We start from the raw sequence: 144179 nt of genomic DNA, 5'->3' as shown, positions 1-144179 counted from the left end.
GGTTTCATGTCAGAATTCTAGAAAACCTTAAAAGAGGAATTAGTACCTATATTACTCAACCTGTTCCAAAAGGTAGAAAAAGAAGGAGGACTACCCAACACGTTCTATGAAGCAAACATCACCCTGATCCCCAAACCAGGAAAAGACCTAACAAGAAAAGAAAATTATAGACCAATATCACTAATGAATATAGATGCAAAAATATTCAACAAGATCCTAACAAACAGAATCCAGCAACACATCAAACCAATTATACATCATGACCAAGTTGGTTTTATCCCAGGGTCTCAAGGCTGGTTCAATATACGTAAATGTAATCAAGCACATAAACAAATTAAAAAACAAAGACCATATGATTCTCTCAATCAATGCAGAAAAAGCTTTTGATAATATCTAGCATCTCTTCATGATCAGAACACTTAAGAAAATCGGTATAGAAGGGACATTTCTTAAACTGATAGAGACCATCTATAGCAAACCCACAGCTAATATCATGTTGAATGGAGTTAAATTGGAATCATTTCCACTCAGATCAGGAACCAGATAAGGCCGCACATTGTCTCCATTGCTTTTCAACATTGTAATGGAAGTTTTAGCCACTGTAATTAGGGAAGAAAAGGCAATCAAGGGTATCCAAATAGGGTCAGAAGAGATCAAACTTTCACGCTTCATGGATGATATGATAGTTTACCTGGAAAACACTAGGGACTCTACTACAAAACTCTTAGAAGTGATCAAGGAATACAGCAGCGTCTCAGGTTACAAAATCAACATTCATAAATCGGTAGCCTTTATATATACCAACAACAGTCAAGTTGAAAAAACTGGTAAGGACTCTATTCCATTCACAGTAGTGCAAAGAAGATGAAATATTTGGAAATTTATCTAACAAAGGATGTGAAAGATCTCTATAAAGAGAACTATGAAACTCTAAGAAAAGAAATAGCTGAAAATATTAACAAATGGAAAAACATACCATGCTCATGGCTGGGAAGAATCAATATTGTTAAAATGTCTATACTACCCAAAGCAATATATAATTTCAATGCAATCCCTATTAAAGCTTCACTGTCATACTTTAAAGCTCTTGAAAAAACAATACTTCATTTTATATGGAATCAGAAAAAAACTCAAATAGCCAAGACATTACTCAGAAATAAAAACAAAGCAGGAGGAATAATGCTACCAGACCTCAGACTTTACTACAAATCAATAATGATAAAAACAGCATGGTATTGGCACAAAAACAGAGAAGTAGATGTCTGGAACAGAATAGAGAACCAAGAGATGAATCCAGCTACTTACCATTATTTAATCTTTGACAAGCCAATTAAAAAACATTTAGTGGGGAAAAGATTCCCTATTTAACAAATGGTGCTGGGTGAACTGGCTGGCAACCTGCAGAAGACTGAAAGAGGACCCACACCTTTCATCATTAACTAAGATAGACTCTCACTGGATGAAAGATTTAAACTTAAGACATGAAACTATAAAAATACTAGAGGAGAGTGCAGGGAAAACCCTTGAAGAAATCGGGCTGGGCGTGTATTTTATGAGGAGGACCCCCCGGGCAATTGAAGCAACTTCAAAAATACACTATTGGGACTTGATCAAACTAAAAATCTTCTGCACAGCCAAGAACACAGTAAGTAAAGCAAGCAAACAACCCTCAGAATGGGAGAAGATATTTGCAGTCTCCGACAAAGGTTTAATAACCAGAATCCACAGAGAACTCATACGCATTAGCCAGAATAGAACAAGGCATCCCATCACAGGCTGGGCAAGGAATTTGAGAAGAAACTTCTCTGAAGAAGACAGGCGCATGGCCTTCAGACATATGAAAAAATGCTCATCATCTTTAATCATCAGAGAAATGCAAATCAAAACTACTTTGAGATATCATCTAACTCCAGTGAGACTGGCCTATATCACAAAATCCCAAGACCAGAGATGTTGGCGCGGATGTGGAGAAAAGGGAACTCTTTTGCACTGCTGGTGGGAATGCAAATTAATAACATTCCTTTTGGAAAGAGATATGGAGAACACTTAGAGATCTAAAAATAGATCTGCCATTCAATCCTGTAATTCCTCTACTGGGCATATACCCAGAAGACCAAAAATCACATCATAACAAAGATATTTGTACCAGAATGTTTATTGCAGCTCAATTCACAATTGCTAAGTCATGGAAGAAGCCCAAGTGCCCATCGATCCACGAATGGATTAATAAATTGTGGTACATGTACACCATGGAATATTATGCAGCCTTAAAGAAAGATGGATACTTTACCTCTTTCATGTTTATATGGATGGAGCTGGAACATATTCTTCTTAGTAAAGTATCTCAAGAATGGAAGAAAAGGTACCCAATGTACTCATCCCTACTATGAACCTAGTTTAGGGTTTTCACATGAATGCTATAACCCAGTTACAACCTAAGAATAGGGGGAAGGGGAAAAGGGAGGGGAGAGGAGGGGAGGTGGGTATAGGGAAGGGGATTGGTGGGATTACACCAGCGGTGCATCTTACAAGGGTATATGTGAAACTTGGTAAACGGTCTGTAAAGCTAGTGAATGATGCCCCATGATCATATCAATGTACACAGCTATGATTTAATAAAAAAAAAATAAAAGAAAATAAAAAAGAAAAAAAAACAATGTCTACACTAATTTATGTAAAAAATTTTATAGTACAAAAATGAGAGAAAATCTGTTACTAGTTGGAATGCAGCTAAATGACACTACAGTCTCAACACATATGACATTAGTGTGAGTTTTGAGGCATTGTAGATGTTTGTCAGATGGTAAGAAAGATGGAATAACAAAGATGAAGTTAATGCTAGAGCAATGGGTATTTGGGGAACTTTGAGAAATTTATTATGGAATGGGTACAGAAAATAAAATGGAAATGGGAATAGAAAATCAAATTATAATGTTCTTTGTACACTATGACAAGAAATCTAAACCTTATTTTTTGGTATTTAAAAGAATAGGAATAATATTAACAAATGTATATTTTTACAGTTTTGCTTCAGAAGCCATGTAGAAGTTAAAGTTAAGAAAAGACTAGAACAAGTCTAGCATCAGAATACAATTGTCATAACTAAGAGCAGACATGTCCTCAGATAACGATTAGCAACCTTTTTCTAACGGGCCAGATGATAAATATTTTATCTGTTTTTACTCAACCTTGCTTAGCCCTAAAGTAGCCATACACAATGTATTCAAGACCACGATTTTATTTTCATAAATCTTTATTTTATACACTGGAATTGGAATAGTATATCATTTTCAGATGTCATGAAATATTCTTTCATCTTTCTTCTACCATTTAAATGTAAAAGTTAGTTTTCACCTGTGGGCTGTATAAAGACAATTGGCAGCTAGATTTGTTATAGGAGATTATGCTTCCTAAGTTTTGGTCTAGGAGGTTTCAACCCAATCATTAGGTGTAGGAATAAAGAAAATGAGAGGGATTCTAGGTTGACTAAAGAAGGAAGACTTACAAAGATTTAATGACCATTTGGATGGAGGTTATAAGAAAAGGGCTTACATGATGATTTCAAATTTTACCTTCAGTATTTGGTAGTCGGTACAGGTTGAACATTCCATATCTAAAAACCTCAAGTCCAAAATGCCCTAAAATCTTAAACTTTTTGGGTGCTGACATAATGTTCACAGAAAATCCTTAATGGAAAATTTTGCTTTTCAGATTCAGATTTTCGATGATCAACCAGTAAGTAAAAGTATATATAATTAAGATATTACAAAATCTGAGAAAATTCAAATCAAAACACCTTTGTCCCAAGCACTTTGACTAAGGGGTATTCAGCTTGTAACAGTAAGTAAAATACTGGTATAGCAGATGATTGACAATTTCTAAGACATGGAGGGAAAAACAGAATTTGACTATGTTTATTTTTATTTTTATAACCTTACATATTTATTTTATGTTATTGACCTAAGATAAACTAAATGTATTCAAGGATACAATCCAATGTTTTTTGGTGTGTGTATATACCCATGATCTCATCCCCACAATTCAGATAATAAACACATCCTTCACTCTAAAATGTTTCCCGATGACAATTTGGAAGCCCTCTCTTCTACCTTTCCTTACTACCACCCTTGCCTACAAAACAACCAATGATACATTTTTCATCTTCCACAATTTTATATGAAATGAATAATAAAATATGTGTATAATATCTAACTTTTTTTACTCAATATAATTACATTGACATCCATCCATGTTGCATCTATCAATAATTGACCACTTTTTTTAATAGTAGTATTACATTGGATGCCTATGATACAAATTGCATAACTATTCACCTGCTAACGACCATTTGAGATATTTCTATTTTTAGCTATTTAAAAAAATGCCTGCTATGGACATGGGTGTAGAAGTCATTGTGTGTATTTATATTTTCTTTCCTTTAGAAAAAATAAAAGTGTTATACCACATAATATTTCATGAGAAGTGTATGAAAGTTTCAGTACTGATAATATTTGGTATAGACCTTGTTGTTGCTTTTGTTTTTTAATTCAATGTAGTCTAGTGGGTGTTTAGTGTTATTTCACTGCAGTTTAAATTTAAATTTGCCCACTACAACAATCTTGAGTTCCCAGTACATCATCCAAATAGAGGGGTTCAGAGGTACAGTCATTTGGAATGTGGAGTTAAGTCTGAGGGAAAGTTGCACATGGAGGTAGCTGGATTTTGAAATTTGATAAAAAATGATGTCTATGCTTTTGAAAATGCCAATACTTAGCATACCTTTTTTTTTTTTTTCATTTCGATCCATTATTTCCCTTTTATTCCTTAAAGTAGAGACTAAGGCTGATGATTTAAGAAAGTTGTCAATTTTATGCAGAGATTTGGAATTTTTAATACTAAACAGTAAGAACAAGTTGGATTCTTTAAGTATAAGAATATTTTTTGTAATCATATTTGGATTTTTAGGGAAAAAATTGACATGTTTTAGGAGAAAAATACCAAGGAGACATCATGCCTTACTATACATTATTTTTTTGTATGAACACAAGACTTAAGATTCTGGAATATAAAAATAGCTAAATGCAGGTAGTAGAGTAGGTTTTCCTTGGTCTTGATGCTCAAATGACTTAAGTACATCTACTGTTACAAAATATGGAATTCCTTTGTTTTAGAAATAGTGTTTTACTGTATGTAAATTATTCCTATCATATGTACATGAAAAATATACAACAGTTGAATCAATAAAAATCAAACAAAAATTATATTACCAGTGTTAGCAGTGAATGTTAAATTATAAAGACACAATGAGAAGTATTTTCTTCAAGCTTCTAATATTAGCGATATCAAGTATTAATGTAAGTTTCAGAACAAAATGCAAACTTTAGAAAACACAGATCAGAGACATTTAAATGACTTCTAAAATTCTCATACATGTCATGATTTTATTTAATACATCATGGATTGGATACTGAATTAAGTTCCTCACTATTTTGTTGTTATAAATTTTAAAACAATTTCAAAATTATAGAAAATTCACAATTATAGTACCAAAAAAATATTTACCTGAATCAACACACTAAAAATGAATTGCCAAACTGATGTTTCATCTTGTTTGTATTTAGCATTAACAAAAAAAAAAAAAAAAAAAAAACCTCTCCTATGTAATAAAAGCAAAAGAAAATAAGAAAATTATCATTGGTATAACGCTATTATCTCATAATCAGAACCATTCAACTTTTACCAATTATCCTAGTTATGTCCTTTGTAGCAAAAAGATCCAATTCAGGATCATCTTCTGCATTTAGTTTTTATGTTTCTTTATTCTACTTGTGTTTTAAATTTTTTCTTACTCTTGCTATAATGTTTGTACCCTCAACACTTTTGAAGACAACATAACAGCTATTTTGTAAAATGTCTTCCATTAGGGTATATTGAAGGATTTCCATGATTAAATTCAGGTTATGCATCATTGGCACGAATATCACAGAAGTCATGCTGGGTTCTCATTGTATCCAATAAGATAGCACATGATTTCAATTTGTCCCATTAGTAGCAAACATGTGGGCCACTATGGGATGACAATTGCAGCTGCCTATCAACATCAGCAGGGCTGTGCTCAAGCTGGCACTGCTGACAAACATGACTGCCTGCAGAACTGAGCAAAGCAGCTCTCATGCTGGTACAGGTCAATAATCACAGCCATGTGGGTGTGGATGTAGTTATGCTAAAGCCACATGGGCTGACAAACTCTTGCACCCATGGATATAAACCAGGCAGCTCTTAAGCAAGTGGGTTGACAATAGCCACTACACATGGGGGTAGGCACAGCTGCACTCAAGCTGGTACCTGGCCAACAAAAACTGTCACCTGCAAGTATGAGTGGGATAACTCTAAAACAGGCCCAGGCCAACAATTGTTGTTGCCCATGGATCTGAGAGAGATGACCCTAAAGTCAATATAGGCCCTACAATCACTGCTGTAGACAGAACTAGGTCTGGCATTCACTCACTGTGTAACATAGGAATAGCCGGTGGCAACATCAGGGAATGTTTATACAGGAAACACAGGAAAGCAGCAGTGTTTAATGCTCACAGTACATCCACCCAACCAATGTCAGGTCAGTGATTCAAGGTGGGAGACAAGTATGTCAGCCATGGACTTCTCCTTCTTTGCTCTATGTAGGAGAGTTTCCAGCTTGGGAGAATAGGTGCAAGGCAGGCTTATTGGACTTATTGGACTTGAGCTGAGAGAAGAAGTTTCAGATGAGAAGGAACCATAGTGAAAACTCTGGCAACATTAAAAAAAAGTCAAGCCATTTTGTCACAACAAAAGAATTACAATAGGTCTTGAGCAATGTACCCCAGACTAGCTGAAGTTTCTGAAATGTGAGATGAAATTCAAAATATGCAAGGCAAATAAAATGAATGGGATTGAACAGAAAATTAAAATCCAGAAGGAAAGAAATCCTTTTATCATAAGGACACTTGTACTAGACTGTTTATTGCAGCTCAATTTACAATCGCCAAAATATGGAAACAGCCTAAATGCCCACCAACCCAGGAATGGATTAACAAGCTGTGGTATATGTATACCATGGAATACTATTCAGCCATTAAAAAAAATGGAGACTTTACATCCTTGGTATTTACCTGGATGGACGTGGAAGACATTATTCTTAGTAAAGCATCACAAGAATGGAGAAGCATGAATCCTATGTACTCAATTTTGATATGAGGACAATTAATGACAATTATGGTTATGGGGGGAAACAGAAAGAGGGAAGGAGGGAGATGAGTGGGGCTTTGGTCTGTGTCACACTTTATGGGGGCAAGACATGATTGCAAGAGGGACTTTACCGAACAATTGCAATCAGTGTAACCTGGCTTATTGTACCCTCAATGAATCCCCAACAATAAAAAAATAAATAAATAAATAAAATCCAACAAAAAGAAGCCAAAAAAATATTTTAGGATATGAATGAAAAATCACTAAAGATATAGGCAACATGAATCCTATGTACTCAATTTTGATATGAGGACAATTAATGACAATTAAGGTTATGGGGGGGAGGAAAAGCAGAAAGAGGGATGGAGGGAGGGGGGTAGGGCCTTGGTGTGTGTCACACTTTATGGGGGTAAGACATGACTGCAAGAGGGATTTACCTAACAATTGCAATCAGTGTAACCTGGCTTATTGTACCCTCAATGAATCCCCAACAATAAAAAAAATAAATAAATAAATAAAAAGAAAAGACATAACAAAACTAAAATGTGTGAAAGAATCATTTAGGGGATTTTTAAATACAGAAGCAAAGATGTCACAAGCCGGGAAGTAATGGACCTTCATTTTTAATCTTCTTAAATCAAAAAACTTCCAGCCAAGAATTTTTTATTCTGCCAAAATAGGTTTCATGAATGATGGAGCAATAAAAACTTTTCCACAGAAGCAAACACTAAAGGGATTTGTCACTACTAGACCTATGTAACAAGAAATGTTCAAAAGTAAACTGTACATAGAAAATAACAATAGACACAAATCAGTATAAAAGCACCTAAAAGTTAAAGCTTATAGATCTTATAAAACACTAGCATAAAAGGATAAACAAAACAATAAGGTATCACTCAAGAGGATAGACAGAACACATTCCCAAATGTCAATAGTAATACTGAAAAGTCTCAGTGTTTCTTTTAAAAGATAGACTGGCTGAGTGAAAGAAAAATCACAACCCAAAAATATGTTGTCTCCAAGAAACTTGCAACCATTCACACAGGCTCAGGTATTGGGATGGAAAATGGTTTTCCGCACAAAAAGAAAGCAAAAGCAGGTGCAGCCATTCTCATAGCAGATGAAATTGTCTTCAATTCAACAATTATTAAAAGACAGAGATAAAAATGATAAATATATATGCCAAAAACTAAAGCTCCTAGATTCATAAAAGAATTTCTTCCATATCTAAGGAAATAAATAAACAGTAGTGCCATAATTACTGAGGACTTCAAAGATAAAAAAGATAAATATATACCAAAAACTGAAGGTCCTAGATTCATAAAAGAATTTCTTCCAGATCTGAGGAAAGAAATAAACATCAGTGCTATAATTGGTGAGGACTTCAACATCCCAATGTCAAAACTAGAAACATCATTGAGACAGAGAATCAACAAAGAAATACTAGACTCTAGAACAAATGGACCTAATAGACATTTACAAGACATTCCACCCCAAAATGACAGAATACATATTCTTCTCATCAGCATATGGCAAATTTCCCAAGATTGATCATATCTTAAGCTACAATTCTTACCAAATTAATAATATTCAAAACTATACCATGTATCTCGCTTACTTTACACAGTAGAATAAACTTGAAATCAATTTCAAGAGAAATTTATAAATCCACACAAGGTCATAGGAAGTAAACAGTCCACTGCTGAATTATCCTTGGATCAACGATGAAATTAAGATGGAAATAAAAACCATCTTCAAACTGAACAACAAAAGGGAAGCTTTGAAAATCTATGAGATACAGAAAAAGGAGTAATAAAGAAAAATGTTATAGCCTGAAATGTTTATATAAAACAAATCACAAAATAACAACCTGATATTACATTTCAAGGAATAAGAAAAAGAACAAACCAAGCCCCAAACTAGCAACAGAGAAAGAAATAACAAAGTTCAGAGCGTAACTAAAATAAATGGAAACTAATAAAACAATACAAGGATTAATATAAGTTCAGTTCTTTGAAAAGAAAAAACTAGCCCAATGAATAGAAAATAGAAAATATTATCCATGAATACTATAAAGCCTCTATGCTCAAAAACTAGAAAACTTAGGCAAAATGGAAAATTTCCTGGACTCAATCAACACTGCAAGCTGAATAAAGAATAAACAGAAATCCTGAACAGACTAATAACATACAAAAATATTAGGAGAGTAATGAAAAATCTCCCAACAAAAATAGAAAAGCCCTGGACCAAGACTTTTGCCAAATGTTACCAGACCTACAAAGAATTGACTTATCATGCAAAAATTATTCCATAACATATAGAAGGAGGGAATCCCTTAACTCTTTCTATAAAGCCAGTATTACTTTAGTATCAAAGCCACAAAATGATACAATAAAAAAGAGAAGTCCAGAAAAATATGACCACAGATGTAAAAATCCTTAACAAAATACTAACAAACCAAAGTCAATAGCATATAAAAATAATTCAAGTGAGCTTTATCCCAGCGATGCAAGAATGAGAATGAGTCAATGTATGCAAATCAATATATGTTATTCATCCCATAAAGAGAAGAAATAACAGAGATCCATAAGAACAAAAACCATTTTACCACAAAGACATTTGCACCAGAATGTTTATTGTGGCTCAATTCATAATTGGCAAGTTGTGGAAGTAACCTAAAAGCTCATGAAACCATGAATGGATCAACAAATTGTGGTATATGTGTACCATGGAATACTATTCAGCCATTAAAAAAGATCAAGACTTATATCTTTTACATTTACCTAGATGGAGCTGAAATACATTCTTCTTAGTCAACTATTGAAAGAATGTAAGTATAAATATCTAATGTACTCAATGCTAATATTAAACTGATATATAAACAATTACATGCTTATATGAACCAAAAAACACAAATATAGCCTAGTACATGTACAGGGAGAGGGGGACGGAGGAGAAGGGAGGATGATTGGCAGAAGGAGCGAAGGCATATGGTGTGATCTCACTTTGTACACATTGTGAAGGTATATAAGACACTCAATGGGTGAGGGGTTCTTTTACAACTGAAATTTTACTCTGGAAGTGAGAACAATGTGATCTAAAAATTTGTGCCCTCATATTAACTTGAAAAAGAAGATGGTGGCTGAGTAACAGCTTCCCTGCATCTGGGTACCATGAGTCTGGGGAGATAGACTCCAGCCATCTCTGGCTGGAGGGATCTGGTAGGATCTGCCTATAATCATCCCTTTGAGGATGCAGGGAGTCAGTGAGTGACTTCTGGACCCCAAAAGGAGGACAAAAACAGTGGAAAACTGGCAAGTGGTCACGTGTGTTCGATCGGTTTAATCCCGCTGGCAGCTGTTAAGTACGGTAGCAGCAAGACTGCAAACCAGAAAGGCCTTACCTGTGAATTGTTTTGGTGTTATTGGACTTGGCAGTCAGTTGAACTGCCTTGGGGAGAGCTTGAGCAGGAGTGCGGAGAACTTTGTGGGTTGTCTAGGGCCCCAGACTGAGCCGCTGAGCCAGATGGAGCTAATAGTGTTTCACTGTGGGCCACAGGGAGCCATTGTGAGAGAACTGCCGTGGCAAGCTCCACCCTCAGGGTCACAGAGCAAGGATTGGATGGGAACTAGTAACCTAGTGATGAGCAGCCAAAAGTGGGGACTGAGCCACCTTACAGCCCTAAACCTCAGGGGCAGAGTGAGACTGGTTTTGGCACACAGGGTAAGTGAATAGCCACTTCAGCAGTGATCCCAGCGACAATCACATTACTGGGAAAGGTTCTGCTTAGCAAGTTTAGAAGTTTAAAGTGCCTTTTAAGATGGCTGAAGAGAGGGCGGCACCTGCGGCTCAGTCGGTAAGGCGCCGGCCCCATATACCGAGGGTGGCAGGTTCAAACCCAGCCCCGGCCAAACTGCAACCAAAAAATAGCCGGGCGTTGTGGCGGGCGCCTGTAGTCCCAGCTACTCGGGAGGCTGAGGCAAGAGAATCGCTTAAGCCCAGGAGTTGGAGGTTGCTGTGAGCTGTGTGAGGTCATGGCACTCTACCGAGGGCCATAAAGTGAGACTCTGTCTCTACAAAAATAAATAAATAAATAAATAAATGGCTGAAGAGAGATTTAGGGTGTCTACCCTGTGGAATTTGAGAAATCAGCGGAGGCCTCCAGTCGTATCAGCATTGTGATTAACATCTCATACCCCAGAAGACCACCTGTTGCCCAGAGAATATTCAACAAGATATATATACAGGTTTGTTTTTTGGTTGTTTTTCTTTGTTTGTTTGTTTGCTTTTTGTTTATTTTGATGTTGTTGTTGTTGTTGTTGTTTTGTTTTTTAATTTCAACTTTTTCCATGCAGATTTTTTCCTTTTTTTTTCTTTTCTTTCTCCATTTTTTTAGTTTAAATACAATTTCCCATTGCTGCCTTTTTCAATAACAAGAACTTCATTTTTGCTAGTATTTTCTACCACTATTATTTGGTTTTTCACCCAATTTTATCCCATAAAGTTTTCTGTTTGCTTGTTTTGGTTTGATTTATAGCATTTTTGTCTTTCCTCTTTATTGGATGGAGATGGGGTACTGTGTCTGATCAGGTTAGCTAAGAGCTGCAGACCTCAAGGAAACCACCCAACTGGGCACCCCCAGAGGTTGGTTTTTTTTTAAGATTGTATCAAAGTACCCTAATGTACATCTGTATTGCTCTGTCTCCCTCTTTCTGTGCATCTCTTCTTTTTGTAAATATTCCCTATTACCCACCCCTCTCCTTTCTCTATTGTCTTTTCCTTCTTTCTTTTATCCCTTCTTGCTCTTCAACCTTCTCATCCTTCTGGTCCTGTACCAAAAGGACTCATCAAAACCTCAGTCCATAGGCATGGGAACTTAAAGAGCAAGAAGAAGTGAAATGAAAATTAGGGCAAGGAAACAGATACAAAAAAAATCACTCATGAGAAAGAATCAGCAGAAAACTCCAGGCAACATGAAGAACCAGTCCAGAACAACCCCTCCAAGGGACCATGAGGTAGATACTGCAGAGGATTCCACCTATAAAGAAATGTTAGGAATGACAGAAAGGGAATTTAGAATACACATGATGAAAACAATGACGAAAATGATGGAAACAATGAAGGAATCTGCTAATACAGTGGAAAATAACCAAAAGCAAATACAAAAACAGAATCAAATAAGAGATGAATGATATGAAGAATATAGAAAAGATATAGCAGAGCTGAAGGAACTGAAACAGTCAATTAGGGAACTTAAAGATGCAATGGAAAGTATCAGCAACAGGTTAGACCAGGCACAAGAAAGAATTTCAGAGGTAGAGAACAAAGTTCTTGAGATAACTTAGATAGTAAAAGAGGCAGAAAAGAAGAGAGAGAAAGCAGAACATTCAATGTCAGAATTATGGGACTTTATGAAGCGTTCCAACATATGAGTTGTAAGAATCCCAGAAGGGGAAGAAGAATGCCCCAGAGGAATGGAAGCCATACTAGAGAATATTATAAATGAAAATTTCCCAAATGTCACCAAAGATTCTGACAAACTGCTTTCAGAGGGATATCAGAACCCAGGTCACCTGAACTCTAACCGAGCTTCTCCAAGACACATTGTGATGAACCTGTCCAAAGTCAAGACAAAAGAAAAGATTCTGCAAGCTGCCAGGAGTAAGCGCCAGTTGACCTACAGGGGCAAATCCATCAGAGTGACCGCAGACTTCTCTAATGAAACTTTCCAAGTAAGAATACAATGGCCATCTACTTTTAATCTACTTAAACAGAACAATTTCCAGTTCAGAATTCTGTACCCTGCTAAGCTAAACTTTAAAATTGACGGAGAAATCAAGTCATTTATGGATGTACAAACATTGAGGAAATTCGCCACAACAAGACCAGCTCTACAGGAAATACTTCAACCTGTTCTGCACACTGACCACCACAATGGATCAGCAGCAAAGAACTCAGAAATTAAAGGACAGAACCTAACCTCCACACTGATGCAAAAGATAAAACTAAGCAATGGACTCTCACAAAATAAGATGAATATAATACTACCTCACTTACCAATTATCTCAATAAATGTTAATGGCTTGAATTCCCCACTAAAGAGACATAGATTGGGTAACTGGATTAAAAAACACAAGCCATCCATTTGCTGTCTACAAAAAAAACACCTGGTTTCAAAGACAAATTAAAACACTGAGTCAAGGTTTGGAAGACAACTTTTCAGGCAAATGGAATTCAGAAGAAAAGAGGAGTTGCAATCTTATTTTCAGATTCGTGTGGATTTAAAGCAACTAAAGTCAAAAAAGACAAAGATGGTCACTTTATATTGGTCAAGGGAAAAACACAACAAGAAGACATTTCAATTCTAAATATTTATGCACTAAATGTGGAACTCAACTCTAACAAAAATGTTCGACCCCACACAAAGGCAAGGAAATTCAACAACCTTCTGTTGAATAACAGATGGTTGCAGGAAGAAATAAAACAGGAAATCATTAACTTCCTTGAGTATACCAACAATGAAGACACAAGCTACCTAAACCTGTGGGATACTGCAAAAGCAGTTTTGAGAGGAAAATTTATTGCTTTAGATGACTACATTCGAAAAACAGAAAGAGAGCACATCAACAAACTCACAAGCCGTCTTATGGAATTGGAAAAAGAAGAATAATCTAAGCCTACACTCAGTAGATGAAAAGAAATGTCCAAAATCCAGAGATCAATGAAATTGAAAACAAAAGAATTATTCAGAAAATTAATAAAATGAAGAGTTGGTTTTTTGAAAAAATAAATAAAATAGATAAATCATTGGCCAGATTAACGAGAAATAGAAAAGTAAAATCTCTAGTAACCTCAATCAGAAATGATAAAGGGGAAATAACAACTGATCCCACAGAGATACAAGAGATCATCTCTGAATGCTACCAGAAACTCTATGCCCAGAAATTTGACAATATGAAAGAAATGGATCAATATTTGGAATCACATCCTCTCCCTAGACATAGCCAGGAAGAAATAGAACTCCTGAACAGACCAATTTCAATCACTGAGATGAAAGAAACAATAAAAAATCTTCCAACCAAAAAATGCCCTGGTCCAGATGGCTTCACACAAGAATTCTATCAAACCTTCAAGGAGAGCCTATTCCTGTACTGCAGAAATCATTCCAAAAAATCGAGGAAGAAGGAATCTTCCCCAACACTTTCTATGCAGCAAACATCACCCTGATACCAAAACCAGGAAAAGACCCAACCAAAAAGGAGAATTTCAGAACTATCTCACTCATGGATGTAGATGCAAAAATTCTCAACAAAATCCTAACCAATAGATTACAGCTTATCATCAAAAAAGTCATACATCATGATCAAGCAGGTTTCATCCCAGGGATGCAAGGCTGGTTTAATATACACAAGTCCATAAACATTATCCACTATATTAACAGAGGCAAAATAAAATCATATGATCCTCTCAATAGATGCAGAAAAAAGCATTTGATAGAATCCAGCATCCTTTCCTAACCAGAACACTGAAGAGTATAGGCATAGATGGCACATTTCTGAAACTGATTGAAGCTACCTATGACAAACTCACAGCTAATATTTTACTGAATGGAGTCAAACTGAAATCTTTTCTTCTTAGAAATGGAACCAGACAAGGTTGTCCTCTGACACCCTTTCTATTCAATATAGTGCTGGAAGTTCTAGCCAATACAATTAGGCAAGACAAGGAAATAAAGGGAATCCAAATGGGAGCAGAGGAGGTCAAACTCTCCCTCTTTGCTGGCGACATAATCTTATACTTAGAGAATCCCAAAGACTCAACCACAAGACTCCTAGAAGTCATCAAAAAATACAGTAATGTTTCAGGATATGAAATCAATGTCCACAAGTCAGTAGCCTTTGTATACACCAATAACAGTGAAGATGAGAATCTATTTAAGGACATAACTCCCTTCACCATAGTTCAAAGAAAATGAAATACCAAGGAGTATACCTAAAAAAGGAGGTGAAGGACCTCTATAAAGAAAATTATGAAATCCTCAGAAAGGAAATAAAAGAGGATATTAACAAATGAAAGAACATACCATGCACATGGGTGGGAAGAATCAACACTGTTAAAATGTCTATACTTCCCAAAGCAATCTACCTATTCAATTCCCTTCCTATGACAATACCAACATCGTACTTTCAAGATTTGGAAAAAATGATTCTCCGTTTTGTAAGGCAGTTCTTAGTAATAAAAATAAAGCTGGAGGAATCAGCATACCAGATTTTAGGCTGTACTACAAAGCCATAGCGGTCAAGACAGCATGATACTGGCACAAAAATAGAGACATAGACATGTGGAACCAAATAGAAAACCAAGAAATGAAACTAACATCTTACAACCAACTAATCTTCAATAAACCAAATAAAAACATACCTTGGGGGAAAGACTCCCTATTTCATAAATGGTGTTCGTAGAACTGGATATCCACATGTAAAAGACTGAAACTAGACTCGCACATTTCCCTACTCATAAAAATTGATTCAAGATGAATAAAGGACTTAAATTTAGGGCATGAAACAATAAAAATTCTCAAAGACATCATAGGGAAAACATTGGAAGATATTGGCTTGGGGAAAGACTTCATGAAGAAGAATGCCATGGTAATTGCAACAACAAAAATAAACAAAGGGGACTTCATTAAATTGAAAAGCTTCTGTACAGCTAAGGAGACAACCAAAGCAAATAGACAACCTACACAATGGGAAAGGATATTTGCATAGTTTGAATCAGACAAAAGCTTGATAACTAGGATCTATAGAGAACTCAAATTAATCCACATGAAAAGAGCCAACAATCCCATATATCAGTGGGCAAGAGACATGAATAGAACCTTCTCTAAAGAAGACAGATGAATGGCTAACAAACAGATGAAAAAATGTTCATCATCCCTATACATTAGAGAAATTCAAATCAAAACCACCCTGAGATACCATCTAACCCCAGTGAGAATGGCCCACATCACAAAATCTCAAAAGTGCAGATGCTGGCGTGGATGTGGAGAGAAGGGAACACTTTTACACTGCTGGTGGGACTGCAAACTAGTACAACCTTTCTGAAAGGAAGTATGGAGAAACCTCAAAGCACTCAAGTTAGACCTCCCATTTAATCCCATTACTGGGTGTCTACACAGAAGGAAAAAAAATCCTTTTATCATAAGGTCACTTTACTAGACTGTTTATTGCAGCTCAATTTACAATTGCCAAAAGGTGGAAACAGCCTAAATGCCCACCAACCCAGGAATGGATTAACAAGCTGTGGTATATGTATACCATGGAATACTATTCAGCTATTAAAAAAAATGGAGACTTTACATCCTTTATATTAACCTGGATGGAAATGGAAGACATTATTCTTAGTAAAGCATCACAAGAATGGAGAAGCATGAATCCTATGTACTCAATTTTGATATGAGGACAATTAATGACAATTAAGGTCATGGGGTGGGGAGAAAAAGCAGAGAGAGGGAAGGATGGAGAGGGGTGGGGCCTTGGTGTGTGCCACACCTTCTGGGGGCAAGACATGATTGCAAGAGGGGCTTTACCTAACAAATGCAATCAGTGTAACCTGGCTTATTGTACCCTCAATGAATTTACCCCAACAATAAAAAAATAAATAAAAAGGATTCCAGATAATAAATCTACTTTACAAGCAAAAAAAGAAAAAAGAAAAGAAATAGCAGAGACCATATGATAATCTTATTAGAGGCAGAAAAATCATTCAGTAAAATCTAGCACCCTTTTTGCTCAAAACACTCAATAAGCTAGGCATAAGAGGAACATACTTTAAAGTTACAAAAGCCTATGAATATGAAAAATCCACAGCCAACATCATACTGGGAAAAATTGAAAGCATTCCCCCTAACAACTGTAATAAGACAAGGGTGTCCATTGACACTAGTTCTATTCAAAATACATTTGGACGTCTTAGCCAGAATAACCAGGCAAGAGAAAGAAGTAAAGGGCATAAAAATTGGAAAGGAGAAGTTCAAATAATCACTGTTTGCTGACATTATGACCTTGTATTTAGAAAACCCCAAAGAATCCATAAAAATTCTCCTAGAATTGTTAAATAAATTCAGCAAAATCTCAGGTTAAAAAATCAGTATACACAAGTTAGGAGCGTGTCTATATATTAATAAGCTAAGAACCAAATCATGCACTCAATATCATCCACAAAGGCCATAAAGAAAATGAAATACTTTGGAATATATTTAGCCAAAAAGGTTAGAAGTCTCCAGAGAGAACTATGAAAAACTGAAAAAATGAAAACATAGATGACACAAACAAATGGAGAAACATCTCATGCTTATAATTGTGAAAATCAGCATTGTCAAAAAGTCCATATAGCTCAAATCAATTTATAGATTCATCACAATTCTCATCAAAGTATCAACATCTTGCTTTATAGATGTAGAAGAAATTCTACAGTTTAGAATTTCTAAACTGAAGAATTCTACAGAAATTCTAAAGTTTATTTGAAATAATCTAAGAGTCTGAATAGACACATCAATCTTTTACAAAAAGAACAAATCTGGAATCTGGACTCATCACATTACCTGACTTCAAAATATACCACAAGGCTATAAGTAATCAAAACAGCATAATTCTGGTATAAAAGTAGAGACCAGTGGTAGGAAACTTGAGACTTTGAGGCCACATGTGGCCTTCTAGTTTCTTAAGTACAGTCTTCTGACTGAATCTAAGTTTTACAGAAAAAAAATCTCATTTTTATTAACGTATTTTTATTCACTTTTTATGTTTTTATTTTTACAATGAATACATTTATAATAACCAAGAATAAAATAACTTACATTAGAATAATCCTTCCAAATTGACTTACACAATTAGAAAATTCGTGGGCCATAAAGACTAAATCTATTGCTACTACACTTTAAATTTAGTTCAAACTTTCCCGTTTGGTGCCACTAATACATGAGGCTGTTTGGAGAGAGTTTATGGGGGTCAATTTTCGTGGTTTGTCATCAGCTTTTGACAATAGTGCACTATGTTTCTGATTGAAGTGGAATCTGTGAATAGTTTCACAGCATCTCATTACCTTTTTTTTTTGTTTTTTAATTCTGTCTGCTTAACATCCCATCATTCCAAAGGATACCAAAAGAAAATTGAGAAAAAAAAATTTTTTTTTTCATTTGAGACAGAGCCTCAAGCTATCACCCTGGGTAGAGTGCTGTGCCATCACAGCTCACAGCAACCTCCAACTCCTGGGCTCAAGCAACTCTCCTGCCACCACCTCCCAGGTAGCTGGGACTACAGGCACCCACCACAATGCCTGGCTATTTTTTGTTTCAGCCATCATTGTTGTTTGGCTGGCCCGGGCTGGATTTGAATGCACCAGCTCAGGTGTACCCGTCTGGCTTCTTAGCTGCTTGAATCACAGGAGCTAAGCCAAAAAAATATATATTTTTAAATGAGGATATAAAATAACAATATTATTTTGTTTCTGTTAAAGATGAGATTTGCTTGCTTTGTGAGACTGCAATATCATCATTAAAAAATTCAATGTTCATTAGCATTATAACACCCATAAGAACCATTGATATTTTACATCAGAGAGAGAGGAAAAAAAGTTTGTACTGAAGAAAGTAAAAAATGAAATTCAAAAACAAAAATGTTTTTTTCAAGCAGCCATAAGACTTGGCAATAATGCCACTGAAACTACTTATGAAGTGGGTTATATACTCATGAAATAAAGGAAGCTTTTCAGTGATGTAAAGATTGTGAAACAATACATTGTTGAAGTTGTAAGATGCTTAGATGCCAATAACACTTCCAAGTACAAACCACTGCCTCTTTCAAGGAAAACCATAAGTGACTGGTAACATGAGTGAGCTTTCAACTTAATAGAACAACATCATGCAATAATTCTAGAGGAAAGTATATATTATTCAATTACTTTGGATGAATCAACTGATACTATTGACTTGGCACAGGTTTTATACTTCATTTGGGTCACAACAGATATTCTTTGTATAAGGAGTTACTCATTTGGGGCACACTTATGAATAGAAAACAGAGAATAGATATCTTCAACACCTTTTGAAATAAATGCCATGAAGTAGGACTGGATTTGATAAATTAAGTAAAGTATGTACAAACAGTGAACCTTCTATGACAGGAAAGCATGAAGGATTTAATGCACAGATTAAAAAAATATATTAACAAATCAAGATGTTCTCACTTATTTTTATTATGTCTTACATCAGCAAAATCTTTGTGCTAAAGTTACTGTTTTAGGTGACAAAAATAAGTAACACATACTTTTTTAAGTCTTAGCCAGAATAACCAGGCAAGAGAAAGAAATAAAGGGCATGTAAATGGGAAAAGAGGAGTTCAAATAATCACTGTTTGCTGACATTATGACCTTGTATTTAGAAAACCCCAAGACTACATGGCAACATGTTATAAATATTAGTAACTAAATTTGTGCAAATGCAACACAGCATCATCAGTTTTGTAATATACTAATGTTGAATTATGAGGTATTCAATGTGGATTTGTCATATTATTCAAAAATGCATAAGTTATTTCAGAGACAGGTGTTAGTCAAAATTTTATCTCTGTAAGAACAGATAGTTACATTTTATGAAGAATAATATCAGCAATATGAATTATTGAAAGAAGATGTCTACAGGAATGTAGGGTTTTAGGGTGATAACATGCCAAATAAAAAACTTGAATATTTCTTTGCAAGGTAAAACTAAGTCTATATGTGGCAAAACTTCTAAGCATTTTGACAAAAGCTACCTTTTGAAAAACATTTGTTTGAAAGGAAATTTTAGGTGAACCTTTTCCTCAGTTAGCAAAGGTTAGTGGTAAGCAGGATGATATATGCAAATCACTTGAAGAATATTTTGCTGTTGTAGACCTATTAATTGGAAAATACAGTGAAAGTTTCGCTTATTTTGAGAATCATAACATCACACTCAAATTAGCATTTAAGGTTCACCTAGTTGATATCATCAAGACACCTAAAGAACTATAGATGGAATTTTTGGAGTTCTCCGTAGATGACATTGTAAAGTCATTGTTTGATACTAAGAAAGATCTATTTAAATATGGAAAAGAATGTTGTAGAATGCAGCACACAACATGCCACAGAAATTCTTTCTTGCTTTTCAATCACTTACTGATGCAAAACTGTGCTTTCCTAACTAAATCAAAATACTGTTAAGGTCACAAGTGACCTATACCTATCTATAGGATCAACTGAAATGACAGATCTCCATGCTGCAAATATTCAGATATTCAAATGCTTTCTGATGAAAAGCAGACACAATACAATCATTACAAGGTTAGTTAAATTTAAAATTAGCAAATAGTTCATGTTTTGGAATTATTAACTATAAAGTAGGTAGATTGTTATTGTATAGTACAATTTTAAGTATATCTAAATGATGTTTCTTCAATGTGGTCTTATTTGATTACATGTAAATTAATGCAGCCCTTCAAAATGAAAAGTTTCCACATCCTGATGGAGATAGGGACCAATGGGACAGAATAGAGGACCAACATATAAAACTATATAACTACAACCAACTGATTTTAAACAAGATACCAAAACATACACTGGGGACGTGGCACCCTATTGATGCTGGGAAAATTTGATAGCCACATGAAGAAGAATGAAATACAACCTCTATTTCATTCTCTCACCATACACAAAAATGAATTCAAGATGGAATGAAGGCTTAAATGTAAGTCTTGAAACAATAAAAATTCTATAAGAAAACATTGGATGAGATTGGGTGTGTTCAGGGAGTTATGGCTGTAGACTAAGAAAACATTGGAAAACTCTTCCAGACAACTAAGTAAATTAATAAAGTAAATAGGCAGCTTGCAAAATGGAAGAAAATATTTATATAACTATACATCTGACACAGGACTAATATAGAGAATCTACAAAGAACTCAAACAAATCCATAAGAGAAAAATAAATAATCCTACTAAAAAATAGATGAATGATGTAAACAGAATCTTTTCAAAAAAGGGGAGGCAAATGGCCAATAAACATGAAAATGTTTTTGTCATTCCTAATCATCAAGAAAATGCAAACTAAAACCACCATGAAATACCACCTTGCCCTTGTCCGAACAAACATTATTGGAAAGTTATAAAACAACAGATCTTTCCACAGATGCAAAGGAAATGCACTATTTGTACTTTATTAGTTAGACTGCAAACTTGTACAACCACTGTGAAAAACAGTATGGATATTCCTCAAAGATCAAAAAGTAACCCTATTATTCAATCTACCAATCCAATCACTGGGTTTAAAACATACCCAAAGAAAAAGAAATCATTCAATCAAAAGGACTCAAATGTTTATCACAGCACAATTCACAATCACAGAGATATGGAATCAACCTAAGTGCCCATCGATTCATGAGTGAATAAAAAAAAATGTGGTATGAACATACTAGGAGTACTATTCAGCCATAAAAGGGAATACTAATGTCTTTCAGAGAAACTGGGATGAAATTGGAGGCCATTATTCTAAGTAAAGTATACAAGGAATAGAAAAAAACAAACATCACATGTTCCCACTAATAAGCCAGAGCTAAATGCAGGGTAAACACAAAGAGACATAAAGGACACTGGAAACTAAGAATAGGGCAGGAGTTAAAAACTTACCTATTGGATATAACAAAAACTTTCCTGGTGATGGAAAGCTGAAATCCCTGACTTCAGTTATACAGTGTATCCATGTTATTAAAACATTCGTACCATTTTAATTTAAAACAAAATATTGAGACAAGATGGCGGACTGAAGCCAGCTTTCAACAAAGGCTCCCATCCAGAAGGAGAGTTAAGGGACAGGAATTTAGTAAGTATCCTGGTGGACTTGAGCCTCACCAAGAGAGAAGGCTGAAGAACGCACATCAACACCGCTGAGGCAAGTTGTGATCACAAGGACGCAAACAAAAGGTACAAAATCCACCACCAAGCGGACGGGAGTCCCCCTCCCCCATGAGACCGGCTCTAGAGCCCCACAATTGAACAAGCGGGCAGAAATTAAAGGCCCTCCCACTACACTCCACGGGAGAGACCTTCTAAAAACTGGACCTACCTCCCCTACTGGGGTGCCGTGGCGTTCTCCTGCCAGACATAGGGCTGAATAAAACTTTGGGAATCCTTTGCCGGCAACCCTGAATCCCCGGCGCTCCCCTCCCGCCCACTGAGGTCTGGAGGCCTGTCCCCCAGGACTTCGGATCCTTGGGTGATTTCTCAAGGGGAGTGGACAGTCCCCGAGTTGCGACTGGTCAGCATTGACTCCGAGGCGCGCCGAGTGAGGAGAGGGCACCAGGCTGAGGGGGAGTCACGCCTCGTGGCACTTCCCTGCGGTGCGGTGCACCAACCCTCCCCGGGCATAGGGGGCCCAAGACTGAATCAGACTCTGGCCTCCCCGCTGAGAGCTGAGAACCCCTACTCTCACTCGGGGTCTGAGGGCCTATCCCCCAGGAGTTCGGCTCCTTGGGTGATTTCTTGAGGGGAGTGCACAGTGCCTGAGCTGCGTCAGGTCAGCACCGACTCTGGGATACGTGAGCGAGGAGAGGGCACTCTGCTGAGAGGAAATCAAGCCTTGGCAGCACTTCCCTGCGGTGCAGTGCAGGAGCCCTCCCCGGACCGTAGTATTGAGTGAAACTGAATGAAACTAGCTTCCCCCCGCCCCACTCCCAATCGGGGTCTGGGGGACCATCCCCCACGAGTTCTGATTCTTGGGGGATCTCTTAAGGGGTGTGGACCCAGCACAAACTGCGGCCGCTCAGTGCTGACTCTGGGGCACGGGACAGAGGAGAAAAGGGTTGCCTGAGTGCCCACACCAGAGCAGCAGTTCCCTGGAGGTAGATCAACAGCCGTTTTTTCTTTAACGGCAGAACGCTCACTTCTGGATATTCTGAGGCCACACCCCCTGTCTCCCTGGGCAACCAGAGGAGGACACCGGTGACACGGCTCACAAACCCGGAAGCCTCCAGGGCGGGGCCGACCCAGAGAGGTGTTCAGACACAATTCTCCAGCAGCAAAGACGTTTGAACTCAAAACAGCCCGTCTCCTGTAGGCGACGACAGGAACAGAGACAGAACCTCACAAAGTTGTCTGTTCTGTTCTGTTAACAGCATGCATCAGGGACGGGGCTAAGCCTGAGTGAACACCTCCTTCCCATCACCTGCATCAAACACTCAAAGATGTCAGGCCCCATCTCCTCCTGCTAGATAGCGGCAGTCTGCGGGGGCCTGGCAGACTTCCTTGCGATTCAGGCAGGTGCAAACCCCTGGAGTGTCTGTTCACTGCAGGCAACTGGGTTAGCCATCTGCAGAGATACCAGTGACTGGGTCCGACGGAGGGGCAAAGTGGGGAAGGAGACGTCAACCTTCCCAGACTGCTCTGTTTCTGGGTGGCTCCTCCTGACTCCACGCTGCACTGGGGTGAGCTGTGTCAGAGGAGTCACCAGGCCCCTGTGATCCAGTTCCCAGAGACATCTTGAACCCTTCCACCCGAGACAAGTGCTGATTGAGACAGTTGATTCGGACCTTTTGAACTGGGCTAATAGACTGAGGACTCTTCAGGCGGTGCCCTGGGTGTGCGATTGTAGGAAGGTTTGATTCTCCTTTTCCAACTGGGGCCAGAGGTGGGCAGGCGGGGTGACTTAATTGCTGATTTTTCCACATAGATGAGACTTCAAGCCAGAGTAGAAGTTGCAATAGGATCGAACAGAAACCAGCTGAAAACAAGACAGAACCACTTTGCTCCACCACACCAGACAGGGCCCAAGTTTCTCAGGCCAGAACACTGTACGGGCCCTCGATAAAACCCCAGGGGAAAAACCAAAGGGAGTAAACCATGGGGCGGAATCAGCGGAAAAACTCTGGTAACATGAATAACCAGAATAGATCAACCCCCCCAAGAAAAGATACGGCAGATGTGATTGAAGATCCCATTCATAAACAACTGGCTGAGATGTCAGAACTCGAATTCAGAATTTGGTTTGCAGACAAGATTAATAAAATGGAATTAGGAATTCGAGGAGAAATTCAAAAATTGTCTCAAGAATTTAACGAATTTAAAGACAAAACCACCAAAGACTTAGACACACTGAAACAAGAACTTACAGCCCTCAAAGATATGAAAAATACAGTAGAATCCCTCAGTAACAGAATGGAGCAAGCAGAAGAAAGGATTTCTGACATTGAAGATAAAGTCTTCGAATGCTCCCAATCTCTCAAAGAGGAAGAGAAATGGAGAGCAAAAACGGATCACTCACTCAGAGAGCTCTCAGATAATTCGAAAAAAAACAACATAAGGTTTATAGGAATTTCGGAGAATGATGAAGTGGCTGCCAAGGACACAGAGGCCCTTCTACATGAAATTATGAAAGAAAATTTTCCAGACATGCCTAGAGAATCTGAAATTCAGATAGCAGACAGCTTCAGAACCCCAGCACGATTCAACCCCAATAAGCCATCTCCCAGACATATCATAATTAGCTTCACTAAAGTTTACATGAAAGAGAAGATTCTCAAAGCAGTCCGGTGAAAGAAAACTATAACGTACAAAGGTAAGAATATTAGAATAACTGCAGATCTCTCTCCTGAGACTTTTCAAGCAAGAAGAGGCTGGTCATCAACTTTTAATCTCCTAAAGCAAAAAAACTTTCAACACAGAATCTTGTATCCAGCTAAACTGAGTTTCATCTATGATGGAGAAATTAAATACTTCAATGACATTCATATGTTGAAAAAATTTGCCATAAGTAAACCAGCTCTTCAGGATGTTCTCAGACCTATCCTCCACAATGACCAACCCAATCCTATACCACAAAAGTAAACTCACTCAGAAACTTCGGATCAAACTCCAACTTCCACACTGGCGAAAGGATTAAAAATGTCCACTGGACTTTTGAAAAACTCGATACCCAAAATTCCACCAGACTTATCAATACTCTCCATCAATGTGAATGGCTTAAACTGTCCTCTAAAGAGGCATAGGTTAGCTGACTGGATACAAAAACTCAATCCAGATATTTGTTGCATACAAGAGTCACATCTCAACTCAAAAGACAAATACAGACTCAGGGTGAAAGGATGGTCATCCATATTTCAGGCAAATGGTAATCAGAAAAAAGCAGGTGTTGCAATTTTATTTGCAGATACAGTAGGCTTTAAACCATCAAAAGTAAGGAAGGACAAGAATGGTCACTTCATATTTGTTAAGGGTAATACTCAATATGACGAGATCTCAATTATTAATATCTATGCACCCAACCAGAATGCACCTCAATTTATAAGAGAAACTCTAACAGACATGAGTAACTTGATTTCCTCCAGCTCCATAATCGTTGGAGATTTCAACACTCCCTTGGCAGTGTTGGGTCGATCCTCCAGAAAGAAGCTGAGCAAAGAAATCTTAGATTTAAACCTAACCATCCAATATTTAGATTTAGCAGACATCTACAGAACATTTCATCCCAACAAAACTGAATACACATACTTCTCATCAGCCCACGGAACTTACTCCAAAATTGATCACATTTTAGGTCACAAGTCTAACCTCAGTACATTTAAAGGAATAGAAATTATTCCATGCATCTTCTCGGACCATCATGGAATAAAACTTGAATTGAGTAACAACAGGAATCTGCATACTCATACAAAAACATGGAAGTTAAATAACCTTATGCTGAATGATAGCTGGGTCAGAGATGAGATTAAGAAAGAAATCACCAATTTTTTGGAACAAAATGACAATGAAGACACAAGCTATCAGAACCTCTGGGACACTGCAAAGGCAGTTCTAAGAGGGAAATTTATAGCACTGCAAGCCTTCCTCAAGAGAACGGAAAGAGAGGAAGTTAACAACTTAATGGGACATCTCACGCAACTGGAAAAGGAAGAACATTCCAACCCCAAACCCAGTAGAAGAAAAGAAATAACCAAAATTAGAGCAGAATTAAATGAAATTGAAAACAAAAGAATAATACAACAGATCAATCAATCAAAAAGCTGGTTTTTTGAAAAGGTCAATAAAATAGATAAACCTCTGGCCAACCTAATCAGGAAAAAAAGAGTAAAATCTCTAATATCATCAATCAGAAACAACAAAGACGAAATAACCACAGACTCATCAGAAATCCAAAAAATCCTTAATGAATATTACAAGAAACTTTATTCTCAGAAATATGAAAATCTGAAGGAAATAGACCGATACTTGGAAGCACGCCACCTTCCAAGACTTAACCAGAATCAAGTGGAAATGTTGAACAGACCCATATCAAGTTCAGAAATAGCATCAACTATACAAAACCTCCCTAAAAAGAAAAGCCTGGGACCAGATGGTTTCACGTCAGAATTCTACCAAACCTTTAAAGAGGAATTAGTACCTATGTTACTCAACCTGTTCCAAAAGGTAGAAAAAGAAGGAAGACTACCCAACACGTTCTATGAAGCAAATATCACCCTGATCCCCAAACCAGGAAAAGACCCAACAAGAAAAGAAAATTATAGACCAATATCACTAATGAATATAGATGCAAAAATATTCAACAAGATCCTAACAAACAGAATCCAACAACACATCAAACAAATTATACATCATGACCAAGTTGGTTTTATCACAGGGTCTCAAGGCTGGTTCAATATACGTAAATCTATAAATGTAATTCAGCACATAAACAAATTAAAAAACAAAGACCATATGATTCTCTCAATTGATGCAGAAAAAGCTTTTGATAATATCCAGCATCCCTTCATGATCAGAACACTCAAGAAAATTGGTCTAGAAGGGACTTTTCTTAAACTGATAGAGGCTATCTACAGCAAACCCACAGCCAATATCATATTGAATGGAGTTAAATTGGAATCATATCCACTCAGATCAGGAACCAGACAAGGCTGCCCATTGTCTCCATTGCTTTTCAACATTGTAATGGAAGTTTTAGCCACTGCAATTAGGGAAGAAAAGGCGATCAAGGGTATCCATATAGGGTCAGAAGAGATCAAACTCTCGCTCTTCGCAGATGATATGATTGTGTATCTGGAAAACACTAGGGACTCTACTACAAAACTCCTAGAAGTGATCAAGGAATACAGCAGCGTCTCAGGTTACAAAATCAACATTCATAAATCGGTAGCCTTTATATACACCAACAACAGTCAAATTGAAAAAGCAGTTAAGGACTCTATCCCATTCACAATAGTGCCAAAGAAGATGAAATATTTGGGAATTTACCTAACAAAAGACGTGAAAGATCTCTATAAAGAGAACTATGAAACTCTAAGAAAAGAAATAGCTGAAAATGTTAACAAATGGAAAAACATACCATGCTCATGGTTGGGAAGAATCAACATTATCAAAATGTCCATACTACCCAAAGCAATATATAATTTCAACGCACTCCCTATTAAAGCTCCACTGTCATATTTTAAAGATCTTGAAAAAACATTACTTCTTTTTATATGGAATCAGAAAAAACCTCGAATAGCCAAGACATTACTCAGAAATAAAAACAAAACAGGAGGAATCACACTACCACACCTCAGACTTTACTACAAATCGATAGTGATCAAAACAGCATGGTATTGGCACAAAAACAGAGAAGTAGATATCTGGAATAGAATAGAGAACCAAGAGATGAATCCAGCTACTTACCGCTATTTGATTTTTGACAAGCCAATTAAAAACATTCAGTGGGGAAAAGATTCCCTATTTAACAAATGGTGCTGGGTGAACTGGCTGGCAACCTGCAGAAGACTGAAATTGGACCCACACCTTTCACCATTAACTAAGATAGACTCTCATTGGATTAAAGATTTAAACTTAAGACATGAAACTATAAAAATACTAGAGGAGAATGCAGGGAAAACCCTTGAAGAAATTGGTCTGGGTGAGTATTTCATGAGGAGAACCCCCCGGGCAATTGAAGCAGCTTCAAAAATACACTACTGGGACTTGATCAAACTAAAAAGCTTCTGCACGGCTAAGAACACAGTAAGCAGAGCAAGCAGACAGCCCTCAGAATGGGAGAAGATATTTGCAGGGTATATCTCTGACAAAGGTTTAATAACCAGAATCCACAGAGAACTCAAACGCATCAGCAAGAAAAAAAACAAGGGATCCCATCGCAGGCTGGGCAAGGGATTTGAAGAGAAACTTCTCTGAAGAAGACAGGCGCACGGCCTTCAGACATATGAAAAAATGCTCATCATCTTTAATCATCAGAGAAATGCAAATCAAAACTACTTTGAGATATCATCTAACTCCAATGAGACTAGCCTATATCACAAAATCTCAAGACCAGAGATGTTGGCGTGGATGTGGAGAAAAGGGAACACTTCTGCACTGCTGGTGGGAATGCAAATTAATACATTCTTTTTGGAAAGATATATGGAGAACACTCAGAGATCTAAAAATAGATCTGCCATTCAATCCTGTAATTCCTCTGCTGGGCATATACCCAGAAGACCAAAAATCACAACATAACAATGATATTTGTACCAGAATGTTTATTGCAGCCCAATTCATAATAGCTAAGTCATGGAAAAAGCCCAAGTGCCCATCGATCCACGAATGGATTAATAAATTGTGGTATATGTATACCATGGAATACTATGCAGCCTTAAAGGAAGATGGAGACTTTACCTCTTTCATGTTTACATGGATGGAGCTGGAACATATTCTTCTTAGTAAAGTATCCCAAGAATGGAAGAAAAAATACCCAATGTACACAGCCCTACTATGAAACTAATTTGGGACTCTCACATGAAAGCTATAACCCAGCTACAACTTAACAATAGGGGGAAGTGGGAAAGGGGGGGGGTAGAGGGAGGGGAATCGGTGGGATCACACCTGTGGTGCATATGCAGGGGTATTTGCGAAACTTGGTAAATGTAGAATGTAAATGTTTTGGCACAGTAACTGAGATAACGCCGGAAAGGCTATGTTAACCACTGTGATAAAAATGTGTCAAATGGTTTATGAAGTGAGTGTATGATGCCCCATAATCATATCATTGTATACAGTTATGATTTAATAAAAAAATTAAAAAAAAATATTATCTTATTAATCATGATATTCACTTTGACCACTTAAAGTGTTTGACCAGGTTTTCAACTATGAAGGTGTTATTTTCTCTTTGTAATTTATAAATATTTTAAGAGGAAGTTATTTGAAGTTCTGTTACTATTACATTACCCAGTAAACATTCCATCGATTAATTTATTAATATTACTATAAACTCATGGTTACCCAATTTATTTATCTAATTTAACTAATTTATTTATAACCTTACTATTATTTATTCTGATGTTCCAATTATCTCATATTTTCCACACAACCTCATTCAAGTTTGCTCCTGTATGTTTTTGACATAATTTTATTATTTTCTGAGTGCACTTTTATTTTCTGTCACAAGGCATATCAGCTTCTGTCTATACTTTGCCTGTCGTGACCCTGGAATTAGCCATTTCTACAAAAAGCCTTGGATTTTTAGTTAGAGAATAGTAGTTAGAAGATAAGATATTGACTTTGGATGTTCTCCATACTATTGAATTTTCATGTTTTCCAGACCCTCTGGAAAATATGAAACACATACATAATATAAACACACATATATACACAGACAGATGTATATGTTTATATGTGCATACATGTATAAGTAAAGTTTACATATAAGTAAACCACTATATATAAATATTATATACACACATATAAAATTACATATATATGTATGTATCTTTATCTAATATGTAATAGATACATAGATAGGTGACCATTAATTTTCACTGATACCATCAAGTTTTATAACTAGGGTTCACGCAATTTTTTTCTATTTCTACAACTCTACTTCTCCAACAATAAGAAACTTAATTCCCCTTAGCCTTATTATATTTATTTTCATTTTATATGACCAAATTTCCCATCACCATCTCCCTATTCACCACCATGTACAGGCCTCCCTCATTCACTCAGATTCTAACTTTATTAGACCTGCAGAGATAACCTTCTTATTCCCTGTGGACTCGGACACTCCATGCCATCCTGCCACTCCCAGATGGATAGCTTCCTCACTCTGCCAGGCTTCAGCTCTAAGTAGCAGGGCTTTATTCTGTGTGAATTTATCACTCAATTTGAGGTGCGGAACCTCATGATGAGATGCCTTCCCTGATGAATATCCCTATTTCACCCTACCCGAAATGCCTGGCACTGTTTTCCCTCCTTTAAAAGTCTGAAGCTCCTATACTGGCCCTTCCTCCAACAAATGCCCACCTTGGTTGCCCCACTTACTTGTTTAAGATGAAATTATTCTGAAAGGGAATGTACAGAATGGAGAAAGATAAGAGGAAATTAATGAGGAATAAGAAGAGAAGAATAAAGAGATTTTTCTGGAAAGAGAAGTACTGAGTCTTCAATTCCAGCCTGTACATATAAGAATTAAGAATGAGAGTATTTACGAAGACATTGAAATGAAAACTGAGAGAGGTGTCCAATCAGGGATGGCAGACTGGCAGGGAGTCCAGAGTCTATGCAGGGTGAGGAGAACATACACCTATTTAGCATGGCAAAAGTCATATAAAGGTTGATGTGATCTGGCTGATGAGTCATAAAAAGGATTTGGTTTGAAACTCCTAAGGTCGTTAAGAGAAATGTTGTAAGGCACTTCCTATGGACAATGTGAAGTCATATGAATGAAAGAAATGGTTGGGGGTTCTGTGACATCTTATCAAATAGGGTTACGAGGAGTGACAATGGGAACTTGTACAAAGAAAATCCAAGTATATTGTGTCTTTAGATGTTTGAGAAAGGATAATTGACCACAAAAAAAATCCAAGTCATGGAAGCAACGCAAATGCCCATCAATCCATGAATGGATTAACAAACTGTGATGTATGTACATCATGGAGTACTATTCAGCCATAAGAAAAGATGGAGACTTTATATCTTTTATGTTCACCTGGATAGGTTGAAATACATTAGTAAAGTATCTCAAGCATGGAAAAAGAAGTCCCATGTACTCATTACTAATATGAGTGAGTCTGGCAGATGCTCTGAGATTCTTCTTGGACAATGGATGGAGACAAACAAGGCAGAAATGGGAGGTGAACAAAGATGTGGCAGAGAGAGAACACGGCTTAAGATAAGACAAATGGCAAATAGTCCACTCTATCTTGTGCTCTGGCCGGGGTCCAAATAACTTACCTGAAACCTTGATCCCTTTTAGGTCTTGGGCCCTGCCTTGCCTGAGAGAGTTATAGATACAAGAGAGGTATCATTCAGATTGACCATGTTTCCCCTCTGACCTCTTTTGATATGTCTTTGCATGCTAAAAGACCTTACACCTGCTGCCTGTAAAACATTTTATTTTGAAAGCATCTGCTTAACTTCAGGGGAAATTTATTTCAACTCTTGATATTTCCTTGTCTTGTCTATCATACTAGAGTTTATTCTCTGACATGATCCAAAGCCTGGCAGTAATTTTTGTGAGCATGCTTTATAAAACTCAAAACTGTGCTTCAGATATTCGGTTCTGAAGAAGTATTCTTACAGTGTTCCTTTATTAATCAGAATAATTGGATAATATTTGGTGCAGAGACCTATAGTAATAAAGTGAGAAAGAAGACTGAAGAAAAATATAATTGCAATCAAGCAAATGCTAAGTGACATTAAAAGGGAAGTAGGGATATCTGAATACAGATATGAAGAAGTGAGAAGCTAAAATGGGCACATACACCCTTGCATTTTCATCCCTCTGGTCAACCTTAAATCAACTTTCTCATTTCGTGTATTGATTTCCTCTGTTTTGTAAATTCTCTGAGACCTGAATGATGCCTCGTTTGTTGATAGCATATCCTTAGCACCTAGCACTAAACTGACCCCAAGTAAAGATATCTATGGATCTTCCTGATACCTAAAGTTCATCAACAAAACTTCTGTAACCTCAGCAAACTATATCTTCTCACATCAGTTCTGTGATGTCCATTGCAGCTTAACATGCATTTACAGAAATTGTACCTAAATATTGTTGCTTTGAAAATGCCTTCCCTTACTAATACATTTCAACTTTGATCATCTCTATCTTAGGCCCACGTATATTATGATGGCAGTGAATATGTCATCTTATTTTTATATTGTATTTTATAATATAATACCACAAGCCAAAGTTTACAAAAAAATTCTCTTATCAAATAATGTATATCAATCTGGTGTATCTGCCTAGGAGATTAATAGCATGTTTACTTTAAGACAGAGAAAACTGAGGCTCAGGGAAGACCCAGGGTTTTCCTAAGACCCACCAGCAAGTTCAAATCAGAGTTTGAATTGGACTCTTGATTCTGAAACATAAGTCTCTAGACTCTCAGTATAATTCTCTGTAAAATGTGTCTCACACTTCAGTATTTTTATTAACAGGGGTTTTTTTTCCCCATCAAACTCCCCTCCTTTTATATTTAATTCCCTCCTCATCCCTAGTGTTTAGCATATAGCTTTACATACACAATGTCTTGAGCATATGTTGGCCTGTTGAATACATTAGCACCATAATAAAAATTTCATAATGCAAGGTCTAAAACCATAGTAACCAACAAGGCAAAAAAATCTAGTTCTTTTAGACATTTATTTCCTCCATACTTCTTATTTTCTATTACAGAGTACAGACAGTAGCATACTTTCCCATCAGTGCAGAGACCACCGAAATGCTCCTACATTATTCAATCTAACCACAGTGGCTTCCAAGGGGAAAATAAATACCTCGACTGAGGTTTCGCTGGTCTGCATCGCATGCACAGCATGAAGGATTTCTTTGCTATCAAGTTTTCAGTTGGGAGCAAATTCCCCCTGCTGATCCCATTGCTCACTGCACCACTTCAGATATGATTTGGCACATGCAGTCTTAGGCATCTGTGAGCTGGTAATTCTCCCATGTGCCTAAAGCATAGGCAAGTACAGGAAGTGGGATCCTTGACTATCATTTGGTAACAGATGTGGCAGATCTGGAGAGCTGACCACCTGTCAGCACATCTAAAAATACAATCATTGCTCTGCTGCCAGTGGGCCATGCATTTGCAATTGTGTTTCTGGAAGAGAAATTATGCCTTAGTGAATCCTAAGAAGAACTTAGAGAGAGAGAGAAAAAAATAAAATATTTTCTTAAGACTGTATTAAATTAACAAGATTATACTATGCAAGTATTTTAAAAAGAGTTATGAAACACAGTTCCCATGACAGGGGCATACAAGCTACTTAGGGCAGCATAATTCAGAATTTGAAATATATGTGATAGTTGAAGTTAAGGTGTGAAATATGCCACACCATCAATGTAACTATAAATACTACAGAAGTTCTAAGGGAAAGTGCCACTAAGTGCTGGGCTTGGAAGAGAGTGAAAAGATAATGAAAAAGAGTTAGAAATGGAAATTTAAAGCAAGTTTAGGATTTTAAATAAAGATAGGTAAAGCAAACTTGAGCAAAATGAGCAGACTAGTAAAGTTGAGTTAGAAGCAACGTGCAGATGCATTGCAAGGTTAATATTGAAGAGTAGTTTGGACTTAATGTTTACAAGGCACATAAAAACTATTCTAAAGATGTTGAACTATATCCTGTGGGCAATAAGGAGTCATTGAAGTTTATGGCAAATTGTATAGAAGTAAGTACTGAGTTTTGTGAAGGTCAACTTCAGAGTGGATAGTTTAATAGAGGAAGGAATTGAGTCATGGAAATATTTAAGAAATTATTAGATCACCCAGATACAAAACAATGAGTTCTCAGAGTACTGAACAGAGGCAAAGGGATACAAATATCTGTAGGAAGGCAGTGTTGTCAAACAGCACCTTCAGCTGAAGACAGCTGTCATTGGACGTAAGCCCGGCGCTGTCAGGATCACAGATGATCTCCAGAGATTTCTACTTTTTCTTCTGGATCATTCACTCAGCAAATATTTACTAAGTGCCTAATCCATGTTGCAATCCCACTCTGATTCACTGGCCTTATCTTTTTTGGTGATGCAGTGGTTCTTTTGACCAAGCTTTAGAAATGTACTCATGATTTTTTCTCCACCAAGTTCTTCACCATCACTATCTTCTTCCTGCTCTAGATAACAAATAAATGTAGAGTTTTTAGATGGATAAATAATTACTATTCCCAAGTAAAGCCCTTTCAATTCTGTTCAATATATACCCTATAAGGCTGATATGGAGAGGTGATGAGGATAGAAGATTCACTCCCCGCAGCCATTTGGAAAAGTAATGGGATGAAAATATTTCTTTTCATTATTTCCTTTTTTTTTTTTTTTGGCCAGGGCTGGGTTTGAACCCACCACCTTTGGTATATGGGGCCGGCGCCCTACTCCTTTGAGCCACAGGCGCCGCCCATGAAAGTATTTCTATTCTCTTTCTCTGTTTGTCTGTCAGCCCCTGCAACAAGGCAGAGGCTTCTGATCATCCCTCTGTATAAGTATCAGAATAGCCATGGTGCTGATAAGTATTTACAGCTTTCACTGCCTCCTTCTTTCATGACTTCTGTGGGGCTCCTTTGTACAGTTCTGTAACAATGGAAAGCCCCCTGCTACAGCACAATCTGTGTTATCACTTACTCTATATTATTTCTGTGACTCGAAGATGAGAAGGTACAATGCATTGTCGCTCTATGTTCCTTGAAGATTGTTTATTTTGATTCATGTTTATTATGAAAATTCTAGGCAAAGCAATAACTCAAAGAAAAGAAAGTTGCTTCTACAAAAGAAAGGCCCAGATGAATTGATAAGAGAGATACCCACTGCACACAATACCCAGAACAGACCCTGGAGTGTCAGAGATGACCGATAAGCCAAGGTCTCATTCTTGATAATGACTACATGACATTCTGTGCCTCATTCCGCTGGCAGAGTAGGAATACTCCAGCCACCTTCAACACAAACAGCAGCTGAAGGTGCCTCTCCGTTTCAGTTCGTGCCTTACAGTTCTTCCACTCAGCAAAGCCTGCTCTGTTTCTCAGAGTAAAATCCCAAATAATCCTCAGTTTCTGTAGGGATTTCATGGGGCCAGCAAACTTCTAGTATATCCTCTCTAGAATACCGAGACAAGAGGGGATAGATTTGTGAGCAGGAGGAGAACTTTGAGCAAACAAACCAGAGAGAGTGAGTTCAGACCACTCATTTTCCAGAATGCTTGGGTTGAGCCAAACCTCTGAGAGGGGCATTTATGAACAATTGAAGGAAGAGAGAACTCCTGGAATATTGTAGCATGAATAAATAATTCATAATGTAAAAGCCAGAATAAAATAGAAATTATTATTTTTTAAACTCCCAGCTTTTGCTTCATTTCTGAGTTCTGTGAGCATGCTGAAGAGTGCTAGAGATTTAACAAAGAGCGGAGTAAGAGCAGGAAAAAAGGCGGGGGTGGGGGGAGAGAGAGAAAAGGAACACCAAGCAGTCTGTACATCAGATAATGTTTCTGCATTACATACATGTGTATTCTGTCTTTGGTGTGTTGATGTGTTCTATTCTCCAGTTCTGTAATTTTTTCATTTCAAAATCCCCCAGAAAGGGCATTGATTAGGTATTCTGCCTCTGCCTCACTCCAGGCTCTAAGTGGAGCTCGTCAGTTAACAGATCAACTAAACACATACTGTTTTGTTATCTGTGCCTTGAACCTGCCCACGTTACCACTTTTCAATACACCATGGTGTCTTTTCAATAGCAACATTGCAGAAGAATTTTCATCTGTCTTAATGATACATTAGAATTTAAGATAAACAATGGATTATTCTTTTAAGTTTAAGTAAGTCTCATGCAATATTTATTTATTTTCCTTTATTAAATCACAACTGTGTGAATTAATGGTTTTATGAGGTACAATGTGCTGATTTGATATACAATGTGTAATGCTTACATCTACTTGATTAACATAACCATCTCCCCACTTATTTATTGTGGTAAAACATTTATACTCTATTCTTAGTAGTTTTGAAATGTTTCATTGCATTATGCACATTAGGTGAGGTCTCAATATTTAAATTCAACTTACTAAATGCAGAATTCATACAATAACTAAGAAAATGCCATGAAGGATATGTTAAACAGTTTGATTAAAATATTTCAGATTGTATATGAAACCAGCACATTGTACTCCTTGACTGCACTTAATGTACACAGCTATGATTTAATAATAAAAAAATAAAAAATAAATTCAATTGATCATCCTGTATTTTCAATTAAACATTTTTTCTTAAATTTTGAGATCATTTTAGAAACATAAAATATAAGAAAGGACATAACTAGAGCCCGTGTGCCTTTTACTCAGTTTCCTTCCATATTACCTGCAGGACGATAGCACAAAATCACAGGGAGAATACTGACAGCACAGTGAAGATGCAGCACCTTTCCATCACCCGGAGGATCCCTCAAGTTGCCCTTCTATAGCTACACTTATTTTCCTCCCACAACTCACTTCTAATGCCTGGCAACTAATCGTCTGTTCTCCAGTTCTGTAATTTTGTCATTTCAAAAATGTTATATAAATGGAATTGTATAGCATGTAATCTTTTATAATTGTTTGTTTTGTTATATTTTGTTTTTGTACACAGCATAATCCTTTGGATATTGTTATAGATTGTCGTGTGTATGAATAACTCATTCTTTTTTTATTTTAGAGTAGTATTTTATAATATAGATGTATCACAGGTTGTTTAATCATTCATCTCCAAAGGACCCCTGGGTTATGTTCTGTGTAAGGCCAGTAAAAATAAAGTTCCTACAAGAGTCTTTCAGTAGGTATTTTTGTGTGAATATAAGTACAGGCACTCCCTGGGTTATGAGTGAGATAGGTTTGGTAGGTTTGTTCTTAAAATGAATTTATATGTAAGTTAGAGCAGGTACATGTAATAGCCTCTGTTCATAAGTGAGTCTCTGTCTTAGTCGGATGTTTGTAACTTGAGGACTGCCTGATTGCGTTTCTCTGGAACAAATGTCTAGGAAGACAATTCCATATGCTGAGTGTTATGGTAGTTGTTTGTTTATATTTTAAGCTGCCAAACTTTTTTACATTTCCACTAGGTATGTGTGAGAGACCCATCATCTCTGCATGCTTTCCACATTTAGTGACACTGTTTTTTATTTTTGCCATTCAGATAGATATGGAGTGATATTTCACAGTAATTTTAATTTGCATTTCTCTAAAAGCTAATCATGTTGAACTTCCTTGTCATTACCATATTCTCTTCCACCAAGTGAAATGTCTCTTGGTGTCATTTGTTTATTTTCTGATTAAATTATTTTTGTTAGGTTTTTAGAGTTCTTTGTGAGTTCTAGATAATAGACCTTTGTCAAATACTTGGCCTTTAAATATTTTCTTTCTCTCTACATCATGTCTTTTTTATGTTCTTCACAGGATATTTCAGAGAGCAAAAGGTTTTCATTTTAATGACATCCATTCAATTAATTTTTCCTTTTATGGATCTTGCTTTTGGTGTCAAATCTAAGAATGCTTTTTCTCATTCTAGATCCTAAAGGTTTTCTCTTATTTTTACATTTAACTCCGTGATTCATTTTTAGTTAATTTTTGTATGATGCATAAGATTTACATTACAGTTTACCTCTTTTTTCTCTGTGTGTGCCCAATTACTTCATCACTGCTTATTCAAAAGATTATTTTCCTTCATTAAATTGTATTGCTATCATATTTATAGAGTATATGTATGTGTATTCCACATATTTTGACATATATGTTAGTTGGGCATATATATGTGGATCTATTTCTGAGTTCTCTAGTCCATTCCATTGATCTATGTAATTATCCCTGAATCAATACTATACCGTAGCTATGTGATAAATCTTGAAATTTGATAAACAGATTGCTCCCTCCAATTTATTCTGATTTTTTAAAATTGTTTTAGCTATTTTAGTTCCTTTGCTTTTTCATAAAAATGTTATGTTAATCTTATTGATATCTGCAAAGAATCTTCCTGGGATTTTGATAGAAATTTTGTAAAGCCTATGTATCAATTTGAGAAGAGATGGAATCTTTTCCATATTTAGTTTTTCTGTTCAGGAACCGTGTATGTCTAACTTTATCTAGATCTTAGATTTGTTCCAACATTGTACAGTTTCAGCATACAGCTGCTTTGCAAATGTTGTTAGTATTAAAGCTACTTAAGTGTTTTATTTTTTTGAACAATCATAAATGACATTCAATGTTTATTTCTAATATCCACATGTTTATTGCATTTATAGAAATACAATTGATTTTGCTATGTTTACCTTATATCCTGTGGCATTGTTGAACTCATTTAATAGTTGTAAGATTCTTTTCATTTTTGTTATTTTTCTTATAGTATAGAACCCTTGGCATTTCTATGTAAATAATCACGTCCCTGGAAAAATATGAACAGTTTTAATTTGTTTCTGTCCTGTTGTTTATGCATTTATATATGTATTTGTTTGTCTTACTCCACTGTCTAAAACTTCTAGAATTATATGGGGTAAGAGCGCTAAGAGTTGACATCCCTGCCTTTTTTTCTTTTTCTTAAGGGGGAAGCATTCTTACTTTAAATATAATGTCAACTTTAGATATTTTGTAGATGCTCTTTATGAAGTTGTAGAAATTTCCCTTCATTCTCACTTTTCTTTGAGTTTTTGTTATGAATTTGTGTTGGGCTTTGTCAAATGTTATTTATGCATTGATTGATAATAATTATTACTTTTTATTCTAAGCCTTTCTATGTGGTAGATTACATTTATTGATCTTCTAAAATTGAACCAGTCTTGTGTACATGGAGTAAGTTTCTCTTGGTGATAGTAGATAATTATCTTTATACATTAATGACTTAATTTGCCAAATTTTATTGAGAATTTTCGCATATTGGTCTGCAGTTTCCCTTTCCTCTGATTTTTTTTTTGTTTGTTTGTTTTCCTGGTTTTTGTGTTAGGAGAATGCTGGCCTTATAAAATAAGTTAAAGAAGAAATTTTACCTGGAAGACACAATACAAAATTGATACTGTTTGATTCTTAAACATTTGTTAGAATTCTCCATCATCACCATGTAAGTTTTGGTATTTCTTTGTGGTGAGTTTTGAAATTATGAGCTCAATTTCTTTAGTAGGTGTGAGGCTATTCAAATTATCCATTTCATATAAGAAGGCAAGGAATGGTAGTGTGTATTTGTCAGACATGAAGCCTGTTTACTTAAGTTGCCAAATGTATATGTGTGGAGAGTCATTTGTAGTTTTCCTTTATTATCTTTTTGAGTTCTGTAGTGTCTATAATAATATACCACTTCACTCCTGATGTTGGTAATGTATGCCTTCTCTTTTGGTTGTCAGTCTTGCTAGAGACAGGTCAATTGTATTGATTTTTTTCACCAAAGAACAAAGCATTTGTTTCATTGATTTTTCCTATGATTTTCTGTTTTCACTTGTATTTATTTCTACTATATTCTTTGTTATGTCTGTATTTTGTTTGCTTCGTGTATATTTTGAGCTTTTTTCTTTCCTCTTATATGTATTTAGTGTTATAATTTTTCTTCTTAGGACTGCTTGGTATATTTACATTTTTATTCATTTCAATGTATTTTTTCCATGAGATTTCTTCTTTGACCAATGGATTATTTGGTTTCCAATGGTTTCAAAACTTCCAGTTGTCTTTTTCTTATTGATTTCTACTTTGATTCCTTGTGATTAGAGAACCACATTTCAATTCTTTTATATTTTTTAGGGTTTTATGACTCAAAATATGGTTTATCTTCATACACATTCCAAGGCCACCTGAAAAGAATGTTTATTATGCTGTTGTTGAGTGTTCTACAAATATCAAATAGATTCTATGGTTGATAATATTGTTGTGTTGTTCTATGTCCTTACTCAATTTCTGCCTAGTTGTTTTATCAATTACTGAGAGATGGATGAATTTCTGCAAATGTAATCATGGATTTTTCTATTTCTTCTTTCAATTACACCAGTTTTTGTTTAACATATTTTGTAGCTTTCCTTTTTTTCTTTTTTTTTTTTTGGTGCATACAGATTTAAATTGCTATACTTTGCTCATGGATTGATTTTTTATTATTATTTAATATTAATCTGTCTGGATAATTTGTTTGCAAATAAATCTATTTCTGAAAAGAAAATAGACACTGTGAAAAGAAAATAGACATCCTAAATATCACATGATATATCTTTGTCACTTTACTTTCAACTTGCCTGTATAATTATATTTGAGATTATTTTTGTGTAGACAGAGTGTAATTGGGCCATACTTTTTATTTACTCTGCAAATCTCTGACTTTTAATTGTTGTATTCATTCCATTTTATTTCAATATAATTTTAATATGTTAAGGCTAATATTTTCTTGGTATCTTGCTTCTCTGATTTCATTTTACTGACTTTTTATTTTGGGAGTTACTTGAATACTTTTTGAATTTAATTTTTCTTCTCTCTTTTTTTTTTTTTTTTAACAGAATTTTGCTGTGTTGCCTGGGCTGGAGTGAAATGTCATCTTTATATCATACCATAACCTCCAACTCCTGGTCTGAAGAAATCCTCCTGCCTCAGACTTTTAAGCAGTTGGAACTACAGGTGCTTGCCAACATGCCTGGTTAATTTTCCCTTTTTTCTTTCTTTGTTTTTCTTTTTCTTTCTTTCTTTTTTTTTTTATTTGTAGAGACAGGATCTCTCTATGCTGCTCAGACTGGTCTTGAACCCTTGAACTCCTGACCTCCCAAAGTACTAGGATAATAGGTATCAGCCACTATGCTTGGCCTAAATTCTATTTTGTTTGTAACATTTTTTTAGTATACCTCTAATGTTGCAGTTTTAGTACTTTCTTTAGATACTACATTTTATAAACATAACTTATCATTGTCTTGTATGATGAAGTATAAAAACATTACCTTTCCTTATGTTTCTTTATGCTTCACTATTCACAACAAAATTAAATATTTTCTTTATATATATTTAGAGATACATCAGACAGGATTACAAATTTTTACTTCAACTATAAGACATATTTTAGAAAACTTATAAAGATAAAGACAGCCTACTGAACTTACCCATATTTTTTCTTAACATAAGTCTTTCTTCATCCTAGATGTTCTTTATTTGTTTTAGAGAACATGTTTTTTTACACATATTTTAGGCTACTGGCAATCAATTCCATTACATTTTCTTAATCTGGAATACCATGAAAACTTTATTCTTAAAGAATAATTTTCTGGATATAAGATTCTGAGTTGACAACTTTTCTTGTCCCTGTGGTTTCTGATGAGATCGATATTGTCATTTTAATGGCTTTTACTCCATAGGTAAGGTTATCATTTTTATCTGGATACTTCGAAATTGTTTTGACCCCTCATTTTCAAAACTTTAATTTTCATGTGTGTTGGTATGAATTATTTTTTGTTTAGATTAGATAATTTATATTGCTTTATCTTCCAATTCACTGATTTCTTCCCCACCTCGTCTCCTTCATTCTGCTGTTAAGGCATCCACTTAATTGCTATTGTATTTAATCCCAAATTTTTCATTTAGTTCTCTTTGTGTCTTCTAAGTTTTCTATTTTACCAGTATCTGTAAATTTTTTTAATATTTTTCTTTATTTATTTTAATTTTAGCTTCAAATTATTACTTTTCCTTTTTTTATTAAATTATGGCCATGTACATTAATGCAATCATGGGGTATAATGTTCTGGTTTTATATAAAATTTGAAATATTTTCATCAAACTGGTTAACATAGCCTTCGTGGCAATTTCTTAGTTATTGTGTTCAGACATTTATATTCTGCATTTAAATCCTTGTTGGGTAACTCTAACCTCTCTATCTTCTTGGTGTTTGTGTTTATTGATTATATATACACACATATATATTGTACTGAGTTTGATATCTTTCTAGTTCTCAGAATGAAAAATGATTTTTAAATGAAACTCAGAAATTCTCATATTTTATTATGAGACTATAAATCTTATTTTTTTAGCTGATTTCCTACAATAATGTTGCAGAAAGAGAAGATTGACCAATTTATCATTTAATTGCTGTCAGCTATAGATTATAAATTCTGAGTTTCCCATTTTCTCTTCATGGCTGTCTACAATAAATGGATAGTAGGGATGAGGAATGCTCCTCATTACTGCTGGGTGGGGAAACAAATTGTTTTCTGTGTAGTCTCCACAGAAAACTGCAGACATCACAGTGGAGGGGAGATATTGGTATAATTGGGTGATGGTGGAAGTCCTGACTCTCAGTGTAGGCTTTATCTTACATTACCCCAGTGTGGTGTGGCCAGGTGCCTTGTTACTGCTGAGTGCAGATGAAGGTCCAAGTTTCTCACATTATCTACACTTATACTATGGGACAATGAGGGAAGGAGTTTATCCCAGGTCCTTATATGGCTCTCACTGATACCACCTTGGCACAAATATTAAGACATCTCATTATAACCTCATTGGAGGTTGAAATTCTAGGCTCCCAATTCGGCTTTTTCTGGCTATGGGTGGGAATGGAGTCACAGACTTTTCTATATTTGGCTGTAGTGAACCAGTTATTTTCTGAAGATTTTCTGTGTTCCTATTAACCCACTTTTGTGGTTCTTTGACTAGATAGAGAAGAATTTTATTGGCACTTTTCTTGGGTGTGCATGTTGGCATTTCCAGATTAGAAACTTCTCTAGCTCTAAGTCTGGTGTGTATGAGATAAAGATAAAACAACCACTCATGTTCCTTGAGTCCTGAGGTCTCTACCCATTCTACTTTCTTCTGCCTTTCTGAGTTTTCGTATGTTTGTTTCGTTTATAATGACTAGGGTTTTTAGTTGTATTTAGCAGAGAGAATAATAACATTTTTGTTTATACCTTTGCAAAACTGCATTCTATAATTTTATTTGCAAAATCTGGCACCCTACTTGCCTAGAATACCTTCTACTTCTCTTTACCTTCCCCCGGAATCTATATGTATCATTTGTTCTTCCTATTAGTTCTCAGTTTTGTTACTATTTTCTCATGGAAAGCTCAGTATGCCTTGATGAAATGTAACATTTCAGTTTCATCATGCATTCTTGAAGTACCAACCTTAGATATCATTTGTATGACTGATCATGTTTTTTCTTCTCTACTTAACTGTAAGCACCACAAGGTTAGGTCACTTTTGTGCAACAATATTATATGTAGGTTTTTTGTAGTGCTGAGCATAGAGTTGGCATTCAGTAAATATTGTTGAATAAAAAATAAATATTAATAAACTGAAATTGTAATAAGAGGGATATAGAATAATCATGATAATATAAAGGGTAACTACAGGACGTGATTGCAGTTGGATAAAAACTTCCTTTCCCTAGAGGCTGGTAGGATAAGGAAAGGCTCAACCTGACCCTTCTTCAGCATCACGATGCAACAATTCCTGCCAGACCACTTTGTTATTTAATAAAAAGCCATTTCTCTTTTAATGTTTCAATATTTATTCCTGGGATATTGTGATAATACATATATTCAGTCTCTGCTCCTGATTCTTGGAACATAGTTTCTAAAACTTTGAGATCTCCAGAGTGGGAAGACTGTGTTGGAGGTTAATGATTTGTGATTTGTGGTTGGGCTGCTGGAAAGCCTCAGAATAGGCGGCCAAAGGAACAAACCATGTGACTAGAGGGTTGAAATTTACATTCCCATCCAAAGGGGCTTAATGTTTAGCCAATCACCAATGACCAATGATTTAATCTATCAAATGTAATGAAGCCTACATGTAATGAAATATAATCTTTCATACTTGATGAACCCAAAGATTGGATCCTAGGAGCTTCTGGATTGATATACATGTGGAGGTTCCTGGAGGGTAGTGTGCTTACACAGCATGAAAGCTCTTTGCCCTTTCCTCCACATCCTATCCTATGCATCTCTTCATCTAGATGTTCAACTGCATCTTATGTATTATCTTATAGTAACCCAGTAAATGTAAGTATTTCCGTGAGCTCTGTGAGTCACTCTTCCAAATTAATCAAACACAGGTGAGAATTGGGGGATATCTATGTACATGTATGTCTATATGCATTTATGTGTGTGTATCTTATTATAAAAACTACAATTACTTTAAGTATTCATGCCAATGCATAATGCCTAAATTGATGATATAAGCTCAGTGGGTAGAAATTCATGGGTGAACTGTTTTTTATCTCCATTTTGCTGTTAGTAAGGGAGATAGAGAAATGATAATATCTCCACGTACATGGAAGAACTATGTTGTATTTAAAAAAAGATAAGAAAAGGAGAAGCACCATTTGATATAGGAGAGAAAAAGCCATCATAGCAAACCACCTGCATTTACCAAAGAGCTACTGGTTAAGGCACTGCTTGGCTGCCCCTGCCTGTGGACTCAGCACAGTCACACCTCTTAAAGCAAGGTTAGACAAATTAATGAAAGTTAATTTCTCAAAATGACTTTGTCATCAAACTTTTATGTCTTTTTGCATGTCATGTGTAAACCTTCAGAGTGACTCTTCCTTACTCTGTCTTTTTTCTATATGTGTGCTAAAAGGTAAAATGGGCATAACATCCTTTTCTCTATATCTCTCTCTTTGTAAATGGCACCTTCAGGGCTCTTCAAAACTCTAAGAAGTTATGGGAGAGAGAGGAAGTAAATATCATAGTACAGTGCAAATCACCAATTCAAATGAATAAATTTACTTTGAATTGTTTGGATCAGCAGTAATGACCATTTTATAGATAAATTAACGTGCACTTTATTTCACTTTCCCCAGAAATTTTTTCATTTCTATTTATGATTTCATTTAACTTCTTCAATCAGGTTTAGATAATTTATATGTATTATGATCTCACATTAGAACAGACACAGGGCGAAAAATATAACTGGTAGTGAAAACTGTTTCAGGACTACTCATTTTCTAAAGATGTCTCATAAAAGGGTAAAACACCATCAACTGAGGGGAAATTGATCAGGTATTATGAGTAGTTTAATTCTTGGTAAAGCACACCAACACCCTTCCTGTACACCCTCTTGCCTGTGTTCTTGGTGAAACTTCAAGGGCTAGTCTCTTTGAGGGATTTGAACCTCCATCCACAGGTACCATCCCATGTCCTTCCTCAATCCCTGTCCTATCATACAGCCTCAGCAGCTACTAAGAATGAGATGGATGGGGATATTACTTGTTAAACTCCCACTTCCCAAGGACTTGATGGATTTTAAGTTTCAAAGTATAACTAAGCCTTTCAGGTTTGGAGTTTGAAAGATTTAATAATATGAAAGATTTTAATGGGATTATTTTTCCACATAGTTCAAAGCATTTCATTTCTTAGTCTGTATTTTTCCTGTAATCACTGAAAGAGAAAAGAAGGAGCAGAAATTATCAGCCTAATTTTATAAGCCAAAAATATTTTTGCCGTTATCTGAAATGGCAGAGGGTTGGAGGAAAAGCACTTTATTCGTGGCACTAGTGTGGCTCGGGACTCAAGAGGGTTCCAAGTACTAAAAGCTGGGGTGGAGAGTTCATAAATTTGAATGTGTCTACCTGATAATTAATAACATATTAACAGATCTCCTTATATGTAGACTACAGTTAAGGAAGAGATACAGAAGATTAAGGTTTAGTTATCTCAATAATGGCCCATGTGACCTGTTTTTGAGCAGAATATAATTTAAGGTTTTGTGCCAAATAAAAGTCAGGAATTCAGAGGAAGGATTTATAGTTGTCAGATAAAATATTCACTGAAAGCTTTGTACAAGAGGACAGATTGAACTTTGCTTTCAAAGAAAAGGATAATTTAAATAATGTGGAAAAAAAAGTCTGTGTTTGTTCATTAGGTTCAGGTGATCTGGGTAGACTGTAAAAATTCTGTATGCAAGATATAAGGTGTTCTTCTTTGACTAGAACTAAACCAGTTGTTGAGAAGATGGATGTTTTCCTTAGTTCCTTACACAAACTTGTTTTGGTAAATCTATAGGATTTTAGTTGACAATTGTCACTGGTAGTCTGTATATGACAGTGTTTTCAAAACAAGATGCCAGCCAAGACATAGGCTGTTATTCAGAACATGGGGGTGTTGCATCCAAAATTCAGAAGACACTGTGTGGGGCAGGAGGAAAACAGTAAAAAAGGGAAGGTAGTGGGGTGGAGGCAATATGGCTGACTGGAGCCAGCTTTCCACAGAGGCTCCCATCCAGAAGGAAAGTGAAAGGACAGAAGTTTAGCAAGTAACCTAGTGGATTACAGTTGAACCAAGACAGGAAGTTGAAGAACGCACATCAACCCTGCTGAGGCAAGCTGCTACCCCAAGGATACAAACAAAAGGCACAAAATCCATTGACAAGTGGAGAGGAGTCCCGTCCCTCATAAGAACAGCTCACAGCACACTTTCTACAAACAAGCAAGCAGAATTCAAATATCCTCCCATTTTATTCCATGGGAGAAACCCTCTAAAAACTGGACCTTCTTCCCCTAGGGTGACATGGAACTCTCCTGCCAGGTAGAAAACTGTCTAAAATTGTTTATATTCTCTACCTGCATTTCTGAACTCCCAGCACTCCCCTCCACTCTCACCTGAGGTCTGGAAGCCTGTTCCCCATGGAGTCCAAATTCTTGGGCATTTTCTCAAGAGGTGTGGATAGGGCATGGACTGATGCTGGTCAGTGCTGATTCTGCAGCACGGGATTAGGGAGAAGATAGTCATCTGAGAGGGAACCATACAGGAATGGCGGTGCCCTGAGACACAGAGCAGCAGCCTCTGTGGGAACAATAGGGTTTACACCCCTGGGGATATTCTGGAGTCACATCCCCTGTGTCTCTGGGCAACAAGAAGAGGCCAGGGATCTTCTCTGGTGGCAGAAACTGGCAGAAAAGATCTGGAATGGAAACACAGGCCCCATGAGTAAAGGCTATGTCTGAGGCAGTACAGGCCTGGGTGAAGCATGGGGACTAGAATACACATGTGCAGAGACAGCAGACTCCCAGGGCAGGGCTGACCAAGAGGACTGCTTTACTGAGTGTAAGATGCACCTGGTCCTCAGGGAATCATAGCTAAGGCAAAGGTGGCCAGACAGAGGCTGAAACTGATAGCTGAGTGTAAGCTCTAAGCCCACCCACCCCAAAATAAATTGCAGCTGAGACCAGACAGTGGCACAGACTAGGGCTGAGTTGCAGTTTCTGTGAACTCAAATAGCGTCTGATCCATAGGAGAATATAGCCAGGATAGAAACATATTCTGTGAAGTTGTTCTGTTCTGTCAGCAAAATCAATCAGGGGTGGGGCTGGAACTGAGTTAACCACCCCAGGCTCCATTAGGCACCTGGGGTTGTCAGGTCTCCCCTTCTCCTGCCGGATAGTGGCAGAGAGCAACGGCCTGGCTGAGGAGACATAGATCTCCCCATGACTCAGGCAGGTGCAAATCTCTGGAGCATATGATCATTGGAGGGAACTGGGTCACAGGCCTGCAGGGTTATCAGTGACTGCATGTGACAGAGGTACAAGATGGGGAAGAAGGCATCAACCTTCCCAGACTAATTTATTTGCAGGGTGGGTCCTCCTGACCCCATGGAGCACCAAAGCGAGTCATACTTGAGCTGCCAGCAGACCCTGAGATCTAGTTGCCGAAGACCTTTTGAAATCTCCCACCTGAGACAGTTGCTGCCTGAGACAATTGATTTGGACCTTTGAACTGACTAATCACCTGAGGACTATCCAAGTGGTACCCTGGGTGTGTGATTGTGGGAAGGTTTGATTTTCCTTTTCCAATTGTTGCCTGTGGGGGTCGGGGTGACTTAATTACTGGTATTTCTCCACAGCTGAGACTTCAACCCAGAGTAATTGATTCACCAGGGTAGGACAGAGACCAACTGAAAACAAGATAGAGCCACTTAGCCCCACCACACCAAACAGGTCCCCAGTTTCTCAGGCCATAGCACTATACAGGTCCTTGGCAATGCTAGACGGGGAAAGGAACAGACACCAGTCCCATATTTTGGGCACAGGGCTGGTAAGTGATACTCCTGGAGTCCCCAACCCAACTTCTTTTTATCTGCTCATGTAGTCAAATTGTGTAAAATAATCGTGGGGTGGAATCAGTGAAAATGCTTTGGTAACATGAATTACCAGGGTAGATCAACCCCCTCCCCCCCACTAAGAAAAGATATGGCAGACACAACTGAAGATCTCATTTATAAACAGATGACCGAGTTGTCAGAAATCAAATTCGGAATTTGGATCACAAACAAGATTAATAGAATAGAGGAAAAATTGGAATTAGAAATTCAAGGAGCACTTTTAAAGTTGTCTCCAGAATTCAATGAATTCAAAGACAAAATGACCAAAGATTTTGACACATTGAGACAAGAATTTGCAGCCCTCAAAGATCAGAAAAGTACAGTAGAATCCCTCAGTAACAGATGGGGCAAGCAAAAACAAGGATTTATGACATTGAAGACAAAGCTTTTGAACGCTCCCAAAATCTCAAAGATGAAGAGAAATGGACAGCAAAAATGGATCATTCTCTCAGAGAGCTCTGGGATAATTCTAAGAAAGCTAATATTCACCTCCTAGGAATCTCTGAAGGTGACAAAGTGGCTTCACAAGGCACAGAGGCTCTTCTTCATGAAATTATGGAAGAGAACTTTCCAGACATGCCATGAGATTCTGAAATTCAGATAGAAGACAGTTTCAGAACCCTAGCATGACTCAACCTAAATAAGACATCCCACAGGCACATCATAATTAGCTTCACTAAATTTAATATGAAGGAGAAAATTCTGAAAGCAGCCAAACATAAGAAAACCATAACCTACAAGTAGAAGAATATTAGAATAACTGCAGATCTCTCTGCTGAAACCTTTCAAGCAAGAAGAGGGTGGTCATTGACTTTTAATATTCTAAAACAAAATAAGTTTGAACCCAGAATCCTGTATCTAGCTAAATTGAGTTTCATTTATCATGGAGAAATTAAATACATTAATGACATTCACATGTTGAAAAAATTTGCCATAACTAAACCAGCTCTTCAGGATATTCTCATATCTATACTCCATAATGACCAGACCAGTCCTAGACCACAAAAGTAAACTCACACAGAAACTTTTGATCAAACTCCAACTTCCAAAGTGGCAAAAGCATTAAAAATGTCCACCAGACTTTTGAAAAACTCGATACCCCAAATTCTACCAGGCTTATCAATATTCTCCATTAATGTAAATGGCTTAAATTATCCTCAAAAGAGGCACAGTTTGTCTGACTGCATACAAAACCTTGGGCCAGATATCTGCTGCATACAAGAATATCATCTACCTTAAAAGATAAATATGCTCAGGGTGAAGGGATGGTCATCTATATTTCAGGCAAATGGAAATCAGAAAAAAGCAGATGTTGATATTCTATTAGCAGACTCAATGGGTTTTAAACCAACAAAAGTAAGGAAAGATAAGGATGGTCACTTCATATTTGTTAAGGGTAACACTCATTGTGATCAGATTTCAATTAACATTTATGTACTCAATCAGAATTCACCTCAATTTATAAGAGAGACTCTAACAGACATGAGCAACTTGATTTCCTCCAGCTTCATAATAGTCAGAGATTTTAACAGGCCTTTGGCAGTGTCGTATAGATCCCCCAATAAGAAGCTTAGCAAAGAAAATTCAGTTTTAAACTGAACCATTCAACATTTGGATTTAACAGACATTTTCAGAACATTTCATCCCAACAAAACTGAGTACACATTCTTCTCATCAGCTCATGAAACAAAATCCAAAATCGATCACATCTTAGGTCGCAAGTCTCACCATAGTACATTTAAAGGAAGAGAAATTATTCCTCACATCCTCTCGGACCACCATGAAATAAAAATTGAACTCAGTAACAATAGTAATATACATACTCATACAAAAACATGGAAGCTAAATAACCTTATGCTGAAGGATAGATGGGTCATAGACAATATTAAGAAGGAAACTACCAAATTTTTGGAACAAAACAGTAATGAAGACATGAATTATCAATACCTCTGGCATACTTCAAAGGCAATCCTAAGAGGAAAATTTATAGCACTGAACACCTTCCTCATGAGAACAGAAGGAGGGGATGTTAACAACTTAATGGGACATCTCAAGCAACTGGAAAAGAAAGCAGAGGAAAAGAAATAACCAAAATTAGAGAATTATACAACAGATTAATAAATCAAAAAGTGGTTTTTTTGAAAAGGTCAATAAAATAAATAAACCCTTGGCTAACCTAACCAGGAAAAAAGAGTAAAATCTCTAATTTCATCCATCAGAAGTGGCAAGCATGAAATAAAAAGAGACTCCTCAGAAATTGAAAAAAAAAAAACCTTAATTAATATTACAAGAAAATTTATTCTCAGAAATATGAAAATGTGAAGGAAATACTCCAATACTTGGAAGCATGCCACTTTCCAAAACTTAGCCAGAATCCAGTGGAAATATTGAACAGGCCTATATGAAGTTCTGAAATAGAATCAACCATACAAAATCTCCCTAAAAAGAAAAGCCTGTGACCAGAAGTCTTCATGTCATAATTCTACTAAACGTTTAAAGAGGAACCAGTACCTATATTACTCAACCTTTTCCAAAATATGGAAAAAGAAGGAAAACTACCCAACACATTCTATGAAGCAAACGTTACCTTGATCTCCAAAACAGAAAAAGAGCCAACAAAAAAGAAATATAGACCAATATCACTAATGAATATTGATGCAAAAAATTTCAACAAGATCCTAACAAACAGATCAAGTGGGTTTTATCACAGGGTCTCAAGGCTGGTTTAATATACATAAATCTATCAATATAATTCAGCACATAAACAAATTAAGAAACAAAGAACATATGATTCTCTCTATTGATGCAGAAAAAGCTTTTGAAAATATCCAGCATCCTTTCATGATTAGAACACTTAAGAAAATTGGTATAGAAGGGATATTTCTTAAACTGACAGAGGCCATTTACAGCAAACCTACATCCAACATCTTATTGAATGGAGTTAAATTGAAATCATGTCAACTCAGACCAGGAACCAGGCAAGGTTTCTCATTGCCTCCACTGCTCTTTAACATTGTAATGGAAGTTTTAGCCATCACAATTAGGGAAGAAAAGGCGATCAAGGGTATCCATATAGGGTCAGAAAAGATCAAACTTTCACTCTTCGCAGATGATATGATTGTATATCTGGAAAACACCAGGGATTCTACTACAACACTCTTAGAAGTGACCAAGGAATACAGCAGCACCTCAGGTTACAAAATGAACACTCATAAATCTGTAGCTTTTATATATACCAACAATAGTCAAGCTGAAAATACAGTCAAGGACTCTATTCTGTTCACAGTAGGTGCCAAAGAAGAAATATTTGGGAGTTTATTTAACAAAGGACATGAAAGATCGCTATAAAGAGAACTTTGAAACTCTAAGAAAAGAAATGGCTAATGGTGCTAACAAATAGAAAAACATACCATGCTCATGTCTGGGAAGAATCAATATTGTTAAAATGTTCATACTACCCAAAGCAATATATAATTTTAATGCAATCTCTATTAAAGCTCCACTGTCATACTTTAAAGATCTCAAAAAAAAAAAATACTTCCTTTTATATAGAATCAGAAAAAAAACTCAAATAGCCAAGACATTACTCAGAAATAAAAACAAAGCAGGAGGAATCATGCTTCCAGACCTCAGAGTATACCATAAATTGATAGTGATCAAAACTGGCACAAAAACAAAAAGGTAGATGTATAGAACAGAATAGAGAACCAAGAGATGAACCCAGCCGACTTACCATTACTTGATCTTTGACAAGCTAATTAAAAACATTCAGTGGGGAAAAGATTCCCTATTTAACAAATGGTGCTGGGCGAACTGGCTGGCAACCTATAGAAGACTGAAACTGAACCCACACCTTTCACCATTAACAAAGATAGTCTCTCACTGGTTTAAAGATTTAAACTTAGGACATAAATCTATAAAAATACTAGAAGAAAGTGCAGGGAAAACTCTTGAAGAAATCAGCCTGGGTGATTATTTTATGAGGAGGACCCACATGGGCAATTGAAGCAGCATGAAAAATACACTACTGAGACCTGATAAGACTAAAAATCTTATGCACAGCCAAGAACACAGTAAGTAAAGCAAGCAGACAGCCCTCAAAATGGGAGAAGATATTTGTAGGTTATGTCTCTGACAAAGGTTTAATAACCAGAATCCAAAGAGAACTCAAATGTATTAGCAAGAAAAGAACAAGTGATCCCATGTCAGGTTGGGCAAGGGACTTGAAGAGAAACTTTTCTGAAGAAGACAGGGGAATGGCCTACAAACACATGTTCATTATCCTTAATCATCAGAGAAATGCAAATCAAAATGACTTTGAGATGTCATCTAATTCCAGTAAGATTAGCCCATGTCACAAAATCCCAAAACTATACATGTTGGCATGGATGTGGAGAAAAGGGAAGACTTCTACACTGTTGTTGGGAATGCAAACTAATACGTTCCTTTTGGAAAGATGTTTGGAGAACACTTAGAGATCTAAAAATAGATCTGCCATTCAATCCTACAATTCCTCTTCTAGGTATATATCCGAAGACCAAAATTCACACTTTAACAAAGATATTTGTACCAGAATATTTATTGCAGCCCAATTCATAGTTTCTAAATCATGGAAGAAGCCCAAATGTCCACTGACCCATGAATGGATTAATAAATTGTGGTATATGTACACCATGGAATATTATGCAACCTTAAAAGTGAATGGAGACTTTACCTCTTTAATGTTTACATGGATGGAGCTGGAACATATTCTTCTTAGTAAAGTATTTCAAGAATGAAACAAAAAGTATCCAATGTACTCAGCCCTACTATGAAACTAATTCATAGCTTTCATATGAAAGCTATAACCCAATTATAACCTAAGAATATGGGGAAAGGGGAAATGGAGGGGAGGGCAGGGGAAAGTATGGGTGAAGGGAGGGAAATTGGTGGGGCCGCACCTACAGTGCATCTTATAAGATTCATGTGAAACTCACTAAATGTAGAATATAAATATCTTAACACAATAACTAAGGGGGTGCTAGAAAGGCTATGTTAACCATGAGGGCATTTCAAATTGTATATAAAACCAGTGCATGGAGCCCCATGTTTGCATTAATGTACACGGCTATGATTTAATTAAAAAAAAAAAAAGGAAGGTAAAAACTGAGTCATAACAGATAGATTGACACTCAGACCACAAAACAGAAATGACTCAACTGGAGTACTTATCCTCCTTTTTCCATATTTTTTTTTACTTTAAAATGCAATAGTTATGTCACTCTGCTTTATAGCGTTTACAGTTCTCAATCGCCGGGCTCACACTTCCCAATTCCAATAACTCTTTCAAATATATCTGCTCCTACCTCATCTAAGTTATGGCCCCTCCGTTTTTTCTACATTAACACCTGTTCTGTATATCCAAGCCCAGTCTTCTCAGAAAATCCTTTCATAATGGTGCAAACCCATATAGTTCTATTGCATTATTTATTTTCTGTTAACAATTAGAACATGTATACTCTATCATTCAACTTAGCATGTTTTCTAGTTAAATATATTCATGGACAACATCTTTCAAATATTTAATATCTGTCACCAAGACAACATCTAAGATAATTCTAGTCCCAGTTCACTAAATCACTTTTCCTTCTAGAAAGACACTTCTAAAACTGCTTATCTTTCAAACAGTTTTCCCAAGCTTATTTCTAATCTTTGATACTTTCCCTCAAACTGAAGTTCTTCCCTTCTTCATCACTGAATTAAATTCTGTTACGTTTTTGTGTGCACATAATTTAAACATGCAAGTAATGTAAGGTCTCTAATGCATTCCCTGAAGATATATTTCTGCATCATAATGTTCTACTTAGATCATAAACTACTCAAGGTCAGTGCGAGTGCCTATTTAACTCTCTTCATGTTCTTACAGCAGCATGTACTAAGAGACCCTGAATAACTGTCCTCATGAAAAAAGTAGTTGAAGGTGCTTTTCTCCTTAGCACTGGAGAGAAAATCAAGGTTAAATTTAAAAAGTTATGGGTAGTGCCTGTGGCTCAAAGGAATAGGGTGAAAGCATACCAGAGGTGGCAGGTTCAAACCTGGCCCTGGCCAAAAACTGCAAAAAGAAAAAAAAAAAGTTATTAGTGGCAGTCAAGTTTAATGAGAAAACACTACATTATGCCTATGTATTTGTATTTTGTTACATCTTGACTCAGCTTTCTTTAGGCTGGGTGCAGTGGCTCACTTCTCTGATCCTAGAGCTCTGGGAGGCAAAGTTTGAGGATCACTTGAGCTCAGGAGTTTGAGACCAGCCTGAGCAAAAGTGAGACCCCATCTCTGCTAAAACTAAACAAATTAGCTGATGTGGTAGTGCACATCTGTAGTCTCAGCTACTTGGGAGGCTGAGACAGGAGAATTGCTTAAATCTAGGAGTTTGAGGTTGCTGTGAGCTAAGATGATGCATAACAGAGCACAACCTCTTCTGTAGCAGCCAAAGCAATTCAGGAGATAGAAATTGCTAAATCTGAGGGAATATATGTAACATAATATTTTCATTAGGCTGATGGCCCTGTGTGTCTAATTAATTGTTCACTAAGGACTATTACTTAGGCTTAAAACAACCCTGTGTCATGAGACTTTCAATAAGATTTTAAGAAATGTGTTTTATTTTTATTTCCATTGACAAGTATTTTAATTATTTAATTATTAATGAAAGAAAAAAGTTATTGTAATTTTAACCAAAAAGGAAATGCAAATACATCCTTCAAAATCATGTCTGTTATAAAACTGTCACATATAAGTCTCCTGTGTTATGAGAAGCTTTCTGTCCCCATGATGTTACCCATAATTGACAATTTGCCAGGACACATTGGTCTCTGGAAGAGAAGAGACTTCTGCTAAGTCTGTGACTGTCACATGAAATTTATATGCTTTTTTCTAGATAAATGTGTGTTAAAGCTTTTAAAAATGGGTGGAAAGAGTATACTTAATTAATAAGGTTATATTTAATTTTCATATATCCTCTAAAAAGGAAATTGTCAAAGTTAATGAAATACATTTATGTGTGTGTGTGTAGTACTTTCTATTATTCTATGTGTGATTATAGCAAATGGTGGAAGTCAACCTTACATCTAAAGTTTTTGGTGTGCGTGTCTGTGAGCCAGACTTAGGATAAGATCAAAGTAAGAATTCCTAAGTCTATATGAAATCAGCACATTGTACCCCAATGTAAATGCATTAATGTATGCGTGATGTATGTATTTATAATTTATTAAAAAATAAAAAAGAAAAGAATGAATCCTTGGCTCAGTGCCCATAGATCAGTAGTTAGGGCACCAGCCACATGCACCGATGGGGCTGGTGGGTTCAAAGCAGGCCCGGGCTTGCTAAACAACGACAACAACAACAACAAAAAAGTCAGGCGTTGTGGCAGGCACCTGTAGTCCTAGCTACTTGGGAAGCTGAGGCAAGAGAATCACTTAAGCCCAAGAGATTGAGGTTGCTGTGAGCTGGGAGACCACAGCACTCTGTCGAGGGTGACACAGTGAGACTCTGTCTCTAAAAAAAAAAAAATGTAGCCTCACATACAGAAGCTAAGACTGGATGATATCAACAAAACTCCAACTAAGCAACAAAAGACTTAAGTTTTAGCAGAAAAACTGTCAGAAAGGGAAATGCTCTTGTAGTAGGGGCTTGCATGGGGATGAGAAAGAAAGGTGTGGAGATGTGACCTTAAGATAAATTCTTCCAGGTCTTGAATCAGAATAGAACCTGGGATTTAGACAAATGTTTGGACTAGGTTGACAGTTAGTTAGATACCTGTGGCTTTAATGAAATCTTTGAACAGAAGTATCACAGAATTTCCCCTGCCTTCTGTCTTCAAGGATTCAGGGGTCCTCATCATTTAAAAATGTTCCTTTTTCCTTCAATCATGAAACCTGTTGCTCTTAAGAGCATTGCAGTGATACCTTCTCGAACAACAAGTTTATTAATTGATTAATTTATCTATGTGCTTGGCAAGCATACAGGGTTGGACAATTAAATTTGTGAACTCATCCTAGAAAAATTCCTACATACTTTATTGCAGAATGACACTACAGTCACCTTCAGAAGCTACTTGAGAAGCTACCCAGTGACATCAGTGTCTATTCCACCCTTATAAGACATTTTTGTAGGTTTAGTTCATAAACTTAATTGTCAGACCTCACAAGACAACAGCTCTGATAGCTATTCCAGAAAAAGATTTCCAACTTGAATGGTGCTGCCTGGGTGCATAACATTCCAAGGGATGTGCCTCAAAGGTGACCATACTGTCATTCAGCAATGAGATATGTAGCATTTTTTCTAGGAAAAGTTGGCAAACTTAATTGTCTACTCTCATATATTAAAGGATGATTTAAAACTCCCACGGGAATAAAATAAAAATCTTGACCTCAAGGAACTTAAAGTTTAGCAAGAAAGACCAGCATGAACATAATGTCAATAGAAGGGGAGGAGACAAGATGGCTGACTGAAGCCAGCTTTCCACAGAGGCTCCCATCCAGTAGGAGAGTTAAAGGACAAAAATTCAGCAAGTAACCTGGTGGATTTGAGCTGCACTAAGAGAGAAGGTTAAAGAACGCACGTCAACACCACTGAGGCGAGCTGCGACCACAAGAATACAAACAAAAGGTACAAAATACATCACCAAGCGGACGGGAGTCCCCTCCCCAATGAGAATGGCTCAGAGTGCCCCACAAACAACTGGGCAGAGTTCAAAGGTCCTCCCACTACACTCCATGCGAGAGACCCTCTAAAAACTGGACCTACCTCACCTACTAGGGTGCCACAGCGTCCTTCTGCCAGGCATAAAACTGTATAAACTGTATATAGTCTCTACCTGGAATTCTGAGCTCCCAGCACTCCCCTTCACTCACACTGAGGTCTGGAGGCCAGTCCCCGTTGGCAAAGAGGGGACTGCACAGGAGTGGCAGTTCCCTGAGGCACATTGCGACAGCCATCTTTTGGTGACAATACGGCCAGGCATAAAACTGTGTAAAGCTGTGTGTGTTCTCTGCAAACAACCCCAGGCTCCCAGCACTCCCTGAGCTCCACTCTGCTCTCACACCAAGGTCTGGAGGCCTGTCCCCCAGGGGTCCAGACTCTTGGGCAATTGCTTGAGGGGTGTAGACAGTGCTGGGCTGCAGCCAGTCGGTACAGACTCTGGGGTACAGGAGCGGAGAGAAGACGGTTGGTCGAAGGGAACTACACTGGAGCAGCAGTTGCCTGAGCCATAAAAGAGCAGCACTCTTGCTAGCAATACGGCTCACTACCGAATATTATGAAGCCACATCCCCTGTCTCCCAGGGCAACCAGAGACTCTGAGTATAGGATTTGCCTGAGGCAACTCCAAAATGCAAACCGGGGAAACTCCCAGGATGGGGCTGACCCAGAGGTCTGCTTTACTAAACCTAAGACGCACCTGGCCCTCAGGGGATCGTCAGCCTATAGACAATATAAGAGCAAAGACAAGCTGATTTGGAACTCAATTCAGTTTTTCTTCTGCAGGGGAACCACAAAGTTGTTCTGTTCTGTTCTGTCAGTAACATTAATCAGGGGCGAGACTGGACCTGAGTGAATACCCCCCAACCTTCATCAAGTGCCCAAGGTTGTCAGGCCTCACCTCCTCCTGCTAGAGAGAGGCAGAGTGCAGCGGGCTGGCAGACTTACTTGTGATTCAGGCAGGTGCAAATTCCTGGAGTACCGATTCACTACAGGCAACTATGTCAGCCAAGTGCAGGGCTTTCAGTGACTGGGTGTAAAAGTGCTGCAAGGTGGGAAAGGAGGCAGCAACCTTCCCAGACTGATCTATTGGTTGGGTGGCTTCTCCTGACTCCACACAGCACAGGACCAAGCCACACCAGTTCCCAGAGACTTCTTAAACTCTCTCACCCAAAACAGGTGCAGACTGAGACAATTGATTTGGACTTTTCGAACTGAGCCAATCGCTTGAGGACCAATCAGGTGGTGCCCTGGGTGCACGGCGGTAGGAAGGTTTGATTTTTCTTTTCCAATTGTTTGCCAGTGGGGGGTGGGGGGACTTAATTGCTGATATTTCTCCACAGTTAAGACTTCAATCCAGAGTATCTGTTTCACTAGGGTGTAACATATACCAGCTGAAAACAAGACAGAACCACTTAGACCCACCACACGAGACAGGGCCCCAGTTTCTCAGGCCACAACACTGTACAAGCCCTTGAAAATTCCCCAGGGGAAAAAATCAGAGGGATTTTTCCATGGGGCGGAACCAGTGGAAAAACTCTGGTAACATGAATTACTAGAATAGATCAACCCCCACCCAAGGAAAGATATGGCAGATGTAATTGACGATCGTATTCATAAACAACTGGCTGAAATTTCAGAAAGTGAATTCAGAATTTGCATTTCAGACATGATTAACAAAGTGGAATTAGGAATTTGAGGAGAAATTCAAAAGTTGTCTCAAGAATTTCACGAATTTAAATACAAAACCACCAAAGACTTAGACACACTAAAGCAAGAATTTGCAGCCCTCAAAGATAAGAAAAATACAGTAGAATACCTCAGAGACAGAATGGAGCAAGCAGAAGAAAGGATTTCTGACATTGAAGATAAAACCTTTGAACTCTCCCAAACTCAGAGAGGAATAGAAATGGAGAGCAAAACCAGATCACTCTCTCAGAGAGCTCTGGGATAATTCAAAGAAGGCAAATCTCTGAATAATTGGAGTTGAGAAAAAGATGAAGTAGCCTCGCAGGGCACAGAGGCCCTTCTGCATAAAATTTGAAAGAGAATATTCCAGACATGCCTAGAGATTCTGAAATTCAGATAGCAGACAGCTTCAGAACTCCAGCGTGACTCAACCCCAATAAGACATCCCCCAGGAATATCATAATTAACTTCACTAAAGTTAATGTGAAGGAGAAAATCCTCAAAGCTGCCAGGAGAAAGAAAACAATTACCTTCAAAGGGAAGAATGTTAGAATGACTGCAGATCTCTCTGCTGAAACTTTTCAAGCCAGAAGAGGGTGGTCACTGACTTTTAATCTCCTAAAGCAAAATAACTTTCAACCCCGGATCTTGTATCCAGCTAAACTGAGTTTCATTTATGATGGAGAAATTAAATACTTTAAAGACATTCATATGTTGAAGAAATTTGCCATAACCAAAAAAGCTATTCAGGATATTCTCAGACCTATCCTCCATAATGACCAACCCAATCCTATACCACAAAAGTAAACTCATTCAGAAATTTCAGATCAAACTCCAATTTCCACACTGGTGAAAGGATTAAAAATGCCCACTGGACTTTTTTTTTTTTGTAGAGACAGAGTCTCACTGTACCGCCCTTGGGTAGAGTGCCGTGGCGTCACACGGCTCACAGTAACCTCCAACTCCTGGGCTTACGCGATTCTCTTGCCTCAGCCTCCCGAGCAGCTGGGACTACAGGCACCCGCCACAACGCCCGGCTTTTTTTTTGGTTGCAGTTTGGCCAGGGCTGGGTTTGAACCCACCACCCTCGGCATATGGGGCCGGCGCCCTACTCACTGAGCCACAGGCGCCGCCCGCCCACTGGACTTTTGAAAAACTCAATACCCAAAACATCACCAGATTTATCAATATTCTCCATTAATGTGAAAGACTTAAACTGTCCTTTAAAGAGGCATAGGTTAGCTGACTGGATACAAAAACTCAGGCCAGACATTTGTTGCATACAACAGTCACATCTTAACTTAAAAGACAAATACAGAGTCAGGGTGAAAGGATGGTCATCCATATTTCAGGCAAATGGTAATCAGAAAAAAGCAGGTGTTGCAATTTTATTTGCAGATACAGTAGGCTTTAAACCAACAAAAGTAAGGAAGGACAAAAATGGTCACTTCATATTTGTTAAGGGTAATACACGATATGATGAGATCTCAATTATTAATATCTATGCACCCAACCAGAATGTACCTCAATTTATAAGAGAAACTCTAACAGACATGAACAACTTGATTTTCCTCCAGCTCCATAATAGACGGAGATTTTAACACTCCTTTGGCAGTGTTGGATGGATCCTCCAACAAGAATCTGAGCAAAGAAATCTTAGATTTAAAACTAACCATCTAACATTTGGATTTAGCAGACATCTACAAAACATTTCATCCCAACAAAACTGAATACACATATTTCTCATCAGCCCATGGAACTTACTCCAAAATCGAGCACATCTTAGGTCACAAGTCTAACCTCAGTAAATTAAAATGAATAGAAATTATTCCATGCATCTTCTTCGACCACCATGGAATAAAACTTGAGCTGATTAACAACAGGAATCTGCATACTCATACAAAAACATGGAAGTTAAATAACCTTATGCTGAATGATAGCTGGGTCAGAGATGAGATTAAGAAAGAAATCCCCAAATTTGGGAACAAAACAAGAATGAAGACATGAACTATCAGAACCTCTCGGACACCAAAATGGAAGTTCTAAGAGGGTAATTTAGGGCACTGAAAGCCTTCCTCAAGAGAACGGAAAGAGAGGAAGTTAACAACTTAATGGGACATCTCAAGCAACTCAAAAAGGAAGAACATTTCAAACCCAAACCCAGTAGAAGAAAAGAAATAACCAAAATTAGAGCAGAATTAAATGAAATTGAAAACAAAAGAATAATACAACAGATCAATAAATCAAAAAGCTGGTTTTTTTAAAAGGTCAATAAAATAGATAAAGCTTTGGCCAACCTAATCAGGGAAAAAAGAGTAAAATCTCTAATCTCATCAATCAGAAACAACAAAGACGAAATAACAACAGACTCCTCAGAAATCCAAAAAATCCTTAATGAATATTACAAGAAACTATATTCTCAGAAATATGAAAATCTGAAGGAAATTGACCAATACTTGAAAGCATGTCACCTTCCAAGACTTAGCCAGAATCAAGTGGAAATGTTGAACAGGCCCATATCAAGTTCTGAAATAGCATCAACCATACAAAACCTCCCTAAAAAGAAAAGCCCGGGACCAGATGGTTTCACATCAGAATTCTACCAAACTTTTAAACAGGAATTAGTACCTATATTACACAACCTGTTCCAAAAGGTAGAAAAAGAAGGAAGACTACCCAACATGTTCTGTAAGGCAAACATTACCCTGATCCCCAAACCAGGAAAAGACCCAACAAGAAAAGAAAATTATAGACCAATATCACTAATGATATAGATGCAAAAATATTCAATAAGATCCTAACAAACAGCAACACATCAAACAAATTACACATCATAACCAAGTCGGTTTTATCCCAGGGTCTCATGGCTGGTTCAATATACCTAAATCTATAAATGTAATCCAGCACATAAACAAATTAAAAACAAAGGCCATATGATTCTCTCAATTGATGCAGAAAAAGCTTTTGATAATATCCAGCATTCTTTCATGATCAGAACACTTAAGAAAATCGGTATAGGAGGGAGACAAGATGGCGGAATGAAGCCAGCTTACAACAGAGGCTCCTGTCCAGAAGGAGAGTTAAGGGACAGGAATTTAGTAAGTATCCTGGTGGACTTGAGCCTCACCAAGAGAGAAGGTTGAAGAACGCACATCAACACCGCTGAGGCAAGCTGTGATCACAAGGACGCAAACAAAAGGTACAAAATCCACCACCAAGCGGACGGGAGTCCCCCTCCCCCATGAGACCGGCTCAAGAGCCCCACAATTAAACAAGCGGGCAGAAATTAAAGGCCCTCCCACTACACTCCACGGGAGAGACCTTCTAAAAACTGGACCTACTTCCCCTACTGGGGTGCCGTGGCGTTCTCCTGCCGGGCATAAAACTGAATAAAACTTTAAAAATCCTTTGCCGGCAACCCTGAATCCCCAACACTCCCCTCCTGCCCATTGTGGTCTGGAGGCCTGTCCCCCAGGAGTTCGGATACTTGAGTGATTTCTCAAAGGGAGTGGACAGTCCCTGAGTTGCGACTTGTCAGCATTGACTCTGAGGCATGCGAGTGAGGAGAGGGCACCAGGCTGAGGGGGAGTCACACCTCAGCGGCACTTCCCTGTGGTGCGGTGCAGCAGCCCTCCCCGTGCATCAATACGGCCAGGCATAAAACTGAATGAAACTCTAGCTTCCCCTCTACTCTCACTCGGGGTCTGGGGGCCTTTCCCCCAGGAGTTCGGATCCTTGGGTGATTTCTCGAGGGGAGCGCACAGTGCCCGAGCCGAGACTGGTCAGCGCTGACTCTGAGACACGCAAGCGAGGAGAGAGCACCGGGCTGAGGGGGAGTCACGCCTCGGCGGCACTTCCCTTCGGTGTGGTGCAGCAGCCCTCCCCGGGCAACATTACGGCCGGCCGGGCACAAAACTGAATAAAACTCTAGCTTCCCCGCTGAGCGCCCCTACTCTCACTCGGGGTCTGGAGGCCTATCCCCCAGGAGTTCAGATCCTTGGGTGATTTCTCAAGGGGAGTGCACAGTGCCCGAGCTGTGTCAGGTCAGCGCTGACTCTGAGACACGTGAGCAAGGAGAGGGCACTCTGCTGAGGGGCAATCAAGCCTTGGTGGCACTTCCCTGCGGTGCGGTGCAGCAGCCCTCCCCGGGCGGCAACAATATGGCCGGGCATAAAACTGAATGAAACTCTAGTTTACCCCCCCCGCCCACTCGGGGTCTGGGGGCCTGTGCCCCAAGAGTTCGGATTGTTGGGGCATTTCGCGAGGGGTGTGGACCCAGCATAAACTGCAGCTGCTCAGTGCTGACTCTGGGGCACGAGACAGAGGAGAAAAGGGTCGGCTGAGTACCCACACCAGAGCGGCAGTTCCCTGGAGGCAGAGCAACAGCCATTTTTTCTTTAACAGCAGAAAGGCTCACTTCTGGATATTCTGAGGCCACACCCCCTGTCTCCCTGGGCAACCAGAGGAGGCCACCGGTGAGCGGGGGATTTCCTGACACTGCTCACAAACCCGGGAAGCTTGCAGGGCGGGGCCGACCCAGAGAGGTGATCAGATGCAAACCTTCAGCAGCAAAGAGGACACAAACCTCCAGCAGAAAAGACGTTTGAACTCAGAACAGCCTGTCTTCTGTAGGTGATTTCAGCAGGAACAGAGACAGAACCCCGCAAAGTTGTCTGTTCTGTTCTGTTCTATTAACAGCATCCATCAGGGACGGGGCTAAGCCTGAGTGAACACCTTCTATCCATCACCTGCATCAAGCACTCAAAGATGTCAGGCCCCATCTCCTCCTGCTAAATAGCGGCAGTCTGCGGGGGACTGGCAGACTTCCTTGCGATTCAGGCAGGTGAAACCCCTGGAGTGTCTGTTCACTGCAGGCAACTGGGTTAGCCATCTGCAGAGATACCAGTGACTGGGTCCGATGGAGGGGCAAAGTGGGGAAGGAGACGTCAACCTTCCTAGACTGCTCTGTTTGCTGGGTGGCTCCTCCTGACTACCCACGCTGCACTGGGATGAGCCGTGTCAGAGGAGTCACCAGGCCCCTGTGATCCAGTTCCCAGAGACCTCTTGAATTCTCCCACCCGAGACAGGTGCCGATTGAGACAGTTGATTTGGACCTTTTGAACTGGGCTAATAGACTGAGGACTTTTCAGGCGGTGCCCTGGGTGTGTGGTTGTAGGAAGGTTTGATTCTCCTTTTCCAACTGGGGCCAGAAGGGGGCAGGCAGGGTGACTTAATTGCTGATTTTTCCACACAGCTGAGACTTCAAGCCAGAGTAGAAGTTGCAATAGGATTGAATAGAAACCAGCTGAAAACAAGACAGAACCACTTAGCTCCACCACACAAGACAGGGCGCCAGTTTCTCAGGCCACAACACTGTACAGGCCCTTGATAAAGCCCCAGGGGAAAAATCAAAGGGAGTAAAATAACCATGGGTTAGAATCAGCGGAAAAACTCTGGTAACATGAATAACCAGAATAGATCAACCCCCCCCAAGAAAAGATACGGCAGATGTGATTGAAGATCCCATTCGTAAACAACTGGCTGAGATGTCAGAAATTGAATTCAGAATTTGGATTTCAGACAAGATTAATAAAATGGAATTAGGAATTCGAGGAGAAATTCAAAAGTTGTCTCAAGAATTTAACGAATTTAAACACAAAACCACCAAAGACTTAGACACACTGAAGCAAGAATTTACAGCCCTCAAATATATGAAAAATACAGTAGAATCCCTCAGCAACAGAATGGAGCAAGCAGAAGAAAGGATTTCTGACATTGAAGATAAAGTCTTCGAATGCTCCCAATCTCTCAAAGAGGAAGAGAAATGGAGAGCAAAAATGGATCACTCACTCAGAGAGCTCTCAGATAATTTGAAAAAAAGCAATATACGAATTATTGGGATTTCTGAGAATGATGAAGTGGCCTCGAAGGGCACAGAGGCCCTTCTGCATGAAATTATGAAAGAAAATTTTCCAGACATGCCTAGAGAATCTGAAATTCAGATAGGAGAGAGCTTCAGAACCCCAGCACGATTCAACCACAATAAGTCATCCCCCAGACATATCATAATTACCTTCACTAAAGTTAACATGAAAGAGAAGATTCTCAAAGTAGCCCGGTGAAAGAAAACTATTATGTACAAAGGTAAGAATATTAGAATAACTGCAGATCTCTCTGCTGAAACTTTTCAAGCCAGAAGAGAGTGGTCATCAACTTTTAATCTCCTAAAGCAAAATAACTTTCAACCCAGGATCTTGTATCCAGGTAAACTGAGTTTCATCTATGATGGAGAAATTAAATACTTCAATGACATTCATATGTTGAAAAAATTTGCCATAAGTTAACCAGCTCTTCAGGATATTCTCAGACCTATCCTACACAATGACCAACCCAATCCTATACCACAAAAGTAACACACTCAGAAACTTCGGATCAAACTCCAACTTCCACACTGGCGAAAGGATTAAAAATGTCCACTGGACCTTTGAAAAACTCGATACCCAAAATTCCACCAGACTTATCAATACTCTCCATCAATGTGAATGGCTTAAACTGTCCTCTAAAGAGGCATAGGTTAGCTGACTGGATACAAAAGCTCAAGCCAGATATTTGTTGCATACAAGAGTCACATCTCAACTTAAAAGACAAATACAGACTCAGGGTGAAAGGATGGTCATCCATATTTCAGGCAAATGGTAATCAGAAAAAAGCAGGTGTTGCAATTTTATTTGCAGATACAGTAGGCTTTAAACCATCAAAAGTAAGGAAGGACAAGAATGGTCACTTCATATTTGTTAAGGGTAATACTCAACATGATGAGATCTCAATTATTAATATCTATGCACCCAACCAGAATGCACCTCAATTTATAAGAGAAACTCTAACAGACATGAGTAAATTGATTTCCCCCAGCTCCATAATCGTCGGAGATTTCAACACTCCTTTGGCAGTGTTGGATCGATCCTCCAGCAAGAAGCTGAGCAAAGAAATCTTAGATTTAAACCTAACCATCCAATATTTAGATTTAGCAGACATCTACAGAACATTTCATCCCAACAAAACTGAATACCCATACTTCTCACCAGCCCACGGAACTTACTCCAAAATTGACCACATTTTAGGTCACAAGTCTAACCTCAGTAAATTTAAAGGAATAGAAATTATTCCATGCATCTTCTCGGACCATCATGGAATAAAACTTGAATTGAGTAACAACAGGAATCTGCATACTCATACAAAAACATGGAAGTTAAATAACCTTATGCTGAATGATAGCTGGGTCAGAGATGAGATTAAGAAAGAAATCGCCAATTTTTTGGAACAAAACGACAATGAAGACACAAACTATCAGAACCTCTGGGACACCGCTAAGGCAGTTCTAAGAGGGAAATTTATAGCACTGCAAGCCTTCCTCAAGAGAACGGAAAGAGAGGAAGTTAACAGCTTAATGGGACATCTCAAGCAACTCAAAAAGGAAGAACATTCCAACCCCAAACCCAGTAGAAGAAAAGAAATAACCAAAATTAGAGCAGAATTAAATGAAATTGAAAACAAAAGAATAATACAACAGATCAATAAATCAAAAAGCTGTTTTTTTTGAAAAGGTCAATAAAATAGATAAACCTTTGGCCAACCTAATCAGAAAAAAAAGAGTAAAATCTCTAATCTCGTCAATCAGAAACAACAAAGACAAATTAACCACAGACTCATCAGAAATCCAAAAAATCCTTAATGAATATTACAAGAAACTTTATTCTCAGAAATATGAAAATCTGAAGGAAATAGACCGATACTTGGAAGCACGCCACCTTCTAAGACTTAACCAGAATCAAGTGGAAATGTTGAACAGACCCATATCAAGTTCAGAAATAGCATCAACTATACAAAACCTCCCTAAAAAGAAAAGCCCGGGACCAGATGGTTTCACGTCAGAATTCTACCAAACCTTTAAAGAGGAATTAGTACCTGTATTACTAAACCTGTTCCAAAATGTAGAAAAAGAAGAAAAACTACCCAACACGTTCTATGAAGCAAACATCACCCTGATCCCCAACCCAGGAAAAGACCCAACAAGAAAAGAAAATTATAGACCAATATCACTAATGAATATAGATGCAAAAATATTCAACAAGATCCTAACAAACAGAATCCAGCAACACATCAAATCAATTATACATCATGACCAAGTCGGTTTTATCCCAGGGTGTCAAGGCTGGTTCAATATACGTAAATCTATAAATGTAATTCAGCACATAAACAAATTAAAAAACAAAGACCATATGATTCTCTCAATTGATGCAGAAAACCCTTTTGATAATATCCAGCATCCCTTCATGATGAGAACACTCAAAAAAAATGGTCTAAGGGCGGCGCCTGTGGCTCAGTTAGTAAGGCGCCGGCCCCATATACCGAGGGTGGTGGGTTCAAACCCAGCCCGGCCAAATTGCAACCAAAAAATAGCCGGGCGTTGTGGCGGGCGCCTGTTGTCCCAGCTACTCGGGAGGCTGAGGCAAGAGAATCACTTAAGCCCAGGAATTGGAGGTTGCTGTGAGCTGTGTGAGGCCACGGCACTCTACTGAGGGCCATAAAGTGAAACTCTGTCTCTAAAAAAAAAAAAAAGAAAAGAAAAGAAAATTGGTCTAGAAGGGACTTTTCTTAAACTGATAGAGGCCATCTACAGCAAACCCACAGCCAATATCATATTGAATGGAGTTAAACTGGAATCATTTCCACTCAGATCAGGAACCAGACAAGGCTGCCCATTGTCCCCATTGCTTTTCAACATTGTAATGGTAGTTTTAGCCACCGCAATTAGGGAAGAAAAGGCGATCAAGGGTATCGATATAGGGTCAGAAGCGATCAAACTTTCGCTCTTCGCAGATGATATGATTGTGTATCTGGAAAACACTAGGGACTCTACTACAAAACTCCTAGAATTGATCAAGGAATACAGCAGCGTCTCAGGTTACAAAATCAACATCCATAAATCGGTAGCCTTTATATACACCAACAACAGTCAAGTTGAAAAAGCAGTTAAGGACTCTATCCCATTCACAGTAGTGCCAAAGAAGATGAAATATTTGGGAATTTACCTAACAAAAGACGTGAAAGATCTCTATAAAGAGAACTATGAAACTCTAAGAAAAGAAATAGCTGAAAATGTTAACAAATGGAAAAACATACCATGCTCATGGTTGGGAAGAATCAACATTATCAAAATGTCCATACTACCCAAAGCAATATATAATTTCAACGCACTCCCTATTAAAGTTCCACTGTCATATTTTAAAGATCTTGAAAAAACAATACTTCGTTTTATATGGAATCAGAAAAAACCTCAAATAGCCAAGACATTACTCAGAAATAAAAACAAAACAGGAGGAATCACACTACCAGACCTCAGACTTTACTACAAATCGATAGTGATCAAAACAGCATGGTATTGGCACAAAAAAAGAGAAGTAGATATCTGGAACAGAATAGAGAACCAAGAGATGAATCCAGCTATTAACTGCTATTTGATTTTTGACAAGCCAATTAAAAACATTCAGTGGGGAAAGATTCCCTATTTAACAAATGTTGATGGGTGAACTGGCTCGCAACCTGTAGAAGACTGAAACTGGACCCACACCTTTCACCATTAAGTAACATAGAGTCTCACTAGATCAAAGATTTATTTTTTTTTTTAATTTACATTTTATTTATTTCATTTTCCATTTCATTTTCCTTAATATCAAATATCCAATTTTCAGGCTGGGCACAATGGCTTATGCTTGTAATCCTTAGCACTCTGGTGTTTTTTTTTTTGGCTGGGGCTGGGTTTGAACCCCCCCACATCTGGCATATCGGACCGGCACCCTACTCTTTGAGCCACAGGTGCCGCCCTGGATCAAAGATTTAAACTTAAGACATGAAACTATAAAAATACTAGAGGAGAGTGCAGGGAAAACCCTTGAAGAAATCGGTCTGGGCAAGTATTTTATGAGGAGGACCCCCTGGGAAATTGAAGCAGCTTCAAAAATACACTACTGGGACTTGATCAAACTAAAAATCTTCTGCACAGCCAAGAACACAGTAAGTAAAGCAAGCAAACAGCCCTCAGAATGGGAGAGGTTATTTGCAGGTTATGTCTCCGACAAAGGTTTAATAACCAGAATCCACAGAGAACTCAAACGCATTAGCAAGAATAGAACAAGGGATCCCATCGCAGGTTGGGCAAGGGATTTGAAGAGAAACTTCTCTGAAGAAGACAGGTTCGTGGCCTTCAGACATATGAAAAAATGCTCATCATTTTAATCATCAGATAAATGCAAATCAAAACTACTTTGGGATACCATCTAACTACAGTGAGACTAGCCTATATCACAAAATCCCAAGACTAGAGATGCTGGCACTGATGTGGAGAAAAGGGAACACTTTGCACTGCTGGTGGGAATGCAAATTAATACATTCCTTTTGGAAAGAGATGTGGATAACACTTAGAGATCTAAAAATAGATCTGCCATTCAATCCTGTAATCCCTCTACTGGGCATATACCCAGAAGACCAAAAAGCACATCATAACAAAGATATTTGTACCAGAATGTTTATTGCAGCTCAATTCATAATTGCTAAGTCATGGAAGAAGCCCAAGTGCCCATCGATACATGAATAGATTAATAAATTGTGTTATATGTACACCATGGAATATTATGCAGCCTTAAAGAAAGATGGAGACTTTACCTCTTTCATGTTTACATGGATGGAGCTGGAACATATTCTTCTTAGTAAAGTATCTCAAGAATGGAAGAAAAGGTACCCAATGTACTCAGCCCTACTATGAAACTAATTTAGGGTTTTCACATGAAAGCTATAACCCAGTTACAACCTAAGAATAGGGGGAAGGGGGAAAGGGAGGGGAGGGAGGGGGGAGGTGGGTAGAGGAAAGGAGATTGGTGGGATTACACCAGCGGTGCATTTTACAAGGGTATATTTGAAACTTGGTAAACGGTCTGGGAAGCTAGTGAATGATGCCCCATGATTATATCAATGTACACAGCTATGATTTAATAAAAAATAAATAAATAAATATAAAAAAATAAAAAAATGTCAACAGAATATTTCTCCACAGGTAAGCCAAGTAAAGGTGTTTTTAATTTCTTTTTGATTTCTTAATTATGTGCTTATTTGTTTTATTTTTCCTTAGTTTATGAGACTTGATGTACTGGATAATCTCTGTAGAGTCAGGTGGGAGTCTGTAAATTTTTCTCTTTTTTGGGGGGGAGTCCAGTTTTTTAGCTGGTTTCACTGGTAGAACAGGTTTGAAGATGCATAGAATAAGATGGAGTAAGGCCTGACAGAGGCAGAACGAGTCTGGCCCTCTTGATAACACCAAAGTCTGTCATACTATACATAGGCAAGGACACCTGATAAAGAAGATGTTCACAGATGTAGAAGCCATGCTTTGGGGCCTAAAAGAATTCTTTCCTATCATCTGTCACCTAGGTTGAAAGAATAATTGCTGACTTTTTGTGAAGAGCTGCTGAATGTCCATCTCTCTTATATTCCCAGGCCTGGAAGACTGTAACTTTCTTTTGTTTCCATGCACCCCCTAAGGTCCTGCCTTAGATTAAGATTTCTGTTCAGTGAACCTGCACTGCAAATGACATCATCCTTATTGACAGAAGTCTTGGAAAGTCTAATTGTATTCCCAAAAGACAGAACTACTAAAATTAAAATTAAGTATTTAAATTAAATTAAAATTAAAAAGGCACATATTTTAATCACATATTTTAATCTTGAAAAATCAAGATTAAAAGTAGACATTGCATCCTCTGAGATCATATAAGATAGGAGATGACTGTAAGTAAGTTTGTATTTTTCTTGACTTGATCACGCTTTCAGTGCCAACTGCCTCTATCATTCTAGGAGGAAATTGGGAAGGTTGAGCCTTGAATTCGTGTTGCATTATTGTCTTTTATGATCCATGTGAAATATTCCTCTTCCATGAAATCATCACTTACAAATTAAGTGCAGATTAATCTATATAAATAAAAAAGGCTAAGTAAAAAAGGCAAATTGTCTCTTCCTCAGTTGTTGTAAAATGGTAAATGCTCAACTTAAATGAAGAAGAGTTATGAGAACACAATGTCCTTCAAAAGTAAGCAACCTGATGTGGCTTAAATTGAAAGAAGGCCTTGCTGTCCCCATAGGATAGATGTTGAGAACTAGAAATAATCCAATCCAGAGGGAAGGAGGGAGACAGGAGTAAATTTCAGGGTAGTGAAGTGAGCTGGAACAATGATCCCAGATGAAAATATACTAAGCATCCTTAAGAGACCACAAATAGGCCCAATCATGCATGGTAATGTTTCAGAAAGAACAATCTGCAGTTCAGTGAATACCATTTCTCACCTAAACCCTGTAAAGTTATATTCTGTTTTGCTGGAGCTAAAAGTACATGGAAGCTCAAGGAAAAAATGATTCAAAATACAGAAAGGTAACTGTCAAGATACACATGAAGTTTGTCCTCTCTCGCAGTAACTTCAGGTCAGCTGGAACGGCACATGGCAAACCTCAACTACATTTACAGCCATTCAAAGGTAAAAATAATGCTTGGAAACAGTCAAAAAGGGGAATTATCCCATTTTACCAAATCTCTCACACACGCACACGCGTGCGCACACACACACACACACACACACACACAATGGGAAGACAACCAGCTTCAAAGTCAACTGAATAATGGTTCACCAATTTTGTGTGTATGAGAGACAAAGAGAGAGAGGGAGAGACATGGAAGGGAGAGAAAGAATGGTATAGACTGAGGTGCTTACTTTCCCACATCCTGAATGTGTATGGCTCTCAGTCTGTCAGGGAAGGCAGTCCCTGACAGCTATGCATCACAGCCTTACTGTTTGTTATTCAAGGGACAATACTTCTTTCTCCCATGTACTATTAAAAAAAAATTCCAGGACATACCTGATTGACCTGTCATATATCCCTTACTATTCCTGAACCAACCAGTGTGCATACAGAGATGGGCTGTTCTCATTGGCTTGTCTGCCTCCCATATTTATTTCTACAGCCAAATGAGCATGCTATTGTGCTTGCAAACCCCAGCACAATTATCTGGGACAAGATGTCTCCTCCAAAGGTGGCAAATGAAGTTTATCACTAGAGGTAAGGAGAAAGGGTCTTGGGAAGACAGAAACACACTTCCTCCATAACCCCATACAAGATTGAGTTTCCATCCACAAAGAAATGTCTGGTTTCTTCTAAGTGATAATGCCAGACTGGTATGAATGGCCCCCATGTGTCCTCTCTTTACATCTAAATCTGATTATATGACCTCCCTTCAAGCCCATGCTGTACTTGAATCCACTCCCCATCCTCTCCTTCTCTGGTTTGTCTTGTGACTCTGCCATTATTTTTTTTCTCCACAATTTTGACCTATAATGTTACCTGCAATCCACCCAATCTCTGAAAAATAGACATAGGTATTTATATAATTATTTCTGCCAGCCAATTATTTTATCTTTCAAGAAGATCAATCAGTGGCATTTTCCTTTCTAACCACTGACTATACCTGAAATTTAATATGTGAGCTGTAAAATATCTGTGTAGACTTAATGAGTTATACATGTCAACCAATAGTTAAATTGAGTAGCATAACATTTATTTTGAACAGTGTCCTGTGTCAATAACAGGTAGCTTTAACTAACAAGACTAAGAAGTTCCTCTCCCATCAAGGAACATAGTCTTCAATGTATAAGTAAAAATTTGTACTTTATTCATTTATCTTTATCTCTCTAACAAGATGAGCATAGGGTTAATATGCATGCATACACACAGAGAATAATTATTTACCTGTGTGCATGCATAAATACAAATTCAACCTATTAAGAAAATATAAAAGTTTTTGTGATGCAATATTGCATAAAATAAAGATGCTATTTAGAGTGTCATTATAACATGGCCTTCCATCAGCAGAGGTTTTTTTAAGGTTTCAGGTTCAATTATAAAGAAACTATTAATGTAACAGGTGTTTGCCTGCCCAGTTTGGTTTATGGGTATAAGATATATTTAAATGGAGCCAATTAGCTGCTTTTAGTACATTAAATTAGTGACCCATTAGACTGGGTGAGTATCTAAGAATTGGTATTTTTTAAAGCTCTCAAGTTTAGAAACCACTGAGTCATAAGATTGCAATTAGACTTTCTGTATCCAATTAAATTGTCATTTCTGAATACTTAAAATGCTCCTGAGCTATGGTAGCTGCTGCGGTGCATACACAGTGGAGGAAATTGATGGGAATTTCCAGGGGCGTCTGTTCATACTGCTTTCTCTGGCCCTGGTGATTTTTCACCCCCATCAAATATGTTTATCTTTTCAGATCCAGTTAACATAGCACCTTTTCTGTAATATCTACTGCATATCTCTTAGGTTTGGGTTGCTAGATTTAATTAATAAAATATGGGATACTCTGGGAAATTTGAAATTCAAAGGATGATTTTTCCTTTTTTAAATTTAAATTTACTTATTTATTTATTTTAATCTACTATAAGGATGTCCCAAATATTGCATTGTATCTTTATACAACAACTACTCCTAATACTGATTATTATTATCATTAATATTATCAGATTTTCAAAAATTCAAACTTGATGGAGCATACCCAGTATTTTTTTCTGGCCATCCTTTCTTAGTTATTATCTTAATTTGCTAGAGCAGCCAAAGAAAAATACTATACATAGGGTTGGTTACATGACAGAAATCTATAGATTTCTAAATCTAGAAATCTGTATTATTACAGCTCTGCAGGACAGAAGTTGGAGATGGTTGGTTTCTCCTGAGACCTCTCTTCTTGACTTATAGATCGGTGTCTTCTTCCTGTGTCTTCACATGACTTCTGAGAACTTATGCATTCCCCTTATTTCACCATGTGCCCTAATCCTTTTTTATGAGGACACAAGAGATATTGGATTAGAGTCCCACCTTTATTGCTTCATTTAATTAGTTATATTTTTACATTACAAATTAATATGGTGGTACATATGATTAGGTTACATAGTTTGCTTTTGTAAAGTGAAGAACTAAGTTATAGTTGTGAACTTCACCTAGGCAGTGTGCCATAAACCTGTGAAATGTACTCATTGGGGGGCACTTTACCCAACTTGTCTCCTCCCTCCTGCACACATGAATTTTGATGAGTTTGTCTCTCCTATGAGCATGGGATTGTTGTAGTTGTTAATGTGCTAGTACAACAAAAATAAAGAAATGGGGCCTGATCAAGTTAAGAAGTTTCTGTGCAGATAATTACTTTTTTAAAGGAACTATCTCCAAACTATATCCATACTATCACATTTTAAAGTTCTGTGGACTTCAACACATGAATTTTGAAGGAACATGATTCAGTCTGTAACAGCTGTGTATTCTGCCTCTGAACTTATAGGACACTCTGGTTTATTGCCAGTATTCATTCAACACAACGTTTTAAAGCATTCATGGTGTCATGCATTCTTCTGGTGATGATCCAGGCCTGTGCCTGCCCACAGGAAGCTAACATTCTAGATGAGGGAGTCACATCTTCAACAAAGCAGCAAATCTGTAGGCAGTATGGGTTTTCTTGTGTACACCTCTTGACTAAATGGAGGTGGAAGAGGTTTCCTCAGTTCTGCCGTTTTCCCGCTTGGCCACATACACTCTGTGTAGACAACATTAAACATTAACTTTGGTTGTGTGTCTTTGGAAACAGGTGCTGATAGCCCCCAGTTCCCTAATTTGTTATACAACATACTTATCTATCTTTTCTGGACACTCTACTAGGTTCCTTTGTAAATGAAGCTGCAGTATAAATTTATTTTAAAACCAAACTGTGGCTTCTGTATTGTGTCATTTTGTATTACTTTATGATTTCCTAGAGAAGAGGGAAGACAAAGGGATACAGCCAAAGTTTCTGGGGCTAGATTGCTTTGAATGACATGCAATCTTGTATTGTCAGAAATTTCTTTATGAGGAATTTGTCCGTTTTGTCTCATGTTTCTTAAAAGATGACATGAGTCTGATTGATGCAGATCAGGATTAGAAAAAAAGTGAGATAAACATGTGTAGGGTTAGGCAAGGACTTGATTTCAAGAAATGAAAGTAAAATTCTACTAAAGAATATTGCAAAGTGTTGCCATATTTATGCTATTCAGAGCCTGCCATTAATGGGGCAGAGGTCAGGGGCTTTAATAAAGCAGGATGCCTCTACATATCCTGTGTTTGGAGAGGTCCGCTTCACGTTTACTGTCAGTGGGTGGCTATTAAACTTATGAGGGATTTTGTCGCTGCTGTTGTTGTTTCCTCTTTTCCTTTGGCAGCTTTCAGCCACTAGGAGCTGCAAGTGAATTCAATGCCTGCAATTTTCTGGTTCTTCAGCCCTTAGCAAATGTCTCATTGTGCTCAACTAATATTTACAACATTTTGCAATAGCTATTTTATATTATTTTCAAGGTTACAGTCCTCCGCCTTGCTTTGGAAACTCCTTAAATATATAGATAGATTATCTAGATGTACACAAATGAGACCCTTCTTAGGTTCAAAGACACTCATAAATAAGAGAAATGTGGTATTTCCTCCTTCTACTAGAGTCCTCCAAATCTCATAAGCTTCAAGTAGATCTGTGACCTTCTCCCTATATAAAGGCCCGTATTTAGAAGACAATGGATGTTTGCTCATTCACCCAAAGCAACATTATATAGTGAACCTCCAACCTCCAGCAGAAAGGGGATGGGACAGTGATGTAAGATTTGTGAAATTCACACTAAATTACTATATTATGTTCCCTATTGTGTTTCTACAACAATCTCACTGTGATAAGTACCTGAGTGTTATTAAGGTCATAGACTTAAGCCCCAGAAGTGTATTTGTTGAGTGTAAAATTGAACACACACAGGAGAGTGTTCTGAAGAAAGGCTTGGAGTTGGGGAGGCCAGGCACTGAAAACGGCAGCTTGAGGAGGACTCAAGCAATGTCATTAATTGCAAATACAGCTTTCAGTCAATGGTTTGGTTTTCCAAAGGAACATGAACTAATATAGCTAGATGACAATAACAGTAAGTGTCACTAGAAACCCTTAATAACAATGTATTGGGACAGCCTGAGACAAATCTGTAGGTAAGATACAGTGTCCAAGAAACACTCTCATTTCAGGTGCACATACACAGGAGCAAAGAGATGTAAAGTTGTCATAAGGGTGCCCATCCTAAGGTGTCCTGTGTGAGGTCTGTTTACTATAATGGAGCTCTAACCTTGAAATAAATATGAGCAATAGGGTTTTTTCTATTGTTCTATGCCAAATATGATAGACTCTTGCAGTTGTATAACCTGATCTGTCCACCTACTGGGGTCCCAAGGAACACTTGGCTTTACCCTTGTTATAGTTAATCAGCAGCATGCAAATATGGGCACTTTCCTATGTGCCAGCAAGATGCTATAGAAACAGAGGGCTGACACAGAGAAAGAAGACAGTGACTCTGCACGGTTTCCTTCAGTACTATGGAGCATAAGTGCAGGGTTGTGCCTGTATTTCATCATAGTTTTCATTTGCCTTCTTTGCAGGAAGCAAAATGACACATTTGTTCTAAGTATTTTAGGAAATATAAAATCCAGCAGATGTATTTTGTTTTTTCAATATGGAGTTTCCAATAGCAATCTGCAGATGTTGTAGACCCCCCTCTCTAGTTGCGAAGGTGCTCTTAAACGGGGTAACATAGTCTCGGGTATATATCAGATGAGAAGAATAGATAATGGGCCTAACCCATCCCTGCTTTTAATGTGAACAAAAAACAAACTATATCACATGTAGAGGTCAGGCTTCACACATGGCTTTTTCTTCTAGAGCAGTGTTCTTCAACCTTTTTTATCTCAAAGCATACTTAACCTATGGTTGGACTTCCATGGCACACTTACATTATATTAATTTTTAAAAAAAGATCAATAAAAATAATGCCATGAACTTTTTTCAAAAATAATATAATTAATGATCTTTAAAAATTTTTGCAGCTCACCTAAGATCCTCTCACAGCACACCGGTTGAAAATCACTGCTCTAGAAGTGCTCAGTTTTATTTTCTGATCTTAAAAGAAGAAAAAATTAACTGATATCATATTTGTGTCTTTAAAAATATTACCAAGAGCAGTTTTAACACAAGTCAGCATAGGTTGCATTAGACATACGTTTTTATAAATCTTAACTGACTATTCCTATTTGTCTTGGATAACACTGAAAGTTTTTCGATTCAAGCCAATAATGGGAAAGTGTTCTAGAGTGTATCGAAAGTTTTCCCAAGTCAAAGTGTATTTAGAGAACGGATATGACAAAAGTTTGTAGTACACATGATACAAAATCTCTTGCCAAAACTTCCCATTGCACGTTAGATATTCATTTGCAATAATCAGCAAATTTTCAATAGTGAGACCTTTCCTTCCACATTTTTTCATTTTTCTTTGGTCTTTTCTGGTCTTAAAATTTCAATATTGGTTGGAGGAAAAAATGACCTGTAAAAAGTGAGGTCTTGATGACACTCTAGCTATTTTCCTGATAGCAATTTTCTAAAAGACTACAATGTTCTCTCAAATTTATGTCTATGTTTGTATATAATTTTTATTTAATAGTCAGAAACTGAATTCATTTCTTGATGCTCGGAGAACATAGGGTCAGAGAATCATGGGATTTTTGAAATAGAATAGGTCTTAGAGAACAATTTAAAAATAGTGTTTAATAGTTCCTTGAATACATTTCCTTTTTGCAAGTTTTAAAAAATTTAAACCCTTTGGAATATTCATAAATTCACATTGTTTCTTTAAAAAAATTTAAGTGAGCCTTGGCAAATGTGGAATGTAAATGTCTTGGCAAAGTAACTAAGAAAATGCCAGGAGGGCTATGTCAACTAATGAGATGAAAATATGTCAAATATTCTATGAAACAAGTGTATGGTGCCCCATGATTATATTGATGTACACAGCTATGATTTAATTAAAAAAAAATTAAGTGCACTCATTTACAAAGATGTTTCAGAGGAAGAGGTCTCCTGACAATGCAGGGATTTTTATTTCTTTGTGGACTTTAATTTTTCTAAGGTTTTTAGATTTACAGAAAAATTGAGAAATCTAGTACAGAAACTTCCCATATACCTGACACCCTGTTTCCCTTGTTATTAATGTATTACTTTAGTAAGATATATTTTTTATAATTAATCACTGAATATTGATAAATTATGATGACTAAAGTCCATCATTCTTTTCAATGTTCCTTAGTTTTTACCCAATGTTCAATATGTCCTCCGTGCCAGGATCTTATCCAGGAGACCAAATTACATTTACTTTGTGTCTCTCGAGACTCCTCTTTGGCTGTGAGACTTTAGCAGAATTTTCATTTTCTTCTCTTTCTTCTTCTCCTTCTCTTCTCTTTCTTCTTCTTCTTGTTCTTTCTCCACAATTTGGGGGAGAATTAGTCAAGTATTTTATGGACTGTCCTTCATTTGGTGTAGTCTGATGTTTAGAATGGGATTGTGAGATTTGAGGAAAAAAACGCATTAGATTTAAAGTACCACTTTCTTCACATTATACCAATAATACATACTAGCAACGTGATTGATCATTGACATCAACGTTGATCACCTGTCTGAGGTACTGTTGGTCAGGTTGTCCCATCTTGAAGTTATTCTTCTTCCTCCTGTTAACATACTTTATTTTGGAAGAACGTAGCTGTGCACATTCCACATTTAAGGAGAGAAGAGTTATATGCTCCACTCCTTTAAAGGCAAAGTATCTACATATATTATTTGGAATTTTCTACCAGGGGGATTTGTCTTTCCCCCCCGTTAATACTTTATTTAGTTATTCAATCATTTATTTATATCTGCATAGACTCCAGGGTACTTATGTTATACATTGAGTTATAATCTAATAATTACTTACTTGCTCAAATATTTTCTGGTTTGGGCATTGGGAGCTCTTTCAGTTTGTTTCTGTGTCCTTGGACATAAGCCGATCACTGCACTCTTGTTTATTTTGCTTTGCTTTGTGTTTGAGCCCTTACTTACTATTACTACACGATGTGTCAGGCTCATCGTAGGTATTTACTGCCTCATTCTTTGAATTAGCCATTTTTCCAAGAAGCCCAAATTTTTATTTATTTTTTTGATGTTGTCCTTGTTTTTTTTTTTTTTTTTGTTGTTGTTGTTGTTACTGGAGAATTGTATTAGAAATTGAGATCTGGATACTATGTGTGCTTTTTACTACAACAGGTGCTGTTACTTTAGGACTCTTCTGTATGACAGAGCAAGGAAATAAATGAAGGTATAGAAATTCATGCTTATTAGCATTTATATAAACATATCTAAGGTATAACCAACTGTATTATTAATAAGTCAAATGTCAGTTTATACTGATATCGTCAACTCTAACCCATTACCAATTTTTTTGTATGTTGATTGATAGGATTATGTAATTTTTCTGTATTAGCATATTAATAGGGTGGATCACTTTATTTTAAAATGGTGTCTATACCTAACATAAATCCAATTGGTCATGATGTATACATTTTTTATAAATTATTTGTCAATACTTTTGAATATTTTTGCATTTATGTTCATGAGAGAGAATGGTCTATAATTTTCTTGTAATTTTTATTTTTTTTTAAATGTATATGTTTAGGGGATGCAAGTGCATTTGTTACATAAATATAGTGGGTAGTTCTAAAGTTGTACCTTATTTATCAATTACTAAAAAAGGGGTGTAAAGATCTCTAGCTATACTAGTGGGTCTGTTTGTCTCTTCCTTCATTAAAAATAGTTTTTATTTCATGTATTTTAACATTCTGCTGAGGTGAATACACATTACCTATTGCTATATCTTCTTGTATACCTGACTAGTTTATCATTTTCTATTGTTCATCATTATCTTGGATAATTTTCTTTCATCTGAAATGAACACCTATTATAGCTTAATTTTGCTTAGACATTAATCAACGCTTTTACATTAAAGTAGATTTCATATAGGTAACATATAGTTAAGTCTTGTTTTTGATATCACTCTGATAGGTCTATTTCTTAACTGGTGAATTTACACCATTCCTAATGTTTACTCCTTTTTTTTTTTTTTATTGTTGGGGATTCATTGAGGGTACAATAAGCCAGTTACACTGATTACAATTGTTAGGTAAAGTCCCTCTTGCAATCATGTCTTGCCCCAATAAAGTGTGACACACACTAAGGCCCCACCCCCCTCACTCCATCCCTCTTTCTGCTTCCCCCCCCCAATAACCTTAATTGTCATTAATTGTCCTCATATCAAGATTGAGTACATAGGATTCATGCTTCTCCATTCTTGTGATGCTTTACTAAGAATAATGTCTTCCACTTCCATCCAAGTTAATACGAAGGATGTAAAGTCTCCATTTTTTTTAATGGCTGAATAGTATTCCATGGTATACATATACCACAGCTTGTTAATCCATTCCTGGGTTGGTGGGCATTTAGGCTGTTTCCACATTTTGGCGATTGTAAATTGAGCTGCAATAAACAGTCTAGTACAAGTATCCTTATGATAAAAGGATTTTTTTCCTTCTGGGTAGATGCCCAGTAATGGGATTGCAGGATCAAATGGGAGGTCTAGCTTGAGTGCTTTGAGGTTTCTCCATACTTCCTTCCAGAAGGGTTGTACTAGTTTGCAGTCCCACCAGCAGTGTAAAAGTGTTCCCTTCTCTCCACATCCACGCCAGCATCTGCAGTTTTGAGATTTTGTGATGTGGGCCATTCTCACTGGGGTTAGATGATATCTCAGGGATGTTTTGATTTGCATTTCTCTAATATATAGAGATGATGAACATTTTTTCATGTGTTTGTTAGCCATTCGTCTGTCGTCTTTAGAGAAAGTTCTATTCATGTCTCTTGCCCATTGATATAAGGGATTGTTGGCTTTTTTCATGTGGATTAATTTGAGTTCTCTACAGATCCTGGTTATCAAGCTTTTGTCTGATTGAAAATATGCAAATATCCTTTCCCATTGTGTGGGTTGTCTCTTTGCTTTGGTTATTGTCTCCTTAGCTGTACAGAAGCTTTTCAGTCTAATGAAGTCCCATTTGTTTATTTTTGTTGTTGTTGCAATTGCCATGGAAGTTTCTTCATGAAGTCTTTCCCCAGGCCAATATCTTCCAGTGTTTTTCCTATGCTTTCTTTGAGGATTTTTTTTGTTTCATGCCTTAAATTTAAGTCCTTTATCCATCTTGAATCAATTTTTGTGAGTGGAGAAAGGTGTGCGTCCAGTTTCAGTCTTTTACATGTAGACATACAGTTCTCCCAACACCATTTATTGAATAGGGAGTCTTTCCCCCAAGGTAAGTTCTTGTTTGGTTTATCAAAGATTAGGTGGTTGTAAGATGTTAGTTTCATTTCTTGGTGTTCAATTCAATTCCAAGTGTCTATGTCTCTGTTTTTGTGCCAGTACCATGCTGTCTTGACCACTATGGCTTTGTAGTACAGACTAAAATCTGGTATGCTGATGCCCCCAGCTTTATTTTTGTTACTAAGAACTGCCTTAGCTATGCGGGTTTTTTTCCGGTTCCATACAAAACGCAGAATCATTTTTTCCAAATCTTGAAAGTACGATGTAGGTACTTTGATAGGAATGGCATTGAATAGGTAGGTTGCTTTGGGAAGTATAGACATTTTAACAATGTTGATTCTTCCCATCCATGAGCATGGTATGTTCTTCCATTTGTTAATACCCTCTGCTATTTCCTTTCTGAGGAGTTCATAGTTTTCTTTATAGAGGTCCTTCACCTCCTTTGTAAGGTATATTCCTAGGTATTTCATTTTCTTTGAAACTATGATGAAGGGAGTTGTGTCCTTAATTAGCTTCTCATCTTGACTGTTATTGGTGTATACAAACGCTACTGACTTGTGGACATTGATTTTATATCCTGAAACATTACTGTATTTTTTGATGACTTCTAGGAGTCTTGTGGTTGAGTCTTTGGGGTTCTCTAAGTATAAGATCATGTCATCAGCAAAGAGGGAGAGTTTGACCTCCTCTGCTCTCATTTGGATTCCCTTTATTTCCTTGTCTTGCCTAATTGTATTGGCTAGAACTTCCAGCACTATGTTGAATAGTAAAGGTGACAGAGGACAACCTTGTCTGGTTCCAGTTCTAAGAGGAAAAGCTTTGAGTTTTACTCCATTCAGTAAAATGTTGGCTGTGGGTTTGTCATAGATAGCTTCAATCAGTTTTAGAAATGTGCCACCTATGCCTATACTCTTCAGTGTTCTAATTAGAAAAGGATGCTGGATTTTATCAAATGCTTTTTCTGCATCATTGAGAGGATCATGTGATCTTTATTTTTGCCTCTGTTAATATGGTGGATAACGTTTATGGACTTGCGTATGTTAAACCAGCCTTGCATCCCTGGGATGAAGCCTACTTGATCATGATGAATGACTTTTTTCATGATAAGCTGTAATCTATTGGCTAGGATTTTGTTGAGAATTTTTGCATCTATATTCATGAGTGAGATTGGTCTGAAATTCTCCTTTTTGTTTGGGTCTTTTCCTGGTTTTGGTATCAGGGTGATGTTTGCTTCATAGAATGTGTTGGGGAAGATTCCTTCTTCCTCAGTTTTTTGGAATAATTTCTGCAGTACAGGAATAAGCTCTTCCTTGAAGGTTTGATAGAATTCTGGAGTGAAGCCATCTGGACCAGGGCATTTTTTAGTTGGAAGCTTTTTTATTGTTTCTTTGATCTCCGTGCTTGAAATTGGTCTGTTCAGGAGCTCTATTTCTTCCTGACTAAGTCTAGAAAGAGGGTGTGATTCCAAATATTGATCCATTTCCTTCACATTGTCAAATTTCTGGGCATAGAGTTTCCGGTAGTATTCAGAGATGATCTCTTGTATCTCTGTGGGATCAGTTGTTATTTCCCCTTTATCGTTTCTAATTGAGGTTACTACAGATTTTACTTTTCTATTTCTAGTTAGTCTGGCCAATGGTTTATCTATTTTATTTATTTTTTCAAAAAACCAACTCCTTGTTTCATTAATTTTCTGAATGATTCTTTTGTTTTCAATTTCATTGATCTCTGATTTGATTTTGGATATTTCTTTTCTTCTACTGAGTTTAGGCTTAGATTGTTCTTCTTTTTCCAATTCCATAAGATCTCTTGTGAGATTGTTGATGTGTTCTCTTTCTGTTTTTCGAATGTCGGCATCTAAAGCGATGAATTTTCCTCTCAAAACTGCTTTTGCGTATCCCACAGGTTTTGGTAGCTTGTGTCTTCATTGTTGTTATGCTCAAGGAAGTTAATGATTTCCTGTTTTATTTCTTCCTGCACCCATCTGTTATTCAACAGAAGATTGTTTAATTTCCATGCCTTTGGGTGGGATCGAGCATTTTTGTTAGAGTTGAGTTCCACCTTTAGTGCCTTATGGTCTGAAAAGATACAAGGTAAAATTTTAATTCTTTTGATTCTGTTGATATTTGTTTTGTGTCCCAGGATATGATCAATTTTGGAGAATGTTCCATGGGGTGATGAGAAGAATGTATATTCTTTGTCTTTGGGGTGGAGTGTTCTATATGCGTCTATCAAGCATAGTTGTTCTAGGGTCTCATTTAAATCTCTTATATCTTTGTTTAATTTCTGTTTAGAGGATCTGTCCAGCTCTGTAAGAGGTGTGTTAAAGTCCCCTGTTATGATGGTATTATCAGATATCATATTGCTCCGACTGAGTAAGGTCTGCTTCAAGAATCTGGGAGCATTTAAATTGGGTGCATAAATATTTAGAATTGAAATGTCTTCTTGTTGTAGTTTTCCCTTGACCAATATAAAGTGACCATCTTTGTCTTTTTTGACTTTAGTTGCTTTAAATCCACATGTATCTGAAAATAAGATTGCAACTCCTCTTTTCTTCTGAATTCCATTTGCCTGAAAAATTGTCTTCCAACTCTTGACTCGGAGGTTTAATTTGTCTTTTGAAGCCAGGTGTGTTTCTTGCAGACAGCAAATGGATGGCTTGTGTTTTTTAATCCACTCAGCCAATCTATGTCTCTTCATTGCGGAATTCAAGCCATTAACATTTATTGAGATAATTGAAAAGTGTGGTAGTATTCTATTCGTCTTATTTTGTGAGAGTCCATTGCTTAGTTTTATCTTTTGCATCAGTGTGGAGGTTAGGTTCTGTCCTTTGATTTCTGAGTTCTTACTTTGCTGCTGATCCATTGTGGTGGTCAGTGTGCAGAACAGGTTGAAGTATTTCCTGTAGAGCTGGTCTTGTTGTGGCGAATTTCCTCAATGTTTGTATATCCGTAAATGATTTGATTTCTCCGTCAATTTTGAAGCTTAGCTTAGCAGGGTACAGAATTCTGGGCTGGAAATTGTTCTGTTTAAGTAGATTAAAGGTAGATGACCATTGTCTTCTTGCTTGGAAAGTTTCATTAGAGAAGTCTGCGGTCACTCTGATGGATTTGCCCCTGTAGGTCAACTGGCGCTTACTCCTGGCAGCTTGCAGAATCTTTTCTTTTGTCTTGACTTTGGACAGGTTCATCACAATGTGTCTTGGAGAAGCTCGGTTAGAGTTGAGGCGACCTGGGGTACGATAGCCCTCTGAAAGCAGTGTGTCAGAATCTTTGGTGATGTTTGGGAAATTTTCTTTTATAATATTCTCTAGTATGGCTTCCATTCCTCTGGGGCATTCTTCTTCCCCTTCTGGAATTCCTATAACTCGTATGTTGGAACGCTTCATAAAGTCCCATAATTCTGACAGGGAACGTTCTGCTTTCTCTCTCTTCTTTTCTGCCTCTTTTACTATCTGAGTTATCTCAAGAACTTTGTCTTCTACCTCTGAAATTCTTTCTTCTGCATGGTCTAACCTGTTGCTGATACTTTCCATTGCATCTTTAAGTGCCCTGATTGACTGTTTCATTTCCTTCAGCTCTGCTATATCCTTTTTATATTCTTCATAGCATTCATCTCTGATTTGATTCTGTTTTTGGATTTCCTTTTGGTTATTTTCCAATTTATTAGCAGTTTCCTTCATTGTTTCCATCATTTCTTTCATTGTTTTCAACATGTGTATTCTAAATTCCCTTTCTATCATTCCTAACATTTCTGTATAGGTGAAATCCTCTGCAGTAGCTACCTCATGGTCCCTTGGTGGGGTTGTTCTGGACTGGTTCTTCATGTTGCCTGGAGTTTTCTGCTGATTCTTCCTCATGAGTGATTTCTTTTATCTGTTTCCTTGCCCTAATTTTCCTTTCACTTCCTCTTGCTCTTTAAGTTCTTCTGCCTGTGGACTAAGGGTTACAGGACCAGAAGGGTGAGAAGGTTTAAGAGCAAAAAAGGGATGAAAGAAAGGAGGACCAAGTGATAAGAAAAAAAAGAAAGATAGAGAAAGGAGAGGGGGTGGGTATAAGGAATATTGACAAAAAGAAGAGAGGTACAGAAAGAGGGAGACAGGGCAATATAGGTGTACATTAGGGTACTTTGACACAACGTTAAAAAACCCCACCTTCTGGGGGTGCCCTGTTGGGTGGTTCCCTTGAGGTCAGCAGCTCTTTGCTAACCTGATCAGGCACAGTACCCCACCTCCACCAAGTAGAGAGGAAAGACAAAAATGCTATAAATCAAACCAAAACAAGCAAACAGAAAACTTTACGGGGATACAATTGGGTGAAAAACCAAATGATAGGGGTAGAAACACTAGCAAAAATGAAGTTGTAGTTATTAAAAAAGGCAGCAATGGGAAATTATAATTGAACTAGAAAAATTGAGAAAGAAAAAGGGATCTATATGGAAAAGATTGAAATTAAAAAACAAAAGAACATCAACAACGTCAAAATAAACAAACAAACAAAAAACCAAACAAACAAAAAAAGAGAAAAAAATACACAACCAAAAACAAAGCAGTTTGTATATGTTATTGAATATTGTCTGGGCAACACGTGGTCTTCTGGGTTATGAGATGTTAGTCACAGTTCTGATACGACTGGAGGCTGCTGATTTCTCAAACCCCACCTGGTATACTCCCTAAATCTCTCTTCAGCCCACTTAAAAGGCACTTTGAACTTGTAAACTTGCTAAACAGAAGCTTTCCCAGCTTTCTCGCTGGAATCACTGCTGAAGTGGCTATCCACTTACCCAGTGTGCCAAAACCCGTCTCACTCTGTCCCTGAGGGTTAGGGCTGCAAGGCGGCTCAGACCCCACCCTTAGGCTACTTGGTTGCTGGGTTACAAGCTCCCACCCGTTTCTAGCTCTGTGACCCTGAGGGCGGAGCTTGCCGGGGCAGATCACTGGCAATGGTTCCGTGTGACCCACCGCCAAACACTATTAGCTCCGTCTGGCTCAGCGGCTCAGACTGGGGCCCTAGACAACGGCCAAAGTTCTCCGCACTCCCGCTCAGGCCTTCCCCAGGGCAGTTCAACTCAGTGCCAAGTCCAAGGACATCAAAACAGTTCACAGGTAAGGCCTTTCTGGTTTGCAGTCTCGCTGCTACTGAACTTACAGTTGTGGGCGGGTTTAGACGGATTGAACACTCGCGACCACTTGCCGGTTTTCCACTGTTTTAGTCCTCCTCTTGGGGTCCAGAAGTCTCTCGCTGACTCCCTGTATCCTCATAGGAGTGACGCTAGGCAGTTCCCACCAGCCAGAGATGCCTGGAGTCCTATCTCCCCAGATTCACGGTGCCCAGATGCAAGGAAGCTGTTACTCGGCTGCCATCTTGCTCCGCCTCTCCTGTTTACTCCTTTTTATCTTCATATCTACCCCATGACTTAGCTGCTATTGCAATTATTCCTGTTTAAATGAAGAGGAATATAATGAATATCTATAATTCAGTTCTTTAGTTTGGTACAGAGACTGCCTACAAGATCTCTAGATAAGTCTTCTTTCTACCTGTAAAACATTAAAACAGAAATGCCTTCAATGGAATGTAGTTGACTCTAGATATGGGAGTGGTCAATGTTAATTGCCCACCTGTTTTCATTCTCTACCCTTTCTGCTTCCTATTAGAAACATAGTGGTATTCAGGAATCTTTCCTTCTCCCATTATTACCCCTGCTGATTGAGAGGGTGTTATTCTTACTGCAGCTCCAGGGTTGGGCTCCTGTTTGACAAAAGTCATGCTCTCCTTCATGCTATTTTTGGTATAGAAATGAACAAATGAACTACTTACATCTTGAGAAAGGTTTCTGGGTAATCCTAAGGAGATGTTTCCATTTTTTCTAAGAGAGATAATTGAAAAGTAAGGTTCCCTCTATTTTACAGTATATGCTTTTCTCAGCAAACTTTAAAGTGTGAGAGAAGACTAAGTGCACACAAAAATGGTGCACTGCTGAGATAAACCTATAAAGAATCAGAGTCAGACTCCTGAATGTATGAAGTCTAAAGATGATCCTTTCTGGATGCTGCACTGCATAAAAAATCCCTTATAAATTAAACTGACTTCAGTAACTTGTATTCAAAAACTTTCTGATATAATAATGTAGCATTTTATTTTTAGGGATGTATGTTCCAACTTTACAAAGCAGGAGGGGATGTTTGATTACATTAGGTCATATTTTATCAACCACCGTGACATAAATCCTCTAAAGTTTTACTTTTTTTTTTTAATTTTAAGAGAAAGGATCTCACTATATTGCCCAGGCTGACCTCAAACTTCTGGACTCACAGGATCCTCTCATCTCAACCTCACTAGTAGCTAGGACTACAGGTAAATGTTTAGCTTTTTTAATACAGTCTTTTAATCTGCAAGAGATGTACTCATTCCCTGATCATCAAATCATATCTCTTTCTTCTTGATACATTAAAATCCCCATCTCTTGGAAAATTTTCCACATTATCCTATTCTTCTTACTTTAGATATTTTTAATAATTCAGTATGGACTCGTATTCCAAAAGACTTTACTTTTATAATTCTATGTATCAGTTACTAATAATGTATTGACTTGGCACTCTTTTTAATGTGTGTTCGTGTTGTCTCTTTCACTATATTGTAAATTCTTATGAAAAGCTAGGCTTAAGGTTTCCTTTTTGTTTTTCATAGCAACTAGTGCCAAACTCTCAAATCAAAAAGATTTTAATCAATTTATCCTGATAATAAATGATATAAAATATTCCCAGTTACCTGGAGCAAAGCAATTGGTTTTCCTGGTTCATAGAGTCTATTCATTTCTTATCATAAAGTCTGAATGAAGTTAACTCCAAAGAAACATAGGCCTAATAATCCCAAAATCTGAATTGAATGGAAAAGCAAAGATTAAAAGGTATAACTGTATGCAACAAATTTGTTATTTTAACTTTATATTACTTGTATTTTTTTGTCCCACTAGTGTAACTCTTATTTCTGTCCAGACTGGTTCAGCCCCATTTTAGTGTCCTTGGGACTGCTTCCCTCCTGACGGACAGTTCACCTTTGCTATCGAATTTGAGATCATCATCTCCTGACATAGTGCTGTCCTTTGAAGACTCACCTTGCCCCCTTGGGACCAAGTCCTGTTAATCATCACAATCTAAAAACAATGATGTTAATGCAGCAAGCCGTAATACTCTCATCTCCTTCCCTAGGCCTTCTAGGCTGTTCAGACAGCTAATGTCTTGTTAAAACTTTTTTACTGATTAATTTTATCTGTGACAGAGCCTGATTAGCTTCTGAATTACTCTGTGCTATTTTTAGTCTGCCATGCTTCTATCCTTCACAGACAGTTTAATCCCAAAGTATTAATTTGTCTCTATATAATGCTGACTTGTCTTTCTACAGGTACCCTAAATCTTCCTGTTTTCACTCAAGGTCCATCCACCTTCCTTTACCTTTTGTTTCTTACCTACTGCTTTCAGTGATCACTTTTCTTGGGATGGAGAGAACTCTCTGATTGGATGACATGTGAAGGGCTGAGACCCATCCCCAAACTGTCATCCACATGTGCAAAGAAGTTTATGAGAGTGAAAAACATCTGTAATGAACAAATGTAAGCAGCCAGCCTTACAGTTGTGGGAAAGGCTGTTGAGATGCTTTTTCTGGTGTGTACATGCTCATAAATCCTGTTGTTGAGGAAAACTAATATACATGAAGTCAACTGAAATCAATGTAAGGTGGTTTACAATAAACGGTATCTGGAAGAAATTGGCTATAACCAAGTGACAATGTATGTGATCCCCAAATGAGTGTATGTGTAGACAGAAAGAAGACAGTGGTAGAGTTTGTAAAAAGCATTAACAGAGGGTTTAGACTAGTGCTATGCTATGAATAAAGCCTAAGCAACTGGAGAGAAATAAACAGTGAGGAATGTAATCCTAATGGGAGAACAAGAGAGAAACTTGGGAATGTAATTAAAATAACACGAGCTGGGCAGCGCCTGTGGCTCAAGGAGTAGGGCGCTGGTCCCATATGCCAGAGGTGGCGGGTTCAAACCCAGCCCCGGCCAAAAACCACAAAAAAAAAAAAATAATAACATGAGCTTTTAAGGTAGTAAGCATAATGTAAGAGGAGTAACCAGTAGAAAGGAGGCTAGAATGAAAAAGTTACATGGATATTCTGGGATATACTGAATTTTAAGTTGAGAGGCTGGCTATATTTATAATAGGACAGACAGAATTGTAGGTTTCAGTCCAAGTCACTTAGATATAAATGTTGGGCATCCAAACCATTCTGATGCTATGATGAAGCCCCATAAAATTTTATTTACCCATGGTTTGGCACAGAAGTGTTTTGAACTCTCTCTATATATATGTGTGTGTGTGTGTGTTGATACATATACAGACACATATATAATACTTAATATATACTGATAACAAAGGATGAATACAAATCTCATTTGAGCACTTCTTGTAACTGCAAAAGTCAAATGTGACTTGAGTATTGCAATTTTGAATACAATTCTTTTCGTTTCTTAAAATGTATACACATTTTTTGGCACCCTCTGTGTGTGGGTATACACACCTACAAAGTGCATACTATATCTTGATCAGTATTTGTGAATTTCATAAGTTTCTCAATCACTTCCATTTCATACATCTTTCTCTACTCATTATTTTTGTTATTCTGGCTGATAGCCTAGTTTTTCCATTACTGACCCCTCCTCCACTTACTACTTTATGCTAATTTTAGCTAAAACCTTGTTTCTACTCAGGGTCTCATTTCTATCACCTGATGACTGTCCTCAAGTACAGACCTTGGGCTCCTCTTCATCCTGGCTGTGCTGGGTCTCTGGGATTGCTAGTCTCTTATTTTATGACCTATTGTTGAGGACAGCCCTCCATCTATTTATTCTACCCCACACACACAGACAGGATTTGATGATAGGTAATGACAATATTTGGTGAATATAAAAATTCACTTCTATTCCACAATGAGGACCATACACCAAGATTTTAAAAAGCAGGGGTAGTGACCCTACTAATATGTGCACACACAGTCTCTGCAGTGGTTGTCATGAGCTACATACTCACTGTACACACCAAACAAACACATGCAATTTTTACAGGTCAATTACACCTCAATATATCTGGAAAAATAAATAAAATAATTTTAACAATAAATGATACTGTCTTTTAAGATTAAGGCATTTTTCACTAACAAAAACATTTTATAAATATGATCACAGTCTTGACTCATTAAAGTCCATCCTTTAGATGTGTGAAGTTTATCACACATCAATCCTACACCAGTGAAGGAATTAAACATATGTATTGGTCACCACTACGTGACAGGAGCTTTACAAGGAACCGTGTAAGAATATAATAAAGAAAACCTGTATATGTTCTGTGTGGAGGGGACAGAAAGCAGAGAGGTATTACTAAAAGCAGGAATATAAAGTCCTATGGTTGACTTGGATGAGCCTGAGGATGCTTCATGGAAACACAGAACTAAAACTTAACGGATAAATCAGAATTTTCTGAATGGGGCAGTGCCTGTGGCTCAATGAGTAGGGCGCCAGCTCCATATATCGAGGGTAGAGGGTTCAAACTCGGCCCCAGCCAAACTTCAACAAAAAAATAGCCTGGCATTGTGGCAGGTGCCTGTAGTCCCAAGAGAATTGCCTAAGCCTAAGAGTTGGAGGTTGCTGTGAGCTGTGACATCACACCACTCTAGCGAGGGTGACGAACTGAGACTCTGTCTCTAAAAATATGTATATTAAGGTCTGACAATCATGCCAGATGTATTTGGTGTGGGTAGAGTAAAATATTGAATGTCATTGCCAGTTCAAACTGGCAAATGGTACTACTAATTGACCTAAGGAGTCCAGACACGTATTGAGCAGTGGACCTGGAGTAATCGATGAGACGCCCTAGATATGAGACAGAGAGGGAGAGAAAAGGGGAGGGGAAGAAAAGGGAGAGGGGAGGGAGAGAAGGGAGAAGGGAGGGGAGGGAAAGGGCAGGGGAAGGAGTGGGAAGGGGGAGGGAAGGGGAAGGTAGGGGGAGGGGAGGAGAGGGGAGGCAAGACTTTAAAGTTGAAGGAGGGACAGAAATTTGATATAGAAAAGGGAAACCATTGTAAGAGGGACTTCACCTAACAAATGCAATCAGTGTAACCTGGTTTCTTGTACCCTCAATGAATCCCCAACACTAAAAAAAAAAAAAAAAAAAAGAGAAGAGGAACCATCATTTTTCTTTTCCTTGCCTAATGTGTGATGCTTTTTGTTCTTGCTTAAAGACCTATCATTAGCAAGTTAAATGGGGAAGGAAAAACATTTCTCCTTGTAGAATATAGTGGATATCTAGAGTCATTTCTCTCCACTATCTAGAACTAAGTGAATTGTGTGTGAATATAGCTAGAAACTAGACACAAGATTGAACTAGCTAAACTCTATAGAAAAAGTTTCCCCTGACTTTTTCATTGTGGTAGTGGTATTCATAATAATTATTATAACTTAATTTTGAATCATTTATGCTTAAACAACTTACATATTTATCTTAAAATTTATTCATACTCATCATTTGATGCTGAAAGTTGGGTTTTGAACATCTATTTTTACCTTCATTTCACAGATAGTGAACCCAAAGTTCAGATAAAAATGAGTCATCAGTGTGACAAAGAACATTAATCAGAGAAACAAGGAAAAGCCCGCTCTTCACAGTGTTTCCTGTGGCACATTCAGTTTCTATGCTCAAAATAATGAAGCCAAAGCATCCCCAGTGGTCTATGTTTCTTGCTTCTTGCTACACCAAGATTTTGCATTAGCTGTTTATTCTTTCTGAAAACTCCAACTACTATGTATCGGAGAAAAAAAAAGAAAAAGTCATATTTTAGTAAATATGATTGTTACAATTACACATTTTCTGGGGAGAATGATAAACTCTATAATTAGCATGGATGCACAGCAGATGTATGGAGCCTCTCAAGGGATTCAATTGACTATCTCTTCAGACATTCTTGTTGTACATGCTCAAAATAGAGAATATGAAAATTTGATTTGTTTTCTATTTAATTTTTTTTTGTACTGCTCCTGATAACTTAAAATTACCCTGTAAATTGCACTTGACTGAAGTGCTAACTAAAAGACTCATGGCACAGTGGTCTAAAGAACTGGTTACTTGGACAAAGTCTAGGAGAGTTCAATTTAGTGTTGGCCAAATGTGGTCATGGTTAAATTTAGCTCTGAGTTAATCCTCCACACTTTCCACATCCATAAAACATGTGATTCTGTTCAATTGCCAATCATTTTGCTTTTATCATTGTCATTTGTTTTGTGCTATAACTTTTAAAAGGCTTGACTAGCTTTCGTTCTTAATCTAAGGAATTCCAAGAAGAAGAGTGGATATAGTTTGTGGCTGACTCTCCCAGTCTCTCTCAATCCCACTTGTGTGTGCTCTCACCATCAACTGTCACCTGTTGCTGGGTCTGCTATAGAGTTCTCCATCTGTCCAGGCAGCCACCCTGTGCTAGGCTATCCAGTCCCCATGCCCCCATCCTCTACCCCACTTAGCCTATATTAACTTTGGGAATTATATACCTGAAGAGAAATGAAAACCTCATTAAAAAACCCTACAACATTTTTTTGGAGCCATAAACTTCTCAACTTAAGACTGCAGTAAAGGCATTTCCAAGACCTAGAAGCTACTGAGAGAGAAAACTTTGAGATACAAAAAAGAATCAATCTCAGCATTGCCAAATTACTACTACTACCTTAATATATACTTTCTGTTTTAGAATAATTTTAAATTTATAGAAAATTATGAATATACAATAGAGATTTTCTTTTGTTATCTGTGCTTTTATATCTTCCTCAAAAAACATCTTTACTCTGTCAGGCACTGTGACTCACGCTTGTAATCCTAGCACTCTAGGAGGATTCCTTGAGCTCAGGTGTTTGAGACCAGCCTGAGCAAAAGCAAGATCATGTTTCTATTAAAAATAGAAAAAATAGTTAGATGTAATGGTAGGTGCCTATGGCCCCAGCTACTTGGAAAGCTGAGGGAGGAGTACTGCTTGAACCCAGGAGTTTGAGGTTGCTATGAGCTGCCACCTCAGCACTCTAGCTTGGGCAATAGAGTGAGATTCTGTCTCAAAAAAATAATAATAATTAAAATAATAATTGCTCAGACCAATATCCTGACGTATTTCCCCCAATGTTTTACCAGTTTCTACAGCTTCAGGTTTTACATTTGAGTCTTTAATCCATTTTTGTTTGGTCCATATACCATGCCCATTGTGTCCTATTGTTAACATCCTACATTAGTTTTCACTTAAGGTACTTTTTTTTATCCTCCAAGATCCCATTCAGGACACCACATTATATTTATTTGCCCCATTCATGACACAACATCATATTTTGTTGTATTCCTTTAGGCTCCTTTTGGATGTTAAAGTTTCTCAGACTTTCCTTGTTTTTGATAATCTTGACAAACAGTTTTCAGAAGCAGTAGTCAGTATATAGTAGAATATTCCTTATTTAGTGTTTGTTTGATGTTTTTCTCATGATTAGATGGGGGCTGTGGGGATTTGGAGGGAGACTAGATCTAGGTATCATTTTCATCACATACATCAAGATCACATGTTATCAACATGACTTATGATTGTTGTCAAAATTAATCACTTGTAACAATAGTGTTTGTCAGTTTTCACCTCTGTAAATTTACTCTTTTTGTTCTTGTTAACATAGAGTACTTTTCAGAAGAAAGTAACCATGTACAGTCCATACTTATGGAGTGGAGAGTTATGCTCTACCTCTAAGAGTAGAATATCTACATAAATTATTTTAATTCTTCAGGATAAGAAATTTCTTTTTCTCCTTTCATTTATTTGTTTAATTGCTTGTTTATGTCTGTCTAGGCTCACAGATATTTATTTTATAGTTTGGGTTATGAAAATGAAAAATGTATTTGTTTATGATGTTGTCCAAATTGTTCCAGCTTTGATCATTAGAAACTCTTCCAGCTAACTCCTGTGTTCTCTGATACAACCCCACCATTGGATTGTTTCTTACTTCTCTCTCTCTTTTTCCATGTCTTAGTGTCTTTAGTATTTTCTGAAACTACAAGATTGTCCAGGATTGTTTTGGATATTTATTCTCTATCCTATTTCTAGTATCAACAATTAATCCAAGAGGCCCTGATTTCATTTATTGGAGAACAAAAAACCAGAATTTTGTTGCTAAGTTTTTTATTTTTATTGGAATCTTGTTGCTTCAAAACCTTCTCAGCTAAAAGAGCAAGAATATACGTGCATGGGCTTATACACCTATCTATTATTATAACTATATGAAGCTCTGTGCATCTATAATAAGACCAACATCAGTTCATATTTACATCTACAATTCAAATCCATTACCAAATGGATCATCCTAGTGACCTCTTCTTGCTTACCGGTAAAACTTCCACTGCAATAGTAAGAAACCAGACCCCCACCTGACATCTATTTATTTATTCCACTTGAGGACATAATCATAGTGGTTTCAGAATTCCAACTTGTACCCATGAGAGACACAAATTTACCAACTTGATTAAAGTACTTGTGTACAGTGTCTTTTCACATTCTGCATTCTGTTTGGAAATCCTTTTGCCTTCTAAACAATTTTTATTTTAATTTTGCCAACATAAAATTCACTCTTTACTTTGAAAAGTTCCAAGGGCTTTAACAAAGAAGAGTTCCATTATTTTAACAAATCCTTTGTGCTTTATCTACCCCACTCTCTCTTTCTTCCCTCTGTCAACCACCAATAGTTTCACTGTTGCTATAGTCTTACCTTTTCGAGAAGGTCAGAAAATTGAAATCATACAGTATGCAGGCTTTTCTGAATTGCCTTCTTTCACCTAGTAATATGCATTTAACATTTAACTATGTCTTTTCACTGTTTGATAGCATATTTATTTTTATCACTAATAAATATACCATTGTGTGAATGTACCACCTGTTTGTGTATCCATTTATCCTTTAAAGAAAATTTTGGTAGCTTTCAATATCTTGGCAATTATGAATAAAACTGCCATTAATGTCCATGTTTAGGCTTTTGTGCACATGTAAGTTTTTAAAACATTTTAGTAAATACCTGGAAGGATGATTGCTGGACCATTAGGTGAGTCTATGTCTAGCTTTGTAAGGGACTGCCAGGCACTCTTTCAAAGTACCTGGACCACGTTTTATTTCTTTGTGAAGATTATATAAGGTCTATGTCGTTTCAATTTTTGAGAAGCAGAGATGAGGGGAGATGGACGTCAGATTTTTTGCAGCACTATTCTTTGAAAAGAGTATCTTTTCTTCCTTTGATTACATTTGTCTTTTCTCAAAGAGCGTGTGACAATTTTGCTTGGGTATTTCTGGCTATATATCCTGTTCCATTGATCTAAATGCTTATTGTTTTGCTAATAGCATGCTGTTTTGATTACTGTAGCTTTATACAAGTCCTAAAAACAAGTAGTGTGAGTCATCTACCTTTGTTCTTCTTCAGTATTGTATTACTTATTTTAGACTCTGCCTTTCTATATAAACATTAGGAAGAGTTTGTCCACATCTACTAAATTGCTTGATGGAAGTTGACTGGAATTTGATTAAATTTGTAGATCAAATAGAGAAGCTGGCACACTAGCAGTACTTAATTTTCTGATTCATGAATATAAAATATATATTTATTTTTAAGATTTTCTTTAACTTTTTTCACCAGTGTTATGTCATTTTTATATAGATTCTCTGCACATTTAGTGAAAGTTATAACCAAACATTTATTTTTGGTGCTACTGTTAATTTGGTCATATAAAAATATTTTAAACTCTGATTATTATTATTATTATTTTTTAGCATATGTGATGCCAAAGTGCTAGAACATATTCTTGTTAGTAAAGTATCTCAAGAATGGAAGAAAAAGTATCCAACGTACTCTGTACTATTATGAAACCAATTTATAATTACTCACACTTTCCTATGAAATATAGATTACAACTATAGGCCAGGATGAAGGAATCAAGTGGAGGGGGATGGGAAGGGAGGGGGGAGGTTTGGTAGAGGGAGTGTAAACATTGGGACCACACCTATGGAATATACCACAAGGGTATAAGTCAAATCTATCAAGTATAGAACATAAATGTCTTAACACAATAATTAAGTAAATAAGGTGAAAGCTATATTAATTAATTTGATGTAAGCACTCCAAATTATAAAAAAAAATCAATACATTGTACCCCACAAATGCATAAACGTATTCATGATCTCTGTATATATGACTTAATAAAAGAGAAAAAAATTAAAAAGAAAGATAAACTGATTATTAATATTTGGTATACAGAAAAGCAATTGACTTTGTATATTAACCTTGTACCCCAAACATTGCAATTCTTACCATGCTAGGTTACTAGTTAGTAGTTGAAGATGGCGTATTTTTTTGAAAAAATGAATTCTTTGGCATTTTCTATATAGGTGGTCATGTCATCTAACAAAAGAAAAACAAATAAAAACCCCAAATAAGGGTGGCTCCTGTGGCTCAGTAAGTAGGGCGCCGGCCCCATATACCCAGGGTGGCGGGTTCAAACCCAGCCCTGGCTGAATCGTAACCAAAAAAAAAAAAAAAAATAGCTGGGCATTGTGGTGGGTGCCTGTATTCCCAGCTGCTCGGGAGGCTGAGGCAGGAGAATTGCAAAAGCCCAAGAGCTGGAGGTTGCTGTGAGTCCTGTGACAGCATGGCACTCTACCGAGGGTAGTAAAGTGAGACTCTGTCTCTACAAAAAAAAATAAATAAATAAAAGTTTTATTTTTTTCTTCCAATACATGCTTATTTTGTTTAACTTTCTTATTTTATTGCAAGGTAGGCCTTTTTTATTTATTTATTTTTTCTTTTGAGACAGCGTCCCACTCTGTCACCTAGGATAGAGTACAGTGGCATGACCATAGCTCACTGGTAGGCTCAAAGTCCTGGGACTTGGGTATGGCAGCTGGGAGTACAGTACACACTGCTATATGCAGTCAATTTTTAAAAATTCTTTTTAGATATGGCATCTCAACATGTTACCCAGGCTGGTCTCAAACTCCTGGCCTCAAGTGATCCTCCTGCCTCAGACTAAGTTTATAGGTGTAAGCACCTAGACAGAATATTTATAATATAAAGTTACATGTTAAAAAGAAGAAAGTTCTAAAATAAACAAAATTAAAATAAACAGAAGGTAATATTCCCACCCTAAGAAGTCACAAAAGAAAGGAAAAATAAAGCCAATAGAAACAGAATACAGAAAATTATAAAGATGAGAATTCAAGGTAATTGAAAACAGAATAGCAATAGAGAAAATTAATAACACTAGAGGATGTTTTTAAAAAGTAATACAATAATAAAACTCTAGTAAGAATGACAAAAAGAAAAAGAAGAAAGTAAACAATAGCATCTGTGAAAGAGGGGATTCCGTCCGATAATGATAGGAATTTCAGAGATAACAAGGAACTATGAAAAACTTGATGGCTATCAATTTGCCAATTTTGACAAAATAAACCAGTATCTCAAAAGACAAAAACTATATTCACCCTAGAAAAAAACAAACAAACAAACAAACAAAAAGCCTTTGTTCACAATGTTAGCATTACTTTAATAAGAAAAGGCACGATATCCCAAGAAATGAAGACCATAGATTAATATCCCTCAGGAATATAGATAAACAAATTCTCAAAGAAATGTTAATGAATTATACTCAGTAATTGTTATAAAAAATAGTAAACGTCAGTCATTTGAATTTTAACCCAGAAACATAGTGCTGAATTAGCATTGGAAATATCAGTAGGTGCTACAAACTTTTGGCGATGATGTGTCCATGTAGGTTTATGAATTATAATAAATGTACCACCTTGGTGGGGGGTATTGATAATAAGGGAGGTTATACATGTGCAGAGTAGGGCATATATTGGAAATTGCTGTGCCTTCTATTCACTATTGTTGTCACTTAACAGTGCTCTTTAAAAAGGCTATTTTTTAAAGAAAAAATAGATAAAATCTATCACACAAAAGAACTAAAGAAGAAATTACATTATTATATCAATCAGCTAAAGCATTTTTTAATTCAACATCAAGTTATGACTAAAAACTTCCATCCAAGAATGGAAGGGGGATTTTTTAAGTCATCAAAGAGCACCTATCAAAATCAATAACCAAAATAATACCTGATGATAAACACATGAATATTTCCCCATAAGACTGTGGGTCAAGGTAGATATGTTGACTCTCACCATTGTTATTCAAAGTCCTATGAATATTTCCAGTTAGTGCAATAGGGGAAGAAAAAAATGAATAAATAAGCACACATATTGGAAAGAAAACATAAAAAAAGTTCTTCTTTGCAGAAAAAAAGAAGATATGACTGTCTTTATAGTAAAACCTAACAAATTTACTCACATACATATGCACATAACGTACATAAAAAAATGTCTAGACCTTGGAAAGATCTCAAAGCATTATACTGAACAGAAGAAACCAGTTTCAAAAGGATGCATACTGTATGATTCCATTGACATGATATCTTGAAAAAGAGAAAACAAGACTAATGGATGGCACGTAGGTGCTTGCCAGGGATTGGGTTTGGGGGAAGTATTTTCCTATGAAGAGATAGTACAAGAAAGTTTTGAGGCACATGGCATCTGGTATCTAGATCCTGGGAATGGTGTTTATTACATGACTTTAGCAATGTGTCAGAGCTCATAGTACTGTGTACTATAATTGTATTGTATCTAATTAATAAAACTTTTTAAATGAAGATATGAAAATTATTAACTAAATTTTTAAAAAACTGAGCATAGAGAAAGAATATTGAATATACATATAATAAAAATCATTAAAAAATGAAAAATGATTAAAAAATAAGGAAACAAAACAAATGCTAAAAACTAAATTAAGAAAACTCCACACAAATTTATACACACAGAGAGATATTTTTAATTGTTGAAAGAGTATTGTGTTATCAGAGAATATCAACCTCTATTTAGAACAACAAACACTAAAGCATATTCCAGTAAAAGTACTTGATTTTAAATAAAAATAAAAATAACAACAAAAAAACTTTGAATACCTAAAAAAATAAAAGCAGGCTAAGGCAAGAGAATCACGTAAGCCCAAGAGCTGGAGGTTGCTGTGAGTCCTGTGACGTCATGGCACTGTACCGAGGGTGGTAAAGTGAGACTCTATCTCTACAAAAAAAAAAAAAAGCATATAATTTATAAGAAAAACAAAATTAGATAATCCCTAGCCTTTCACATTTTTTAATGGCATAAGAAAATGAAATGGCACATTAATTCATGAAAAAGGAAGTGTGAGTCAAGGATATTATATTCAGCAAAATTAACTCTCACATGTGAAAGATACTATTTTCAGCATGTAGGAATAAAGGGAATATTTTTCCAGTGAGCATCTTCTAAGAAATATAGAAAAAAATGAACTTTGAACAACCAGAGCAGCTAGGGAGACATTGACCTAAGATTTGGTGGTAAGCAAAAAATATATATATTTGCAAAACTAAGAGAAATTATGGGCTAAGAGGGAGAGAATATAATTCTAATGACCATACTTCCTAACAATGTTGATAAACTATAAGCATTAGAGAAAAAGAACAAAGAGAAAATGAAGAGAGTATATGTAAACCTAATTTTTATGGGTTTTGCAATAACATTGATGGTAATATTAGTATAGTTATTCTGAATCTGTTATGTTTGTGGCATGTCACAAAATAAATGAACAATTCTGGTATAGTTTAAATACATTATCCCTCTGTCTTTGAAAAGCAGTATTCCTTGTAAGGAAGAATTTTTTCTTCCCTGTGTGGAATAAAAGAGACATGGATATAATTTTAAATATTTAAATAAAAATTCTGTACTCTGAAATTTTACTTGAAAATATAGATATAACCCACAAGACAGTTTATTTTATATGGTATGTAATGATTATATATACACATATAAACATATGTGATGGACATATTATAGATTTATAAAAATACATTAGTAATGGACATATTTTGCATACAGATTGTGGCCTTAAAATATCATTTCTTACTAAAAGAAATATTTAGAGATCATTGGAGAAATAGCTGCTTAATCCAGATACCACATAAAAAAAGACTCCCATTGGCAAAATATGGGCCAATGCATAATTCTATAGTTATCATAACAAAATGAAATAAATTTATTGAATATTTTTAAATACATGATTTTATAATGATATTTTTAAGATTGGCCACCTTTAAAGCATGACAGGGAACCATTTCTTTACCTTAGAAAGTGGTAAATAAAGAGAAATGATCAAGCCTTTATCCTCTCTTTTCTATATGAACGTGTACCACCGGGTAATCAATCTATGGCAGAACTCATCTCCTTATAAAAGTATCACAACTTTCAAACAAAAATAATAAAATTGGAATATCCCTATTTTGCAACTCTCATTTAATAAATAGACACAGACACTAATCCTTGATGGTTGCTGAGTGCATGAAAGGAGAGACAACCAGATCAGACATGTTCCATACACAGGCTTGCCAAGCACTGCCTATAATTTTGCCAGTAGGATCTAATCTTAGTTGGATCCAATTTCTGGATCTAGCTGGCAATTTGCTTAACTATAGAAGACTTACTGAATTGATGAACTATACCGTGTGTGCAATCAGCAACACCCAGACAGAGGGAGACTCTATAGGTCCAATGGTTTGAATATTTTAGCATATAAAGGGGATAGAGAGGAAATCTATAGAATAAAATAAACTAAAGAAAAAAACTCTTAAAATTAATGATAAGGGCAACATAAATTATAGTATCTGCAAAACAAATTATAAATCTATAAAAATATAAGGAAAACAATACTGTAAATATCAGGATAATAGATACTTTTGAAGAGAGCATTGTGATGGGGACCAGACACATGGCAGGTAGTCAGAAGTAGCTAGAAATTTATAATTCTTGACTATAATTCTTTAGACTGGGGTTTACTATATAATAACTCACTAAGCCACAGTTTCAGTGTTTTTGTCTTTGTTTTGTTTTAAAATAAAACATAATAATAATTTATTTATTTATTTTTTGGCCGGGGCTAGGTTTGAACCCGCCACCTCCGGCATATGGGACCGGCGCCCTACTCCTTGAGCCACAGGTGCCGCCCTATAATAATTATTTTTTAAAAACAATTTCAAAGTATTTATCCTCAAAGGAAATAAGAAAGTTTCTGATTACGTCTATTGAATAAAAAACTTGTGTCCATTTTTAAATGGATATCTTGATTAGAGAAACAAAGGAAATTTTATTTCCAAGTAAATTTCTGAGCACTTGCTATGTGCCAGGCACTGTGCTAAGCACTTTTTATGCATTATGTTCATTTCATTCTCTGAGCACTATTAGACTATGTGTTTTATGCATACTGATGCAAGAAATTGAGCACAGAGAAGTTTGATCACTTACCCTTAATCACACAATGAGTTAACCGACAGAACCAAGACCTACCAAGTTTGCTGTACTACTAAATCCAGCCTATAAGCAAATCCCTTTTTGGAGTCACAGAAAGCCTTAATTGACATACAGTATTGAGTTGGGTTAAGAATATCAGAAGAGTCCCTTCAATAATATCTGAGTAGAGTATGTTTTTCAGACCGTGCATAATGTTGCCTTTCATTCATATATCTTCAAACTACAGCTTCCCTAAAAACAGAAACACATGAATATAACAAATTTTGAATCATGAAGCACAGGCAGTATTTCTGGATTATTTTACTCAGAAAATTGACTGGGTTTTTTTTTTTTTGTTTGTTTGTTTGTTTGTTTTTCTTCCAAGTCCATGTCTTAGGAAAGTTTTACATTTGTGTTTTGTTTGACAAAACTGTAGATTTCTCACATGATCTATCTTGAAGTCTGGACCAGAGTGTGGGGTGGGGGGAAACCCAAACGTTTTATCAAAGTGACAAGACAATGGTCCACCATGTATCTTGGCTACAAAAATATGTTATTAGATTCAATTTATCATGAAAAATTGCTAGATTGTGTGAAGCCTGAAATGGCAGCATGGCAAGAGTGCAGCTCTTTGGTACTAATTATCTTAAAAGTTGACCCTCCAGGTCACCCTAAACCCTGTATTCATTCAGGAGGAGAATATAGATGGCCAACTTAAGAGATGTCAGGAAAATCTAGCAGAAAAGGACTGAGATTAACTCTTGCAAGACTGCATGAACAGACATATATTACAATAATATCTAAAGTTCCAACCATCTTATTCCAGGCTATGTTTCCAATCTTGCTTGTCAATTCTCTCTGCACAAAATCCCCTGTGTCAAAATGATAACATTCACTATTCCTGGAAGAAGCCTTATTCTCTTTCTGCCCCTTATCTTTCCTTATACTGTCTTGACCATTAGAAAGCCCTTTCCTTCCTAGCTTCTTGCTGAGTTAACAATCATTCTTCCTAGTCAGCCTCATTCTGTGGTCTTTCTAGTTAAAATATCACTAAGACCTTTCTCTACACATTCATCTAAACAAGATTGTTTTCTCCCCTAAAATGTTATAATACTTAACTGTTTATGTCACTTGTTGAGCACTTAATCCATAAAATCCGAATGTACCTTCATATCTAATTAACTTATTAGTAGCTGGATGTACTCTTCTGCCTGTGGTGCAGGATATATGATGGAAATAATTGCTGAATCTTTCATTGATTGTATCCCAAATTATTTTTTGGTGGTGGCACCTGTAGCTAAAAGGGGTAGGGCACGAGCCCCATATACTGGAGGTGGAGGGTTCAAACCTGGCCCCGGCCCAAAACTCCAAATTCCTTTTTTGCCTTCTCTTTCTGGCTATCTACATGCCATATTCCTTCCAACTTTAATCACAGGATGTTCCTCATAGCTAGAAGGAAACAATGTAAATTGTATTATGGGATGAATTGTGTTCCTTCGAAATTCAAATACTTAAATCCTAACTTCCAGTATCTCAAGATGTGATTATATTCAGAGATAAGGTCTTTAAAGAGGTTGTTAAATTAAAAATTACACCATTAAAGTGGGCTCTAATCCAATCTTTTGGTATTTTTATAAGAAGCAGGAATTGTCTCAAAAAGAGACACCAATGGTGTGTGCACTAGTAGGGACACTGCAAGAAGGTGGCCATATTCAAACCAAGGAAAAAAGCCTCAGAAATGAAGAAAAATACTGTTGACACCTTGATTGTCAAAGTAACAATCCTGCTTTTAAACTAAGGTGGTACATGATATATCCATGGACAGACTATTTCATCTCTCTCTTTTTTTTTTTTTTAAACCACATGAATAGAGGCAAATTAAAAAAAAAGTTGCAGAGAAAGAGAACAAAGAATGAGGTAGGTATTGAGAGAAGCAAAAATGAGAAATCATATGGCATGGAGAAAGAGGCTCTCTGGTTTCAAAAATAATGAATTCTGGTGAAACTTGCTTACTCTGGATTCAATGAGAGATCACTGATTGACTCAGGGAATCACCTCTCTGTGGGAGCTAATCTGAAAAATTTTTCTGTACTTACAACCAATAACCTGGCCTAAGACATCCATGGAGACAGAGGTGGTAAAGAAGTTAACACTAATATGTGCATGAATCTTAATTGTCAATCCACATTAAATTCTTAATTTTTGATCTACATTAAATTCTATTTTTTTTTAGTTGATGGTATATTGCTATATTTATTTTCTCTGAGTTATCTGTAAGGAGCAGAAATCCCTATTTACAATGGTTAGAATTGAATTATGAATATTTGTTTATCTCACATTATGGGAAGTCAAGAGGGAGATGCTGCTGGAACTGGTTTGGGAGCTCATTGTCAGGGAGGATCGGCCTTGGTATTTCACTTATATTCACTACTTCATGGTTGCAACATGATTCTCCCCAGTGTCCAACATTACGTTTGTGTTCAAAAGAAAAAGAGGATCTATAAAAAATCTTATTTGTTCCATGTTTATGCCTTATGTGCCAGAACTGGCTCACACACATATTCATTGTTATGTTCAAGAAAGGATGGGAAACCTTCTAGCCACTATAGTGGGAAGAAAAATAGAATAGATTTTAGGAAATCGATAGAAGTTTTCTTAATGAAAATTTTAGTACACTGTGGACTTGCAAGCAATATGTAAATATTAAAATGTGTATATGTGTGCATGTTTCTAGCTTTTAAAAAAGCTTTAATTACCCAAAATTTGCAACACTTAATGAGATCACAAGAGACCAAAAAGCTGATATGAATCATTATTTTTTCCCTCCCTTTCCCCACCCTATTACTCTTAGAATTACCATTTATCTGAAAAAAATTTTTTTTTCTCTAGAATTCTAGTTTTGGGTCTTTCCCTTAGGAGCATAATTTACCCTCATTGTCAGAATTAGGGTACGAGTTACTGTACAATGTAACTGTATTGTGTGTGATTCAATCTCTTTCGCTTTCTCTCTCTCTCATTGAAAACAGCAACACACCTTTATTAGTACCCTTCCCAGTTATAAAAAGAAGACAATCTTGGGCAGCACCTGTGACTCAAAGGAGTAGGATGTTGGCCCCATATACCAGAGGTGGTGGGTTCAAACCTGGCCCCGGTCAAGAAAAAACAAACAAACAAAAAAACAGGGTAATCTCTATTTCAGATTATATTAAAATGAGTCTTGTACTTGAAGTTGTCTTATACATGTTTTGCTCAAAAGTCAATATAGGGTTACCTCCTATATCACAGTTTTATGTGTAATAGCGTCCTTTGTGTTGTTACAGGTGTAGCTTTTTATTTTTACCCTTAAACTCCAGATGCTTGCTTTGGTAGATGGGCTTTCCCATCTCCCTAGAACTGAAGCCTCTGATGCTAAGGAGATCACAGACCCTACATGTTTGCAGCTACCTGCAGGCTCTATATTTTCTCACACTTTGCAAACACTGTTTTCTATTGAAGGAACATTCTTCTTCTTCAGCTTCATGTGGACTGGGCAGCATTTACCTCCAAACCTCATTCTTTCCTGATCCCCGGTATATAAATTAGCCCATATTTGCTTATACAGGCTAACTGTTAAATTTTTAGTGGTTTTGTAAGCCTATTGCTAAGCACAGCAAAAATTAACATAAAATTAAGCAAACACTATTTTAAACCATGGTAAAAATACTTAAAACTAACAACTTTCTAGATATGTTCTTGATATTGTTGACATCTCCTGTAGTATATCACAAATACCTCACATTGACATGGTAATGTGTGGTCCCTCCCAACTTGGTATTCAGTAAAGTCATGTTTAAAATTCACAATCGGTGATAGTGTAAAATACTAAAAGTCAGAGCTTAATTTTTTTTTATTGTCAACAATAAGAAACTGATGAGGAAAATATTAACAATGCAAGATAAACTTAGAAGTATGAATAGTACCTAAAATGAAAAAGAAAAACTACTCTAGTTTTATTCTCTAATTTGCTTTGAGTAAAGTTCAGATACATAGCTTTTTTGTTTCACTTTCATTGTACTCCTTAATGTAGGTGAAAATACCAAACAACATTCATGGCTTAACCACACTAGTTTATCAACTGCAGCTTCAGGTTTGCTGAGCATATGACTTTACAATAATCAGCTAAACTCACCAGCAGGAAAAGCTTGAGAATCAAAGGGTTGTATGGAATTTGTGCTAGAGCATATGGTATTATTTTGTCAAATTCTTGTTATATATTTTTTATATTGCTAAGATTTATAATAAATTTATACATAAATGTCTATTCCCCACCCCCACCCCCCAAATAGCTGGTTGTCAAATCTGTACCAGCATAATAGTTCCTACTGCTTCAGTTCAGAGTTATCTTCTCTGGGCTTCTGTAGTGCTGAACATCAGTTTACCACACCTAGTTGTGGTAAGTGCTCAATTGTTTGTGATTCCCATAAGAGTTTTTGTTTCTGTTTTTGTGTGTGTTTTTGTTGTTGTTGTTGTTTTGAAGCAGAGCCTCACCCAAGCTAGATATCAGCCTAGCTCGCAGCAACATCAAACTCCTGCTTTCAAGGGATCCTCCTGCCTCAGCCTCTTTAGTAGCTGGGATTATAGGTGGCTTTTGCAACACCTGACTAATTTTTTCTATTTTTAGTATAGATGGCATCTGCCTCTTGGTAAGGGTGGTCTTCAACTTCTGAGATCAAGGTATTCTCCTGCGTTGGCCCCCCAGAGTGCTAGGATTAGAGGTGGGAGCCACCATACTCCTACCTGGCCATTCCCGCAAGATTCTGAGTCCCTAGGAGGGAGAAATTGTCCCTTCCATATTTGTTTTCTGATATGCAGTAAAGGGCCTTAAATAAACATTACGGAAAAGACCAGAAATTAGGTGATTTGCCTATTATTACACAGTTAGAAAAATTACAGAGCTAAAGTTTGAATGTGGGTATGGGTCAAAGTAGCTCACACCTGAGTAGTAAGGAACTAAGTTCACCAGGATCAAAATACTGTTTTTCTTTAACAGTTGATGTAGAAGCAAAGACATTGCTTCACTATTAGAATCCATAGTAGTGACCTGCAAACTGGAGGGCTGTGGGGGCAGACAAGAAGAATTTGATTGTTTGGGCCCAGAAAACAACAATACAAAGTATGACACTTTGGCATACTGAACTAAGGAAGTAGCCTCATGGTCTCCTTCTGACCTTCTCCCACTAGTATCTCTCAAAGTATTCTCTCTCTGAAATCCCAGGATAAGGCTATTTTCTGAAATTCCTTTATCTACTAAGAAACTGGACCCCCAAAGAAGAATGCAATTGCCTTTGATTTCTTCTCTGGAACTTAACCAGAGAATAGAGGAAGAGACTCAAAATTAAACACTACATCCAGACCCTAGACAAACTTTGTTCCAAACTGTTATTGTCTGTTACCAAGCCCCATTCAATTTCCAAAGACATGTATGTGCTAATCATTGTCAAAACTATAAATTATTTACTCCTTCACCTTCCATCTCACCCTCCCCAGGGAATATAAGCATCTGTACACATTGAGTTATTGAGGAATCATTGTCCAGCAACTCCCCACACCATATATGCTAAAATAAACTTGTATTTTTTTCCTACTCTGTCTTTGGTCAGTAAACCTTTTCAGCAAACCTCCAGAGAGTGAAGAAGGAAGCTTTCCCCATTGGTCCCTACAACTGTATTTGAGGACCTTTCTGACGTCTCCATCATTGCACCAACGACATAAGGCCAGAGTCAAGTAGCTAAGAAGAAAAGAATAAGGTGTACCAGTTTACAAATGTGCAGTCTGGGAACAGAGCCTGATGGAAGGTGAGTAGCCTCAGCAATCCTGAAGACCCAGGGCCAGTAACTTGGGCTTGTGACACATCTAAGGATAGAGTCTGAATAAGAGGGAAGGAAGGACCTTATTATGTTGAGGTTGATCTCTTTCTTTTTTTCTTTTAATTCCTTTGTCCCCTTTCTGTCATACTTCTTAAAAGAAAGTAATTGGTAGTCCTAATTAGTCACCAGAACAGATTTTGCTGAAAAACAAATTCAAAGGAGAAACTCCAGGTAACAAAGGCAGATAAGCCACACACATTTTCCTACTTGGATAATCAAATCATTATTTTTGTACCTTTAAGGGCTATCTCCTTACAATGGAATTCAACATATAGTTTCATTGTTTTATCCGATCTTTCCTTTCGCTTGACTAGCTTCCATTTCCTTCCCTGTTTGAAATTTCATTATAATTCAAATAGCAGCAGCCTGTTTTCAAAGCCTGATTATACTGACAACTCAGGAGGAGAGGTTTTAAGTTTTTAAAGCCTCTTCTCACCTCTTACTACCTGCTCCCAGTACACACCCGCACCCCGCCACAAACATTTCAGTTCCTATCTCAAGTAGGCACTTTCCTTGTGGATTTTAATTCTGAAGGAGTTAGTTTATTACATGTGCATCACCCCATCAGCTGAAGTCTCTCTTGCCCTCCTCTAATTAATTACTGTTTGTAAAGAGCTCAGAAGATGAATAGTGCTGTATAAGTGCTAAGTATCGTGATTTCATTGTCTTATTTCGATTCTTGTTGCAATGAAGTATCATCGTAATTATCAGCTTGTTACATTTGTAACTCAGGAGGGGATAGCTCATAGCAATACCTTTGTTAGTTCCTTTCTAAATTTCCAGAGAAGCCACTGAACCTTACTTACACTGACCCTCTACTCCAACCCTGTGCCAGGATCATTCACCAGCTTCATACAGTGACCAATTCTTGGAAAACCAACTCCTTGAATATAAATCAGGTACAAGAGAAAACTTTTCAAAGATAGATTAAAATATGTATGGGATTTTCATTCAAATGGTTTAGGTTTCAGCTTTAACTAAATTATTGTATGATTCAGATATCTAACTTTACTAAACCACACTAGTTTCCCCTATAAAATAGGTGAAACATTTTACTAATTTAGTTCACAGGATCATTATGAGAATAAAGTAAGTTAATAAGCTTAAAGCGCTTTGTAGCCTTAAAAAGACTGTTGATTTTTTAATTTTGTGTTTTGCAGATTAAAAAAAAAATAGATTGAGTTCAAAAAAGAACATGTAGTGGAGACCCTAATGTGTAAAATATGTTATTTGTAATTTACTTTTAATTTAGAGATGAGATGATAAAAGTGATTTTTGCTCACAGTTATTGACTTGGAGTGCAAAGGTTACTTCTGGTTGACATTGAGTGTAAAGAATTGCTGAGAGGTCATTGAGACATAAAGAAGACAGTGAAAAAAAGTCAAGACATAGAAGATTACTCAAAGGCCAACATTAAGGGAAATAGAGAAGAAAACATTGCAGACAGAACAAAGAAGCATAAAAAGTGACAATTTGGGGAGGTAAGAGGATACATGTAATAATGTCTTCCAGCTGATGATGATAGTAGTCATTCTCCTTTCTCTCATCAGTAAGTTACTTATTATCTTTCCTCTGGCTTAAAGGATGAGAGAATTACATCATGGTTGAAACCATGGGTTTTGAACTCAGACTCCCTCTTTTCAAATCTTGACCTACCTTTGTTGAGTGTGAAAGTTATGTTTTATCAGAACCTCATTTTCCTGTTTTCTAGATTCCTTTGATGGTGGTCCTTCTTGCTTCAATGAAATTGAAGTTTCATTTTTATATTTTCTTTCTCTCTCTCTTCTATTTGTCTTCCTTGTCTTTGTGTTCTGTAGTTTTACCAGGAAGGATCTAGGAGGGAGATTCCTTGGGATTCCTTGTTATACATAATATATTGTATGTTGAGGTTCTTTGGGATTCTTGATTTCATAGAGTGTTTCCTTTCATCATTTCTAAGAATTCCTTACTTACTTTTCAGATCATAAATGCATAGAAGTTATACATATGTAGGTAGATAGATAGATAGTACATGGACAATGTATACATAGATAGGGAAATAAAAATAGATAGATATATGGTAGATTCCAGGATTTTTCACTGTTTTTGTCTAGCTGCCTTATTACTATAAGTTTAAAGTCATTGTGTTCTATTTCCAATCTGAATATAACCTTACCATTTCATGTCATAATCAGGAATTGCTAGAGGACAGTGAAACCCAGATGGCTGTGATGATTATATCTTTAGAACTGTTTATAAATTCATATTTCTCTCATATCTCCCTGAATAACAGTCAGGAGACTTTGGAGAAATCAAAAGTAGTTTCTCTTAAAGAAAAAAAAAAAAAGAATAAATGCTTCCAACTGGTAGAGAAATAAGGGTAAACTTTACCTCCTGAAAACTAGAAGAACTGGGGCTCAAGCTTGTGAAGCAAACTGTCACCATAATTTGAGTGACCTTTCATAAGTAATTCCTCCTACTTATATTGTCATTTTTATATCTATTAGATAAGGGTTAGAATTAAAAATCTTGTCTTTGCCATAATTTTAAAATATTATATAAATTCTAATTATACAGATAATAACTTTAGGAAAAAAATGACACACATTGAAATCCACTTGTGATATATTGTGCCATTGAAAAGGCCACATGAAGTAACATAATCATATTGAGAGTTCTAAAAGCCAGGCATGTGAAGTGATAATACAAATGCTTATCCATTAGATACTGACTTACCTTGGGATTATGGAACATGAGCTTCAGGCTCTACTCTGGGTCAGTGTTGCATCCGGGTGTTTACAAACCCAATAAAAACAAGTTATAGTACAAAAAGCACTGGGATTGTGATGTACCAAATATTCGGATGCGAGGCCTCACTCCATGTTGGATATTATTCCAGATAGAAATCTAGCCTCAGATATTTACCTAACAATGTGAAGTCTGAAACCAGATTTTACCTATCTTTAGTAATATCAACATCAATTCAAAATTGATATTGTTTAGTAATAAATATCAATTCAACAATGTCAAATAAATTATACTGAAATTAATTACATCTCGGAAATTATTACAAGGGGCCAAGAGATTGATACCTGGTATTTATGTAAAGAGCAGACCTCAGATCAATTCCTAATAAGTTCACAACTCAGATATTTGAATATCCTATTTGTTAAAGCATAAATCCTATAGAAACTTTCATACTGACTGCCAGGCACATTTTGCAAACACTTGTTTTGTTTTTTTTCCTATTGCCCTTGTTTTCTAGAGTCTTTAATTATTGCCCCTTTCCAATTGTGTCATTTACTATACTGTGGCCTCTGTGGTGAGTCACCATTTGGAATTTTGCTGTTGTAATTTGAGAAGGAACACACACAAAAAAATACTATTTGATGAACACTGTCCCACCACCCCCTAGAGCAAGGGACAAGCAAGACAGACACCTTTGGAATCTCTTCTAAGAAAATAGGCATTTACATGTAATTATGGTGTCCCTTAGACCTGTCAGTCAAAGCAAACCAAGGGATCTCAATGGGACTTCTCCACTATTCAGAATCCCAGGGGCAAACCCAAGATAGAAATAATGGTTGACCTTTTAACTACTTACTGCAAGTGGCCAGAACCAGAGAAGCATCAACACCCCTCAGTTCCTTCTCCCTCATGGAACAATAGCATGCCTTCTGAGATTCAAGCACATTAACACAGACGTGGCAGGAACAGCAAGAGAGTTGGCAGAGAAGAGCTACAGGAAGGCTGAAGGAGGAGCAAATGCCAAGTAAAATAAGAGCTGAGGGTTGGTCATAGGATTAGCAAGAAATTTATCACTGATTATTATAGGAAGAACAGTTTAAAATAGGTCTGAAAAAAATAGCTGAAGCACTTCTCAGAATTATATAGGAAACTCAGCCCCTGAGATGAAAGTCAGAGACTTAGATCATAGCCATGGGCAGTGAGAGACAGAAGATGACCAACATCTCAGATGTAGAATGGGAATCATAACTCCTGCTTTCAGAGCACTGTATGCTATTAACTCATATGGTGACCTTGAGCAAGTCACCAACACTCACCTTTAAATCCTTACCAGTGGGTAAGACATTTTTGGCCTCCCAAACAGGTGCATGCTAAATACTGTGTGAATGTGAGTGGGCAAAGCATGCTAAGAGGATGTTGGGGGACAAGAACAGCATGGGGAAAAAACTGCTGAGGACGTAAAAAAATAGGCTTCATACATGAGGTTGTTTTGTGAGCAGGTTCAAAGAAGTCATGCAGAAAGAAAACAAAAGATGCAAGAAAACTCTAAAAACTCATTAAGAACCGAGATGAGTTATAGTTGCTCAGAGGACATGTAAAGACCAGCTGGTAAGTAGGAATACATTACATGTTTCTGGCTTTGTGTATATGTTTAAATTTGGCTTTCTCTTAGAAATATTAGCAATTCCAGAACTTGGATAGAGCTGAGGACATGAATGAAGTATCAGATAATATAAACAGATTTGGAAACAAGCACGAATACTCAAATCCTTATATAATTTCATACTGTGTGAAACTTTGGTCAACCTTCTTAACCTCACCAAATCTCAGTTTTCTCAGTTAAAAAGTCTGGAAAAATAACACTTATCTCATTAGGCTTTTGGGATGCACACATACACACATTTATAAATATACACACATGCATATACCTATATACACACATACACACTATATACACATGTAAATATAATTATATTTATTGTGCATAAGAGAACTAACTATGATACACAGTTTCATTCACCCATATGGCATTTTTATTAAAGATGTTAAGTAAATGAAATTATCACTAATTCTAATTATTATGATATGCAATCTGGAGTCATTTGCTTAAAAACAAAGTCTCATTTTAAAAGTGCATTTAGCTATTTTGAGTACATTAGAACCTCCATAGTTGACCACCTCCTTAAGTTGACCTAATTTTTATAGACTGAATATGCACCACATGTCCTTATCAATCTAGTAGACCTAGTTCCTTATGTTGACCTCTGCTGTGTGCTGACCAATTTGTTGCAGTCCTTTGGTGGTCAACATGCAGAGAGGTTCTACTGTATTGTAAGAGTGGCATACACACAAATACATACATACCGGATAGAATACCTGCCTTAGCTTGAGTGTCTAATAAGTATCATTTACTGTCATTTATAATTATGATTATTACATAGTAATAATATTGAAGATAGTAGGATGAAATCATGTAAAATCCAAGTAATTAGGAGGAGATTTAGGAAGAGTGAAAAGATGTACAGTATAGAAAAAGAAAACAGCTTGCTCACTATTCCTACAGAAGAGGAGAAAAGGGAGGAAGAAAAAATCAACATATATGTACATCTCCCATAGTGAGAGGAATCATTTCATGGGCAGATTTGTGGAAAACAGTGACACCAGAGATAAGAACAGAGGCCTGGTAAGAGATTACTTTGTGGGGACCCTGATTATTAATTCTGTTGGATGCACCAAAGGACATATTTGCTATAATTCAAAATCCAGGATGGAAGAAATTTGATATGAGCATTAGATGAGAAGATTAATTGAATTTATCAATTTATAGAGAGAAAGTGTCATAAGTAAAAGGGAAAAATATTATTCAGAGAACTTTGTGATGATTCCATTAAATAGGCACAGGCTAAAGATCCTGTTCACTCAGTGGGGGATGAAGCAGTGCCTACAGGCATGTTTCGTTTAAGAACTAAGATGAGTTACAGTTGCTCAGAGGACAACTAAGGATCAAGCTACTGATGAAACTCAGGAAATCCTTTAAGTAAAAGGTACAATCAGGTAAAAGACTTTAGGTCCATAGAATAAATACCAATTGTAAAGGGGACTCTGGATAGCTTCTGGGGAAAAACGGACACATCTATCCAAACTACACAAGGAAATAACATAATAAAAATAAACTAAGGACAACAGACAGACTCCAGAACTCTGATGGAAAGTTTTTTTTTTTTAAAAAGCCATGAAGTGTGTGGCATGTGATCAAATTTATGCAAGAACAAATACACATGTACTCATTTGTTCCTCCCTTTAATAGGCACCCTTTAGCCCCTAATAGGTGGTGGGTTCTTTGAGTGTCACTAGCGATGAAACCTGTTTCTAAATAATAACAAATAAGTAAGTAAATAAGATCATTCTTGCATTTAAGGACCTCCTTCCCAATTCACTAATGATGTGATATGAAAAACACAGGAGGAAAGGTAATGAGGTTGAAGTCTGCATTGTAAAGTTAAAGGAGGGAGAAAGGCCAACATAGTCAGATACAAAGGTAAGAACCTAGAAAGAGTTGGCAGCAGAGAGAGCCTTCTCCTTTCCTCCCAAAGAGGTCTGAACTTTAGGGATGAGGAAATAACAAAAAATATTCATAGAAATGAATATGTAGTAGATACAAAGACAATGAAACCAGCTGGACTGAAGTGTGAGAAGTCTGTACCAACAAGAAGAATAATAAGATGGACACAGACAGTAAGATAGGAAAAGGTGAGAATAGACGATTTAAGACAGCTCACTTACAAAATCTATATAATCAGCACTAAGGAAGATGATTAAAAAATAATAATAATAATAACTTAAGGTCTGTGGACTGGAGTAATTGATTCCTGCACCAAACTGGAGAATAACTGTGTTCAGCAGCTTTTACTTAGAAGAATATTAGGTGACAATATCTTATATAGCTCAGATACAATTATCTCACCTACCACAACATCTGAAGCAGGTGACTAGGCTGGTAAGATAAAAGTACAACTTAACGACAAGCATATAAATGATGGAGAGAGGCTGTCAGGACTCAAATTCTACCTGAGCCATTGACTAGCTATGTGGACATGGACAAGCTATTTGACCTCTTTGTTCTTTATAGGCCTCGGCTGTAAAATGTAGAAAATGGTTCCAAAAGATCACTCAGGATTATGTTAAGAATTGGATAATATGTGTAAAGAACATAAAATGCCTGCCACTTATTAAACCCTCCAAAGTACATAGTCTTAGCCATTATTATTAGCATCACAACCATTATAAATAATTGGTTCAGAGGCATAATAATGCCACTAAGAGCCTAGTTCTTCACAATTTATCCTACCAGTCTGGGGCTTAGCAAAGTCTCTCTGAGGTTGAGGAAGCAGTAGTATTTGCAAACCCAGAGAACGATAGTACCAAAATTCCTTTCACCACTTTCTCTCGTTGTCAGAGAGTATATTTCCCAGAAACTTCTCAGATGACTCTCCCTTGTTTCTCTCTGGCAAGAAATGACTTGTGAACCATCCTTAACTATAAGGGACATTGAGAAAGCAAGTATTTGGCATTTTCGGTACCATTTTGAAAGACAGACTCTTCCATTACAGAATAAAAAGAGGAGAATGTTTTATAAATTTATAAGCAAGAATATCTATAATACTTCAAAATGTAAAATGACATCTATAGTCTTTTATCATAATCTATTACTTATTTTTAAGAATTTAAAAGATTCTTAAGTAAGGTAGTGTTGAATTTGGAAGATTCTGCAAATGTGATAGATAAAAGCAGAAGTTTTAGTGAATAAAGTGACTATTTCAGGCTGTAGTGAATATCTGTATTGAAAGCAAGAGACTATTATACAAGAAACATATATCAAACAAATGGGAAGGGGAGAAACAGAAAAGAATGAAAAAAATTTGTGTAGATAGGATCAAGGTTAAAGAAAAGAGAGAGACAAAAGAAAAGATAAGAGAAAGTAAAGCCTCTGTCTGTGAATAGCTTAGAGAATACAGTCATAGTAGAACAAAGAAGTGTTGGGTTTGAGATAAGAAAGGACAAGGTTAAAATATTGCTAAATTATTTATTTACATCAGGAAGAATCTTTAAAGAATAAAATTATGTATTCATTGCGGAAATTTTGAGAAATTTTAAAAGCCATCCGAAATCAAATATTATGTTGATGAAGAAAAAGTGTTGCTGATTTTATGGCATTGTAAAAATCTTTGAAAATGATCTCAGATGCTTGTTTTCAGTTGTATATGAAACATAATGGAAACCTATGACATTAAAATAGAGTAACAATTATACTGTATGGTAAGGAGAGTATTAGAGGTGTGTGACATCAAATACCGATAAGCAATCTTGAAATTCTGATAATTTTCAATGGCGGATGAAAAACAGGTAGAAAATTTCTGACTACATAAGACTCAACAAAAATCACAAGAGATACTAAAAGAAGGAAATGAGGTGGGTATTTGTTTGCAAACAACCAGAATTTATTTGGGTAGACAATTTTCTCATTAAAATCTTGCAAATGCAATAGGACCTCCATAGCTGATCATCTCTCTACATTAACAACCTCCTTAAGTTGAGCTTATTTTTATAGACCAGACATGAATCACATGTGCTCAGTGTGCAGAATGCCTAGTTGCTTATGTTGGCCACCTCTGTATCCTGATAGGTTTTTTACAGTCCCTTGAGTGGTCAATTTATAGAGGTTCTACTGTATATAGTGTGTCACATGAACTGATATAAAATGTTGCATATATACCCATGCATGTCAACCTGAAAGTTCCATGGAAGTTTTTGTCTTATATTCAGTCTGTAGTTATGAAAATGACATTACATTAGGGAGAAGTACTGTGAAAATACTTTAAAAGGAACACGTGGCACCACTAGGATGAGCTGTAGTTTATGCATAGGGTGTTAGAATAGTGACAGGGACAAATCTGTTTCTTATCCTCAGTATTATTGACATTTTAGACCAGATAATTCTTTGCTGTGGGGGGTGCTGTCTCTATGCAGTTGTGTAGTTCTTGGTAGCGTTTCTGTCTTTATATGTCAAATTCCAGTAGCATCTTCTTTCCAGTTGTGACAACTAAAAATCTCTTCAGGTATTTCCAAATATCATTTGCTGGCCAAAGTTGCTCTCAGGTGAGAATCACTGAGGTAGAAGCAAGGAGGCTACCACTTAACAATGATAAAGTGAGGAAGGGTGCAGGAAGGAATGGGGAAAAAAAAAGAATACTATACTAAAATTAATAGAAAATAAGGATGGATGAAGAGAAGGAGGAGAATAGCAGAAGGAATTGAATATGCTTGTCTCTCTGGGGCAACGAGGACTTAAATGGTATGTATGACAAATGAGAACTTCTGTAATATGTTTTTGAAGTAAAGTGGTGAAGAAAAATTGAAAAATAAAACTTAAAGAATTGGGAATAAAAATAAAATTATGCAATGATAATTCAATATCATTGAGTGTGGTAAGCATGGAGTTTTGCTTTCTTAGCTGCTTATTATTTATGCCATTTCCCATTAGATTTTGGGATATGTTATAAAGGGGATATTTACTATGTTTGGCCCTATGAGAACTGGGATAAATTTAGAAAACATATTATGGAGAAAAAGGACAAAGTATAAGATTCAGAGTTATTTATGGTCAATATCTTGGATTTTAACTTAAGATCCTTTTTACCCTCGAGAGGATGGTCGTGTTTCCTCTGGATAAAAAGTGTTGGGAAACTTGAAGCTTTCTAAGGGGTTAAAGGAAGCATAAGAAATTGAACAAACCAGAGCCACCATATGCAGCACTTTACATAATCAACAACTAGATGCAGACAAAGAAAATTTCTGTGGCAGGAAAGACTGCGCCTGCCCATTAGAGATAAATCTTTAGTCTTCGAAGGCCCTCTAATTAACAAAAAAAATGCCTAACATAGCATATTAAAAAATATTTTTTAAAAAGGAGTAGTCAAGTTACTAGTAGAAGAAAGAAAGGCTTTACACTGCTTGCTACAAGGGAAGAGGAAGAAACATCATCTTTGGAACAGGCTGTCTGTTAAACAGCAAGGCATACACATGTTATAAATGAGAACCTGGAAGGAGTCAGAATGGGGAACTAATATTGCAAAAGAGTAGGTGAGGTAGGTGAAAAGAAGCAATGACTTTGACAGTATCAGGTAATAAGAAATTGATATGCAATGCTGTGTAAATTTCATTTGTTTCATGTGATGAGAGAAGACATGTAAATATGAATAATATGTAAATATATTTTATGATAAAAATAAACTTACAAGGGTCAGATGAGAGAAAGGATGTGGAAGTGTGCTGAGTCAGCTAAATGCATGATACAAAATGGAGGTGTGCTGCCATCTGAACATTGATGTGTCTCTGGTGAATTCTCAAAATATCATTTTCATACCGCAAGACACACATGCCACATAAAGGTATCCCTTGAGCAGGTAAGGACTGGAAGATGAAGGCATAAAATACATAGGACATGAAATACTTGCAAAGGTCTCATCATCCATCAATTGCTACCTGTGTATAAAGAAGTTTTTATTAATGGCAGCGCTGATAAACAGTGTTCATCTCCTGGTGCTCCATGTAGCACTTGGAATGACTTCAGAGTTCACAATCTGATTTCCTGACTCTGTTGTCCTGACTAGTGTTTCTGAATACACTTCTCCAGGCTAAAATAATATAGACCGAAATTTTAAAGGCACCTAGAATGTAGTTTCTCAGTTAACGGAAATAAATTTGACTTTTTCATTGCTATTTCAGCCTACCACTATCCTAAGCATACAATGGATGTTCAATAAAAACAATAAACAGAAATAAAAGGAATTTAATTCATCAGAAGAAATACAGAGATGAAAGTTGAAAGTACGTGTTGAGCCACAAGAATTGTAGGTTTGCATTGGCAATGTGCTAAAATAATTGAGCAGGAACTGTCAATATTCTCAACAATATAGAGGAAGTAGACAAAAGTAAACACTACGATGAAATAATACTAAGAACCATCTTTTCCTACCTTTGTTACCTTTTTCAGTGAAGTTACAAGTGCTCCTTTCAATATGATCTTTTCTTTCACAATTTGAGTATCTGCCTTAAACCAAAGTTAACTCTGCCCTCGAGCATCTTTTGCATGAATTTTTGCTCACGTGAATTCTTTTGCATAATGTCTTTCTGAGCACAGGTGTGCAAATCAACTTATTTTTCCAAGGGCAATCTCTAACATCACTAACCTCATACAGGTTTCTAACCTCCTTAAGTTCTCAGGTATCTCCATCATGTATAGACCACACATATTTTCATCAAAGGCTGGGTTACCCTCACACGTTCTGTTTCAGAGTAACCTTCCTTATTTGATCATTAAGTGTTTGAGGGTGATGTTCTCTTTATAGAACACAGGACTAACTGCCTAGTAAAACTGTGGTAGTTGATTGCCAGGGCCAGATTTTTTTTTAAAGTGTAATTGATTATAGCACCTTATTTTTCAGATTGAATATGCTTTGAGTTATGTAGATAATTTAATCCTAGGATACATATTTGTGAAAATTTTGACTCACATAATTTGGTGATGAATATTCTGGGAAGATTTTAGGTTCTCAACACAAAAAGAAATGGAAGAAAGCATGGGCAATCAAGTGGCGTTTGGTATCACCCTTCTTTTTGTTATACCAAAAGAGTTGGCATTTGAGTATGTTGTGAGTGAAGTCCAAAGCCCAACCAAAGGGTTCTTTTGTTAAATAGGGTATATTTAAGGGGGAAAAGAAAGCAAAACATTGTGCTTCTATATAGCCTTCTATGAGCTCACATTGGAGCCTTCCACAATTATTAGACATTGTCATTAATCAGTTTTAGAGCGAAGCAGAGATTTGAAACAGGGAAAAAAATCACAAGACCATCACTGTTGGGTTTGAATATACCACAGTTGAAAATCTTAGGAATCTCAGTGGTTGATTCAAAATCAGGACATTCTCACATTCTCTTTTCTCTTTCTCTCTCTCTCATTCTCTGTCCATTTATCTGATCTAGCCACTGAATTTTGTAAGTATTATGAACTAATGAAATGAAGACACCTCAAATTTAAACTTTTAAATATAATTCCAGTCTTGCCAAGAACTTGGCAAATGGGTGAACAGAATCATAACATTATATTAATAGGCAAAGTCACAGAAGGAATTATCTGTTTATTTTTGTTTTCTTGTCTTTTCTCAATTTGCCAGCTTATCACCAGTTTTCCTCACATTTGCATCAGACCTATTGCAAAGCCCAGTGCTAACATTCTTTCATCACTCCTTCCTGGACAAAACTAAGTAGAAATTGGCCTCTGGATGCAGAATACGGTATCTTGTCACATTTATTTTTCCCTTTTTCTTACCCTAGATTCTGCATATAGTGGCCCCAAACTGCAGAGAAAGAACTTTCAACTACACTGAAAGAAATTTTATTTCTGTGCAGAAGGGGATGGTGCATATTGTCCACAACCAAATTGAAGTTTTATTTGTTGCATTATTGATAGTTTTCAAATATATTTTGGACAGAGCAGAGTATCCTGCCTGTCTTCAACACACTGGATAATCACACCATTGCTCATTAGGCTAAATTATTTTAAACCTTTCAAAAAATAGTTTCTCTCCCTTCTTCAGAATTTCCCAGGAACAATCTCCATGAAAATGACTCTAAATTTAAAAAAAAAAAAACTAAAGCATTCCTCACCACTGACAAGCAAAATGGCTCTTTTTGGCCAAATCATAGAAATAAGCTTCCCTAAGTACATTGCACCTTTAAAAGTTGACATTATTGCTGCAAAGCCTGAATGGTACCTTGTCAGCATGGAATAACCAGACTGGGCCAAGTTGTCATTTCTGACAGGTCAGTGTAATGAGCAAAAGAACGCTGAGTTTGTCTAAAAGTTTTCACTTGCATCAGCAGGGTAGCGCTGTTTGGGGTGATAACAGCTCTATGTAGGTGACTCATTAAATGTGGCACAGAATCAGACGGTGTGGTCCACAATATCTCAACCACCACATTGATGTTTTGTTTCCTCCCCCAAAAACTACCCCCACCACAAAGAAGTCTTTATATTTTTCATTTAAAAAGAGTACAGATTGCAGAGCTCTGAGGCATTGCATATTAGCTGTGTGTGATGACGTGAACACCAAACATTCATTTCCTATCAAAACGCGTCACGGAGGTAAACACTAATCTAACTCATCATAGACTTTTCTTGGGGTATCTGCTTCCCTATTTCCTGAAATTTCTCTACTAACATCTTTTCCATCAGAAAAACAGACAGAGAAAGTGAGGGGAAAACAATAGGAATTGGGCAAAATTGACACCAGTTGGCCCTTCTGGATTACTGGGTGGCATCTGATATCCAGGCTTGTCCTTTTCCTTTGCTGTGGAACCTGTGCACAGGTTTACCATTTGAACAGCAAGCACAAAGGCAGGGATGTGAGATAGCCTGGATGCACAATCCGTTGTCAGTAGATAACAAAGCTTGAAGGTTCATCTCCTTCCACGTACCAGCCAGCCGCGGTGCCCTTTCTTTAATCAGATGCACCAAACAACAGAAAACATTTTTCCCTTGCTTCAGAAAAATTCACTTAATGTTCGTGACTAATTAAATTCTCACTCTAGTCATGATTAATGTAACAAATAATTACAGCTTAGATCTAATATAGATACAACCAATTGTTCTGCCCACAGTGCATCATGACTAACAATTAAACACAGTTTTTAAAGCAAAAGGAAGGAGAACTGAGGAGTGACCTTCACCTGGCCTGGCTCCCAACCATGCTGCAGTCTCTTCATTTCTTTAATGGTGCAAAAAGGTTTTATTTGTTGTTTGATTGTTTATATTTCTTTTTTATTAGATACTAGATAAGGCCCAGTTTTTGCTACTGATCCAAGTTGGAGGATGTTGCAGGTGGTGAGTGGAGTGGTTGGAGAGAGAAATAATAGGGGGAGGCTGTGCTAACTGAATTTTCCCCAAAGATAATAGTGCAAAGTGTCCTTCACATTGACAAAGTCATACAGAGTGGGGAACTGTCAATGCTCAGAGCCACAAGCCTGCCTTGATACCTGTAAACCCTACTGCATGAGAAGATGCTGTTTGATTTTGAAGCCTGGAAGTGGAATAGACTGCTGCTGAGTTGGGGGAGAGACATTGCAAGTGGGAGGTGTGTCTCTAGATATACATTCCCAACCAGTGCAAATATTCACAGAACCTTTTGGGGATTCTCACAGTGTGAATGAAAAATCTTCCTAGTTTTATTAAATACCCAATTAAATTGATCATTGATAATTTTCTCACATGTCCTGCCTACCTTGGCAATAGGAAGTACATTAAACACCCCAATGAAGAATCCGCTCACACAATTAGTATACAAAGTGATGTCTCCACCAACTATTGACCTTCTCCTACAACAATGAAAGTTTCTTTATTTTTTTTTTTCAGGACATAGTTGTCTATATGAACTAAAATTTCAAAAATTAAAATGCTCAGGGAATGCAACTTTTGATTAGTCTAACATTTAAATACAAATACCCTTCAAACAAGAATTATTTTCTTTGCTATTACAATTATTTTGTTTTTAGACCACCTCTTACTTTGTTGCCCTTAGTAGAGTTCTGTGACATCATAGCTCACAGCAACCTCTAATTCTTGGGGTCAGAAAATCCTCTATCCTCTTGCTGTAGCCTCTAGGCACCCACCACAATGCCCAGCTATTTTTAGAGATGGGGTCTCACTCTTTCTCAGGCTGGTCTCAAACTGCTGAGCTCAAGCAATTTATCTGCCTTGGCCTCCCAAAGCACTGGTATTACAAATATGAGACACCACGCCTGGCCTATAATATTTTTAAAATATTCAAGGCCATTTTCCTGACTTTGTAAAATCTAGTAGACAAACAGAATATGATTTTATTGTTTAAAGAACTCACAACATTTTGAATAGATTTGGGAGCCAGAATTGGAAAACTCTATTTGTACTGTTATATAATTAATCTGACATAATTTCTTTAAATACCTTCACAACTATGTTACAGTAATTTATGTATTTATCGAATGTGTACCTTGTGACTAGTCTTGAGCTTGCGATGTTATTCAATCTTTGTCTACTTTCAATGCATAAAACACTTGTAATTCTTAACAGCATTTAAACTATAATAAATTGCAACTCAGGCCATGTAGGGTAAAGTTATTCATGCACAGCACAATTCTAACAAGGAAGACATCTCTCTTTCTCCACTCTTTCTCTTAGTGTTCTATCTTAAATAGAAAACTTTGCAATGACTCTTTTTTTTTGGTTAACCAATGATTTTTGGCCTGGTTCTGCCCTAAATTCCAGATAAATTCTGTCCCTAAGAGAGAAATTTTGAAGCAGCTGGAAGAACACCAGAGTCTAAGTCAGCGGTTCTCAACCTGTGGGTCGTGACCCCTATGGGAGTCAAAAAACCCTTTCACAGGGGTCACCTGAATACATCATGCATATCAGATATTTAAATTACAATTCATAACAGTAGCAAAATTATAGTTATAAAGTAGCAATGAAAATAATTTTATGGTTTGGGGTAACTACAACATGGAAAACTGTATTAAAAGTTTTAATACACACCACATTAGGAAGGTTGAGAACTGATCTAAGTAGTGCCAGTGATACTGCTACTCAGGTACAGACATGATGAGCTACTCCCAGGATGTAAAATTTCTGGGTTAATTCTTTCAGATGAATTCCACCTTTCTGACACCATATATGAATTCCTACTCCTATAGTTTTCCTAGTCTTCCAATTCCTTGAAGTTTCAGAATCTGCCTGGTACTAGGCAATCTTAACATCCTTAAGCTTCAGTAATCCATGTCAATAAGACTTAACGAGTGTGATATGTGAACTCAATGGATAGCATCAAGCTTCTGAGAGTCTAAACTCAAGGGCAGCCAATGTATCTTGCCATTTTTGTACCCCTCCCCCGAAGGAGCAGAACAGAGTGTGCTAGGAGGGTTTGCAATATGTTCCTAAAGCATGAATAAATGAATGAAAGGGTACATTCTGCAGAAGGGAGTTCTGGGGCAGTTATTTTGCGTGGCTCCTATTATCCCCATGATTATCTGCCATGGTAGATTTCACATGGCTCTATTATTCTGTGACCAACACATAATTCCTCAGAAACCTACATTTTTAGAACTTCAGTGTATAGAGTCTCAAATTTGTGAGGATCATTGGGTGATCACAAAGCCATCTCCAAATTTTCAAACAGGATTGAATTTAAAAGTAGACTCAATATTTGATTTTTACTTTTCAGTCTTCACACACAAAAAAAATTTAAAGAGAAATATTCATATTTACAGCTAGTATCCAACCTTTTTAAATTAAATCTTAAACATACAGATCATGTATATATTAATGCATTTATGGGGTATGATGTGATGATTTCACATATAATTAGGAGCTTTTACCTGAAACTGGCTAATAAATACCTCATCTCATTTACTTAGTTATTAAGACAGTTATACTCTATACTTCATAGATCTAACACGTATCCTTGCATTATGCACCATATGTGTGATCCCACCATTCACCCTCCCTTGATCTGACCTCCCCATTCCCCTGCTGTCCCCCCGCCCCTCCATCTTGGGCCATAGTTTTGATCTATTCTTCATATGAAAGTGTGAGTGATGGAAAATTGTTTTCATAATAGTACTGAGTACATTGGATATTTTTTCTTCCATTCTTGAGATACTTTACTAAGTAGGATATGATCCAGATCCATCCATGTAAATGCAAAAGATGTAAAGTCTCCATCTTTTTTAAGGCTGCATAATAGTCCATGTATACATACATCACAATTTGTTATGGACACTTGGGCTTCTTCCACGACTTGGCTATTATGATTTGGGTTGCAATAAGCTGGTGCAAATATCTTTGTTATAAAGTGATTTCTGGTCTTTTGGAGAGAACTGTGGGACCACTCCAAAAAAGCAAACATCTGCCTTTTAGGTATCCAACCTTTTTAATCACCAAGGACACCCTCTCATATTTTATTTTCATATAACCCTACATATCTAATATGTCATCAGTAACTAACTAGTAATTCTGTGTCACTTAAAAACACACGCAAAAAATTCAAGTCCTATATTTGGACAGCATACTTTTAAAATTTAAGCTAAATTAAAGTAACTAAAGTGTAGTTATTCTTTGCAGAGTCATCATTAGTAAACTTTTGATTTCTGTTACATTTCCTGAAATATTGTAAATAACTTATGAATAGTATCCTTTTCCTGTCCATTACAATCTTGAAAGAGTTTTAAGGGTTGTGATACTCTAGGTTATGAAGAAAATCTATAAATGCAGTTAATATAAAAGTGGATTTTTATGTAAAATCTTTACACATATATATTTTAGATGTGTGTGTGTGTGTGTCTGTGTGTGTGTGTGAGTGAGAGTACATGTGTATATATAGCCATGTGTGTATGTGTGTGTGTGTATATTTTAGAAATAATTGATTCCTTGGCTGCCCAAACTGTGATATTTCTTCCAAATTCTTCATTTTCATTTGGTCTAAACTCCTTCAGATAACTGAAACCCATGAAAAATAAAAATTAGATTTACTCTAATTTTAGATTTTCTGAAGAAATTCTATAATCTTTACTTCATTTTAAGGCAAAGAAATAGTGTTTGTATCTTGACATACTTATCAGTTGTATGCTCTTTTCAAGCCGGCTTACCAGGAGAGTTTAATTTATAGCTACTATTATTTTGTTTTTCTTTTTAGATCTCAAAATGAATGTCAGGCCCATGAAAACCATCAGACAGGAAACTAAAGTCTTCTGTTTTATTCTGAGTCCCTAAATCACAGTAGGACTAGAGGGAAGTCATCTGCAGGAGCCTAGCTTTGTCAAAAACAATGTTAAGAAAGTGGAAGTCAGAGGCTCCAACTGCAAAATAGTTATTCCACACTCTATTCATAGTGAGGATGAGGTTTTGAAGACAAGGGTAGCATGGCTGTAATCTCAAAATTCTGTTTAAAATATACCATTTCTCTCTACCTTTCAAAGCCTGTGTTTCTCCCCTGTAATGTTCTAACTTGGTCAGACCTACTGGTTTCACCATTTAAATGAAGCTTGTGAGTTGCCAAATCTACTCCTTTGTTCAGAAGGCACAGTCTAGACACCCTCTTCTTTTTCTCTTCTGTTCTCTATGTCCTTCTAGACTTGGGAGCTTAGTTTAGTTTTCTTCAGTTCTGAGACACTTTCATTAACAACGATCACTCACACTCTGACAGTGCCATGGTTTCTTTAGAAGTCTTCACACACAACTGCCCGAGAGAATCACTTGCAGCATGTGTGAAGGATAACCACATCTAAGCCCAACCTATACCAAATATCTTGCCTTGCAAAATTAGTTTCACTGTTTTAAATGTGACACAGTTGAATACAAGTTGAGTATAACTTATTCAAAATGCTTGGGACTAGAAGTGTTCTAGCTTTTGGATTTTATTTTTCTGTCTTAGAAAACTTGATTTTATAAACTGACATGATTTCTTGCTCTGTTGTGAATTCATGCTGCTCTAGTCCTTCAATAAACCCATCATGCAATTACACCCTTTCTACTATTTAGATAAGGATAGGAATTCTTTACATCATTATTAACAAGAACATTTTGATAGTTATTCTGGCTATTTTACCATCAGCCAATGATAAATGACTGGAGTCTCATTATTGGTGTTAAAAACTACTTTAATATCCACTTCATCCAACTTATTGTCAGACTTTTAAGGTATATATTTTTTGCATAGGTAGGAAGGTCAGACATTTTTCCCCCTGCCCCTCAGGTGACTCCGTCAACATCATCACCTTGTTCATCATCATCACTGAACATAGCTGCAGGCCAGAGACTTTGCCAGGCATAAATTCCTTTATTTTTATTCTAAGAACCGGCAAAAGCATATATGACATCCTACAGGCCAGACTTATTTTGAAAAGCTCCCACACCCATGCCTCTGTTAACAGCTGCTAAAATGCTTTTCAAGAAACTGCTTTCATAGTTACCCTTCATTGTCTAAGGACACCCAAGTAATGTGGCTAAATTAAAGAAGTTGCATATGACAAAAAACTACATGGCATATACATTATTCTTGATGAGGATTTCAGCTGAACGATAAGTGAAAATTTAAGGAATAGCAAAATCTTGTAGTTTTTGTAAAAGCATAAGCCCCTGGAACAAAATGTTTCTAAAACCAATCAGACAAGGTGTCCCTGGTGATCCAGGCCTTTTTGTTAGCATAATAATGGACTGGTAAAAAAATCATTCTTTGAAAACAGCAAGGACAGAAAGTTCTATCTATCACACCAATTTTACACCTATGAATGCCTGCTGCATTAGCATATCCCAGCATGGTATTCTATCCTTGGCACTCTAAATCTCTCTTTTTTTTTTTAATTTTTTCTTTTTTTTATTAAATCATAGCTGTGTACATTAGTATGATCATGGGGCACCATACACTTGGTTCATAGATCGTTTGACACATTTTCATCACACTAGTTAACATAGCTTTTGTAGCATTTTCTTAGTTATTTTGCTAAGACCTTTACATTCCACATTTACTAGGATTCACATATACCCTTGTAAGATGCACCACAGGTGTAATCCCATTAATCCCCCTCCCTTCACCTACTGCCCCCTCCCTCCCCTCCCTTTCCCCCTTCTCCCTATTCTTAGGTTGTAACTGGGTTATATCTTTCATGTGAAGGTCCTACATTAGTTTCATAATAAGGGTGAGTACATTGGGTACTTTTTCTTCCATTCTTGAGACACTTTACTAAGAACAATATGTTCCAGCTCCATCCATGTAAACATGAAAGAGGTAAAGTCTCCATCTTTTTTAAGGCTGCATAATATTCCATGGTGTACATATACCACAATTTATTAATCCATTTGTGGATCGATGGGCACTTGGGCTTTTTCCATGACTTAGCAATTATGAATAGGGCTGCAATAAATATTCTGATACAGATATCTTTGTTATGGTGTGATTTTTGGTCTTCTGGGTATATGCCCAGTAGAGGGATTACAGGATTGAATGGCAGATCTATTTTTAGATCTCTAAGTGTTCTCCATATCTCCTTCCAAAAGAAATGTATTAATTTGCATTCCCATCAGCAGTGCAAAAGTGTTCCCTTTTCTCCACATCCATGCCAACATCTCTGGTCTTGGGATTTTGTTATATAGGCTAGTCTCACTGGAGTTAGATGATATCTCAAAGTAGTTTTGATTTGGCCAACCTAATCAGGAAAAAAAGAGTAAAATCTCTAATCTCATCAATCAGAAATAACAAAGACGAAATAACTACAGACTCCTCAGAAATCCAAAAAATCCTTAATGAATATTACAAGAAACTTTACTCTCAGAAATATGAAAATCTGAAGAAAATTGACTGTTACTTGGAAGCACGTCACCTTCCAAGACTTAACCAAAATCAAGTGGAAATGTTGAACAGGCCCATATCAAGTTCGGAAATAACATCAGCCATACAAAATCTCCCCAAAAAGAAAAGCCCGGGACCAGATGGTTTACATCAGAATTCTACCAAACCTTTAAAGAGGAATTAGTACCTATATTACTCAACCTGTTCCAAAAGGTAGAAAAAGAAGGAAGACTACCCAACACGTTCTATGAAGCAAACATCACCCTGATCCCCAAACCAGGAAAAGACCCAACAAGAAAAGAAAATTATAGACCAATATCACTAATGAATATAGATGCAAAAATATTCAACAAGATTCTAACAAACAGAATCCAGCAACATATCAAACAAATTATACATCATGACCAAGTCGGTTTTATCCCAGGATCTCAAGGCTGGTTCAATATACGTAAATCTATAAATGTAATTCAGTACATAAACACATTAAAATACAAAGACCATATAATTCTCTCAATCGATGCAGAAAAAGCTTTTGATAACATCCTAAATTTCTTAAGTGGCCACCTCATCGGCTGCAGGCAATGTCTTTATGGGGCAACAACACATCAAAATAGTAATGTTTCATTGGTATGATATACATGTTCTGGCATCATATTTTTATTAGCAAATCTTGACAAACTCATCCATGAATGTTTCCACTGCTTCATAATCAGCAGATGCTTCATCTCTATAATGTGTTAAAAATTTAAGGCTATATATTTTTTTAAATATCTGTAACTACCATCTTGTAAGCTATATGAGGACACATAATTTTTCCTTTATTTGATCACTGAATTTCTGTTGCTTCACACTACTTCATGTGTAGCAAATGAGACAAACTTAATGAGAATTTGTTAAATTAAGTGCTTGGTACTCAAGGAGAAACTTCATTTCTTAATTTCTTTTTAAAGTTAAAAGAACTAGATAAAAACTGTGCCATATATTCTACAACATATCAAATGATCTTGCTCATTTTAATTGTGTTTCTTTTTATGTAAAATGATCATAATCATGTCTGTCTCATGGGACTTTTTGACTACTACATGAATAACAAATATACAGTACCTGCCACAAAGCCTAGACAAAATAGTGTTGTACAAGATAGAACCACAGATTCAGAATTTAAACATCACTTTACTAATTTTACCAAATTTCTGAATGCAGAAATGGAATGCTTTGTATCATAGATGGATATACCATAAGACCTTGTCTCATGGATCATTTGTCTCATGATATTCAGGGGAATGGGGGCTGTAACTCTTTAGAGGAAGTGCATCATATGACACTATGGAGATGCAATGTTCTGATACCAAAAGGAGAGAATGCCTCTGGCAATCCAATTAAGGGTGACCTTGTAATAATGGCTAGAAAACTTCAAAGGTTTTTCTAAAGGATAGCATTAACGTGCCCCTCCAAGTCACTCTATATATGCACTACGACATGAAAGAATCAGCTTGATTTTATTTTATTTTATTTTTTTTATTGTTGGGGATTCATTGAGGGTACAATAAGCCAGGTTACACTGATTGCAATTGTTAGGTAAAGTCCCTCTTGCAATCATGTCTTGCCCCCATAAAGTGTGACACACACCAAGGCCCAACCCCCCTCCCTCCTTCCCTCTTTCTGTTCCCCCCCCATAACCATAATTGTCATTAATTGTCCTCATATCAAAAATGAGTACATAGGATTCATGCTTCTCCATTCTTGTGATGCTTTACTAAGAATAATGTCTTCCACGTCCATCCAGGTTAATACGAAGGATGTAAAGTCTCCATTTTTTTTTAATGGCTGAATAGTATTCCATGGTATACATATACCACAGCTTGTTAATCCATTCCTGGGTTGGTGGGCATTTAGGCTGTTTCCACAATTTGGCAATTGTAAATTGAGCTGTAATAAACAGTCTAGTACAAGTGTCCTTATGATAAAAGGATTTTTTTCCTTCTGGGTAGATGCCCAGTAATGGGATTGCAGGACCAAATGGGAGGTCTAGCTTGAGTGCTTTGAGGTTTCTCCATATTTCCTTCCAGAAAGGTTGTACTAGTTTGCAGTCCCACCAGCAGTGTAAAAGTGTTCCCTTCTCTCCACATCCACGCCAGCATCTGCAGTTTTGAGATTTTGTGATGTGGGCCATTCTCACTGGGGTTAGATGATATCTCAGGATTGTTTTGATTTGCATTTCTCTAATATACAGAGATGATGAACATTTTTTCATGTGTTTGTTAGCCATTCGTCTGTCATCTTTAGAGAAAGTTCTATTCATGTCTCTTGCCGATTGATATATGGGATTGTTGGCTTTTTTCATGTGGATTAATTTGAGTTCTCTATAGATCCTAGTTATCAAGCTTTTGTCTGATTGAAAATATGCAAATATCCTTTCCCATTGTGTAGGTTGTTTCTTTGCTTTGGTTATTGTCTCCTTAGCTGTACAGAAGCTTTTCAGTTTAATGAAGTCCCATTTGTTTATTTTTGTTGTTGTTGCAATTGCCATGGCAGTCTTCTTCATGAAGTCTTCCCCCAGGCCAATATCTTCCAGTGTTCTTCCTATGCTTTCTTGGAGGATTTTTATTGTTTCATGCCTTAAATTTAAGTCCTTTATCCATCTTGAATCAATTTTTGTGAGTGGGGAAAGGTGTGGGTCCAGTTTCAGTCTTTTACATGTAGACATCCAGTTCTCCCAATACCATTTATTGAATAGGGAGTCTTTCCCCCAAGGTATGTTCTTGTTTGGTTTATCAAAGATTAGGTGGTTGTAAAATGTTAGTTTCATTTCTTGGTTTTCAATTCGATTCCAAGTGTCTATGTCTCTGTTTTTGTGCCAGTACCATGCTGTCTTGAGCACTATGGCTTTGTAGTACAGACTAAAATCTGGTATGCTGATGCCCCCAGCTTTATTTTTGTTACTAAGAACTGCCTTAGCTATTCGGGGTTCTTTCCGGTTCCATACAAAATGCACAATCATTTTTTCGAAATCTTGAAAGTACGATGCTGGTATTTTGATAGGAATGGCATTGAATATGTAGATTGCTTTGGGAAGTATAGACATTTTAACAATGTTGATTCTTCCCATCCATGAGCATGGTATGTTCTTCCATTTGTTAATATCCTCTGCTATTTCCTTTCTGAGGAGTTCATAGTTTTCTTTATAGAGGTCCTTCACCTCCTTCGTTAGGTATATTCCTAGGTATTTCATTTTCTTTGAAACTATGGTGAAGGGAGTTGTGTCCTTAATTAGCTTCTCATCTTGACTGTTATTGGTGTACACAAAGGCTACTGACTTGTGGACATTGATTTTATATCCTGAAACATTACTGTATTTTTGGATGACTTCTAGGAGTCTTGTGGTTGAGTCTTTGGGGTTCTCTAAGTATAAGATCATGTCGTCAGCAAAGAGGGAGAGTTTGACCTCCTCTGCTCCCATTTGGATTCCCTTTATTTCTTTGTCTTGCCTAATTGTATTGGCTAGAACTTCCAGCACTATGTTGAATAGTAAAGGTGACAAAGGACAACCTTGTCTGGTTCCAGTTCTAAGAGGAAAAGCTTTCAGTTTTACTCCATTCAGTAAAATATTGGCTGTGGGTTTGTCATAGATAGCTTCAATCAGTTTTAGAAATGTGCCACCTATGCCTATACTCTTCAGTGTTCTAATTAGAAAAGGATGGTGGATTTTATCAAATGCTTTTTCTGCATCATTGGGAGGATCATGTGATCTTTATTTTTGCCTCTGTTAATATGGTGGATAACATTTATGGACTTGCGTATGTTAAACCAGCCTTGCATCCCTGGGATGAAGCCTACTTGATCATGATGAATGACTTTTTTCATGATAAGCTGTAATCTATTGGCTAGGATTTTGTTGAGAATTTTTGCGTCTATGTTCATGAGTGAGATTGGTCTGAAATTCTCCTTTTTGTTTGGGTCTTTTCCTGGTTTTGGTATCAGGGTGATGTTTGCTTCATAGAATGTGTTGGGGAAGATTCCTTCTTCCTCAATTTTTTGGAATAATTTCTGCAGTACAGGAATAAGCTCTTCCTTGAAGGTTTGATAGAATCCTGGAGTGAAGCCATCTGGACCAGGGCATTTTTTGGTTGGAAGATTTGTTATTGTTTCTTTGATCTCAGTGCTTGAAATTGGTTTGTTCAGGAGCTCTATTTCTTCCTGGCTGAGTCTAGGGAGAGGGTGTGATTCCAAATACTGATCCATTTCCTTCACATTGTCAAATTTCTGGGCATAGAGTTTCTGGTAGCATTCAGAGATGATCTCTTGTATCTCTGTGGGATCAGTTGTTATTTCCCCTTTATCATTTCTGATTGAGGTTACTAGAGATTTTACTTTTCTATTTCTAGTTAGTCTGGCCAATGGTTTATCTATTTTATTTATTTTTTCAAAAAACCAACTCCTTGTTTCATTAATTTTCTGAATGATTCTTTTGTTTTCAATTTCACTGATCTCTGATTTGATTTTGGTTATTTCTTTTCTTCTACTGAGTTTAGGCTTAGATTGTTCTTCTTTTTCCAATTCCATAAGATCTCTTGTGAGTTTGTTGATGTGGTCTCTTTCTGTTTTTCGAATGTAGGCATCTAAAGCGATGAATTTTCCTCTCAAAACTGCTTTTGCAGTATCCCACAGGTTTTGGTAGCTTGTGTCTTCATTGTTGTTATGCTCAAGGAAGTTAATGATTTCCTGTTTTATTTCTTCCTGCACCCATCTGTTATTCAACAGAAAATTGTTTAATTTCCATGCCTTTGGGTTGGGTCGAGCATTTTTGTTAGAGTTGAGTTCCACCTTTAGTGCCTTATGGTCTGAGAAGATACAAGGTAAAATTTCAATTCTTTTCATTCTGTTGATATTTGTTTTGTGTCCCAGGATATGATCAATTTTGAGAAATCAAATCATTGACGGATATACAAACATTGAGGAAATTGGCCACAACAAGACCAGCTCTACAAGAAATACTTCAACCCGTTCTGCACTCTGACCACCACAATGGATCAGCAGCAAAGAAAGAACTCAGAAATTAAAGGACAGAACCTAACCTCCACACTGATGCAAAAGATAAAACTAAGCAATGGACTCTCACAAAATAAGACGAATAGAATACTACCACACTTATCAATTATCTCAATAAATGTTAATGGCTTGAATTCCCCACTGAAGAGACAGATTGGTTGACTGGATTAAAAAACACAAGCCATCCTTTTGCTGTCTGCAAGAAACACACCTGGCTTCAAAAGACAAATTAAAGCTCCGAGTCAAGGGTTGGAAGACAATTTTTCAGGCAAACGGTATTCAGAAGAAAAGAGGAGTTGCGATCTTATTTTTACATATATGTGGATTTAAAGCAACTAAAGTCAAAAAAGACAAAGATGGTCACTTTATATTGGTCAAGGGAAAAATACAACAAGAAGACATTTCAATTCTAAATATTTATGCACCCAATTTAAATGCTCCCAGATTCTTGAAACAGACCTTACTCAGTCTGAGCAATATGATATCTGATAATACCATCATAACAGGGGACCTTAGCACTCGTCTAACAGAGCTGGACAGATCCTCTAAACAGAAATTAAACAAGGATATAAGAGACTTAAATGAGACCCTAGAACAACTGTGCTTGATAGACGCATATAGAACACTCCATCCCAAAGATAAAGAATATACATTCTTCTCATCAGCTTGATTTTATTTTTCTACTTGTCCATTTACTATCACTGAAAACTTCTTTTTGATACATATTAAAAAATATTTGTAGCTCCTTTATCTTTTTAATTGCTATGTAAGGTTTGGCATACGTAGCTTATTTTTACTTTATTTATGTATTTGTTGTGGTCAAAATTTGATTTGCTACCTGGAGAAGAAAAAAGAGAAAATAAATTTTTTAGCTTATATCTCAAATATAGTTTGTTTTATTTTATTATTTTATTCTATTATTAAATCATAAACACATAGATCATGTATACATTAATGCTTTTGTGGGATACAATGTGCTGATTTCACATAGAATTAGAAATGCTTACATCACACTGGTTAATATATACCTCGTCTCATTTACTTACATTTAGGGGAGGATGTCAGATCAAGGTAGAGTGAATGGTGGGATCACACCTATGGTGCATAATGCAAGGGTATGTTGGATCTATCAGCAGAGAGAGAGTAATTTACTTAAATTCTTCAGGACATTGTTTTCAGTGATATGAAAGAAGAATTAGATACCTATATGTGACCATATATTTGTTAAAAATAGCAAATTATAAAGTGATAAGGACAAAAAATAAAGATAAAGACGGGTGACTAGAGATGGTTGACAAAACATGATGATGATTCTGGTGTGTGTGAGGTGGTGAGACTTTTCTCCCTACTTACACGTGGCACTCAGTTTTCCTATGCAGTCAACCATGAACTTTTTCTTTTTCTTCAGGAATTTTTTTTACCTCAATGTTTTATATTAGAAAACTTCTGAATTATGTGGGGGTGTTGTGTCTGAATCTCTCTTGGCTTCTTCAGAACTCATTTCTGATTTATCAATACTCTATGGTCAGTGAATTAGGACAGTGGTTCACACATTGATCTCTGAAGATCAATGTTGTACTCTGATATAACATTAACTACTCCATAGCAAAATCAGAAAATGTAGACACAACATAAGTGATACCCCTTATAGAGCTAAATGCATGTAATTTAAGGACTGTCCTCAAACCTGAAGTTTTCTTCTCAATTTTAAAATATCTTCTCAATCCTTTCATGGAGAAAAATAAAATGTTGTCAACAACAGGGCAGCACTTAACTTCTCTCCTTTCCTTACCTTTTCTTTTAATATCTACTTGTCTAAGAAATAATTCTGGAAAAAGACTGCTATAAACAGGTTATAACCTTTGCCTGAGGTTGTCTTTATAGTGATGGAATCTGAAAGTGGTTTTGTTTTTTCTTGAATATTAGTGAGTATGAATAGGTAGATTTAAGGGGTCATGTTCAATTTCCATATTCAATAAGTAAAATCAAAAAAGGTACAGAGCCATACATTTGAAGGAATGTATGAGAAGAAAAGACATTCACTTGAATGGAATTGAAGTTACATGAAGGATGGAAAGTAAAGTCATGGAGTCAAGTTTGAGTTCGTTTGTGAAGGAAAATGACTGGGGGCTTTTGCACAGACAGTGGTGATATGATTGACAGAGCTTCTACAAGATCATTTATCTGGGAGAAGTATTGAAGACCATTGGAGGGAATGCAAGAAGCAGGAGGCCAGCTCCTGCATTAGCATAGAAATACCAGTAAAGTATGAGCATTAGCATGAGCATAAAGAGTAATGTACAAAATACAAATTTACAGACAATTCCAACACCATTGTCACAAAGTATCTCGGGTTTGTTCACACGTATTTTTAAGTACACCTGTTCTATAGTGCCCCAGGAGATAACTGAAATTTAAACATCTGCCATGATCAGACTGAGTTGTGGCTCCCATGCTGGGGCCATGATCATTTGAAATTTTGTCCAGCTACTGTATATAAAAGTCTATCGATTGTGCACGTGTGTGTATGTCTCTGTGCACATGTGTGTGTATGTTTGTGCACGTGCATGCATACCTGTGAGAGAGAGAGAGAAAGAGAGAGAATGGAGACTTGGCTCTTGAATAAAAAGGGGCAGTGGATAGCCCAGTGTTGTGGCAGGTGCCTGTAGTGCCAGCTACCTGGGAGGCTGAAGCAAGAGAATCACTTGAGCCCAAGAGTTTGAAGTTTCTGTGAGCTGTGATGCCACAGCACTCTACCTGGGGCGACAAAGTGAGACTGTCTCAAAAATAAAAAAATAAAATAAAAAATAAGGGACAGTGGAACAGTGCCTTTGGCAATACATGTCCAATCCAGAAATAATACACATTTTGTCTCCATTTGGACTTCATTTCCAAATAAGGGTGTGTTCAATGAGAATGGAGTTGAAAATGTTTCTGTGGTCCCATTTAAAAGGTTACACATAATGAGATTCCTGCCACGGTAGGAAAGTTAAGAATTCTGGGTGACTTGCCAAATCTTTTGATCACATGAAGTACTTTTAATACACATTGCAAAGCATTTGTCTTTGCAGGGTATAAAATGCCAGAGCTCAGTTTCCTTTTTAAGGATCTGATACTCTCCACAGCATCATTTATCTTAAATTCCCCTGTAGTGTTAACTCTTTAAGATCAAGTGGCATCAGAGCTGTATGCAGATATCTATCACTAGTTTAATTACCCCGGCAGTTTTACCCACCCTTGAAATACTGAAAAGCAGGGAAACAATTTGTCTTTTCAACTAATCATTGCTTTTGTTGAGCATCATGTATGTTGAGGCATCAGGCCCTTTCTGAGAAATATGGTCCATGATCAGCACTGTCAGAAAATGACGCAAAGCCTATGATATTCACGCAACTTTTTTGAAACGGTACCTAAAGAAACCAATAATAATAGATATGTCTGAGGAGGAAAAGGAGAGGAAGGGAAAGATTTCTTTTCACTCTTCACCTTTTGATACCATATGAACTTGTATAGTATTATTGATTTACTTATGTAGAAAAAAATGTACAATGACGACTTTAAAAAATGCCTTGGGGGTGAAATCTTACAGGTAGGAAACAACTGGAGAGCAGTGTCAGAGAGTATGCCAGATGTCCTGGCAAGATACAGATTTCTAGGCACTGGCAAAGGGGAGAAAGGATGAGGAGAATGAGGATTGGAATAATTGAGGATGATTTATCCAGGCCTCTCACACTGCCTGTGGATTTTGAATGAGGGCATGTATAATGGCTCACCACAGTAAAAACCTCCCCCAGTCATTGAAGAGCTTGTAAAGTAAAATATGTATAGTAAGATAATGTTAATTTATTATTGAAGAAAAATATACGTAGAGGAATGGACACCATGCTTGCAAAGGACAGTTAACTGATTCTTACCACATTAAAAGGAAACACTGAGAATAGGACAGTCTCCTGGCAAGCCTAGAGACATTTTGTGACTTGGGGGCAATCCCCCAAGTAACTCAGTGTTCCAGAATGGGATAAAATTGGTCACTCACTAGTAAGCATGTGTTAAACATTGATGCTTAGTACTTCTTCATGAGGGTTGTGGGGAAAGAGCACATGGCAATCCTTACACATGCAGCCCTCATATGTAATTACCTTAACTCTCCACACCTATTGTGTATGTCATTAGCTTAACTCTCCACACCTGTTGTGTATAACCATAAGCAATAGAGGTTGCGGAGGGGGCTCGGGGCTACTCTGCACTTAAGTTTAGCCTGCCTCCTGCAAGCTTGTACTTCTAATCTGTGTCACGCCTCGTTCCTTCCTGCGGCTACTGAGACCAGGGCCTTAGGGGTCACGACAAATATATTTTATAAATTTAGCATAGCTGAAGTGTACAATTTTTATCTTGTCTGTGGTAGTGTTCAATTCACTTCATATTCACTTATCAGTCACCTACTGACTTGCCCACAGAAGCTTCCATTCCTGCAAGCTTCATTCATCGTAAGTGCCCTACACAGTTACACCTTATTAATTAATTAATTGTTTAATTTATTTATTATTTTTAGAAAGATTCTCACTTTGTCAACCTCGGTAGAATGCCTTGGCATCACAGCTCACAGCAACCTCAAACTCTTGGGCTCAAAGCGATTCTCTTGCCTCAGCCTTACAAGTAGCTGGGACCACAGGCTCCCACCACAACACCTGGCTAATTTCATTTTTTTTCCTATTTTTAGTAGAAATGGGATCTCATGCTTGCTCACACTGGTCTTGAACTCCTGAGCTCAGGCAAATTATCTGCCTCGGCCTCCCAGAGTGCTAGGATTATAGGCATGAGCCCGTGCCCAGCCTTATACCATTTTTATATTGTATTTTTATTGTACTTTTTCTATGTTTAGATGTATAAATACTTAACATTCTGTTATGATTTCCCACAATATTCAGTACATTCACTACCATGCTGTCCAGAGCTGCACCCTAGGAGCAATAGGCCAGGCCACACAGCCTAGGTGTGTTGTAGATTATACCGTCTAGGTTTATGTAAGTGCAGTCTGTGATTTGCACCAGGATGAAATTGCCTGATGACACTTCTCAGAACATACCACCATTGCCAGAAGTGGCTATGGAGGAAGTGACTCTATATGTGGGGTTTGATGCTATTTGTTGTTTCAGCAACACATGATCATATTCATTTTTCTATCTGATAACTGAGACAAGTAGTGAGTGATTAATAGGCCGAGAACATATACAGCATGAATACCCTGTACCCAAAGATTATCTCTGGCCCAGGAAGGATGGGCTAGAACTGCTCTACATTTTGTCATGCCACAGAATGGAATGCAATTTGAAATGTATACATTGTTTATTTTTTTAATTTTCCATTTAGTATTTCCCGACTATGGTTGACTATGATAACTGTGACTACAGAAAGTGAACTGAAGAATGAAGGGATAATACCATATGAGGGTTCCTAACAAAATTAAAAATAGAACTACTGTATCTATCTATCTATATACAATTGGAATTAAATCAGTAATTCAATATGATATCTACACTCTCATGCTTACTGCAGCATTATTCATAATAGCCAAACTATGGAATCAACACATATGCCCATCAATGGCTAACTAGATAAGGAGAATATGTTTTATACATATGTATGTATATACATGTATGTATCCACACACACACATACACACACTGTTGTCTCTCACTCTCTCCAACCCACATATACCAATAATTTTTGTATATTCAAGTCCCATTGGCCCTATAGAACTAGCATATATGAAATGCTGGGCTGGCCTTCCATATTTGTTGGTTTATATCTCAGAAATACTGTATTTTTATTCCTTTTTCTTTTTTCTTTTTTTTTTTTTTTTGAGATAGAATCTCACTTTCTCACCCTGGGTAGAGTGCCGTGGTATCATCATAGCTCACAGCAACCTCAGTTTCGAGCTAAAAAAATCCTCTTGCCTCAACGTCCCAAGTAGCTGGGACTATAGGCCCCCATTACAATGCCTGCTTAATTTTTCTATTTTTAATAGAAATCGGGTCTCTGTCTTGCTTAGGTGGGTCTCAAACTGATGACATCAAGTGATCCACCCACATCAGCCTCCCGGAATGCTCGGATTACAGGCCAGAGCCACTGCGCTCAGCCTCCTCCTACCTTTGGTTGTGATCACAAAACCAACCTGTGGAGAGAGGGCAAATTGTTTTTATTTTTAAAAATCTGCATATAAGTGGACGTGCCAATTCATGTTGTCAACTCTATGAGCACACATACACACACAATAGGATACTAATCACCCTTAGAAATTTAAATGCTGTTATTTGTAACAACAAAGATGAACTTTGTTGGCAATTACTGAGTAACTTTAAATGTTCTTGCCACAAATAAATAATTATGCAAGTTAAGGCAAATGTTAATTTCCTTAATTTAGCCATGATTCATACATGTTTTAGAGTATCATGTTTTACACCACAAATATATACAGTTTTTATTTATAAATTAAAAAGTAAAGAGAGGAGAAGAAGAAGGAAGAGGAGAGAAAGAAGTTCTTTTTTTTATAAATAAAGAAACATTAATTTCCTACCTTTGCAGAAACTCCTAAGCCCTAAATGATATTCTGTAAATTATGTAGTAAATGTCTTTTGCTAAAGTCTGTATAAGGATTGGGTCAGAAAGTGTTGGATATGAATGGGCAGAAGTTGCCATGTAAGATATATGCTGAAGATTTACGGAGAGAATGAAAATTTACATCCTTAGCAGCTGTTTTGTTGATGGCTTGTAATAGTCTCCTAGGAGTTTAACCTTGCGTGTCTGGTATCTACAGAATAAACAGCCTCAGCTTCCACTAACCTTGATATCATTATGAATTATTTTAACAGGGCAAAACTTGGGAAAATATCTCTAATGCATTAGATACCACCCTGCTAAATGCAGCATCTGGGATAAAGGTCTTCTCTGTCTGTTTACTGTGTGTTGGAGACATGCCAGGCTATCAAAGCTAGCATGAATATGTAGATCATTCTGCCTTTAAACAAGTTAGTACCCAAATTTGGAATTCTTTTCTGTTAATATTTGCAATAATGTGTAAATTTTAGAGGATGAGATGCAGAATGGTAATATTTCAGGTAATATTATATATGGTATCACCAAAGGCAGCTTCTTAAGGTATACTTCAAAAGATAATGACATCAAGTAATTGTAGTGTACCCATCACTGTAGCCACTAATTTTCAATCAGATTTGGTTATTTGATTAATAGTGACCTTGGGTGGGGGGAAACATCTGTGTTTTCTCTCTTAGTTTCTGAAAGGAGAGATGTGAACAAAGTGGCTGTGACACTCCTTGCAGCCTTAAAATTCCATAAGCCAATGAATACCAGTGAAAGTAAGATGCACAAAATATTAAGAAAACAAAATTTAGGACTCATGGTTTATTTTAAAGATTATAAATCAGTACTGCATGATTCATGTTAAGAAATGCAAGCCTGGTGCTTGTGCTCCTGGAGAGGAGAGTGGCAATTAATAATTTCCAGGGTAATACAAATTTATACCTTTATAAGTAATTTCTTTAAAGATGTTCAGAAAAGAATAACAAGCAGACAAGTTGATTTCCTCTGTGTCTGCAAAAACTACACGTCGTTGCAGGAGCACCTTGCTTCTCTGCTGGTTCACTGAGATTATGCCTGAGCTGTGGTTCCACTTCCATTCCATCCATAGCAAGACAGAGACAGGGACTTGTGGATGTGATAAGATGTGAGGAACAGGCGGAATTAACTCTTTACCCAAAGAGGGCTTCTTATGTATGTGAACGCATTGATGACTCTTTCAATACATTTCACTTGTCATTGGGCTAATATGGTACCCTCATGTATAGATTTGCGTTTGTCATATCAGCTTGCCCAAGGGTGCTGAAAAGCTGAGATATAAGGCAGAGACATGAGAATTAATGAGAATAGTAGAAAAAGTTTCCAATTCTGGGGGACTTACTGGCAGATGTCTGTTAAAACTACTAAACAAAAAGCTGATCAGAGGTGCTAAGAATATGAGGTACAGCAGGGGCATTGAAGAGTAGAAGAGGTTGGTCTGGAGTTGGATGGAGGGCATTAAAAAGAAAGAGAGAAGCAAACATCATTTCTATTACCAAATCTTTACAAATCTTTACAGCATCCAAAGAATCAAATCAGTAGAGAAGACCTATGGCATGTCCAAGCAAAACATTTGTTCTTTACTCAACAGACAGAAGTTAATCTGTGGTTTGGGTGCGATGTTGACAGAAAAGAAATACTTATTGGCCACCTATTACATTCCCGTGGAATTGCTTGGAAATGTAAGATTCTCTAACTTTTTTTTTATGTTAAAGTTGCTGCAGAAGGAGCCAAGCCTGTCTAAATAAGCAGTGTACACAAATGCTATAAGAGAAATAAACAAGCAAGCATGATTAAATATTTAGGGAGGAAGAAGTCATTTCAAGGTAAGGCAAATAGGAAATGTGTCCTGGGTGTGCTGACATTTGAACTTGGCCTTCTAGGATGCTGGGAAGGGAGAATCACTTGAGATCAGAAGTTCAAGACCAACTAAAGCAAGAATGAAACCCCCATATCTACTAAAAACAGAAAACTTTGCAGGGCATTGTGGTAAGTACCCTCAGCTACTTAGAAGGCTGAGGCTGGAGGATCACTTGAGCCCAAGAATTTTTTTTTTTTTTTTGAACCCAAGAATTTAAGGTTGCTGAGGCCATGACACTCTAGCTTGGGTGACAGAGTGAATTAAAAAAAAAAAAAAGAGATTGGCATTCAAAGGTTAGCAGTTATGGGACAAGGACCTACCATAGTTTTCAGCTGTAGCATACAACTTGGGTTTTTGGCATTTAGTATCACCAAAATCCACATGTACAAGAAATTCAGTAAATGTATTTCTAATTGCATCAACCTCAAAAATCTATACTGAAGTTTATTCATCATTTATATGTATTTATATTTTCTAATTGAGGAAACCTAGTATGGCCATAGGATGGCAGGGCAGGGACACTGTGGAGTAAAGCTGGGAGTGTTAAGAATGTAAACACATAAAAAGAGATTTACTTCAGGGACCCATAATATACACATGATTTTTTTTTTTGTGTATATATATATATTTTTTTTTTTTTAGACAGAGTCTCACTATGTTGCCCTGGGTAGAGTGCTGTGGCATCACAGCTCACAGCAACCTCTAACTCTTGAGCTTAAGTGAGTCTCTTGCCTCAGTCTCCCAGGTAGCTGGGCCTACAGGCACCCGCTGCACTACCTGGTCATTTTGTTGTTGTTGCAATTGTCATCATTGTTTAGTAGGCTGGGCCGGGTTTGAACTCACCTGCCTCGGTGTAGGTGGCCAACTCCCTAACCACCGAGCTGAGGGCATCATGCCAATATAGAGTCATATTTGAATATTGCTCTAATTTTAACTGAAGTTACATAAACTGTGCATTTCTATTTGCACATGATTCCAATTTGATTTGCCAACATACAAATAGTGACTCCAGTAAATAAAAGAAAGAGATATTACTAGGAAGATAAAGAATAGGTTTGCTGGAAAGCCAAGGTAAAAAGTGTCAAGGCTCAGCCAAGTGACAAAGTGAAGAATCGTGGATCCAGCACTCCTTGAAATGGAGATAGTTGCACAATGAATATGATGACTCTCATCTGGGAGCTGGGAAGAAGCTGGCAGGGCCATATGGTGATAAAATGTCTGTGAATTTTGCCTGAAAATGAGTCTATCCTGGGCTGTTTATGATAGGAGAAAGGAGAGTGCTGGCTCGGATGAGAGGGTGATGCAGTTGTCATGTGGGCATGTGTGAGTCACCAAAAGGAAAGGTGTGAAACAAATTAGACCATTGTCTGAGCTCCCTTTTCATTGAGAAGGCAGTCTGATCCCTTAACTAGTACATTTGCTGCTCCTTTCTTATTATTTTTAATCTTCCCCCAGAAATCTGGGGTTACATGTTCAGTTCCCCAATGCTGTCTCTCAGTGCATTTAGTCGGCTGTGTGGGACGCATGCCGGCGCATCTCACATTCACTATTCCCATTATTGACTCCACCTGATGGCACGCATTTGCTATACAGTTAGCTTTTACTAATGTATCTTATGACATATTTTTGTTTTTTTCTTATATTTTTATTTCAATGATGAAGACACAAGAAGTTTATAATCATAGGGGAGGTAAAAGAACCCTAGAAGAAGTAAAATATGTTGTATTGTATTCCCTTTTATACTCTGCTGGACACAGGGAAAAGGAAGTATTGCATAAATGTTTATCAAAAGATGCAAAGAATGAGCAAACAAATTAATCTAGGTTATTTTTCATTTTCTGTGAGGAATTACATGAATACTCCCAGGAAAGATGAATTTCCCAGATCTCTTCATAGCCTGTGTTTCTGGACACTAGATTAAGGACTCCATGTTCCAGCTCTTTGTTACATCTTCATAAAGAAGTCACACATATTTAAACAGTGTCTCTCTCAGCTCCTAATGAATCCTATCTGTGGGCTTGTTGGTTGGGTCTTGCAATGCCTAAGATGTGCCCTGAAACAGAATCGGAGGATTGTTTCTGTTATATTGACTTTGAAGTATTTGATATATTCTCACACTGACTATTTTAAAATGGCTTTTAATGTGTAAGGATTTTTTTGCTTCTTATGAAATATTACATATGTATGCTCGTATAATACACATATGTATGTGTGGTGTGTGTGTTTGTGTTAAAAATGTTGCATTTCAGCTGAGCTCTGTGATAGATCTAAGACGACAGGAAGGTTAGGAAATATCCCCATGCTTTTGTGTTCCAGAAAATAATTTAGTACAAAGAACCACCTTTTTTCAAATGACTTAGATAAAACTCATGAACAATACACACATGCGTGTATTCATAAATACATATATGCATACACACATATATATACATACCTGCTGTAATTATATATATAATGCAAACATGAAAAGGTTTAAAAATGACAAATGCTCTAAAAATAACCATCTAATGTTAGATAACCATTTCACAGTTGTGTGAAGCTATGGAAGAAGGAAGACAGGCAAAGAGTGAGGGAGGTAGAAAGCAGGGCTATGGCTGATAGAGTGTTGATTTCATTATTCTGGGTTAAAATGAATTGTATGCATGCAGTTTTTTAAGTAAAATTTATTCCATTTTAATGTTCTCACTTCCAAGCTGAAGTTCAAGTTGTAGAAGAGCACTTTGCCCAAGGGATGTATCGAATACCTTAACCTAAAAATTTGTATCCTCACATTAATTTTAAATTAAAAAAAAATTATTCCATCTCATTTTACATGAATTTAGCCAAACAAAAATAGACAATTTAAATTTTGAATTTGGAAACAAACAAAAAATCCTTGATATAAGATATATGTTTTTTATAGAATATTTTGTTAAGGCTAAGAAAAACATTTTTTCAATTCCATGTTTCAATTTATGGTAGCATCAATTGTCCTCATATCCAGAAAGAAAAGGGAACT

The sequence above is a fragment of the Nycticebus coucang genome, chromosome 19, assembly GCF_027406575.1.
Source record: "Nycticebus coucang isolate mNycCou1 chromosome 19, mNycCou1.pri, whole genome shotgun sequence".
NCBI lineage: Eukaryota > Metazoa > Chordata > Mammalia > Primates > Lorisidae > Nycticebus > Nycticebus coucang.
This window is presented reverse-complemented; position numbering follows the sequence as displayed.